This window comes from Corylus avellana, chromosome 8 (assembly GCF_965113065.1).
Source record: "Corylus avellana chromosome 8, dhCorAvel1.hap1.2, whole genome shotgun sequence".
NCBI classification, from domain to species: domain Eukaryota; kingdom Viridiplantae; phylum Streptophyta; class Magnoliopsida; order Fagales; family Betulaceae; genus Corylus; species Corylus avellana.
The window spans coordinates 4,652,670-4,774,664 of NC_142497.1; the positions used below are offsets into that span (position 1 = coordinate 4,652,670).

Consider the following 121,995-nt stretch of genomic DNA (forward strand, 5'->3'; position numbering starts at 1 on the left):
AACCGGGAAACCGGGGTCCCGGTTCCGGTTCCGGTTTGAAAAATCTAAAAACCGGGTACCCCGGTTCCGGTACCGGTTTTTGGTACCCGGTTTTTACCGGGAATACCGGAACCGGGTTTCCATTTTATTTAATAATATTTATATATTATTATATTTATATATTAATATTTTTTACACTTAGGTTTAGGTTTAGGGTATTTTAAAAAATTAAATTTTTATTTCTAAGGCCCAAATAGGCAAAAATAATGATTTTTTAGGATTTTTGGACTTTTTAAGGCTTATTTTTTAATTATTTGGAACAATCACAACAAAGCCCCTTTAATTTAGACAAAGAAACTAATAGATTTTTTAAAAAATGGGCCAACTTATGAAAAAAAAATTGGCTTATTTTAGGCCCAATACCTAAAATAAGCCCAAAAATCAATTTTTTAAAAAAACCGGTTACCGGACCGGGTAATACCGGAACCGGCCGGTAACCGGGACCCCGGTTAACCGGGGTCCCGGTTCCGGTTCCGGTTTCTCAAAATTGAGAACCGGGGTACCCCGGTTCCGGTTCTGGTTTTAGGCCAAAAACCGGGAAACCGGACCGGGTTGACACCCCTAATCATATTAATCACTTTTTATTTCTCGTACAGTCCATTGAGGATGGTTTGCCGCCTTTTGAAATATTTTTTTATAAAATAATTTTTTGTAAAATAATTTTTAGAGTTGAGGGTGTTTTTAAAATTTTGATTTAATTTTAATGAGAAATTTTGATGATTTATATATCGTGATTAAATGAAAGAAAAACAAAATCGTCATTTCATTTTAACTTTTTTTTCTTTGTAATACTCTTCCTCAGTGGCCGTGTACCAGTGACGTCAAATCTATAGATAAGATCACCCTAGATAGGCCTATGAGATTAGGAATCTTTCATTCAATTGTACGTCTCCAGTGCACCTCTAACTTCTTGCTTTTGTCCGGCGGCGCCCTCCCTCTTTCCCTTTTCAGATTTACTCCGGTAAAGTAAAGTTTACTTAATCCTTCGAACTAATATTTCAATAATAATTTGTCCTTTAAGTTATTAATTGCAACAATTTATCTTTCAAATTACTAAAATAATGACAATGTACCTTCAATTACTAATAAAATGATAAAATTACCCTTATAGACTTTTCAATTAGACAAAAATATTCTTAAAAATTTAAAAGAAAATTAAATTTTAATATTTTTATTTTTATTTTATTAAGGATAATTTCATCATTTTAAAAAAATTAGGAGTACATTATTATCGTCTTGGTAGTGGGGATAAATTGTCGCAATTGATAATTTATGAGGTAGATTGTCATTAGAGTGGTAGTTTAAAGGGTTAAAGTAAACTTTACCCTTATAAATATATTGTCACATTATTTACAAATTTAGAATAAAATAAAATAAAATTTAGACCCAAATAATTCTTCTTAATTTCAAGTGAAATAAAGAGTTCCCAATCCTGCCACAGAGTAGTCTTTTGCTCTAAAATCATAAAACTAACAATTCTCTGCCTGCCATTTTGTCTATCAACAGTCATGATAAAGACAGTAGTGGTTCTTAGACTGTATATCATTCTCATCAGCTATCAGTGATAATTATCACTTCCCATGAATTGGACAATTCTATAACAACTGCACTGAAATTAACTCTGAATGGTGCCTCCACATTGTATGTTCCAAGAAAAGGGTCACCAGGCCAAACTCAAGAATTATGAAACAATTATATGAAACACAAGTATAATCTGATGCAACAAATGCACAGATTTGAGCACAGTAAAGCCGATATACTTTATTAACTCATCCAAAGATCCAGAAGTATTTGTGTACTACTCATCATCACTTTTTTTTTACTGCTCATCACATTAACTTCAGTCCTGGACTTCAGGCTTCTTTGCACTAGCTTTAAGGTACCATCCAAGAGAAGCAAACACGGTGATTGTACCGGCTACAACTGCATAGTTCCGGTACTTGTCAGTGGACACTTTTTCAGATGATGTTCCAGCTGTTGAGGATGAGCTGGTTGGTTTGGCATCAGTGACTGATCCTCCGGCGCTTGTGGCAGGTGTTTCTTCTGGTTTAGGACCCTGGGAACATTCAACTCATTAAGCATTACTTTCAGGGATAACTATATAAGGATCTCAAGCTAATGAAGTTTCCAAAGAGAGAGAGTGGAATAGATGAATCAATGCTAGAGGCTTGAACATGAGTCAAAATGGAAGTTGGAAAGACAGACTACCTTGATAATCCAATTCATATTAAAATTACCAACAGTCCAGATTGATTTTAATTGAAATGGGCCTTTAATGTATTAATTAAGATAGTTCAGTCCAGTCGACACAGAATTAGAAAAGGTTAGGACTTTAAGTTCTGAGTCAATCAACCAAACACCGGAAAACCAAACAAATCAACCAAATTTTGGAACAGTAGCTGAGAGAGCAAACAGTATATAGAAAACCAAATGGCCTAGCAATACAGGTGTTGAATATAATCTCATTTCTCTTTCTTAAACAAGCTTCATTAAGCAAGATTTTAAGTATCAAGTAACCGTTGGAGAATAATGAGACTTGCCCACCAAAAGTATGATTAAGAAAATTTAAGTTCAAAATGCAAGATCTTCAATAAAACTGTGCAATGCATATATGAGATAACATACCAAAGTCTAAAGACACATGCAAACAGCCAAATTATACTTTGTTCATACCTTCCGTGCAAGCTTCTCCAACTTCTCTTGCTCCATTTTCTGCATTATTACAAAAGATCTATTTAAGACATTGACATGAAAGCACCAGATGACTCATGACAGCAAACGTCTAAGCAGAGAGAGAGAGAGTGATCATTGAAAAGTTCTCGGGATTACTAACGCATGCAGATGACTCAGACGTGATTGGTTGACACTCATGCAATCAATAGATATATTCAGATGACTCATGACAGCAAACATCTAAGCACAGAGAGAGAGTGATCATTGAAAAGTTCTTCGGGTGAGTAACACATGGGTCAAAGTTCGATATTCTGTGTCTCTAGAACTCTTTTTACTAACACGACTTCGACCCCACTTCATATTCAAATCTGGATGATCTTTGGACTATTCTTTTTGCCAGGCGAATCCTACTGACACGCTATGATGACATGGTATGCACTTTAATTCATACTCTCAAGATTCTCCAATTGAACAAGAGCTCAAGGCAAGGCTAATGAGGACTCTCTCATGGTAATCATACTCAAATGTGTTAAGTACAGATAGTAATATATGAGTTTTACCAGTATTTTAAACAGATCTTATCTCTTCAAGTTTGTCAATCATTTGATTCATTCAGCAGTTTCAGGGATGTATAACTGCCAAGAAACATCCATTTTAACTTCTTATAGAAATAGAACATTGAACTAATTGGGCAAAACCAAATTACAGGTTACCAATGTGTACCATCCCCTTGCACCAAGGACCTCCGATTTATTCATAATTTTCCACTAAAAGCTTTGCCTAATCAATGCTCAAAGGAATTACACAACTCCCACCAAATGAGCTTCATGTGCGTCTCATCATCCATTTCCAATGAGATGCCGTTTCTCTATGCTAAAAGGATGTTTTCATGATTTTAAGTGCAGAACATTCAGTTTCCTGGACAAACTATGTTAAACTCATAATCAGGCAATTAAATTATCATCCACCAATCAATGGGGAAGGAAATCCAAGGAGCCAACAACTCCCAAAGAAATTTGTGCCTAGTTGCGGCTGATAATGATTTTCTAACTTTTGAGAGGCAACCTATCTCCCCCCCCCTCCCCCCTTCTTTTTCTCTTTTTCTTCTTTCTCCGTCGGCACATGCACAGGCACAAGCATACATTTTGCAACATTTAGATAAAACTATGACACTTCAAATACCCTATGGTGGATATAAACAATAACAACAATAGTAAGTTTAAGGGTTGTTTGCAAAATCAAGATCTCTTGCACTTCTCCATACGGACTTCATCACCATTGTGATATACAATGATTACAACACAATTTTAATCTTCAAGACAAGTACTCTTAAGTTATTTTACTAATTAAATAAATCATAGCAGCACCTTCCTACTGGTATCTGGTATTTCCATGTTCATCTCAAGATCATTCAGCTTTTCTTTCTTTTTTTCTTTTTTTTTTTTCTTTTTTTTTTTTTTTTTTGGGCTTATTTACAAATCCATATCCCATAAGTACAGGGTGCCGGGAAAGCTTTTCCATTCAATTTCTCATTTTTGGTTTAGGGACTATTATATAAATTTTCAAACAGTGCCCATCCTCTTAACATGAAGTGCCTTGAAAACCATCTCGTGCTTAGAGATGGAAAAATTTGCTATTATAATTCACACAAGCAAGAGAAAGTTGACTCTACAAACCAAATCAGGTTAAGTTCTTATACATTCAAATTAAAAAGAAATATGCAACTGAAAAGGTTGAGTTCTTATACAAGTGCACTCACAACAAATCTCTCCCTCACTTGTGAGTTTCTTTCACATGACCCAACAACCACTTGCATGTGAGTTCTTTACACAAGAGTGTTACGCGTACTCTAAGAGCAGAGCCAACTCTTTTACCGGAGTCAAATCAAACGCGTCAAACCAAAACATTTGTATCAGCAATGAAAGCTAACCATAGCTCTAATACCAATTGTTAGGGAGAGAAACACCAAGGGAGCCAACAAATAATACATTAATATACATATTAGGACACCACTTCTAGTCCAAAAGCCTAAGCTAATAGGCTTGGTCCACTTATTAACTACTCACTCTCTTTATATTTTACAAATGTGAAACACAAACCTCATAAATGTAGTCACAACAAACATAGGATCTGCTTCAAACAAAATCCAGGATTTAGCACAAAATTTAGTGATTTTATTTCAAAATGCTTCAGGTTTTGATACCATACCACTCTGAACAGAACAAAAATTTTGAAAGATATAAATAAATACATCAAAGAAATCAAAAGTTTATGCGTGTCTAAATCAACCACTAGAGGCATGGACCTCCAGTGAAGTAGTAAGCCATAAAACTAACTATCAGAGTCTCACCACCTCACAGAAAAAGGGAGAACAATAAAATAGATTTTCTTTTTCTTTTTTTCCCTTTTAAGTGCATCAAGCGCTTTCCTATGATTTCAGAACTTAAGCATATCTCCTTCACATTAAATATTGTTGCATACAGCCACTAATAAAAAACTCTGCCAGAGAATTGTGGAGGATTTTTTAAGGACTCTAACCACTTACAAAAAAGAAAAAGAAAAAATTTACTCCAGATTGTATGGCAGATATAAAATAAATTTGAGTGAAATTCCATTTTATCAATATATACCAAACCCCAGATCTTGAAATGAACATGACCAAATAAACTAATCAAAAAATCAAGATAATAACAAGGGGACTACAGAATAAAAGAGTATATCATCCATGTCACACAGCATGAAAGCAGTAAAACAATTTCAAAAGAAAAGCATGAGAAAAATAGGACAATGGAGATACCTTAATGTAAACATTTTCTGCAGCTTTTTCCTCCTCACTAAGAACTTTGCCGCCACTAGAAAACCTTCGAGATACAAATCTTGCAGCCATCCTTGTCGCCATTGCAATTGGATTATTTTCCTATAAATGAGACAAGGTGGGATAAAATAACACAATAAATCCAACACAACTTTACCCATACAATCAAATGATACAACAAAACCAGACTCTAGATCCCTTCACTAAAGTTGTAAAATAGTGCTCAAACTGCACATTTGATTTTTTTTAACTTTTTGAAAGTTCCTTTTCTACACTGTGTTGGAAGAAAATAAAAAGGGGGAGGATTGAGGGGATGGGAGAGAGCAAGAGAGAGAGAGAGAAAGAAAGAACTTTCCATATCAGATATCTGGTCCATCCCACAGGTGGGTTAAACAAATAGATGGTTAAGCAACAAACAAAAACGCCCCTCCTGCCCAAATGCAACCCTTACTTCATTTTCACCTCACTTCTTAATTCATGTTGGTAATTAAGCACTGCTATTTGGTTATGTAACATTCAGAGCACAACAATATTTAACATAAAAATGCAGCTTTGGGCATAAAACGGAAAAATCACTTGCACCCTCATGGTCTCCACAACGTTTACCAACAGAAATTCTTAAGTCACAGAACTCACTAAATTGATAATTGGATATTAAAGGAGCTTTGGATTTTAATTAATATTTATTTTTTATTTTATTTTATTATTTTTGGTACATTGGAGGCCCACTGTGCCTATGGGCTACACTATAGGTTATAACCCTTTCCTTCCCTTAAACCCCCCCTCCCTTAGTTTAAGTGAGACTCGATCCAGATCCCAGGTCCCTTGTACTTTACAAGCCAAGCCAACTAAACACACAATTACAACTACTTTAATACAAATGATGAATGAAATAGCCTATTGACCTGAAGTCTCTACAAGGTGCATACTATTTTAGTGAACATTACAGACAAAAAAACTATGGTACTATGTAGAAGACTACTTAAAGAGTACCATTGTTTTTTGTTTCAAAAGAGTGTCATCGTTTCTCAGCTCCAAATGAAAACATTAAAAAAAAAATTAAAAATTAAAAACTAAAAACAAATTACTAAGCCTTAATGAATTTTGGCCAAACCAGCAAACATTTGTACTTTATACATTTCCATTGAATATCACTCTTCAAATAATTTTCTAGATATAACACCCAAATTTCAGGTGCATAAATTACTTTCCCCAAAGCTTAAAAAACAAAGCAAACCAAAAAGGAAGAAGAAGAAGAAGCGATATCTAAATTTACTCAACGAAATAAACAAAAAGAACTAAAATAAACCCAGAACAATCTCTTTTACAACTGATGTTCCATTGCAACAAACGGAACCTCGTGTCAAGGATTTCTGGTGTAAGATTCCCAGCATTCTTTTCCTTTCCCACAAATCTAAGAGCTGGTATAGCATAGAAAACAAACCCAAATTCACCAAAAATGAAGCTAGCTAGCAACATCGACAGCATACAAGAAACGAAAACTAATTTCATAAATCACATCAATATCACTTCTCTACATGTATGCACACATACAAGCATAAATATATATATACCCAAATTCACCGAAATGCTTATGTAAACGAACCCTAAAATCAGGACCAAATAGCAACCAGCTAATACATATAGAAATGTTACATAAAATGGGAAAATGGGAAAAATCGCTAACCAAGCAATTGTAGATTGACGGTGAGACTCACAAGAGACGAAAAGACAGTGAAGGGTATAGAAGGAAATGAAATAGTGTGCTCAGGTGTATAGGCTTTGGGTGGGGTTTACACGTGGGTCCGCTTGGAATGAATTGCTCGGAGGGAAAGCTATCCACCGTCCGATTTACGAAATGGATTGATTCGTGCGCTTTTTTAGATTCTATCTTTTAGATGTCAATTTTAAGGGAAATATTAGGTATTTCTTTTTTTTTTCTTTTTTTTTTCTAGATGAATATTATTTTTTAATAATTAGGTAAAAAAAATAACGAAAATGTTATATACTCTAATGGTATTCTCCTAATATTCTTCTGAGCCTACGTAGATATTATTTTTCTAAAAATTGAGTGATAAAAAATAAGTGTGACTTCCTTTCTTGCTTTTTTTTAAAAAATAATAATATTAGGAGAATACTCTCATCCTCTCTCTAACTTTTAGTGAATTAATATATTGAATTTACAAAGAATTTAAATATACGAATTTTATTTATTTTTCCTCTAATTAAATAATAAAAATAACTTAAAAACACAATATGTCTTTCTCATTAATTATTGGCCACAAAATTCAAAGTTTAAAGTTACGAGAATTAATGTGGTTCGCCTAAGTTTACACATCAAACAATTTTCATTGCTACATTTTTTCTTGATCATTTGATTGTATAGAAGACTCTATTTATATAAAAAGAGTCTGAAAGTAACATTTTTTTTTATTTCTACATTAACAATCACCATTTTATAATTCTTGTCGCTTAAATTTTAACTATTGTCTATTGAATTCTTGTATCTCTTGTCTTAATACTCTTGATCATAGGAAAATATAACATTGTATTCCTATGATGATGCATTTATCTAGGAATGTCGAAGAAATTGATGAGAAAGGAGAAACCATTGGAAGTTGCCCAAAGGTGGAAGATCACATGTAAAGATTCCGCGTGGAAGTTGCCAACAATTTTTTCATTTTTCTTTCTCCAACGCGTATGTGTTTTATGGTGCAATGGGCCATGCATCGACTTCAATATATTTTCAGCTTTCTTGCTTTTACTAATGCGTGTATATATATATATATAATATGACCAAGTTGTCCTATTATTATTATTATTATATGAGCGACATTATTTAACTTAAGGAGAGTGATTACTCTAATTGTCTCTGAAGCACAATGTCTTCTTTCATGGCCTCTTCTTCATCCTCTTCTTCTTTCACCCGTCGATGGCCTTACGATGTATTTTTGAGCTTTTTCAGAGGCCAAGATATCTGCAACAATTTTACTGCTCATCTATTCAAAGCTTTGTGTGAAGCGAGAATCTATACCTACATGGATGACAAACTTAGAGAAGGAGAGGGAATTTCACCAGAATTTCTCAAAGCCATTAAAGAGTCAAGGACTTCCATCGTTGTACTCTCTACAAACTATGCATCGTCCACGTGGTGCTTGGAGGAGTTGGTGAAGATCCTTGAGTGTAGAGAAACAAAGCAACAAATCGTTCTACCTGTGTTTTACAAAGTAAATCCATCAGACGTACGACATCAAATAAAGAGTTTTGGCGAAACATTAGCTAAACATGAACACGGATTCAACAAGGATACTTTGCATAGCTGGAAGGCATCCTTGAATAAAGTGGCCAATTTGTCAGGATGGCATTTGAAGAACAGGTATTTCCATTTACGCATATAATGATATATATTGAACAAGTATTTACTTTCTATCCACTAAAGCTAACATGGCGTGGTCTCCAAATTAATCAAATATTATGAAGAATCACGCCACATCAATTGTGGTATATATATAAACTTTTCTCTTAGGTATGCATCTTGGACCATAAATCTGATCAGTGTGTTTTGTTATTTTTTGTCTCATATAGTTTTGGGTAATTCAATAAATTCAGTAGATTAAAAATGCGATTTAATGTAAGGATATTTTAAGCTACCTAAATTGGTGAGGACATGGTACCAACCAACATTATTTGATATTTATGATTTTTTTTTTTTTTTTTTGTATTTCATGGAAATCATAGTGAATTAGAAAAAACTTTTGGTTGAAGCATTTAATATGATACTAACACATTAATTTCTTTATAAAATTCATTGAATGTCATGCATGTGCAGTAAAGACTATGAAAAGTATTAGTCTAATTAAGGGAGGACTTGCAATTAATCCACAGGAGGATTGAGATATAGGAAGGAAAAATCATATCATATTTTATTGCCTACCATTCTCATTTGTTGCAAGAGAAAGAAGAAAATTGTAAGTATCTATTTTCATGTGAATACTCCAACTCATCAAATGCTTTTTTTTTTTTTTTTTTTTTTGCAGTGCTTGGAATGATTCTAAATTTATTCAGGAAATTGTTCAAGTGGTCTCAAGAATAGTGAGTCATACATATTTAAACGTTGCCAAGTATCCAATTGGAATAGAGTCTCATGTTTATGACATCAATATGCTTTTAAATATTGGGATGAATGACATACGCATGGTAGGAATCTTTGGAATTGGTGGAATTGGTAAGACAACGATGGCTAGAGCGGTCTATAACTCAATTGCTTATCAGTTTAAAGACAGTTGTTTTCTTGCAAATGTTAGAGAAACTTCTAAGCAAGAATGTGGTCTAGTCCAATTGCAAGAGACACTTCTTTCTGAGATCCTATGCAACTCAATTTTGAAGGTTGGCACTATTGATCGAGGAATCAATGTCATAAAGGAAAGGCTTCGTTGTAGAAAGGTTCTTTTAGTTCTTGATGATGTGGATCAGTTGGTCCAATTAGAAACATTATCTGGAGAAAATAATTGGTTTGGTTTAGGAAGTAGAATCATTATAACAACAAGAGATGAACACTTACTAATTAAGCATAAAGTTGATTTAAGACACAAAATGAATGAATTGGATCACAATGAAGCTCTCCAGCTCTTTAGTCAACACGCCTTCCAAAGTGACAAACCTAATGATGATTTTGTGGAACTCACAGAACATGCATTACGTTATGCTGGAGGCCTCCCATTAGCTTTAACAGTGCTAGGTTCTGATCTATATGGTAAAGATATACAGTATTGGAAAAGTGCATTGGAAAAGTACAAAAGAATTCCTGAGAAAAATATTTCAGAAAAACTTAAAATAAGTTATGATGGATTAGTGGAAAGTGAGCAGAATATTTTCCTTGACATTGCGTGTTTCTTCAAAGGGAAGGATGCAAAATATGTCACCAACATACTCAACAGTTGTGGTTTCTCTCCAGATATTGGTATTAAAGTGCTTATGGATAAGTCTCTCATAACTATTGATGAGTCTAATAGATTGCTCATGCATGACTTGTTGCAAGACATGGGCAGAGAAATTGTTCATCAAGAATCACCCAAAGAGCCTGGCAAACGCAGTAGGTTGTGGTTTCATAAAGACGTTCGTTATGTACTAGAAGAAAATATGGTAAGACTCACATCAAAAAATTATTTTAATTTTACATTTGTAAAAATGAAGGGAGAAATACACATACACATGAGCATACACGCTTGCGTGTGGACACACACCCATACACAATGCACATACACAACACAACCATTTGATCAATCTTCACAAAAGAAACAAAATGTGTTTTTCAAGCTGAGCCGTTTCAGTAAAATTTCCTCCCAAACAAATTTTGTCTGCTAATTTAACAGATTTTGTTAGTGTGACACTTACTTAAATATGAGACGTGTCACAATTTTATTAGTTCTAATATTTCACGCTATTGGAATCTGTTAAGCCAGTTGACAGAATTTAGTTGTAGAAACTAAATTATTTTTTTGACATACTCCAGAGACCTCTGAGCTCATTTTGATATTTTTTTTGGCATACTCCAGAGACCTCTGAGCTCATTTTGATACCATAAGGAGTTAGTAGTAAATTAAGTAAACCACATGGACTGATTTTGCATTTTCCCTATATATATATTGAAAGAGAGAGAGAGAGAGAGAGAATTATAATTCTAGAAAATTGTAAAATATGAAGAAGTTTATGTTTTGATTTTGTTAACACACTTATGCATTGTCTTATTAGGGAACAAACAAAATTGAAGGCATATTAATAAATTTGCCTGAACAAGACTTGATATGCTTAAGCTCCAAAGTCTTCATGAAGATGAAAATGCTCAGATTGTTTATAAATCATAATGCATGCTTTTATGGAAGGCCCACTTATCTCTCTAATGAGCTACGATTGCTTGATTGGCCTAGATGTCCTCTACAATCTTTGCCATCCAATTTTCATGGAAAGAAACTCGTTGTTTTTAAAATAGATAATAGTCCCTTGAAAGAACTGAAGCATGGATTCAAGGTACAACTACTGTTTTCTACATTTATTTCTTTTAGATTATGTTGTGAACTTCTTTAAAGCTAATTTCTCCTTTCTTTTCTTTCCAGAATTTACAAAACATGAGGATTATGGCACTCACCAAGTGCAATTTCTTGACAAAAATACCTAATGTTTCAGAGATTCCAAATTTAGAAGAGTTTACTCTTTCTGAATGTAACAATTTAGTTGAGGTTCATGACTCTCTCGGATTCCTTGATAAGCTTTCTTATTTGGCAGTTCGCTTATGCTCTAACCTTATCAGTTTGCCAAGAAGCCTCAAATTGAGATCTCTAGAAATGCTTTTCCTTGAGGGATGCTCAAGTCTTCAGAAGTTTCCTGAAATTGAGATTAAAATGGAATGCTTAAGGGACATTACATTAAATAACACAGCCATAAAAGAATTGCCTTCATCCATTGGATATCTGACTGGACTTCGCCAATTATATCTAAGAGATTGCAAAAACCTTATGCGTCTTCCAAGTAGCATTATTCAATTGCAACATCTAGAGATTCTCTCTCTCGCAAATTGTTCGGAACATGTTGAGCTTCCAACAAAGATCAAGGATGAAAGACAGTCCATGCCCTCATATGTGTCTGTGAAGGGATCTGAAATTTCATCAAGTACAGAATTATTATCATTGCCACTTCCAACAAATTCAAGCATATTAAATGATGGTTGCTCCTCAATAGGGTTTCCGGCACTGACACATTTGGATCTTGAAGATTGTCATATATCAAAATCAGATTTTCTTGTGACACTTAATTGTTCTTCCACTTTAGAACATTTATTTCTATCAAGGAGTGATATTATTCGTCTTCCTGCTTGCATCAGAAGTCTTGTTGGATTGAAGTCCCTTCGATTGGAAGATTGCAAGCAGCTTCAAGAAATTTTAGAACTTCCACCAAATATAGAAGATATAGATGCTAGTGGATGTGTTTCATTGGAAAATTTTCCTGAAGTATCAAAAATATATCAATTCAATACAAGCAAGTTACAAGCTTTAGAATGGATTGATTTGTCCAGATGCTACAAAATGCTTGTGAATATAGGGAACCGAGTAGCAAATCCTTCATGGGATGAGGTATATGTCTCTCTCTTCTATGTGTTTCTATGTGCCTTGGTTATATACTTATATTGCTGCAAATTCATGATATTTCTTTAACAGGGACATCTTAAGGACCATGTTGGTGGCATTATATTTCCGGGAAATAAGATTCCAAACTGGTTTAACTATTGTAACGAGACTTCAAATAGTAAGTCATGTGAAATAGACATTACTGGGCACCTGCATTTGAATGAGATTAAAGGAATTGTTGTTTGTGTTGTTATGGGAACCAAACCTCTAATCTCCTCAGAAGACCCCACTACTTATATCCGTGTTAACATCATTAATGAAGGCGTCTCGACTCTTATTGGAGACAGAGGACTTAATTTCATAGGCTCAGATCATGTATGGTTGGAGTACTTTGTTTTAGAATCTTCTGAATTAAAGGGAGACAATCTGCGAGTTAAGTTTTATAGTCATTCAGATTCAGTGCTATTTAAAAGTTGCGGAGCCCATCTAATACACAAGCATGAAGAGAATGCAAATGATCATCCAGGTGTGCTCCATGAGGATATTAATTACCATTTGGATGTACCCAATGAAGAAATTCAAAATTCAGTAACATATGGTATTCAACTTTCTAAGAGGCGCCGTGACGATGAAGATCACAACTTGGATTCCAATTGGTACCCACAACCGAAGAGGCATTCCACGGATAACTCCCAACACTAAAAGCCCCCAACATTTTCCAGTAAGGACCCCTTAATGCTTGTTATTATTATTATTTTTTGGTAGGTTAATTGCTCGATATAGTGGGTTTAGTGGGCTGTTCGCAGATTTTGGGTTCACTCTTGATGCTAGTAGTAGTAGATATTACTAGTTATCTAATGCCATTAAGCTCCAGCATTTTGCATATTGATTTGTTCACTTGAAAATTTATAATCATGGAAAAAGTTTTTCTGGTTTGGAGATGGTGTTTAGGGTGCAAATGACAAATGGGATTCCATACGAGAATGCATGGGAAATATTTAGCATAATTTGACTTTGAATGAAGCCACCTCAGTTCCCAGATATGGATTTAGAAGGAAATCCTGCTCTCCAGGGATACCAGATGCTTGCTGAGTGGGAAATTCACACTGTGATCAATTTTTTGGTTTTATAATGACATAATAATGTTATTCAGGTAACTTACAAAAAAAAACTGTTATTCAGGTTGATGGGTCATGATTTTTTTTTTTTTTTTTTTTTTAATTTATTTATTATTATTATTATTATTATTATTATTATTTTTAAAAAATGATGTGCTTGAAATGTGGTGTTATGAATGGGGCTTAAAAATAAATTATTCTATTTGACGATTTGCTCGATATTCGTTCGGATAAACTAGAAGCTCGATTATTAAATGAGAGATACCCGTATAAATTTAGAGTAATGCTAGAACTTTTTCCCTTATTTTTCTTGTGTCCTTCTAAAATTGATATAACTTTTAAAATCACCATTAAATTAAAATTTAATAGTAGGGGTTCCAGGATAAAAGGTAAAAATTTTAAAGTCACATCAATTTTAGAAGAACATAAAAAATGCATAAGAAAGACTTCAAACATTACTCGAAAACTTTGTATCTCGTTCATAGATGTTTGTATATATATATATATATATACACACCGATGGAGCACAAGTTGTAAAAGAGTTCGCACATTCCAACCCGTGTTAGTTTAATGAGGAATGTTAAGCTTACAAATAATATTTATTTATTTTTTTTAAAAAAAACTTTTATAACATAATGTGGCACAACATGATTGGAAATGAGATAAATTCAATTTTTGATAAACCCAATTATATTGTGCCACATCATGTTCTAATTTTTTTTTTTTTTAGTAAAATTTATTTGTAAGCCTAATATTTTTCAAGTTTAATATATATATATTGTCATAACAAATTGGGAAAAATGGGTGAGAACTAGGCTACAACAAAATCAATTTTTTTTTACACTCACAGTTAGTTTTTAAAATCACAAGATCAAATCTAATAAAAATGATCTCATATCCAATGGTCGTTTTAAAAGCCATCTATAAGTGTGAAAAACTTGTGTAAAAAAGTTGGGATAAGTGTAGCATTATTCACGCGGGTCGGAATGGTTGACCTCTTTTACAACTTATACTCCATCAATATTTTCGCAACAAGAACAGACGCCCGCCCCGGATAGGATTGCGATACACCCTCGTCCAAACACTCGCAAACCGAACATATAGGAATTAGGAAGTTAGGCACCCCCTTATTTCTCCTTTACTTTTTTCCTTCTCTTAAAACCCTAAGCACACTTTCTTCTCCAAACGGCTGCCTCAGCTCTGCTCTGACACTCCTGCGATTCCCACCGGCAAAATGGTAAGCCCACGCTTCCTCAAATCCTACCGTTTCCTTATTTTCTCGCTGTTTGCAAAAAAAATGAGGAAAAATTGGAGAAGATTTTAGATTCTCTTTAATGTCGATATAGTGTAGTTTTCACTCTTCTAGGTCTGATGTAGTGTAGTTTTCTTTTGGATGTTTTGCCAACAGCCAAATTGAGAATTGTCTATGTGATAGTCGCATGTTATAAAAAATTCGAATTTTTAGTACTTGAATGAAGCAAAATGAGCTCGTTTGGCAAATTGATTTCTGTTTCTGTTTCTGAAAACTATTTTCGAGAACAAAAACAAAAAAATAATTTTTTGTTGTATTTTCGCTAGAAAAGCGTTTGGCAAACTATTTCCAAGAACCTTTTCTGAAATCAATTTCTGAAAATTTGCTACAACCTCATTTCACCAATACCAAACAATAAGTTGAATCTGAGACCCAAAACCTATCAAAATGGTATGCGTGTGTGTGTGTGTGTGTGTGTGTGTATATATATATATAATGGGATGAAACCCAACAAAACATATGAGTTAAAGAGAAACTACTATGAAAGTAAAGCAAGTAGGGCTGTAAATGAACATAACTATTCATGAACATACTCGGGCTGAGCTCGATCATTAAACAATACATATTGTATGAACGCTCAACTCATATATATTTATTAATATTTACATATATATTAATATATATGTTTATATATTAATAAAAATAGCTTATATAGTATATTAGTTATTAAGTAACAATAGTAACAATAGCTTTTAGGCTCTTTCCCTATATATATCTAAATCAATGTGATATTACAGGCCCTAACTTTAAAGATGACAAATTAATATTTCAAGATTCTTATGTTATAAAAGAACAAAAAATATTTATTAGTGTTGTTTTAATTGTTTTTCTCACTAATTTTTGGTTCAGATACCAAGCCGGAGGTAAAGACATATAATATTTGGGGGACAATTGATTTAACATTCATGATGGCAAATTGGTTTCATGATTTTATATTGGGTTTTTTTGTTCTTCTGATAGGCACCTAAGAAGGAAAAGGCTCCTCCTCCGTCCTCGAAGCCAGCCAAATCTGGGGGAGGGAAGCAGAAGAAGAAGGTAAGATAAGAGTTTTGGATCCAGAATTGGCTTTGAAGATTTTGGCTCTGTTGGTTTGGCTGTGTTTTTGGTTTTTGGTTGAAAAGTGTTCTGAAGTTACATAAAGGTGTAAACAAAAGAGATAAAACCAAAATTTTAACTAATGGAGCCTTTGATTTTGTGTAGTGGTCAGATGATAGATTGTAGGAATAGGTCATGTGGGCTCTTGGCTTCTTAGAAATTTCTTGAATTCAATTTTAATATAAAATATGGGTTTGATACTATGAATAATATTGGTGTAATATACAGAAATGGAGCAAGGGAAAACAAAAGGAGAAGGTGAACAACATGATTTTGTTTGACAAGGCAACCTATGACAGACTTCTTACAGAAGTTCCGAAGTACAAGCTTATCACCCCGTCCGTCTTGTCGGACAGATTGAGGGTACTGTCTGAACTTGGCATTTCTTTCTATATTTCTTCATGTTATACGTGGTCATCATCTATGTTATGGCCTATGGGCATTAAAAAACCATTAAACGGCATTCCCGTGGTTACCATTTCTATAAGTTTTGATATTTAAAGGTTAAATATTTTCTCTTTCATATTTTTTTTTTATAAATGTATGTTGTTTGCATGGAACAAATATAAGGCGTATAATGCCTACAAAATGTAGTTGGGTATATTGAAACCACAATTTGATTTGATACTTGTAAACACGGTTCAGGCATGCTAATTTACTTGATTTGGTAGATCTCTTGTAGTCATTTTTTGCTCTTAAAGCACGTATGACATGCTGTAGTGCAGTTAATGTTGGGTTAGGCTGTTGATGGTGGAAACATGGTTTAGAGATCAAGCATCTTGAGTAAAACTTACATTATTCAGCTGGTCTCTTATAATCACTTTTTGTATTTGAATTTTGTTTAGATAAGCTGTATTTGAGTAGGGGTTTATGCCATTATGTTGGTAGTGAAGATATGTTTGAGTTTGATTGCCATGACCATGGCTTTGGTATTATTTTGTTGCTTTCAAAAGAGAAGTTACTTGGAATACAATAATTGCCACTTCAGTTATTTTCCCTGGGCCATTGGTGGTCAGGCAATTCAAGGGTAGCATTGAAACTTTTTCAAAACTTCAGTTATTGGATTGACTCAATTGATATTTTATAGACGAAATTGAAATCGAAATCAGACACATAGTTCAAGGACCAAAATTGTTGTTTGCCCTTTGGGCAAACTACTCATGATACAATTTAAATAAAAAATATAATTTATTATTTTTTGTTTTATGCATGTCCCTGTCCCTCCGCGGTCTTTTTATATACTAGTCATTGTTCTTTTAGCATGCTGTTTAAGTTGATTTCCTTCTCTTGACCATTATCAGGTTAGTGGATCATTGGCTCGCCGCGCAATTAAGGATCTGATGTCAAGAGGTTCAATTAGGCTGGTATCTGCTCATGCAAGCCAGCTGATCTATACCAGAGCCACCAATACTTGAAGATTAAGAGTTTTTGTTTCTTTCGTTGAGGGAGAGCTAATTACCATTCTTCCAAGATAGTGGAACTAGGTCCTTTATTATATTGTGCTAGCTATATTTTGCTTCTTTTGTGCCCCTATGGTCACGGTTTTTCTTTATGATTAAAATCTTTATTGGACCGTTATTCAGATTAATTTTTTTTAAAACAATTATTGAAGGGTTTGCTCTACCACATAGGTGGTGGTCTGGTAATCTTTGATGATTTGAATATCAATTCCAATTTTGTGTCATTGCCATTTACAGTTTTACTAAACAATAGCCTCTGAGTTGTTCATGCTTTTGCGAAAGGAAGGTTGTTGTTGGAGCCGCTATGAGCAACTGATTGATGAAACGAAGACAATACTCATTAGAATGCAATAGGGATGCAGACATGGCAACTTACTGTAAAGTGTGGGCATCAATCCAAAAGTCTTTAGAGAATGTTGGATGGAAGATTATCTTGGTTTTATCCATGACAAAGGAATTGGTGATTAAGATGCTTTGCTTAATTTTAATGAATGCTATGAAATTTTATCTAAAAAAAAAAAAAATGAAGGCAAAAGCATAATAGTAGTATTTTTCTCCATTATTCACTCTAGTTTAATAAATTGATCGGGATTCTATTTTTAAATATACTATGGTCTCACATTATTTTTAAATCGCATTTTTTGAAATCGTAAATGTAAATAGACTTTAAATATATTAGAATAGCATCATTTTAATTTCAAATTAAATAGATAGGAGTTATTTTATAGTTAAAATTTTATTTTATTCCATGTAAATATAATTATATACATGATGTTACATAATAAATATATTGTTATGTTATTTAAAAAATTTAAATAACTTGACATTATATATACATATAGCTAATAAAAGTAAATTAAATTGTAACCATAAAATGCATTCTCAAAATGGATGCCAAATCAGGAAAAAAAAAAAAAAAAAAAAAAAAAAAAAAAAAAAGATGCCAAATCAGCTATTGCCTTCTGACGTGGCAACATCACACTGGTTCTCCCGATGTGGCGCTCTACGGACAGCCACTGCTAACGTACGCCGCACAGTGCGCCCCTTCTAACCTACACCCTCCGTCCCCATGTTCCTCCCTAGTCCCTCCCCGTTTGTTTCCCGAGAAAACAAAAGGAAAGGACAAGCACAGGCCGTGTGGAAAGACCTCTGTGTTTCTCAGGTATGGCGGTCAGTGCCACAGTCTCACGGTTTCCGATCGACCCGGGCGCGCAGGAGGGGTCGGGGCTGCCATGGGGCTTGACAGTGACTCCCTTCGCGGCTAAGGACGAGAACGGTCAAGCTCCGGCGTACGGATCGGACGGGAATCTATTGCCGAGGTGCGAGAACTGCTGGGCCTACTTCAACACCTACTGCGAGCTGGAGCAGTGGTCCTGGAGTTGCGCGCTTTGTGGAACCCTCAATGGCCTCTCCTCCAAGGCCGTCGCTCGATACTCTCGCCCCCAGTCTTGCCCTGAGATGATGTCCTCTTTTATAGATCTCGAGCTGCCCGGTCAGTCCTTGTCTCTGTTTGGATGCTCAGAAAATTTTGGAAAATGAAATAAAATTTGTTATTATTGTTATTTGTTCTTTATTTAACATCTTAGAATCTTTGTGGAGCATTTACTAGAGCTTGAGATCCAGAATTTAGATTTATTTGCTCTTTTTTTTTTCTTCTTCTAATTCTTTTGATTGGTAAGTTACTTGAGCTCATTGGCTTAATATAAATTCTGGGATATTAATTAGTTTGGTTTCCATTTTGCAGCGGAAGGACCGGAGGAAGAAGAGATGCAAGCACGTCCAGTTTATGTTGCAGCTGTAGATTTGTCATGTAAGAGTATTACTTAATTTTTTTTAATGTTATTGATATAGTTCTCGAGTTAAACAGAATGATTCTCCGTTACATCAGCAAATAATTGAATTGCAATGCACATTTGCTTGCTGGGATGGGGATACTCTTGTTTAATGTTGAATATGGACAATGCGTTTTCTATAGCTAGTTGGGATGGTTGAGCTGTTAGCAAGTGGGGTTTGTTGACTGTATCTTATGGCTTTGGTTTATTATGGAATGAGGTAATGGTAAGTAATGTAGAAATCTGGCGTACTTTTTGAGTGGAAAAAAAAAATAAAAAACTAGTTTTGCTTGATTGAAGTTGTTGGTTAGTCGAACGAGTCTTAGATGTTCTCATCATGTTCTAGTACTATTGCAGTATTTTGTGAATTAAGGTTACTTGAGTTGCTGTTATAAGAGATGGGATTCCAGTGACTCTGAATTAGAAGTTTGAAAATGAGTTTAAGGGTTTAAGAGTTTAAGAAAGAAGCATTTATTGCCAATTGCTAATGGTAAGCCATTTTATTTGGAGGTTTTTATGATTTGGTGTGGTTAACATATCACACCTGTTGTTTGCGGATGACACTTTGATTTTTTGTGGGGCCAATCTTGATCACCTTTGCTATTTGCATGCTTTCTTTTTAAGTTTTGAAAAGTTATCTTTGGTTTGAAGATTAATTTGGCTAAGTCAAAATTAGTTCATGTGGCTAATGTTGATAATGTGGATGGGTTAGCTGGCATTTTTGGGTTGTGGGGTTTCTTCTTTGCCTTAGAAGTATTTTGGTCTTTCGTTTGGGGCTCCTTTAGGGCCAAGTCTATTTTGGATGGTGTTGTTGAAAAGATAGAACATCGGTTAGCTAGTTGGAAAATAATGTATTTATCTAAGGTTGGCAGGGTTATCCTTATTAAGAGCACCGTTTTCAATTTACCTATGTACTTCATGTCTGTAACATCCTGCCATAAATGATATGATATTGTTCGCTTTGGGCCAAGCCCGCACGGTTTTATTATTGGGTTTACCCCAAAATGCCTCATACCATTTAAAGAGAGCATGCTCTATATAAGCACATCTCATTTCCCACACCCATGCAATGTGGGAAGCCACAATTTATCTTTTCCTCATTCCCATTGGTGTTGCAAACCACATAGAGAAGCCTCATCTAGATTTCTTATGGGGTGGGCTAGGTGAAGAGTTCAAATTTCACCTGATTAACTAGTACAAGGTTTGCTCTCTGATCTCTAAGGGAGGGTTGTGGGTTAGGAACTTATTGATTTTCAATCGTGCTCTTTTAGGGAAATGGTTGTGGCGCTATGTGCATGAAAGAGAGGCTTGGTGGTGAGTTGTGGTAGATTCTAAATTTGGCAATGAGTGGTGCTGTAATGAGCCTCCTAAGCTGTATGGGGTGGGGTTATGGAAGAATATTAGGAGGTATTGGAGGATGTTTTCTAATCATACCAGATTTGAGATGGGAGATGGCTTCAAGATTAGATTTTGGCATGATATGTGGTGTGGGAAGAAGGCCCTTAAGGAAGCTATTCTGTATTTATATAATATTGCTCGTGTGAAGGATGCTTCTGTAGCAGTTCATTCGGAGCTTTCTAGTGGTTCCATTCAATGGAACGTAAGCTTTATTAGAGTAGCTCACAATAGGTGGATGTCTTTGCTTTGTTCTTTAATTTGTTGTATTTCTATATAGTGAGATGGGAAGGTGAAGACAATATTTGATGGCCCCCTTCAAAAAATGGTTGTTTGTTGTTAGCTCCTTCTACAGTATCCTTATCTGTAATGATGACATTCATTTCCCTTGGAAGAATATTTGACGGACCAAGGTTCCTTTGAGAGCGACTTTTTTTGCTTGGTCGGCAGTCGTAGGGAAGATCCTTACCATGGACAACCTTAAGGAGCGGCATGTCATTGTAGTCGATAGGTGTTGTATGAGCAAGAGGAACGGGGAGTTTGTGGACCATCTTCTTCTTCATTATAAGGTTGCTTGTGCCTTATGGAATGCTTTATTTAGTCGTTTTGGGCTGTCTTGAGTTATACATAGACGAGTAGTTGACTTGTTTGCTTGTTGGTGGACCAGTGGTAGCACTCAAAGTGTTGCCATGTGGAAGATGGTGTCTTCTTGCCTTTTGTGGTGTCTTTGAATTCGAGGGCCACAAGATGACGTTGATGAAGCTTAAGTCATTTTTCATTAATACTCTTTATATTTGGGCAGCTGCATTTGTAGCTCCTTTGGTGCTTAGTTTTCAAGATTTTCTTGTTCTTTTTTTTTTCTTTGTAGCTAAGTGTTTCTCTTGTATATTTCTTAGTTGCGCTTTTTGCTTTTAATGATGTTTAGTTTTTTTTTTTTTTTTTTTTTTTTTTTTTTAAGAAAGGGGTTGAGAATTGTAAACGTCCATATGTATAAATGATTTTTCTTTCTAATTTTCATTTTCCTCTCTCTACTACACATGTTTCCACTCAAATTTTAAGCATGTTAGAATGACTGCATTACTAGATATGACTAAACAATGCTTTTCCTTTATAAGTTGTAAATGCTTCTATGGTTCTTTTGAAAGATGACTTATCATTTGATTCTCCTAAATTGTAACTGCAGCTTCGGAAGAATTTTTGGAACTTACTAAAAGTGCGCTGCTGGCCGCTTTAGAAGGTTGATAATTGCTGAATGAAAATAATTATTTGATTTATTTCCTGCTTGAGCTTTATTTTTGGAAGGTTGAATTTTCTCTATATTTTGTATTGCAGCTCTTGGACCTGGTTCATTGTTTGGGCTTGCTACCTTCAGCCACAAACTAGGGTTGTATGATGTTCAAGGACCTATACCAGTGGTAAAGAATGTTCTAATTCCACCTGATATGGAGGGAACCCTGCCAATCGAGCTCGATGATGTCATGCCTTTGCTACAATTCTTGGCTCCGGTATGTCTGTTACGGGGTTTCGTTTCCATTTCTTTTTCCCTTGGGGTTTTGTCTCTCATTTATTCCTTGATCTGTGTGTGCTTGCATCTGTGTATGTGTCTGTGTGTGTTTGTTTTTCTTAAATCAAGTGATTGGTTATGCTCTACAATTGGCAACTTGGGAACAGGTTGAAACTTGTAAAGACCGAATTGCATCTGCACTTGAAACCCTTAGACCTACAACTTCATGGGAGAGAACCACAGCAGCAGGTCAAGGGATGGATGGTGTTTTGATGGGTGGGCGAGGTTTTGGGGTGGCAATGGAAGCCCTTATCAATTACCTTGGATCAGAATATGGAAGCACATTTGCATTAGGTGTGTGTGATGATATTCAAAACTCATCCAACTCTACTTTTGCTCAGATTTTATGTGATCATCTTAAGCATATCATTTACTTTCAAAGGTCATTACATATGTTGTTGTCTCCATTGAACATAATTGCAGCTAGAATCTTTGCCTTTCTGTCTGGGCCTCCGGATTATGGAGCTGGGCAGCTGGATACGAGGCGGTATGGTGAGCAATATGCTAGTAAAGGAGAGGATGCAGACCGTGCTTTACTTCCCGAGCAGACACCTTTCTACAAAGATCTGGTAATATGGTTTAACTTTTGGTTATTACCTGTACCCTATATTTTTGGGAAATGTAAGCATTGACATATATGTTACAGGCTGCTGTTGCTGTTCAAGCAGGTGTTTGTGTGGACATATTTGCTGTCACGAACGAGTATACAGATTTGGCATCCCTGAAGTTTCTTAGTATTGAAAGTGGTGGCTCATTACTTTTGTATTCGAATACTGATGATTCCACTCTTCCTCAAGACATGTGAGTATAGTATGCTGTAGAATTTAATGTTGAGGCTCTTATGAGTATTTTAAAAAGGGCATCATTTGCCAACCTCATTAGAAAAGGATGGTTTGATAGTTCTAAATTGCAGGAACAATGCAATGAATTGATTACATTATCAATTGTACATATTGACACCTGTTTTATTGGGAAAATTAATGTACTAAATTTGTTTTCACCCTTCAATAAAACGAAGCAATAGGATGTTTTTCTCTGTAATTCAAATTTAAATTAAGAGAGCAACATGATGCTAATGGTCCATATTTTATTATTTCTATTGTCATGCTAATATTGTGACATGTTCATTGTGCAGGTACCGAATGCTAAGTCGACCATATGCATTTGGTTGTATTCTGCGATTGAGGACATCTACTGAATTCAAACCTGGAAACTCAGTGAGTGTGCCATGTTTTTGAAGTTACAATGACACTGTAACAATTTGCTTAGAATGTTTTCTTCATCTTTTTTACTTATCAAAAAAAATTATTCTCTTCATCTTTTTTGCAGTATGGCCATTTCTTCCCAGATCCACAGTATGAAAATGTTCAGCACATTATTTGTTGTGATTCTTATGCCACATATGCTTATGACTTTGAGTTTGCCAATAATGTTGGATTTTCAAGGTACTTAAATATATTTTTGATCTCCATCATGCTATTATAGTTCTACTGAAAACATAGCTGATATTTGATGATTGTAGTATAATCAGTATGCATAGCCTAGAAAAAGAAAGGGGTGGGAAATCCTATTGATCAATTGAAAATTTCCTTGTCAAGCAAGTTCGATGGTCCCAAGCCTGTTAAAGTCTGTCAGTTCCAATAAATCTTACATTATTGTCAATGCTTTTTTGGTGTAACATATTGCACAGGCACACACATATGCGCATTAAGACTTGTGGACAGCAATATGTAACTACTAAGTGCTTTCTAACATCAACTTTCCTGTTTTAATCTCAAAATGCCAGAATTGAATATAATCCAAGATTTCCAGTTCCTTAAATTTAACTCCTTCAAGGAGACATAAACTCAAGATTCAATATTTTAGATTTTTTTTTTTTTTAATGATCTCTGGTCAAATCTAATTCGTAAATCACATAGCCCTGTGTACAAAATCTGATTCTTAAGTTTCCAAGTCTGATGAATTACGCATTGTGAAAAAATTTTACTGTTTTGATTTTGAAACTACCCCTTGATTAAAGAAGTTTATAGATGGTGAACAAATGATCTACTAAATGCACGCCTCTAGATTATTTAGAAGAAAAGGAAAAAATTGCCAGACATGCTATGAAGATAATACATTGGTATTGTGATTCATTTTCTGTTTTGGGCATCAAAAGGAGAAAGGGCAGGGGGTTAGTCTTGAACATGTTCTTTTTGTGCTGTAAATATGAGAACATAAGTGCCACTTGGTTGGAACTCAGAATTTGCGTAAAGCTTGGACAAAGTATCTATTAAAAGTTATGGAGTATTATGTTGGGAGAAAATCTCTTCTCAACAACGCACACAATGATGAACATGAAAGAAAACAGTAAAGAAAATACAAAATAAAATACAAAGATTTATGTAATTCCCTCAACATGAGGTACATCCACAGTTTGCACACAAGTTCTACCATAACGAAGAAAATAGAGTACAAAGCCAGCCATTTCTGATGGCTAATGACAGTATATATTGTTCTACACAATCAAGAGTACTAATAATACCCCCTCACGAATGTTTGGACACTGCATGCTCTCAGTGGCCTCTGGTCTCCGAATGCTCAGGTCTAACTACTACCAACCAAACATCAGACTCTACAAATACAACAAGCTAACCCCTTATAGATAACAAATTTTATTCCAACCATGCCTCTCTCACTCTCTCTCTCCTCCCTTCTCTTTCCCTTACTTTTCATTCTTACCGTTTTCTTGTTTGGGTTCACTGGCAGTTTACCATTCTGTGAATCTCTCTTCTTTTATGCTGTAAACGTATATCATGATTTTGGGTATATGAAATCCAATCCATTTCTCATTTCAATAGAGGCCCAAAGAGTATAAGTCCCAAATAAGACTGCTTGCTTAATGCATGGGACAAGTGTAGATGAAATTCTTGCTTGACGCATGACACAGTTCTAATCATAGCCCTACTTTTATTCTTTTGCAGACATGGATCAGAAGTTCCTACACTACAGATTGCATTTCAATACACAGTTGTAGTGCCCCCTGAGGAACTCTCACATTCGGGATTGGATTCTGCAACTAGGTATGATTGATCCCACGGAACAGCTGTTGATAAACTTACAGACATTCGTGTTTTCTTGTTTCAGATGAATGGACCAAACATCTAAATTATTTACTATTGGATATCAACTATTAGTTTGCAGTGCTAATTAGATAATTACTTAATTTCTTAGGTGGGAGACCTGTGAGTATTTGACTGTGATCCATGTTTTTGCCATTAGCTGAATCTCAACGGTGTTTCTTTCAGGCCTTGTAGAATATGCCTTTAAGCTGGCTTCTTGCGTGATCATCTACTCATTCAAACCCCTCTTGAACACCAAATTCTAGAACCCTAAGGTCACAAGTTAAGCTTTTGATTGTGTACCAAGATATTTTGACCTATAGAGGAAGCAAGATGTCGAAGCAAAGATTGTAATCACATATAATTATTCTTCTTAAGGCACTCTTATCCCCCTTTGTTTTCATCTACATTGTCGGCACACTACCATATAGGGACTAAAAGTTGAAATTTGTTGGGTACCTTCAGAATATTCCTCTCATTTTTCATTGCCTCCCTTGATATTTTCAATATTGATCATTGCATTGAGCTGAAGAAATTACATTGAGGCATGAGGAGATTTGTGATTGGTTTTGAGGAAGACTGCAATTCTTAATGGCATTCTCTCCAGTTTGTTATGGTTTTGCTCTATAGGTTGTTAACTCATCTCTATTGGTCTATGTATTTGTGCCTTAGTAGTCACCACATCATGTCTTCTGCTTTTTCTCATAGTTGTTTCTTGTTTCTTAAATTTTTTTCTTTCTTCAAAATCTTGCTTATTAAGATAGCTCTTTGAGGGCTTAGCTTGACGCAGTGAATGTTAACGCAGACCGAAGCATTCCCTTAAACGACGACTAAGGATTCGAACTTTGCAATATGGAACAGCTCAGAATATTAATGAGCTTTATGATACTGTTGTCCCTGAAGTAGTTCTATCATTACTTGTTCATAAGGTAATTTTCTTAACTGCCCCCGTTAATGTTATTTCAATTTTTTTCTTTCATTCTTCTTGATTTTCTACTTCATTGTACCACGGAAAATTTCAATGAAAATTGTCCTAGCACTTGTGTTGTTTCTTTTCAAGTAATTAAGTGGACTCCAAGATTTGAGTGGTGTAAAATACTGAGAGAGTTTTCAACAAGAATGATTTGTTCACCAAATTGCACCAACTTTATAAAGGTCACAGAATACAAAATAGTTTCACAGTAGAAAATAAGAGAACGTTATCTACCCTTCTACTCAACATTCTCAGCACTTGTTGACTAATAAATATTATTTGCTTTGTAGGTTATAGTGGCCTCTTTAGAGCAAGGGGTTAGGGAGGGCAGGATGTTGCTACACGATTGGCTGGTGATCCTCACAGCTCAGTATAACGATGCTTATAAAATTGTTCAGTACAAGAATGGAAGTCCTATAACTACTCAGATTGATGTCTCATTCTCACAATGCCCACAACTACAGCCCTTACCTCGCTTGGTTTTTGCTTTGCTTCGAAATCCTCTTCTCCGTTTCCATGAAGAAGGTGTTCACCCAGACTACCGTATCTACTTGCAATGCCTTTTCAGGTAATTGGTGCTCATATCCATATTTTTCCAACTTTTCTAACCTCGGGTAATTGAACAGCTATTTAGTATCCTATATGTCATACAAAAAATAGAAAATGGGATGATTGTCCTTAAATGATATCCAATGAATTCTTAGTTTAGCATTTATGTCGATTGTGGGGGAAGATGAAATGTTTGGTCGCACTTTGCCTGACCTTGGTGTCCACTTTGGCATCGTTATTGTATTCTATTCACTGTGATCTGAGTTCTACATTAAGTTATATATATGTTAAAATTTATATTTATGATGCCTTGAAGAATCACTCGTGTAATTTTCTTTGTTCAGAAATTAATTGTGCAATTCATTTTTGTAAAATTTGTGTTGCAGTGCATTGGAACCAAGCTCCCTTCACCGTGCCGTGTATCCGATGCTGCTGTCATATTCTACTCCAGATAAACAAGCATATCCACGCCACTCATTGAATCGTGCTGCACTGTTTACGAGTGGTAGTCCGATATTTTTCCTTGATGCATTTACAACTCTTATTGTGTTCTATTCTTCAACAGCGGACCCGTCACTTCCTTTTCCTCCTCCTCATGACTGTAAGTTTATTTCACTTGTTGCTCCTTTCCTAGAAAAGTGATAGCTGCTCTGGGTTCAAATGATTGTAGTTGTGCTTAACTTTTTAATACAAATTACATCTCAGGTCTGTTGCGGAAGAGTATTAACAAATTAAAGCAAGAAAGATGCATCACTCCCAAACTCATATTTATCAGGGGAGGGCAGGATGATGCCACAGTTTTTGAGAACTATCTTATTGAGGAACAGGACGTTGATGGAAGTGGCCTCACAAGCGTCATGGGTTTTGTTTCCTTCCTGGAAGATATTACACACAGCGTGTTGGAATACATGAAGTAGAAGGCAAGTACCAGAAACCCAATCACAGATTTCAATTTCAGGAAAAATAGGTACAGCTTATAATATTCATATTCATCAGGGGTGCTTAAATCAGACAAGGAACAAGTTGAATCTTGATTCTTTGAACCAGTTCTACTTCAAACTGTTTTTGCCAATCAAGATTTACAAGTTTTATACTAATCATCGAATACAGTGGTGGCTTTTTGCCGGTTGGAAGCCTCACTGTGCAAATTTTATGGCAGATGACATACTGACTACAACGTCGCAGCATTGAGAATTTTTGTTCAAAACAGGAATATAGTTGAATCAAACTGGGCAAGGACGAGTTGCTTTTTCTTCAGCTTTTTCTCCTCACAATGCTTGGAAATGAAATTAGTCATTTCATTGAGGAACAGTAGCAATCATTACAATTTCTTTTTTGTTTGTTTTAGAGAACTTCATCAAAGATTCAATGGCTGAAGTAGGCCGTGATCATGAATAAAGCGCATTGAAAATGCAGCAGTAATAATCCATGCACAGAGTTGTTGAAATGTTGTCTGGTTGAAAAAAAAAGAAAAAAGAAAAGTAATAGCGTTGGTAATGATAAACACTTTGTTGCACATCGGCATCAGCCTTGATATAATTTGTTTAGGGGGATGATTAGGTGGTGAAGTCCTCGAGTGAGGTTTTGATGTCACATTAAGAAGAGTAATGTTATTTAGTAGACTGTTACATAACTGTCATATAATTTGATAATGTAATAGTGAAAATCAGCACTCACTATTACGCCATCTCAATTATATGACAGTTGTATAACAATCTGCTTAGTAACATTACTCTACCATCTTGTCTCAAAAATTTAAGCCTATAGCTTTAGATGAGTAAGGCTTGAATTTCGTGCCACTTGATGGTAGTTGAGATTGTCATATCAATAGTTGTGAATGTCTTGCACCTTAATCTTGTGTTTTGTGCACACAAGACACAAACTAAAGCCGTTTTAGATTTATTTACATGAACTATTTTTGTTGTCTCAAACAAAAACTGCATTTTCCACATTAGTGGAACACTAGGAATCCAAGACACCACTTAACCCTTGTAATGTATCCAATATAGGATTCCAATAGAAAATGATCAAATTTCCCAACCAAATTTGGATCCAAAATGAAGTCGAACATTGTCATTATAATAGTATTTATCAAGGAAAGGCTGGAGAGGAAGCAAAACCCTCAAAGAATGAGGGGTTTTGCCTCTTTGTCTGCTCCTTCCAATGAAATAAAAAGAAAATATTTAACAAAAGAGGGAGAGCAAAATTCAATCGTCATCAAGAAACTAGAAACATTGGATTTTAAAATCCAATTGGTTGTGGGAGAAGTTTTCCTTTTCTTTTTTTTTTTTTCAAAAATAGTAAATTGTAATCCTAATTCATGATGGAAATAAAACTCTAATTATATATTCTAGAGAATTTGGCCAAGTAATGAGAGGGGTACAGGTTTCGAAATGTCCAAGCAAATAGGCTCCGTACCTTAGGCAACCCAAGAACCAACTCGGACATCCAAATACCCGCACCTCGTTTCTAACTCTTCGTCTGAATTTCATGAATCTAAATCTATTTGCCAAAGTATGATTTTTTTTTTTTTTTTTTCAACTATTTGTTAATGAGGTTACACAATGAAGTAATATTCTCATTCCCCCGTCCCATTTTTTTTTATGCAAGCGGACAAGACACCTAAGAACTTTACATAAAAAATATTCCTTTTTGTTTGTTTGTTTTTTCGCATAGAAAAATTATATTAACTCTATGAATAGATAGAAAAGACACACATCCAATGTTTTTATATGAAGTAGGCTGAGGCTAATGAATGGCCACTTGCTCCCAAGTACATTCCAAATTTCCCAAGCATTCAAAAAAAAAAAAAAAAAAAAAATCTTTTAACTCTATGACTAGACAGAAAAGACGTTATCATAGATAGATTTTCTTTTAAAACACGTTAACGAACAAATTGAGTTTTTGTTGAAGCACTTTTTTGGAATAGCACCTTCTTTTAAAACACATTACCAAACAAATCGAGTTTTGTTGAAGCACTTTTTGGAATAGTACAACGCGAAGAAGTACCTGCAATTTATACTGTTTAAATCTCTCATATGTGGCTCCCACTTGGTCACCTATTATTTCTTTCATTTGATTAGAATGAAAAAACCCCATATGTAACACTTTTCTTCTTATTGGCTTCAAAAAAAAAAAAAAAAAAAAAATCATATTCCAACAACTTGCCCATTTTCAAAAAAAAAAGTTCATTATTGCCTCAGAATTTATGTACTCCATTATAGTCTATAATAGCCATGCTTAGCCTTATTTTACTAAGTATTAACCAGTATGTTTGAGATTGCATTTGAAAAATATAGTTTTTAAGTAAAAAATCATTTTTTTAGCAAAAGTTTCATTTTTAAGTTTTTTGGATTGCGTTAGAGAGCTTAAAATATACTTTTAGTACCTAAAAAGTTGTGCCGAACAAAAGCTAATATGTTTCGTAAAAATTTCAAAAAGTACTTATTTGACTTTTTTATTCTAAAAATAATCAAAACACACTTAAAACTTTTGCCAAAAGTGCGTTTTAGTTATTTTTGGGTTCTTAAAAGAGATTGGGATCCCCGGCAATAGTGAAAAATTGCCCAAAGATTTTTTTTCAAATTCTAACCATTTACTCTCATCTAATAGCCAGAAATCCACCACGTGTCCCATCCAATATAAAATAATAAAATATTATTATTTTTTTTTAAAATAAATATAAAATTAAATATTAAAAAATAAAAATAATTATTAAAAAATATGGGGTGATTCGGCCACCTCAGTTCAGCCTTAGGGGTAGCTTCAGCCACCCTTTAGGGCCCTAGGGGGTGGATCGGCCACCCCCTAGGCCAAACCCATAAATCAAATTTATGGGTTTAGCCCTAGGGAGTGACCGAAGCCACCTCCAATCGGTCTTTGGGGGTGGCTGAGTTGGGGTGGCCAAACCACCCCATATTTTTTGATAATTATTTTTATTTTTTAAAAAATAATAATATTTTATTATTTTATATTGGATGGGACACATGGTGGATTTATGGCTGTTGGATGAGAATGAATGACAGGATTTGAAAAAAAAAATCCTTGGGCAATTTTATCACTATTGTTGGGTATCCCAATCCCCTTAAAAGCACTTTCAATTTTTTTTACCAAACATGTACTTTTTTTCTTATTCTTTTTTTTTCAAACGAACTTTTTGAGTGGTAAATAAATTAAGTAATAAATTTTGATAGATAATCTTAATTGTTTATGACTAAAATAATAAATGTCACATGAACCTTCAAACGAAATGGAAAATATTCATTTAGTGTAAAATGAAGAGTAATATTGTAAATTGTGTCCTTAAACTTTAATGTTAAGACAATATTACCTATCATTTTACATTAAATAAATATTTTTTATTTCAAGTGAAATGGAGGGATCCTATTCCGTTCAGTTTATAAGGGTAATATTGTAAATTGCGTCCCTAATATTAGCTGTAGTTCCCTAAAAAAAAATTATTGTTACAACAATTTTTAATGCTTAAAAAATATTAATAATAATTGTAATTAAATTAATGCTTTATTGGCAAAAGCAATACGCAGAAAATCTAATTCATGCTCATTCATGAAATCCGAATTCCATCTCTACCCCTCTCATCCGCATAGCATTCTCTAAGGTGGATGGTCATTTGGTAATATGAAATTAGAATCTGTAATTAGTTGAATCCCCCTCCATCATAATGGGAGATTTACAGACTCTGACTACTCTGCTCTAGGGTTCCTAAACCCATCAAGAAGCTGTGCAATAATTCTTTCTTTTACAACGTACCAACATTTTGATCACGCTATCCATTACGAATTTCGCTTTCACTTCGCTCTCCTAACTTTTACAGCAAAAAAAATTAGTCTCCGCAGATAGCTTCTGCTTCTCGGTACACACTCTCTCTCTCTCTCTCTCTCTAGAATTCTTACTCAAATGTGGTCTTCTAGTACAGCCTTGCACAGTAAAATTCTTTTTTACATTTGTCTTTTTCGTTTTTCATTTGTTATTTATTTTTCGTATTTGTTTGATTTATGGGCGGTATAATGTTTTTCTGTGTTTTGTTGAAAGTGAAGGCTAATTGAGCGTAGTTTCATTAGATATGAGTTGGGTTTTTGAGCATATCAACTGGGCTTTCCAAAATTTGGACCTTTATTTTGTTTGTTTGGTGTGTGCTGTTTCATGAGCTTGGTGAAATGCAAAAACATTGACCTCCTATAAAGAGCTCCTGAAGTGATTGGAGTTGTAATTGTTTGATTCTGATTTCTGTGTTTTTGTCTGTGTTCCAAATAGTATAGTTTGTTTACTTTTTGGGCAGGTTGAATTCCCTTTCCCAGTTCAATAGGAATTGAAAATAGAAGGACATGATTTTTTTGATAAGTAAAATAGAAGGATAAACGACCATGGTTATTATGTGCTCTTAATCTCCTCTTATAGTGTTTCTTACAGGCAAAACCGGAATTAATACGAATTTATTTTCTATACGGATTTTATATTGAAGGTTCAAGTTTTCTTTACAAAACCTATGTTCTTTCGCCAGGTCAATGTTCTCCTTTAATACAAATGCATAAGAAATCCACAAATGAAAATCACTTCAATGAACTTTTTTGTATATGAAATAAATTCAAACACAGTGTAGAATAGACATTCCCTCGTCCGCCTATGTTGCAGCCCCCTGACAACACCCCTCTCCCCTGTAACATTTATAGTAAGACCAATAGTCTAAATAATGGGTTAGTTACACATATCTTTGGAGATATTCCAAGAAGGTTTTTTTTTGTTTTTTTGTTTTTTTTTTTTCACTTTGTTCTGGTTATGTTAAACATGTCTGTAATGTCCATCCCAAATACCTGATCTCAGATCTTTTGTGTACATTTAATGCAGGAAGGTGCACAAATCGGTATGTTTATTTGGAACTGATATTATTTTCTGAGATTGGACAATTTTTGTCTTTCTTATCCTTTTTGTTTCAGCAGTCTCATTCCTTTTATATCTCAATGTCTCTTAAGCAAAACTCTGGATACTTCTTTTAGGTTTGTTGTGTCACCTTGGGTTACCATGAAGCAGTATAATTGTTTCCGTATTTAAATCTATTATCCATAATATATTTCCTTTACTTCTTATTTGCTGCTTCTCTGGTATTCTTAGATTCTGTGGGGGTTCTATACACCCTTTGCATAAAGATAGGGAAAGGCTTTTTTTCCTGTATGTTTTTCTACAGCAGTCTTATTCTGATTCAAGAAATTCAATATTTGATATTTTGCACCACCTTCATGATCCTTAAAAGTATCATTCAGAAATCTCTTTTACCGCTCTTTGTTAGTGCTGCTACTAATATTATCTTTATCCCATTGGTAAAAGTCTTTCAGATTGCAACCCCCTTTGAGTCTTATCTAGTCACATGTGTTCAGTTGAAATTCATACCCTTTTGACCAAAAACAATGGAGTTCATACTCTGCTATTCCTTATGGCCTTTCATTTTGTTTCCTCCTTTCGATATATGTATACTTCTTCCCATGAATTCTTCTGGCCTCTGTGCCTTCTTCACAGTTGCCTGCAAGCTTGTTTCGTTAGATACATAAGATGCCACGGACGAAGGCAACTGCATTATCTGCTGCTAAGTCAGTTGAACCTGAAAAGCCTAGTGAGCCTGAAAAGCAAGTAGAGTCTGAAGAGAAGGTTGAGCTTGATGAAGACAATGATCCTGAGGAGGAGGAGATGGAAGAAGAGGTTGAGTATGAAGAAGTAGAGGAAGAAGAGGAAGTTGAAGAAATTGAAGAAGAGGTCGAAGAAGAAGAAGAGGAGGTGGAAGAAGTAGAAGAGGAGGATTCTGATAATGCCAATGGAGCTGATGCGCAGAAAAGCCTTAGTGGTGGTGATATAAAGTTTGAAGATGAGGATGAGAAGAATAAGCATGCTGAACTTCTTTCCCTTCCTCCGCATGGTTCTGAAGTATATATAGGTGGCATTCCCCATGATGCTTCAGACGATGGTTTGAGGGTATTTTGTGAATCTGTAGGAGAAGTTACAGAGGTTAGATTCATTTTCTATATATAAAGTAACCTTTAGTGTGCCGTTCTAAAGATTATTCCAATAACATAATGTTCTGTGACAACAGGTTCGAATTATGAAAGGCAAAGATTCAGGTGAGAACAAGGGTTTTGCATTTGTGACCTTTAGAAGTGCAGAATTAGCTTCTAAAGCCATTGATGAGCTGAATAATGCTGAATTTAAGGTAACATAACTTCTTGTGCACCAATTTGTTATTGCCTATTCCCCACATAACTGGAATCATTTAATGGAAAGTTATTGAATTTAACATAAAATATTGATAGCTAAAATATTAAGATAAGTCATTCTTAGACCTTTTTATTTGTGTTCTTTTAACATTTGCTTATGGCTGTTTGCTATTATTTATGTACGCTGCAATTGTTAGATGCTTTTGTGTTAACTCTGTCACTCTCTCTCTCTCTCTCTCTCTCTCTCATTCAGGGTAAAAAGATAAAATGTTCAACATCTCAAGCAAAGCACCGTTTGTTCATCGGTAATGTTCCTAGAAGCTGGGGAGAGGGGGATCTAAGGAAAGTTGTCACAGATATTGGGCCTGGAGTGACTGCTGTGGATCTGGTTAAGGTCAGTGTGGAGTAGTAATGAATCTTTATGGTAGTTGTAATTGTCTTTGTTTTACTTATCAAAAAAAAGTTGTAATTGTCTTTGTTTTCATTTTTGTTTGTTTTTATTTTTTTATTTTTTTTATTTTCTAAATTCTCAGTGCTTCTGAAAAACTTATGTTTTACCACAGCTACTGGTTTGGAACTATATTTGGGTTACAAGTGTCTTGCACTCATTTTATTATACTCTTGGTCACAGGACATAAAGAACACAAGCAATAACCGGGGCTTTGCTTTTGTTGACTACTATAACCATGCGTGTGCTGAGTATTCGAGGCAGAAGATGATGAATCCAAAATTTAAGCTAGGTGATAATGCTCCAACTGTGAGCTGGGCTGACCCCAAAAATGCTGATTCTTCTGCTGCTTCACAGGTATTGTTTAGTTGTTCTTTTTTCTTTTTCTTTCTTTATAAACATTAATAGCTTTCTGTTTTGTCCAAGTTTGAGGACCATCTATGGCAGTTTATGTAACAGGAATGTTAATGCCATTGTCAATGTTTGATGTTGGTGAATGGCAAAAGCTACAAAAGTTTCTTCTTCCTTTTTTTTTTTTTTTGTGGTTTTGGATAATGGTCTACAAGTGGCCGTCTCAGTTTGCAGTAGAAATTGTAGATGTTATTGTTCATTAGAGCTGTAGGAGTTGCATGCAATGGCATTGCTGCTTCTATAAATACACAGTTAGGAAAAGAACAAGGAGTTGATGCCTGATAAATTAGACTAATCAATCAACTGGTTATCCCCGTTGATGTTTTTGGTAACCCTGATGATGAATTTGATGAGGTGACTCCAATGGGATCACATACACTTATAGTATTGTACTACCAATGATCCGTGCCTGGTTCATATGATTTTCTTTGTTTAGTTGTTTGAATGCATTTGACATTATCCTCTATAACTCTAAACTAGTTTTCTCACCTAGTGGTTATTATCGAATTTTGTTGTAGTTTATTGTTAGGGCCTTGCCCTTGAAAAATTTAACCTTGTCTTATACAGGTGAAGGCTGTATATGTGAAGAATTTACCAAAGAATGTATCCCAAGACCAGTTAAAGAAGCTGTTTGAACATCATGGGAAAATTACAAAAGTGGTTCTGCCACCAGCAAAATCTGGACAGGAAAAAAGTAGAATTGGTTTTGTTCATTTTGGAGAGAGGTCAAGTGCTATGAAGGCACTGAAGAATACAGAAAAATACGAACTAGATGGTGATCATTCCTTTAGTTTCTTAGTGTGTGTTGCTTTTCTGAATACAATCAAATTAGTCATACCTGTTGCTTGGGATTGTTTTGATTTCAGGCCAAGTTTTGGAGTGTTCTCTTGCAAAACCACAGGCAGATCAAAAGTCTGGAGGATCAAATTCACAGAAGTCAGGATTGCTTCCAAGTTATCCCCCTCGTGCTGGTTATGGTTTGGTCGGCAGTCCCTATGGTGCTCTTGGTGCAGGATATGGCGCTGCAGGTTTTGCACAGGTGAGAAATGTTTAAATGTGTTATGTCACTCATCTATGTGTTTTTGTTTTTATCAGATTAATATTTATGTAGATGATGTCCTTCAGACACCTTGTTCATGAGCTTTCATGCTTTAGCTTCTTCTACATGAATTAACTGTTGCCTTTGTAAGTTACTTTTGGCCCTTGCCTGATAGATATGCTTTCACGCCATCCTAATGTGCTGTTTGTTGATAAATATCAAATGTACAATCTTTATTTTTTGCATATGTTTGTTATACAAGTATGGCTATGGGTGTTGGTGTATTTAGGTGCTGTGGTGCCTCTGGCCTCATGCCAGGTGCTATTGATGCATTGCGTATTTCCTTGCCTTGGCTTCAAGCCTTTAGTGAGGGCTCAGAGTGCCTTGGACAACTTTATATGAAGAATATGCATATAATATGAAGTTCTTTAATATTGTGCCTTCATTGGTCTTATTATTGTAAAAAAAGTGATTTATAATCATCGTGAACTCCTGTTTATTTATTTATTTTTTCGTTTTTTACCCCCCACCCAAAAAAAGAGAGGATTATAGATAAGGATGATAAGCATGGATCTCTGTAAGTTGGGGTGTCCAAGCATCCAACACACATTGAACAAGTAATCACCGCTGACATGCCTTGGACATACACTGCGTGGCTAACTGTATACTGGGGCTAGACAGAACTTGCATATGCCATGGACAGGGTCTGGAAGGATTGTAGACAGATTGGGCCAGTTGGTAACATCTACTGTAAAAAATGAGGTTCTTTATGTAATGTATTAGGTATTTATAGGAATTTCATAGAAACAAATATATACCTTCAGTAAATGAGGTTCTTCATGTGATTTTAAAAGGATGGGGATTTTTAGGAAAGAAACAGAAGACAAGGATAAGAATCAATGTTGACTAAAAAATGGAAAAGCAAGAGAGATGGAGAGAAAATGAAGGGAGAAGTCGCTCTTTTCTTCTTGTGTGCTGAAGAAACGAGAATAAGAGCGCTGAGGGAATGGAGAGAGGGATCATCAAGGCAGATCCCTCTTTTTTTATCCAAAGTGCCTGTTTGTAGTCTTTGTGATACCCTAGAACCAAGGACGTTCCAGAATCTTTTTCCAATGGATGTTAGTCAATGCTTAAATTCATATTTTGTTCACGAAATACTTAACACAAAAAATTGAATAAATTAAGCTAATACATACTATACATGCTTTGCTTTAGAATGCCACAGCAACAAATTTCACTTATCTTGTTTACTTCTTACATTTGTAAGCGATAATTTCTAGATTTTTTTTCTTCTGATACTTAGATGTGCATATTTTGCAGCCCATGATGTATGGGAGGGGACCAACTCCTCCTGGCTTGGCAATGATGCCAATGCTTCTGCCAGATGGACGAATTGGATATGTTCTGTAAGCTCATTCATACATCTTTTGCTACAAACAGTGTTATTCAGATATTATATTGTTAATTATGCATCTACAAATGTTTTCTTCTAAATTCTTCCTCTCATGTTTCATGTACTTGTCTCTACATTACTTGTTTTGTGTTTAGTTCAATAGTGGATACCTATGTTTTTTGTCTGTATAAAAGGAGGTGTTATTAGCATTTGATCTCGAATTGAGATGAACCACCGAGAGAGAGAGAATGCATGTATAACTAAGGCTGGTATTGTAGGGTTGCTACTTACACATGCACTCGATTGATCTTGAACGTACGTTGTTACCCTTCATCCCATTCTTATGGGAGGAGAAATTACCATTTGTGGCAGATCTCATTAGCGTCCTCGAATGGAAAGTAACTTAAAAGAGTCTTGTGTGCAGATTTTGGCATCATAAATTAGAACTTTTAGACTTGGAAATTTTTCTTCGGTCTCTTGGACCCTTAAACTCATGCTCATTGAGTTTCAACATCAATCCTTTTGCTTTTGCTTTGATCTTCCTCTTGATGCGAAGTACTTGTATACCAGCAATGGTGAAGACCAAGTGGACCAGTTGGCCAGTTGGTTCTTTCAGTTAATTACTACTTAAGCATGAACTGAAAGGTGTTTTTCTTGTGGTGCCATTGTTCTCCAGGATTAGGCCTGGGCTAGTTAATTTTCCTAGTGGAAAATGCTAGGCCTTATTTGGTTGGATCCTATGAACAAAATGAAGGATAGGAAAATGACATATTGCTAAATTAGCTCCGTTTTGAACATGTGGACTAATTTCCTCTCCTCACACCCCTTTTTACAATCCAAAAGAGGCTAATTTTTCTAGTGAAACTGTATGATTGATGTGCTACCAAATAGAAACTAGCGACTCGAAGAACCACCACTGTTTATGGCTCGGACTCAATATGGTCTAGTGAACCTCCACTTCCATTGTCTTTTTAGTTCCATATACAATGCAAGTAGATGGTTCTTGGTATAAATAACATAAGTTATTCTTGCTTTCAAGATGGGGAAAGAAAATGGAGAAAAAATTGGTTGCTTTAAATGACATCCTAATTCTTTGTGCCTTTTTCTTCTCATCTTTGCAGGCAACAACCAGGAGCACAACCGCATACTCCACCTTCACATCAGAGAAGTGGTGGCAGGGGTGGGGGTGGTGGTGGTGGTGGGAGTGGCAGCAAGAGTAGTGGCAGTTCAAGTAGGGGAAGACACGGCAATGATGGTGGGCGCAGGTATCGCCCGTATTAATTGCCCCCTCTCAAATGCCAAATATCATCAGAAAGTGTCTGCACTTAATATTATTATATATTTGAAATTTAACAGCCTTAGCTTATTTACGCAAGTGTGTAGTTGTATTATTTCTTGTAATTCACTCAGTCATTTTTATAAACATTATTAGTCAGTCTTCTTGTTAGCTGCTTAATTTATCCCATTGTTGATTTTCGGTTCATCAGAGAGAGGCTGGAGTCTGTTTCGAAGAGTAAACAAAACGTCCAAAAATGAGAGGAAAAACACCTAGGCGCATTTTTTTTTTTTTTTAAATGTTAAAAAGCAAAAACTAGAGAATGCAGGAGGCTATTAATTAGAAAGTAATATTTAATCTCCACAAATTCATCTTGGGGACTATTATAAATAGAAACAGTGCTACACTTTCCAATTTTTTTTTTTTTTTTTTTTTTTTTCTCAAAAGTTGGTTTTTAAATGATGTGTTACCATTACATGAGATTTATTATTTTGAAAAATGTATTACTTATTAATGAAATGATAACGCATCATTTGAGAGCCAATTTTTTAGAACAAATTTGAGAAGTGTAGCATTCCTCTTATAAAAAAAGCAAATGAACTAAAACATGGGAGATTGAGGCAAATGAACTGAAACATGGGAGATTGAGGCATGGGTGATGGTCTTTGGAAAAATAAATGATAGAAATTTTCTATAAACCAGTTTGGAGGAAGTGAAGTTTCTTCTTCAAGTGTATTTTTTAACATTCGTAACAATTATTTATTGTCATTCTACTAACATAGGATTCAAAACATTAATTTCTGAAAAATTCAAACATGTTGAATAACACTTACAAACCAATTTGAAAGAAATTTGTGTCCAAAAATAAAAAACGTGATAGAAGACCAAGGCTGCTACAAACGTGTGTTGCATCCATGCTTTGTGAAAAGGGTGTCCGTGTCATCAAGAAAAGTCGCAAGGAATGTATTGTCATGACAAAGATTTTAGCAATTATAGATTCTTGGGTTTTTAATTTCCTCAATTAGATGTTTGAGATTAAGATAATATCAAATACGTCATTCCGTCTCTATTTTCTTAATTTTCCTAATCGATTGCTTATGAGATTCTTTTTCTCAACCTTAAGGTCAAAGGCGACCACCGTCTAGTCTCCTCTGTAAATTGTAAGTAGGTGAGATTAAAACAGCAAAATGGGAAGGATACATTTGATATCGCTGCAAATCTCATGGACCTAATTGATAAAATTAAAAAGCTAGAGAGCTAATTGATACAACAATTTATATTCAGTTATATTTTATAGTCATGGAGCTTTTTGATAGGTCCACTTGATCACTACGATTAAGGCATATTTTAGATAATAAAAAAGAAGCTGATGAATCGATGATATGGTTGGATGGCGGTCATACTAAAGCTATTAACTAAAAACATCGAAGTGCAATTTATCTCTGCCTCTCTGATAAGGTTAAAATTCAATGTTCTTGCTCAGTCTTCACCATCCTGGTCTTCTTCTTCTTCCCTTTCATCACCTGGTTGCTCTTCTTCCAGTTTCCTCTTTTTCACTTCTTTTTCCTTCGCTGCTCTAGCCTTCTTTCCAGCGTTATTCCGCCTAAACTCTGTAAGAGAACCAAGAAGAAAAAAAGAAGTTAGTCTAATGAAACCTTTCTAAAACAAAATCCAGCTACCAATAATTAACTTTTCTGAAAGCTTCAAACTATCTCTAAAGCCTAATTTTTGGATATATGTCATTTTTCAATCATCTTATAGGTTAAAATGTATCATTTAATGCAGATACAGTTGCCGGCATTCAAGATCTGGACACAAGCATGAACAATAGTAATACACTTTAACTGCTTACAGATCATAGGAACAGAATTAGAGTTCATAAAATGGGTTTTATCTGAGCAGATACATAAGGCAAGAATTCAAAATTTTGAAAACAGCTTGCCAACAAGGATTTAGTATGCAAACAGATTTTAGCAGGTATATTGATTGTCAGGACAAATGACATACATGCATATAATGGTGGTGCATCTTTGTGAGCAAATAGATACTACATTTACAACACCTGAATAACAGACTGAAACGGATAACCCAAAGAAAATTTTGAAAACAAGATCAGCAAATCAAACACAAGACCATACAATTTATATCCACATTAACTGCTGCTTCTTGCGTACAACTGAAGATCTTATTGCTCCCCTTTAAAATTGACCAAAGGGGTAGCAAGGAGCCCTGTGACCCCATGTTATTATAGCATCCAATAATACCAAAGACATTTCTTGGAATGATGCATTCAACATGAGAACGATGCAGAAACCAAGACAATATTTGAGCTAGTGAACAAGGAAGGTAGTATTAATAACTCCCTGCCTTGGACTCGCAACTCACAAACCTAAAAGAAAATTATTAGTTCGACAGACCATGGAAAACCGAACAGTTCCAAAGAAATTCTGCAGAAACAATTGACTGAGAACAATCCAAACTTGCTCTAAAGATGCCTTCATGGCTCAACCTACCTGCTCCCTCAAGATGTTCTCCACTTTGTAGAGTGAAGTGCGAAGAATTTACAAGGAACTCAAAATCCCAATTCTCCTTCTAAAATCAGTAAGAAAGATCATTTTACTACAAGTTCGACCACAAATTTCTTGTTGGAATGCTTCCCTGTGTGAGAGCTGATTAGGAGATACTTGGGAGGGCACCGATTGACATTTAGTCTTGAAACTAAATATTCCTTTATAACTCAGTCTCCTATTACCCGCGAGAAGTTCCGATATATACTTTTCTGACCTCTGCACCCATACTTGACAGTGAGTAGCAATTATTTTTTTGCTTTTAAACTATAAATTCAATTCAAATCTCCAAAGCTTCTTTGCAGGACTTGTTTATAGAAAAATTGGGCGAAAATTTGGACCATTGATAAATAGCTATACAGGAATTGCCCAGCACTTGCCCCAGTGACCAAAAGTGCTAGGCAATTCCTGATATCGAACCTCAACTTGCTGAGTCAACCCATTCCACCCCCAAGTCCATCTCCTCATTTCCCTCCAAACCATAGAACTCAAATCCATGTCCAAAAGTTGTGCAACGCTGTTTCCAAACTCACCTCCGCTGTTTTGCCTCATAATACAGGGGCTGAACTCCTTCCCTTCATATTCCAATGCTTGGACTCATCGCAGAATCCGAACAGGATTGTGACATAAAGTGACAGGTTCCAGCCATTGATGACTGAGGACTTGGGAGTTGTTAATCGAGTTGGCCGGGAACAGATCTAAGGGTTTTGCATAGGCAGTTGACCTAAGACTAATACTTGTATTCTTTTTGCTGTTACATGTAGCTATGGTAACAGTCAATGATAGTTACCAAAGTTGGGCAGAAAGGGTACCTTGCAAACAATTCTTGGGGATGAAATATATCCATTAAATCAACAAGCAGCTTAACGACAAAGTTATTTGAACTAGAGCTCATTGGTAGAGTTCTACTCGTTTATAATAGATAGAGAATGCAGCTTCAATTTTCAGAAACCAGACAGATTATAGAACATGTTAATGATGGGGAGCTCATACTCTGAATGAGGAAGTAACACGGGTCTTGGAAATTTCAATGTACCATGTTAGGGTTTTAACAGGGCAACACTATATATATAAAAATCAAATTCAAACTGTGATTTATTTTCTCCCCCTTTTTTCTCTACTTTTCACTAAATCGCATAGTCTCAACAATTGTAAGAGAACATAAACTTATCATTATATATAGAAATTTGCATACCATCAAGGGAGGCTTTAAGTGGCATCACAAAGTCCGGAAACTCGATGTCTTCAAGCGCTTTCAATACATCATCGGCATTGATAGTCTGCCTCTTCGATTCTCTACATATGTCATTCGCCCTGCCTCACCACATAACCAATGCATTATTAATTCACAAATCGATGGGTTTGAATTGATAAATTTTAGGCAAAAAATGCGCGAAATTATCGAACCCTAAAAAGTTTTTTTTTTCTCACACAAGCACGAAATGATTTGAACCAAATTCATACTTCAAATTTTGACTGTTAGGTGTGTGTGTGTGCACGATCTTACGTGGCGGAGAGGTAGTGGATGAAGATGCGAGCGCTTTCAGAGAAAGCGAGGAGAGCGTCTTTGTGAACGGACATGTCGGCGTCTGGGGAGCAGTGGGAGAGCTTATCCTTCACCACCCGGCGCACGATAGCCCTGGGCAGCTCCTCCGCCTCAGGCACCACTTTCTCCATCTCTCTTTCTCTCTCTCTCTCTCCTTTCTTTCTGCTATCTCTGTGTTGTGTGTGCGTGAGAGAGATCCTGACTTTCTCCGGTGGGTTCTGGGTTTTGCTTTCCCGCCATTGGTAGATGTGTCAGTGCTCTCACACTGGTGGGCCTTAGGTGAGTTTAGCCCAAATGAGAATCCTTTGGGCCTTCACGTGCTGGGCTTGGTAGATTTTGTTGGGCCCGCCGAGCTATTATCTCCTTATCACTCTCTCTTTTCATTAAAAAACATTAATATCGGGTTCAATATTTTAGATATTTATTTTCATTATTCTATTTATTTATTTTTTAAAATTTCTCCTACGAATAACGATTATATTTTTTAAATTCCATGATCAACAAGCCCCTCTGCAATGAAGTGGGTTCCCAACAACATATAACAAAGCTTTACCCACTAAACTACAAAATTAGTAAGTCAAACAACTTTCATTAAACTAGAATATTTGTAATTATTTACATTGTAAAAAAATAAAATTATAAATATAAATAAAGAGTAACGATGGAACGTCTTGGGAGTTCAACACCCACAAAATCAAGTATTGCTTTTATTTTAGACTGTACTGACGAAAAGATTGATGCTAATATTGAAATATTAAATTGATGGGATATTACTCTAAGCCAACTGTTTAGAAGGAATTCAATTGATGCAATTCCCCAAGTACTCCATGCGTGACCAAGTGGAAATATTTCTTTGTGGAAGAATTGAGAAGCAACTGTTTTCAAACTCTCTCTCACTTACATTGCATGGCCTTATTAAGCCTAGTACATATCATGATTGTGAGCATATCTACATGAACTCTACTGAATACTATACAATTATTTGGTATTAACCGTTGTTGTTAGTGTTGACGAGTTGTTAAAACTTATAGCAACCTTAATGAGAAAGTTGTCCTCCTTTAGTTGTTGACTGATTGGCTTGGCTCACCTTTCGTTCTTCAGCTCATCTCTCTCTCGCTCACAAAACACTTATTTCAAAAATTTTCCTCACATTTCTTAGAAAAATCCAAACTTGCGCCTCGACCCCAAATACCCAAAAGCTGACCGAAAAAGTTAAAATCAAGTGGGTGTTGGTAGTTAGATTTCAAATTTCAAATTTCTAGGGTTCGTTTTCATAATACCAGAAATTCCAACTTGGTCCGACTTGGTACCATCCCTAGTGGTAGAGTTTTTTTGTGCAGTAATCCTACAACATTTTACTCTAAATTTTTTATGGTTTCCTCCACTATCTCAATAAATTATGCCTCTATAATATTTATTTTATTTTGAAGAAAGAGCTTGCCTTTACTCCCAATAAGATAGAAACCACATAAGAAGGGATGCTAAAGAATTAGATTAAGTTATCGAAGGAAAATACAACAATGAACAGGAAATGAAAGGTGTAAGAAGGTGACTAGCTTTGGGTTTTATCTAAAATTAATTTAAATATGGAAGAAAATTCTAAGTACTTTTTCTTTTAAACCATATGAATGAATATCAAGCTCTTATATAGCATATAGTCATATGTAAATCAAAAGAATGGAAGAAAAGCATCAAGCATCTTCGATATGATTTCTATAATTCATGCTACTTGCATGGGAGTGAGTTTGTCATGAACATAATGCTGGCCAAATTCTTCTCTTTTTTTTTTTCTTTTTTTTTTTTTAATTTTTGTTTTTACAAGAGAGATGTTGTACCATCATACCAGACACGTGGACACTCCCAAGTATGTATATAATACTTGTTAGATGTAAAAAAAAAAATTCAGAAATAAAACACATAACAGCATAAATATATCAAATACTATAAATCCCTCTAGGCAAACCCCAAAGAAGAATCCAACATTGGGTTGCACATTGTAAGAAAAATAACATATCTATAACAAAGAAATTAAGAGAATGTTATAACATATGTTTTAATAATTTTGGACTATCAGGAAGTGTGGCAATAGTGTATATTAAGCTAAAGAACACTATAAAAGAAAATATAATCAAATGGAAAAATAAAGACAAATTGCGGAATAATAAAATAAATATGGAATTTTATGTGGTTCAATAAATGATCTACGTTTACGGGATACGGGATAAAGTTTAATGGGCTACATTTTACTTTTATTCTTTGATATTGTTACAATACAAATACCCATATTTATAGGGAATGAGTTTTCCTCCAAACTAGTTGGAAAAATTTCCTCAAACTTATTATATAAAAATGGCACATGTTCTCCATATGTGTGAGAAACACATGTTTTTTTTAATTACAAGAAAAAAAAAATGGAATAAATTCTATTCAAAAAGCATTTTCTTTTCACATATAAAAACATGTATTTCTGTATTGAGTTTTCCTTCAAAATGGGTTTAAGAAATTTCCTCCGACATATTCTATAAAAATGACATGTGTTACTTTTCATGTAAGAAATACATGTTTTTTAAATAGCATGTAAGAAGCACATTTTAATTTTTTTTTTTTTTTTTTTTAAAAAAAAAAAGTGCTTCTCACATATAGATGATACATGTTATTTTTATAGAATATGTTTGAGGAAATTACGTAATTTTGAATAAAACTCTATCCTTAGCAAAGTATTCACAAAATTTGTTTTATGGTCGCATTAGAACACATTTTCAAAAAGAAAAAAAAAAAAGAAAAGGAAAATTTCACTTTAAACCCCTGAACTACCACTCGATTTGACATACCCCCACAATTGTCACGCCCCCGTTTAGTAGAAATCGCTTGGCCTGTATTGTTGAGATTAGTTGTGAAGTAGCGTTAACCTTGGTTCCCACAAATTTGAATTCGGTGTCGGCTAGAAATTTGAAAATTATTTCTTTGTTGTAGCAGTCAATAAAGGCATGATTGTTTGGTAACAAATCCATTCCGATGATGATATCGAACCCTTTCATGTCAAATACTATCAAATTAGCCGTGAGGGTTCTTCCCTCAATAAGAATTGGGCAACCCAAGACTATTTTCCTGCGTAGCACTGATTTGCCTTCCAGGGTAGATACTACTACTCCTACTTCCATTGGTTTTACATTAATACGAAATCTCCTAACATGCTTAACTGATATAAAAGAATGAGTGGCTCCAGAGTCGAATAAAACAACAACCTTGATAATAAAGAGAGGTAGAGTACCTATGACTACTCCATTTTCTGTTTTTGCCTCACCTGGAGTGAGGGCATATACCTTACCTTGAGTGGGTGGTCTACAGTTATTCCCTGTTTGTAGTGATGCAACGCTTCCTTTTGTCTTTTGGCAATCTCGTGCAAAGTGGCCGGCCTGTCCACATCAGTAGCACATGTTAGTCCCCGCACAACACGATCCATTATGGGGGCGTTGACATTTGGGGTAGGGCATGCCGATGGCTGAATTTGGTCTGTTCCTTACGAATTTGACTCTTAATTATTTCGGTTTGGCCTTCATTTCCATCGGCTATAGGAAGAGAATTTCTTCGTAGGTGTCTGAAGAAAAAAAAAAAAAAATTTACATTCTTTTATTGATAAAGCCCTTCTTGGCCTCCAAGGAAGAGCCATGTAACGTGTCCTCTCACCTGTACTAAGGGGACACTTGTAGCTCATGCGGTATTAGTTGACGACACATGGAGAGTACGTGTCCTTCTAATCCCATTTTCTCATTGGCTATTTTAAGCCAAACTCTTCTCATTCCTCACACTCACTCGCATACTCAGAGAACTTGTCTAAAAAAATAAAATAAAAAATTCTTCCTTTCTAATCTTAGTACGGTAGCAACTTCTAGAGTTAATGACATTCTGACATCTTGAGCATATTTTATTTCTTGCTTTTCAGGGGTTGGTTGAATGGAGTTTTAAGATTTTTATTTTTTATTTTTTTATTTCTTGAGTTTTGTTTAGAATTTCTATTTGGATATTTGTTTTAGAAATTTCTCTAAAACGCTTAGTAATTGTATATTTATCATTGGGTGTTAATTTCTGTAGATTTACTGTGTTCAATTTTGTAATCAATCAAGCAATTTTGTTATTTCAATATAGAAGTCTTTAAAGGGCTGAGTGTATATATATTTATGCAAGATGTCTTAGACATGATTTTATATATGTTCACATAAGGGTAGGTCAGTATAGATGTGTGCAGTATTTTTGTAATTAGACTTATATCACGTAAAGATTACATATATGCAGAATTTTTGGGATTGGAAATTGGATATCACATAAAGATTATATGCATCACGAAGGGACTATATATATATATATATATAATTTCCTAAATCAGTTTATAAGCTGCAGTTTGGCCTGATTTAATCTCAAAATTTCATTGAGTAGTTCTCCATGATATATGTGTGGATATATTATAGTTAGGTAGTAGGTTGCTTTTAGGGATATGCATATATAGGGGTACTTTATTTAAATTTTAGACTTAAAATTTTAGAATACTCCTCTAAGCTTATTATTATTGTAAAATGTTTAGGTAAAAGACACTCCAACGGAAACTCAACACCAAATCCAAGTAAGGGGACACAACACCAAAAACCTCATTGCACTTCCTTTCATATTTTTAATACAAAGTTTTATTCAATCATATGGTATGATTTAATAATTTTATGTATTACAATTACCTCATTTTTATAAGTTATGCATGAATGCAATTATGAATGGAAGGAGCTCACAAGGTTTTATGGTATATTACACAATTACAAATGAGCTTGAAAAATTATGCATTAATGGCAATAAATGTTTAACCCCGAGGCACTAAAGGAACAATTGGTACTGGATCGCATGGGTAGCATGGCAAGCACACCGAAAGACGGTGACGAGAAGGTATGTGTTATCGGTCAGGTGGCATTCACCTAGAGGAGTTCCCAACCTAGTAACTCTCTCATATGACGACAAGATGAGCCGATGAGTCCTTCAAGGCAAGCCAATATGCGCCGCATATAGTAAAATTGTAGTTATAGGTCAAAGGGTAAAACATGATTTGAGAAAGAAATAAGGAAGTGCGTATACATTGCATAACTTACTCACTTTTTAATTATAGCATTCTGAAATGATTATTATTGTGTATGATTGAGATTATGATATAAAAATTTGCTTAGCATGTTTTATCATCTTGGTGTTGTGGCTACTTACTGAGTTGTCAAACTCACCCATTTTCGCGTTAATTTATTTATTTTTTTTTTTTTCAGATGCCATTTTACATAATAGTATTAAGGATGGGACTTCCAGTAGGCGTCCTTAAACTTAAGGACCCGGTCATTTGGCTCTACAATTGGGATACGTGGACTTATTGTTTTGAAGAGCCATAGGAGCCGTAGTACTTGGGATTCCAGTAGATTGCTTGGGACAAGCCAATATTGTGCAGCCTTTTAATTATGTAAACTGCACATTTTTTATTTTTTTTGTATATAGAGGACGACTTTGACTCATAGGAATGTTATGACCTCCCTATAATAGTCACTTTTGGTTTATATCTCCTTGAAAGGCTGGGAATAAAAAAAAAAAAAAAAAAAACATTATAAGCCTTTCAAGGAGGTATAAACCAAAAGTGACTATTACAGGGAAGTCATAACCTTCCTATGAGTTAAAGTCCTCCTCTATATACAAAAAATAAAAAATGTACAATTTAAATAATCAAAAAGTTGAATAGTATAGGCTTGTCCCAAGCAATCTACTGGAATCCCAGGTACTAGGGCTCCTACAGCTCTGCAAAACAATAAGTCCACGTATCTCAATCATACGGCCAAATGACCGGGTCCTTAAGTTTAAGGACGCCCACTAGAAGTCCCATCCTTAATACTATTATGTAAAGTGGCATCTGAAAAAAAATTTAACGCAAAAAGGGGGGAGTTCGACAACTCAGTAAGTAGCCACAATACTAAGATGCTATAAAACATGTTATGCAAATTTTTATATCATAATCTCAATCATGCACAATAATAATCATTTCAGAATGCTATAATTAAAAAGTGAGAATAATAAATAAGTAAGTTATGTAATGCATAAGCACTTCCTTATTTCTTTCTCAAATCATATTCTTTTTTTAAATCATGTTTTACCCTTTGACCTATAACCGTAATTTTACAATATGCAGCGCATGTTGACTTGACCCGAAAGATCTATCGGCTCATCCTGTCGTCATAGGAGAGAGCTACCATGTTCGAAACTCTCCTAGGTGAAGACCACCTGGCCGATAGCACATACCTTATCGTAACCATTCTTCAGTGTGCTTGCTATGCTACCCATGTGATTTGGTACCGATTGTTCCTTTAGTGCCGCAGGGTTAAAAATCTACATAAATTAACACTCAATGACAAATATACAATTACTAAGCCTTTTAGAGAAATTTCTAAAACAAATATCCAAATAGAAATCCTAAACAAAACCCAAGAAATAAATTAAAAAAAAAAAAAAAATCTTAAAACTCCATTCGACAAACCCCTGAACCCCTTAAGCAAGAAATAAAATATACTCAAGATCTCATAATGTCTTTACCTTGAGAAGTTGCTACTGTGCTAAGATTAAAAAGGAAGAATTTTTTTTTTTTTTTTTTTTTTTAAGACAAGTCCTCTGAGTAAGCGAGTGAGTGTGAGGAATGAGAAGAGTTTGGCTTAAAATAGCCAATGAGAAAATGAGATTAGAAGGACACGTACTCTCCACGTGTCCTCAACTAATACCGCATGAGTTACAAGTGTCCCCTTAGTACAGGTGAGAGGACACGTTACATGGCTCTTCCTTGGAGGCCTAGAAGGGCTTTAATAATAAAAGAATGTAAATTTTCCCACTCCCCCCTACGTTAAGTCTGGGAAGAGAAAAGAAATTCTTTCTAGGAGATCTATTTGCTATCTACTTGGACAAAATCTCACCCAAAATCATATATATATATATATATATTCACACCAACATACACTCACGTGGATTAAATTCGGCGAATATATATATATATATAGAGTCAGATAAAAATAAATTAATAACACTTATAAATGCATATAATATATATATATATAAAAAATGCTTTTATAATTCTATTTAAATTATAAAATTTATAGGATGTCACATTCCCGAACTTTGAAACCTCTTAATTTGGACTCTTGAACTTTCAATTGCAATTCATTTGAACTTCTCCGTCAATTTTTACTTTTAAAACTCCTAAAAAGACAAAATCACCTTTCAATTTTCTTTTTATTAAAAAAATTGAAAAAATGGGATTTTTTTTTTTTTTTTGAATAAAAGGGTCACAAGGTGGATCACCTTGTGATTTTTTTTTTTATAATATATATTTTTTTAAAAAATTAATTTTAAATTAAGGGTAAATTTGAAATTTTATAAATAAAAGTCAAGGGTATAAACGTTATTGTATCACTTTTAACGTTTAAAATTTTACGGAGTTATTCAAATTAATTACAATTGAAAGTTCAGAGGTTCAAATTAACAGGTTTCAATGTTCAGGAGTATGTTAAATCGCGTGATAGTTCAGGGGTCTAAAGCGAATACGAGTGTCAAGGCAGTTACGGTTAGAAGTTATTGCTAAAAACCACTAACCGTAACCGTCTTAGCGGTTATTAAATTTTACTAACCGTCTTAACGGTTATTAAATTTTACTAACCGCTAGCGGTTACGGTTAGCGGTTAGCTACTAACTGCTGGTTAGCGGTTAGTAAAATAGGTAACTGCCCACTATAACCGCTTTTTTAAAATTGGGCTTTATGGGCTTTTTGTTTTTACCCTCATTTGTTTTTTATATTTTTAGTGTCTTCTTGGGCCAAATTGCTATAAAAAGAGCCCATATTAAAAAATCAAAAATATTTGACCCCAAATTTACATTTACTTGTATTTTTTTTTTTTAAAAAAAAAACACAACATAAAAAAAAATAATAATAAATAAATTAAAAAAAAAAGTTCAACACAACATATAAAAAGAAAAAAAAAAAGGTTCAACACAGTATATAAAAAAAAAGTTCAAATAAAACATTAAATGATACAAAAAAAACATTAAAACTTCATCAATCCTTGTACATAATATATTCTCATTCGGTCCTCTAGCAAATTCTGTGGACATCAAAAGAACAAAAGTTATAAACTTAAACGTACTAATATTAAGGCACAAGCATGTACATATATCAAAAAATTGTTCAATTTCTTTTTTGAGAAAATGGTCAAAACAGTGTTCAAAAAATATATTAATATGTCAGCTTGGTGAATTTCCCACAATCAATTGCTTTCATTATGGAAAAATAAAATAAATAAATGCTAGAAGATATAAACTATAAAGTTTCAAAAATATTTTATTCAATTACAAACTTGTGTCTTTATAAATTTCTATTTTTAGTTTAGCAACTCAATCAATAATTTTGTTATATGTGGTTATAAGGGTTATCTTAAATGGTTATTATTATTATTATTATTTTTTAAATGGTTAAATTTCTTTTTCAAAAAATGGTGAATACATTGTTCAAAAAACACGCATTAATACTTCAATTGTGCTTATAAGTTACACATTGTTGAATCTAATGTCAATTACTTAATTTGATATTATATAATCATATGATCTCATTATATATGTATTATTTGTTATTATATAATTATATTAGATTTAATGATCAATTCATCATGTGATATAATCATATCAATTATAATGATAATATATAAATTATTAAAATTAGAATAATAATATATTAATACTTCAATTGTGCTTGTAAGTACTACATTATTTAATCCAATGTCAATTACTTAATTTGATATTATACGAATTTTATTATCATTATACGTTAATAATAATATAATATGATTAACTTAAATAAAGTATTTGAATTATCATTGAATATTATCATTGTGATTTAATTATTAATGATCAATTGATTATATTAGATATATAAATATTATTATAATTATAATTATAAAAATATATTATATAAAAAGGCGGTTAGCGGTTTGTAAACCCAATAACCGCTAACCGCTAATTGCTAAGTGGTTATAATTGTTAAGTGGTTAAATGGTTAGCGGTTATAGCGGTCAATGGGCGGTTAAATTAACCCGGCCTTGACACCCCTAAAAGTGAAGTTAAAAAAAAAACCGATAAATTTTTGAATTATCTGAATTTAATTTTAAATTTCTAACCCGTTGATAAGATTATAAAAAATATATTGTAATTTTTTTTTTACAGTATCATATTTCATAAATAATGTTAGAAGTTACTTCAAAACTTTTAAAATTATTATTTAATTAAAATTTAATAGTAATTAACCATATCCTCAAGAAGTAGATCAATCAACTAGAATCAAGTATAATGAAAAATAGGTCATTAATTCGAATTTTCATCCCCTGATTAACCGCAACTTATAATTTTTAGAAATTAAATCATTTTTAATTTTTAAAGGAACAAAAGAGGACTCTCGCATCCCCACGTAATTACCTACCTTCTTAGAGTATTCTAGTTCTAGAAAATTCAATTCAAGGGGCTTGAACGGTGCTACACGTCACCATTGGGCCTAAAATGCCGAACCAGCAAACCAGAATGTCAGAAAACAGCCATAAAATAACCATTTCTTTCTCTCCTCAAAGCTCGATCTCACAATCCACAATCCTTGAATCCTTGATATCGCCACCCCACTTCAGGTGTTTGTTTTTTTGTCTTTCACGAATTCTCTGCCTCACCAAACAATCTTCTTCTGCAACAAAACTGCGTTGGAGTTTTCCTTCACATCAATGTCCTTCTTCGACAGATTTAAAACCCAGTCTTATGCTCCTTCTGGGCACGGCGGGTCATATGGGCACTCCGGGTTTCCACCCGGGACCCACCCGGATGTGATACGGAGCTTTCAGATGGTGGATAGGGATAGGAGTGGTTTTATTGACGAGAATGAGTTGCAGCAAGCTCTTTCTTCTACGTACCAGAGGTTTTGTCTCCGGACTATCCGCCTCCTCATGTTTCTCTTCAAGAATCCCCACGACCCACTAAGAATTGGTCAGTTTTTCTTCAATTTCATTGTTGCTTCAATTGTCTTGGACATGATTAGAAATTATAGAAAATGAAAAAGGACTAATTTTTTGCAGCTTATAATGATTATCTCCATTTCTCTTGCTGGGTTTTGTTTCTCTAGGGATGTTGATCTTAGTATGAGCATAAATTGATCACATTTCTTTGATTTCTTTTTGAATTGTATGGTAATTGAAAAACTTAGCTGCAGTTCGTATGAACTAAATCTAATCTAACTCTGCATATTTCTCACGTGTAAAAGTGTTTTTGTCTTGTATTTTATTGGCTTTATCAAAGTTGTTTTCCCTTTAATTTTCTCTGACCAGTTAAAAGTGGCTGGCTGCTTTTCCATTCTTTTCGCTTTTAATTGCTTTCAATTTGTTGGAACCGTTTCACATCCATGATGTGGGTGCGCATATGCTGTTACAGGGCTCAAAGAATTTGCTGCATTATGGAGTTGTCTTGGTCAATGGCGGGTGAGTATTCATATCCCATTTAGAGTTTTTTTTTTTTATTATTATTTTTATTTATGTATGAGCAGTTTCCCGTTTGGTTCATGGAAATGATTGGAAAAATGAAGGGGGTATTGCACTAGCCATTTCTCTCTTTTCCTGCTTTCTTTTTGACAATAATAAAAGTTGGTGATCTAAATTTCTAAAAGATGTGAACAGTGAAGCAGCAAATCAATTTCGTTACTTTTATGGGATTTGATGTGGAAAGACTAATTGGCTAGATTCACCATCCGCTAATGTGATGCATTACTACAATAATATAGCATCAGAATTTGTACTATCCTTCTAATACCTGCTCATGTAATGATTATATATGCTGCTTCTTAACTGATAATAATTCCCCCTAGAACAAGCCAATAGATGCTCAATGCAAACAAAATTTCAAGAATGTGTAGTGGTGAATTTCTCTTGCTATATAGTGAATCAACAAAACAGTTATCTTGGCTTGATAGCACTACAGTGTTGTAAGGAACACCCTGATGAGAAATTGAGTACAGCACTGCTGATTAAGTAGCCAGAATGCATTGTCAAACCGTTTACTTCAAGCCTTTCTGATCTTATGAAATTCAACACGTATATCGTTATTTGGTGCTTGTTGAATTGAATTGAATTGATGTACTTGCCGTGGCAGGCCATATTTGAGAGATATGATAAAGATAGGAGTGGCAAAATTGACTTATTTGAGCTGAGGGATGCTCTCTATGGCATTGGCTACGCCATCCCGGCTTCTGTTCTCCAAATTCTGATTTCCAAGTATGACAATGGAAGTGGAGGGAGGGTGGAACTCAATTTTGACTGCTTTGTTGAGTAAGGCTTCTAACTAGGATGTTGTGTCCCATGCATTATTATCATTCTTGTGATTATTTTGTGTTGAATTTGCTAGGTGATTGTGTTTCTAATGTTATGTTTGTTGGATATGCAGATGTGGGATGATTGTGAAGGTGAGACTGCAAATTCCTTTTGAGGCCTAAACTCTGACTGCTCATTATCTCCTCACTTCCTCATGTTACTTTACCTGTCAAATTGAATTAATTGGAAGAAATACAATCTAAACTAAAAATGTTCAAAGTTTTTTTATGGGATTTCTGTTGATTGTATGCATATGCACTAGGAGTGTACATGCAGGCGGATATTAATTGCCCGCCGCATCCGCTATCCACACATACAGATGTGGTTAGCAAAAATGCATATGCAGATGGCTGTTTTAGGATTTGAATAACGGCATCTGCATCCGCATCAGCATCTGTATGTACACTCCTAAATTATGCACCATTCTCAATATATTCTTAACTCATGAAAAAAAAAAGAAAAAAAAGAAAAAGAAATAGTAATATTCTTTCTGTCATTACATACCAATCTTGTACCAGACGGCAACATTGGATATGTGCTTCTTCCTCAATATTTCATGTTTATCCGTCTTATGTGTGCTTATGTTCCCGTGATTTCAGGGCTTGACGGAAAAATTTAAAGAGAAGGATCCAAAGTTTACTGGTTCAGCAACGCTTTCTTATGACACATTCATGACAATGGTCCTTCCTTTTCTTGTAACTTATGATTGATTTGTGCTTAGAAAACAAAAATAAACTTATGATTGATATGGTGTGAAATTATTTTTTGATTTAGGTGAGAACTTGTAAATTAAAAGTGAGTTTTGTTGAGCGTTTCTGTGTACATTGATACAAGCCAAACTACCCATTGTGGGTCACCAGATTCACGGTGCAGTTTTTTTAATTAAGATATTTTTTGTAGTTTTATAAATTTTATGAGGGATTTTTACCTATTTATTGTCTGATGTAACCCTAAACCTTAACAGAATGGATTGACATTGCAAATTTTTTAAAATTAGATACACTAAATTAAGAGCTTTGGAACTTTAAAAGGATGATTGTAAGTACCTTGGTCGAAGATCAATCAGCAAGTCAAATATTAAAATATCTAAGCATAATGGTCAGGATCATCAATGCTAGCTGATATCAACTCCAACTAATTGGCGCGACAAAAAAATTGTATCACATCCACAAACTTCCTATGAACTTATCACCCAAATTTTCTTTATATTCGAACCACAAGTATCTGACAATTCAGGGTCCAAATACTCAAAGACAAGCCTGGCAAGGTTCTCCAACATCATCAAAAGGGTAATCTGCTTTAAAACAAGAATGTTTTATAGGTGAAAGTAGATTAACGTGCAAGTCCATAACTTAGAGTAAAAGACACATGAAAAGTCATCATGAACTTAGCAATGGGAGTGGCAATGAGAGAGAGAGAGGGGTAGGAAGGAAAAGGAGGGTTAGTGTGCATGATGGTTGCTGTTGACAACCATCCATTGATGGTTGTCAACATCCTAAGTAGGGTAAAGAGAGAGACCATGAAGAGAGAAAGCGGTTGTGGCCGGGTTAGGCTCTACGCTGTGAAGGTTTCGTGGCATTGCCAATTTTCTTAGTTTAAATTCTAAATAATTTGATAGATCGTATAGTAATGTGAAAGTGAAATCACACCGACAAAAGTTCCTTCCAGTTCCCAATTTGCTTTTACCAAAAATTTATTTTGTTTCTACAAGGAATAAGCGGTTTTGGGAAATGTTCTATTGGTAAGAAACTTTTCACTATGATTATTTAGAAATTAAAAAATCTTATATTTTTAATCTTTATTTGAGTTTCTATAATCATTCCCAACTTTCGGTTTCTTTAATTTTTTTAATTTAACTCATTTCTCTTTTCTGAATAGAATTTTGGTATCTGGTTTTATTATTTTTTATGATTATGTTATAGCCATACTCCTAGTGCTTAAATTTTTTCCCTTACTATGACATTCCTTTTTTTTTTTTTTCCTGCTTCCTACTTGAAACTTTTTTTTTCTTGTCATTTATGCATCCACTAATTATTATTATTTTTTTAATTCCTGTCATTTTTAAAAACAAATATGTACATTGCACGGGTTTCAAGCTCGTAATAATATAATTAAAGGGTTCCTAACATCTCATACCCTTAAAGATAACCTTGCCTCAAGGTTGATGATTAGTCGATCTAGGAAATCGAGCTTTTAGGGTAGCAAATGACTCCCAAGTCACATCTTTTTTGGGTGAATGGGCTTACTGAACATAAAAAGGACATTGCAATTTGCTGATAATTTGAAAGGGGGAAGACATTGCTTCAATTGAAAGTTTGAGAAAACATTATAAATTACTTAATAGTTTGAGAGTTTATATATATTTTGTCATTTTTTTTAGTAAGTTACACACCCTGTAAAACTTGAACCGTGGCCTCACCCTTCACCTCCCTATAAAATAAAGGGAGCAAGTTCATAAAACCATTTCATGGCTCCTCAAAATAATGTTGTGACCATGTACGCACTCACATTTGGTTCAACAAAATAGCAAAAAGGTCCCTACATCTAGCCAAAGTAGCTAAATATTTGTTGAGCTGCGACAGTGCTCAGAGCATTGTAACTCAACGATTCATCCATACCTAATGGTAATAATAATAAAATTCCAATATTGTTCTTTCTCTTATTTGAGAATAAGAAAAATAGATAAATAAATAATAATTTAAACGAAAAAGTAAAAGTTGATAACTAAATGCTGGGTCGGATGTAAATGTTTTGAAAAAATGAATACATATATATATATATATATATATATATATATATAAGCGAGATGTGAATGGTCTTGAGGCTTTTTGTATGAAGAAGAATGCAAGACTTACGAAATATTTAAAAAAAAAAAAAAACTAAATATATTTTTAAATCAAATGGTTAATATTGTTAACTTATTTAAATTCTAACATTTTTTTTAAAGAAAAAATATCACAGAGAGAGTGGGTCCGATTACTTTTTTGAAGCTGACAAGGCAATAATCCATTGGACGGGAGACTGGGTTCAGTACAGCTCACCGTAGACGAGCAATACTCTTCACTTCCCCAAACCTTAAAACCCTGGTAAGTTTGTATCAGACATTGGAGCAGAAGAAGAAGAAGGGTTCCATGGCGCAGAACGGTAGCATAAGAGGTAGAAGACAGCCGAACATACTAGTGACAGGGACACCCGGGACAGGCAAGACAACGACGTCGTCTTCTCTGGCAGAGGCTACCCAGTTCCGCCACATATGCGTCGGAGATTTGGTGAAGGAGAAGAACCTGCACGACGGCTGGGACAGCGAATTCGAGTGCTACCTCATCAACGAAGACCTCGTACTTCCCCACAAACCCATCCCTCTTTCTATTTCATTATACTTTTTTAATATTCGCTACGTTTAAATTCTGTTCTTTATGTTCATATGTTGTCATACATACATAAGTATGTTGATACATTATACATACATGGCAGTCAATTTTTCTTATTGAAGCGAAAAAAATAAAAAGAAAAGAAATTTCAATGTCGAGGGTTAGATACTGTAGTTGAAGGAATGGTCGTGGAATAAATGCATTAATAAGATAGGTTTGGGTTTTATTTGGAATGAATTATAAACTTCAAATGAATTGTTGGGTTTGAGTGGGAGGTACTTAAGAAGCATAGTTTTGCGACCACCTTATTCAGAATGTCTTGGTGAGTCAAGAAATTGTATGTTGTGTGTAAAAACAACTAATCTTTGTGAAATTTTTAGAACTACACTGGAATTGCTGTTCGTTTGATGGAGGTATATGTTCATGTGCTTGATGAATTTAATCAAATAGAACATCTGGATATTCTATATCTTGTTTTGTAATAGTACAGAGAGCATGGATTTCATTTGAATGAAATGAAGTAATATATTTGCTTTTGTCATCCTTCCGTAAGTGTTTGAATTTATCTTCTGCATGGTTTATGGTGTTGTACTAGTTGGAGAGATTTTTTTTTTAAATTTTTTATTTTATAAGTCATTGAAAATATCATTAAAAGTGTAAGGCGCCCGGGTACGCAAGAAGTATACATGAGAAAACAACTTACAAGAAGGAGAAAAGAGAACAAGAAAATTATGATAACTAATCACTAAACGAGTAACAAGAGTTTCTGTCCAAAGATACAAAGTATAAAAAAATAACTTCTATTCTTTAAAACCATAAATGGGCAAGCAATGTGTTAAAATCTCTCCAACCATCCAATTATTGGAGAGATTTTAACGCACTCCTTGCCAATTTATTGTTATCAAGAATGGACATCATTATATGAGTCTCCATGGGTTCTTTGAATGAAACAGGAATGTGTAATTGACAACTCATAATGTATGATTAGCCAATGGTCTTCTGGACCAAATGGTGCATATCTTCCCCTAAAATAAGGGGTGGAGTTTGAGGTGTGGCTGAATCCTTTATGTGTGTGATTTCAAGGAAAAAATCGTAATGCATATGATATGTGCATTGTATTGGTGAGATGTCCAATTACAGAGTGCTGATTTTGTAGGTTTGTGATGAGCTTGAGGATTTGATGGAAGGAGGAGGGAACATAGTGGACTACCATGGTTGTGATTTCTTTCCGGAGCGATGGTTTGATCGAGTTGTTGTGCTTCAGACTGACAACTCAGTGTTGTATGATCGCTTGAGTCGGAGGTGGTGCCATCTTTACTTTTTTCCTTGTCACTTGATCTTTGTTTGTGTTTTTTGGTCCCTCTCTCTAATCTTATTGATCTTCAAAAACCATTTATGTGACAGAGGTTACACAGGGTCGAAGCTTACAAACAATATTGAGTGTGAAATCTTTCAAGTTCTGCTTCAGGAGGCAAAAGAAAGTTATCCAGAGGACATTGTGGTGGCATTGAAGAGCGATACCATTGAAGACATTACCAAAAATGTTGAGAGTTTAACAGATTGGGTGAGGAGTTGGCACCCTGCTTCCTAATCATAGCAACACCAATACATCATCAACTCCTCTCTGTCTTGTGTTCCTATACCATGTAATTGTCGTATTTAAGGGCACTAGTCCTTGCTTGAGTAGGTTTCTGTATAAGGATTTTTCTTTCCTATGGTAAATGTTTTGGAGTTTTTATTTCATTGCAGTGAATAATGAGTTGGTTTCTCCTCTTTCCACGAAGATTAACTTACAGGATGGTTCATTCTCTTGTATATGAGATAGCTGGTGGGAAAAAAAAAAAAAAAAAAGAAAAAGAAGAAGAAAAAAAGAAAAAGAAAAAAGAAAATAGAAAATGTTAGGGGGAGCTGCATGTATAGAATTTGGATTTTATATTCTTTATCCCTTGATTTATTTATATTCTTTATCCCTTGATTTACTAGCCTGCCCTGGTCACCTAGATGTTGTAGATATGTCGATAGGTGGGGTTAAAGTGTGGATTCTGCAGAAAAGCCTGATATTCATTCACTATTCTAGAGGATGAAAATTTGATTGAAGATAAACTCTGAATTTAGTAGTTTTTTTTTTTTTTGATGTAATAAGAAGTTTTATTAAAGAGAGAGAAAAACACTAAATTTAATAGTATCAAAGCACAACCTAACTTTTAGGGGAAACTTCACTTTTCTCCTCTGAATTGTTATTAATTTTGCAATGTCCCCCTAAATAAATCTCATAAATCTATAATTGATTAATCTAGGTTTTATTTTGAATTTTTTTCCTTTATATTTCGTTTTAAACTATATATATGGGAACAAATATTTAATTCGTTTCAGTTTGTAAGAACTAAAATTTATGAATTTTTTAATTTATTGGATATGTGGGTTTATGCTATTGAGTAAAACTATGGTCTAAAATGATCTTATGAACATTTGTCATTTTTGGTAGCTAATTAGTGAATTAAGAGAATAAAATAAAATTTGTTGTTGATAATCTTTTACAGAATTTTTGAGTAAATTATAAAATAAAATAAAATAACAAAATCTGGCGCATAGCGCGGGCTCTAAGCTAGCATCCTCTAAATTAGGAGTGTATCCAACAGATATAGTGGGTTTGAATGTGGATATATGGCTTAGAGTGCACTTCATTATGATTGGGGTGGATCCCCTGCTACACTTAGCATATGGGAACCGAGATGTTTTGTGGGCCATGTCTTCCCAATTCCCAATAATAACAATAACTTTACCTCTTGACCGAGATTTTCAATTTTGAGTATCACAAAAAGAAAATGGGTTGTTGGCAAAGAGGGACAATGTTTGGTATGGTGGTGAGTTATGTGAGTGTCAACTATCAAGTGAAAGTTTAACTAGAACATACACATGATCAGATATACAGCCTGGTTGTTAGGTGATCAAATCTCATATACATTTGAAGTCTCAATCCATAATACAACCCCATTGGCTCCATTTAAAAAGATAAAATTAGGGTCTTCATTCAGATAGAACAGTTTACCAAATTAGTGCTTGTCAATGACAAAATTGCTTGCACAAGTAGTCAGAGTATCGTTGGGTGCACAGAATATTGATTTTGCCTCTTGCAATCCTTGAGTGAGCATCTAGAAACACCCTTCTCGTGCATGCATTTGTTTAAATTGGAGAAGAAGAATACAAGAATAAGGTTGCATTAAAAAGATTCATTAAAATGAATCCAAATCTGAAGTAGTATAAAAATACATGTAGAGAGAGAGAGAGAATACTGCTAAAAGTCTATCCTTCATATACAACAAAAAGCTGTGACTAATACAATCCTATAAGCTGCCCTATAAAATATGCACCAAAATCTCCCTTACTAATTATTAGATTTTTTTTTTTCTTTTGCAAAAGAATTAGTTTACGAGGAGTACTATATATCCCAAATTTTTCTCTAAAAAATTAGTTCTCAAATGATGTGTTACCATCTCATGAGATTTATTATTTTAAAAAGTGTGTTACCAACTCATGGGATAGTGACACATCATTTGATAACCAACTTTTTGGAAGAAAATTTGAAATGTGTCGCACTTCTATTAGTTTATTGTTATTTTTCTAGATGAATTGCCAATTCGGGATAGGGCTTATTAATTACTAATTGTATTAGTAAATAGTTTACATGATTAGTGTTCTGCTAATGCATTTCTCGCTGCTGTAATAACTTCAATGTAGAAATAAAAGCTCCATTGATGCTGTTCCCCTGCACAGAAGCAACAATATCTCAATACACATGAACAGAAATAAACCATCACCAACCCTACTTTGAACAAATGAGTAATTAAATGCTGTTGGCCAAGTGTTCAACTTTCAAGATGCAATACGGCTTGAGTCCTTATCAACTGACGGCTACCAGCTTCCATGCATTAAATATTTAGCGGGTTCAACATTCAAGGGGTGTAGGAAGACAACTTTTTTTCTTAGACTGATATTTATTTATTTATTTTTGTCATTTCTGCGACGGGTACTACAGTCTTCGTTATGTCTCTTATAAACCGACGTGGGAGTCCATATGACACTTACTACGTCAGCCACATGAGTTTGTAAAGAGTTGTAGTAAAAGTTATAATACCAAGCATTTTCCTTAGCTAGGAGCTATTAGACCAACTGTTAGAAGGTCTTATGTTAATTCTCCAACACCAGAGGATCAAACTGGCAGAACTCATGTTTTAAAGAAGGGTCTCAAACCACTTTGGTCTGGATGTTCCATGGCATTGGGAGCAAAGAGAGGCTAGGTTGATGGATTAGTGAATCATGAACTATTTGAATTGTTGCTAACAGGGGGCAGGTGGTAGCTAGCCAGCCATTGAATTCCCAAGTGGGAACCGTTTATCTTTCAATCTTATCTTCTTTGGCCCATGCTGACGTAGGAATCTTATCACAAGTTGCATGGTCCATGATGTTGAAAGCCACCAGCCTCCCTTGAGGCTGAAGCATTCCCATGTGATGTTACATGTATATAATTTTCAACATAGCTTTCAACAGCAAAGAAAAAGCAAGAATTCTATGGTTAGCTTCTAATCAGGATTATTTTTCCAAACACAGTTTGAAAAAATGCCACCACACCAGCAAATGCCAGCTGCATATTTCAAAGATGTTCTTAGCAGACAGATTGATCCTGGTTTACTAATATGGCCATTTGCTGTTTGTGGTTAACTGAAAGGACCCACATACAATAAAGTGTATACTGTTGATGTGAACATACAATTGAAAAGGGATTTCTCTTGCTAAGGATGATGCTAGAATTCTGTTTTGGAAGCAGAGATGAAAGGATACAGACAAAGAGGGAGCCATAATTGAGGCAGAGTTCACAATCAAAGACAAAACTCATGAGGTTTCAGTTTTGGTGATTTGGGAAAAAAATAAGAAAACGGCTGCCGAAAGAAGATATTAATGGCCACTTTTCTGATAGAAGCTCATTTGGACTTTTGTATAGTTGAAGACAAGAGGAATCAATCTTCTTCAGAGAGAGATTTACACGCATCAGTGCAAGTGGCAGATGGGGAGGATGGAGCCCCACTACCGTATCCTCAATAAAAAATGCTAGAAAGGAGATTGAATTCATGAATTTGAGAGTTTGACACAACTCTCTTGATCATAAATTTTTTTATGTCAAAGGGTCTATTTGGCTGGACAGCAATACACAGGCTCTACCCTATTGATTCCGTGGGGTTTTTCTACAAAAAGAAATCCCCACATTTCGCATCATATGATTTGAAGTTTTCTTTTCTAAACAGTTCTATTGTGTGAACGACCAGGAGAATCTGAGTACAATATACACAAATTAAAAAGAAGGAAAATGAAAATTTTGTTCTTGGACTGACCTGTCTCCAATTTCTATCCTGACTGGGTGGCAAGCAATGAATGCAATAAAAGGGCATTTTATGAAAGTAAACATGAAAGCTGTAGACCACATATGTCAGGATCTTAAGAGAAGTCAAAAGTAATCTATTTTAATACCTAGAGTAACTTCTCTTGCATTTTAAGGACTCTAGAAATTCCTCTTCTTCCCTTGACCTCCCCCATCCTTTGACTAATTCAATTCATAAGCCAAAGATTAAGCATGCCATAAAGCATACCAGAAAGCAGAAGACAGACAAAGCCTGCAAAATAAAGTACAGAACTTGGCATCAGATGCATCATCTTAGCAAATGGCTTCAATAAATCAGAAAAAGTCCTACAAACTAAATCATGAACATAGAGACAGTAAAGGTGATCCAAATCATGGAGAGAGTAAGTCTTACATGCTTGTTGGATCCTGAAACAACACTTACATTCTTGGTGGGTGTTGAAGCTGGGGAAGTTGGGGAACCCCCCGGGCCCCCCGAGAGAGAACCTTGTAATCCGATGTTGTAAACTGGTGAACCATCAGGATAGTACAGGCCATAGTTCCTCTCTGATGCCGGACCAGGCTTTAAATTCTCATTAAAAAGTGCAAACACATGTATGTCAATTGGAGTTGACGGTTTTGCTGGAGTTCCTTGCTTCTCTGCTATTCTTTGCAACAAATTACCATTATATATCCCTGCATTCTCTGGTGTAGCTCCTAGCTCATCAGCATCCCCCTTTGACGGCCAACCCGTCTCTGAAACTCGAACCTCGATATCGGTATGCCCCATTGCTTTGATTGCAGCATAGACAGCATCAATCTGAGCATACAACATGTTATCATAGTGCAAATTCGTATTTGCGTCAGTTGTCCCTTGGTTTTGCTGAAAAAGCACATACTCTAGCGGCACCTCAATTGGATTACCCTTGTATGCAAAATATGGATAAGCGTTTATTAAGAATGGCGATTTGATCTCGGCATGAAAATTTATAAGGGGTCGGATATATTGAGCAAGATCTTCCTTAAAAACCCCAGCTGATGGAGGAAAGGAGAGGGCTAAAATGTTAAGAGAATGCGCAGTTGTGACAGTAACTTGTTTTTCCAGTCCAAGATCAGCAAGAGCACGATATACTGCTTGCATTGCTGGCAGGAGACTAGCCCTCAGCTGAGTATCATTGCTAATGAATACCTCATTACCCACAAGGATGGAGTTGATTCGAGGAAGGTGGGGTACAACCTTCTGTTCAATCCAATTTTGAGCCTTAGCAGGGTCGGCCATGTTTTGAAGATTCTCATTTCCTAGGCCGACAATGAAATCAACATTTGTGTTGGAGAAGGCGAGCAGAACATTTGGATCGGCGTCATATAGTTTCACTCTAGTGATGTTGAGAGATCCAAGGAGGGTGGCAACACGAGGGGGAGAAGGGAGATTGTCGGCAATCTGTCCATAGTTTATTCCCACTCCAAGGCTGCAGATTTTAACAAGTGAATCTGAAACAGAGTAAGAAACAGAGTAAGAAACAGAGTTAATATACATATAGATATCAAAATCTAGGCAAATAGGACACTTTTTGACCAATAGTTTTGATTTAACATCTCAAGATTTAGATGCATCTTGGAATTTTATTTGCTGGGTCCAAGCCCAAATTAAAATTACTGAAAATATAAAAAATTTTCCAAGAAAACAACTTTTTGTTTTAAGAGATTTATATTACAAATTTACAATAACAAAAACTTGTTAAAAGTAACTCCAATGTCCCAATTAATGTCAACAACTGAAAAGGATAACATCTTTTTAACTAAAAGAGCTACATTAATGTCCAGTAGAGTAAATTTTGTTGCCTAAAAGATTTAATACGCATTAAAAGGAAAAGAAAAATGTCAAGAAACCATGCCAATAAGCAATACATCATCAGATCAGAAATATATATTCAGAATACCCAGAAAGAGATAACAAGAACACAACACAACTGACAGAAAATTAACAAAAGAATGTAGACCCAATTGCATAAACTGGTGCTCTGCTTGTACTTGTTTGTGTTTCAACCAGAAAAAAACGAAAAAGAGATAGAAACAACCCAAGCTAGTTGTATTGCACCCAGATGGGCATACTCTTCAGCAAATAAACATAAAAGACTTAAACTTTAAACCGTTCTTTCTTGTCCTCAACTTTCCCATGAACCAAACGGACTAACATAACAAAGCAGTGAAGAAAAACGAAATAGCAACAAACCTGAAAGAGTGAAAAGCAGCAAGAACACTCGAATGAGAGAGCAGCATGCCATTACTGATCCGATCTTGGGCATCTACAGCCAACCAAACGGACAAATAAAGCGCACACACACTCTTTTATTTTGTAGCGGCTACGTTACCGTAAGTATTGCACCTAACAACGTCCTCTGGTTTATATAGAGGCGTTGGAGCGCAAAGTTCCTTTCGGCTTGGCGGGTGGATAATGGATATTTTATTGCGCGTTTCAGATGTTTTTTTTTTTTGGGCAAACGTGTTGGGTTTGAGTGGTGAATGCATGATATAAACGAGTTACAATTTTTTTTTTATTCTAATCCGTTAATTTTGTGTTGAATTCGTATAGTGTTTACCGGTCAAAACGAAAATTATTAATTCTAAATGTCGTATGTCGAGTTCAAACGTATTGATACATGTATATAATCATTTAATTAAATTGGTCAAACTCTTCAACTATAATTGCTAATTTGATATTAGATTCGTGTCGAATTTATAGGCCATGTGAAAAATTGTCAATCCTAATTTTTATAAAGAATTATTATTATTATTATTATTATTATTATTATTTCATTTTTAACTTCATTCCTTCTATTCAAAATTGCTTACGTGACAATAATCTCTAATGCCATGCATTTAGTTTTGAAGAAAAGAAAAGAAATAAATAATATTAAAAATATAAGAATTTAGAAATCAAGAAAATAAATTAAAATAACACATTACTAAGGTAGTTTTAATATAATTTTCCTTTCTAGCTAGCCTCCAGGTGATCGACCGACATGGTAGTCTTTTTTTTTTTTTTTTGGAAGTAACCCGACTACCTTTTCAATTTCACCAAAGAGTCTGCGCCCCCGCCCCACCCCCCCCCCCCCCCCCAAAAAAAAAAAAAAAAATCACCATAAAAGTGTCACAATCTATCCATAGAAAGTCCATTAGAGCATAGTTTACTTTCTTTGATTTAACATTACAAAATTAATTTTAACTCACTTTGCCCCTATGAACTACCAATTAACTGTGACACCCGATTCCAAAAACTACCATTTTATGTTCAAAACCTCATTTTCGTCAGTTAAAAGCGTTAATTCAGACGGTCAAAGCGACAATGCATTATAGTTCATAGGAATAAAATGACAATGCGTTATAGTTCATGGGGACAAAATGACAATGAATTGTAGTTCATGGGGGCAAAGTGACGGGTAGACTGTCTGAGTTAACGTCTTTAACTAACGGAATGGGCCTTTGACTGACAGAAATGGAAGTTTTAGACACAAAATGATAGTTTATGAGGTCGGGTGTCACAGTTGGTAGTTCATGAGGGTAAAAGGTAGTTTCCCCAAGAACTTAAATGTCAAGAAAATAAATTAAAACAATACTTGATTTCCTCAACTCCTAAACATCAAATTGATAAGAATGTAAATAAAAATCTAGGCTTACAACATAATTTATTCGGCCGACTAAGCAAATTTGCTATAGATTTGTATCCCTTGACAATAGTAAATATCTCCCAAAAGCAGCATTTCTGTGGCGTCTTTTCTTGACACGCCGTGTGTTTTGTTTTGTTGTGTGTTTTGGTTGACCATCTCATCTATATAATAATTATAATTATAATAATAACAAAATTCGTAATAAATATTTTTATAACGTGTGCCCACGCGTGATAAACACTCATGCTGCTCCAGCCTCAGGTGATTTAAACCGACATCGATCAACATGGTAGTCTTATTTCCAGAAGTGATCCTACCACCTTACCCATTTTACCAAAGAGTCACAATCTATCCTTATAAAGCCCATTATCGCATAGGGGAGTCGGGACCGACTTTTTTTTTTTTTTTTTTTTGACATGTCTACACAAGGGAAGGGGGATGGGGGATTCGAACTAGTGACCTCCGCTTCATTAGGCGTGGTTCACAGCCGATTGAGCTATCCCTTGGGGACCAAGTCGAGACCGACTTAGCTCTACCGTATTTTCACTATTTTGTCACGGTTTTGAAGTTCGATTTAAACCTTTATTTTTTATTTTTTTTTTATTATTATTATTATTATTATTTTTGGGTTAATTACAAATTCGTACAAAGTGCACCATTCACATGGGTCGAACAAGAATAAGGTGCGTGGCCTAAAGTGGTAGCACCACGTTTGAACTCCGTCTTATTGGACTGAAGCCGACAGGTTGCACCACTAGACCGACCCCTTAGGGTTAAGTTTGACCTAACCTTATTTTCTTTGGTTTCGTGATTATCAAAGGTGATATAAATAATATGATAAAAACAAGACCTCCTTCTTTTTTTTTTTTTTGGAAACTTCATAAAGCTCTCCTGAACTTTCAGCCGTTTTGACATACTCCCATAAATTTTTAAAACTCTCACTTAGGCCCCTTGAACTTTGGTTTTCTCTCACTTTGGACCCTTTTAACTTTTTATACCTATTTTACCCACAACCAAAACTATGTCGTTTTGGACTCCAAAACTATGTCGTTTTGGACTCCAAAACTACACCGTTTTGGGCTTCAAAACTACATCACCATCCAACCCAAAACGACGTCGTTTTGAGCATAATATTAAAAAAAAAGAAAAAAAAAGAAGGAATCGAGAAGCCACCCCCTGGCCGGTCTGGGGGTGGCTGGACCACCCCCTTGGCCATGGGGGTGGTCCGGCCACCCCCAAAAGACCCAAAAAAAAAAAAAAAAAGAGGGGGGGATCGGGTGCATTTGGGGGTGGCCAAAATCACCCTAGCCCCTTGGGGGTGGTCCGGCCACCCCCAAAAGCACCCCGATCCCCCCCCCCCCCCTCTTTTTTTTTTTTTTTGGTCTTTTGGGGGTGGCCGGGCCACCCCCTTGGTCATGGAGGTGGCTTCAGATTTCTTTTTTTATAATTTATTTATTTTTCTTTTCTTTTCTTTTTTTCTTAAAAAAAATTAATGCCTAAAACGACGTCGTTTTGGACTGGGTAAGTGTTGTAGTTTTAGGACACAAAACAACGTAGTTTTTAGGAGGGTAAAATGGGTATAAAAAGTCAAATTGTTAGACTTTAACGTTAAAATGGTCAAAAGTGAGAGAAAACCAAAGTTCAGGGAGTCTAAGTGAGAGTTTTAAAAATTTATGGGGGTATGTCAAAACGGCTGGAAGTTCAGGGGAGCTTTCTGAAGTTTCCCTTTCTTTTTTTTTTTTTTTTTTTTTTTTTTTTTTTAATCAAAGGAGAAGTTTGAAAAGAAATATAAAACGAATAAAATAAAAACTTGCCATAATGTTTTCAAACACATGGCGAAAAGCGACCGATTTAGCGACCGACTGAGTGAGCATATCTTGAAATTTTTGACTCAATTACAAAATGAATCTTTTTCACTCTTAACCCGTAAGAAAGAAAGGAAGATAAAAAGAAAATTTGGTGAGAATGTTTTCAAACACATAATAAAAAGTGACTTATTTAGGAACCGAAATCGGAGTGTGCACTAAAATTAGCATATCTTCAAACGTTTGACTCCGTCGGGCCGTCAATCCATGTGAGACAGTGACCAATATCCGCCATCAGGTGCTTAAGATTCAAGCTGGCGGCTTCACCAAGAATGTTGACTTTTAGTGAACACCATTAGCCGTTTTAATACTCGTTATAAATTCTTTTAGAGTAGCCGCAGCCTTAAGATGAAGTTGAAATGTAATCAATTATGACATATTTTAAAATTTTAATTACATTATATGATTTTTTTAATGGGACGTAGGGTGAAGTTAAAGTGTATAATTGGGACTACCTAGTCTGATAGGATAATAAATTACTATTAATTTGAAAGCTTAACTTGGGAGATTAAGATAAATTTAACCATTTAATTATTATTATTATTATTTTATTGGACAAGGTTGGCTAAAAGGCTTGAAAATTTTAATACATAAAAAATTACCTAATTGTGATTATTGATTAAGCTCTTCAGCTATAAATTAGGCCTCACAAAGCGGAAGCTATTAGGTCAAATCTCTCATCTCTTGTTTCTTTGAAGTCAAAATTATTTGAAAATTTGATGAACATAGAATCCAACATATTTTAACACGAGAAATGTTATATACCATATATTTATCTCACGAGCCGAAAACCAAAAAATTCAACATTTTAACATGAGAAATACTATATACTACATTTTTATCATACAATACTGACATAACATTAATATTAATATTAATATTTTAATTATGCTCTATCAGTAGGCCTATTCAAACAACCGCGTTACATGATAATCTTTTTCGCTCTTAATCCGTAAAGAAGAAAAAAAGTGCGAGAATACTTTTAAACACGTGACGAAAAACAGCCCATTTAGCAACCAAAACCGAACAACTTTTGACTCAGACTAACCACCAAACCAACCGCAAGAGCCATCAGGGCTCCTTAAGATTCAACGTGGCATGCTTTGACTTTTAGAGAAAACCATTAGCCTTTTTAATACTTCTCATAACTTCGTTTAGACTAGCCGCAGCCGTGAGATGAAGTTGACACGCAACCAATTATGACATGTTTTAAAACTTTAATCAAAATGATAAATTTTTATATACCATATATTTACCCTATCATATTTAAACGAAAAAAAAAAAATCAATATTTTAACCTAAAAAATGTTATATATATTATATTTTACACTTGATTTTTTTTTCTTTCTTTCTAATAAAGACAAATCGAAATGTTAATTTAGACTGTCATATCAGGGTTATCATCACTGTAAATAAAAATATAATTTTTTACATTATTATTATTATTTAATTAAATTATTGTCGATGTATGAATATAAATAACAATGGCCCCATTCAAACAACCCACCTACATGGCAAAAATTCCTGCAGCCCTTTAGGTAGCTTCTAGCTGTGAAGTGGCATACAAATATGCGAATTAGAATATAAAAAATACCAAATTAGTTATAGTAAAAAAATATTTTTATCTCATCAAAAAATAAAAAGATAAAAATAATAATAATTAATTGAATATTTTCCCGTTCAACTTACAAATACGCAATCCATCTGACAACTCTTTTAATTTTGTTTGGCAAAAGGGTACGTAGTAGAGTTGTGCCGCTACTTTCTAGTCCTAGGAGGGCAGCAGCGTTAGGCACCGCCCTATTGTAGAAGGAGTACTGCATTTACACCTTAATTCAATAATTCAACCATTCAACAAGAGGGAAGAAATTGTACTTCACTAAGATAATAATATATTATCACAAAATCAGCATTATCGTTTTAATAATCCTACTTATAATTATTAAAATATTCTAATTTTTTTTAATTTTAAAATACTCGAGAAAACTTTATATAACCCACTGGATTTCTATCATATTTTCAATTTAGTGTATTGACTTCTAATTTTTTGCAATGTCGTTAGTTTTCTCAATTCAATACTGTCAAAATTCTCAAGATACCCTTGTTTTTATATTAAAAAAATAAAAACAAAATTACAAAGATTCAGGTATTTTTGCAAATTCCCTTAACTTTTAATCACCGCCTGAATCTTTGTATTTTTTCTTTCTTTTAAAAAGTCATGGGTATTTTAGTAATTTTGATACCTATCCGTTATGATTTAATGGGTATTTTAGGGAATAATCACACAAATATTAAAAGTTTAAAAGAGTTAAGTGAAATTTTTTACGTAAAATATAAATTCAATATTGCCACGTGCTACTACTACACCCTTATCTTATCAAATTTGATTTAAGTGATTGATACGACATTGTTGATTAACTCTTAAATTAATCCTTATTATAAAAAATCCAAGATCAAGAAAAATGCAAGTATAATATGAATCATTATTCTTTTAAAAATTCTAACACTCATCAACACGAGACATTAAACAAACCTTTATTCTAAAATCAATAAAGAGATCATATGCCCCCTCCTATTTTAGTGCCATATTCCCTAAACCTTATTATACGACATTTAGTAGTATTTTATTTTAGTTTGACGGTACCCTCTAACGTGGTTCCTGAACCGCATATATTTTTTTTATACGAAATCACAAAGTTCCCAGTAGAATTCGAACACGTGGCGCAGACTGACATGTGTCGGTCACAGAAAAGTGATTTTTCCAAGTCCAAAAGAGCGATCGCCCCCACATAATCCGCCAAAATGAATTAATTAAAAAGTTGGCTGACAAATTCTAAATAAACTATTGCAAATGCGGCTATTTTTTAATTTTCGAAAGTCGCTGGTGCTTTATAAAAATATAATAAACTGCAGACATATGCAAGACAAGACTATCGATGAGATCAAAGATATTCGAATGGTAATATCTACAATTATATTATTTTTTATTTAATGAAACCAATTAAAAAACTTGACACCTAAGCTATTCCCACTATATCCCTACAATTATAGGGTATTTGACTAATTTCGCATAATTACATTCACAGTCACTCAGTTTGTGGTATGTCTTGGCAATTATTTCTTATCTTTACTTAAAGAAGATGAAATAATAATAACACCACCCTCCTAATGATGACAGCATTGATTGTGTGGTTTCTCACTTATTGTCTTGGTTGAAATTAGATGTAGATTAAGCCAAATTAATAGTGGGAGTAGGACGCGTTGGACCAGACAATACGTAGACTATTTTAATTACTATTAGCCGTCAATTAGATGATATTTAAAGTTTTTACTTTGATATTATATTAAATTAATACTTGCTCTAAAAAGTAAAAAATAAATGAATGAACTTAATTATTTAAATTAATATTTCAACACTTTCCTATTTTAACCATTGAATTTTTCTTTTTTATTTGATAAAATCTAACTCCCCTAAGAGCTAAATGTTTAGTTCTGTCCTTAATGATGAGGGATTGATATCTCCAGCAATTTAGATAGCTTATTGTGAGAGAGCTTATATAGGACTGACCTGCTCAAATAAATTTTGAATTGTTTGACTACTTATCCGAACATGTGAATCTAATATGAACTTTCTCGCATACACTCCTTATCTAATGAAAAGTATGTTTGAGGTTCTGTTTCGACTAGATTTTGGGAATGTACAGTTTTCCCATCTCACCTTCGCCGAGTAATAACCGAGTTAAGCCAAACCTTGCGAATAGTCCCGAAGAAATTATTATGGGGGCAACTAAGTTTTGAACTCAAGACCCATACTATACAATTTAGTTATCATCAAGACTTGAACTTTCTTTCTATTATGGTTTATTTTATGAGAATTTACGTACCCACATATATATTCTACGGTCTTAATAAAAAGAAATATAATCGTAGTGCTCGAGTAAGAGTTATAGATATACATGGACACGCATCCACGCGCATTGGTTGAGGCACATGCAATGCTTCTAACTTGCAAGCGCGTCGTCTGAGGATGTCTTTCTTTTAAAGCAAATTCAAAGTGTTTTTCTGCCTTAGAATTCAGAAAGCAGACAATGATGACTAAAAGAAAAAGACCAATCGTGATTCATATTTTCAGACAACATTAGAATTCTGATCTCACCAGACACGCAAAAACGCAATGGATAAGGCAATTTTTCGACAAGGCATCTAGTCATGTATTGAATTTGGCAAGGCATCTTTACTCATCATCCATCATCATCCATCATCGTCCATGCCCCACAAAACGATTTTTTGCCACCGCCCAAAGAAAAGTAAATGGAAAGGATAGAATATGCAGGAACTTAATTATTTGTACGATTCAACTGGTTTCATCAATCGCGTTTTTGGAATTTAACCAAAACGCACTACTCTAAGAGTAATTGGATAATAAATGCAAGGATGGACTACGTTGGTTTGGTTTAGGTTTTTGGACAGTTAGGCTGAGGGCGACGGGGTCACTTGCAAAACAAAGAGAAAAGCTATTGGTGAGATGTTAGCCGATGGGGGTGGTGGCTGGTACTTAAGTCAAGAAAACTCAAACATGTGAGGCGATGGGGCGGCCGATGCTTAAGTCAAGAAAAGTAAACAATGAGTTCAAGAGAAAGAGACCATGGGTGTACTCCTTTTTCTGGAAAACGCTAGCTAGCTCCTTCTCCAACATGGTAATTAACACAATGGTGCATGTGTAATTTTTGACGTGACATATTATATCAATTGAAATACGTATATAAATGCGACTAAGTGCCTCTCGGAGTAACCACCAATGGCGGTAGTTCAGTGCTCTCAAGACAATTCCCATGTAGTTAAGTATGTACTAGAGAGTTAATTCGAAACCGAAATGGATGTCACTTACTTTTGATTAGTATTAATTAGCCACTTTAATTAGGTTCGACTGATATTTTAATGGAGTTGGGTCAGACTATGACTCAATTGGTCTTGAAGGAGTGCTTGCGATTTTTCGCTGTCTAGGCCCTTCTTGAGCAATTCCTAGTGAATAGATGCTATAATGGTTACACTCGGCTATACTAACCACAATTGGTCATCCCTTCGGGCCACTCTTATTTCAAATAGGACAAAAAGAAAAAGAAAAGAGCCAGCCGGAGACATATTATATGTTGAAAATGGCATAGAGTTTAGAGAACAAAATGGCAAAGGCGATGGGGCGGCCGATGCTTAAGTCAAGAAAAGTAAACAATGAGTTCAAGAAAAAGAGACCATGGGTGTACTCCTTTTTCTGGAAGACGCTAGCTAGCTCCTTCTCCAACATGGTAATTAACACAATGGTGCATGTGTAATTTTTGACGTGACATATTATATCAATCAAAATACGTATAAAAATGCAACTAAGTGCCTCCCGTAGTAACCACCCATGGTGGTAGTTTAATGCTCTCAAGACAATTTTTATGTAGTTAAGCACGTACAAGGGAGTGAATTCAAAATGGATATCACTTACTTTTGATTAGTGTTAATTAGTTACTTTAATTAGGTTTCACTGATATTTTAATGGAGTTGGGTCAGACTATGACTCAATTGGTCTTGAAAAAACGCTTGCAATTTTTCGCCGTCTAAGTCTTTCCTAAGCAATTCCCAACGGATAGATGCCATAATGGTCACTCTCAGCTATACTAACTACAATTGGTCTTTCACTCGGGCCACTCCTATTTCAAATAGGACAAAAAAAAAAAAAAAAAAAAGGGAAAAGGAGCCGGCCGGAGACATATTATTTGTTGAAAATGGCAGAGAGTTTAAAGAACAAAATGGGCAACTAATTAATTATCGAAAAAATGCAAATAAAGACAATAATAATCACATCCCATTGCTGAGCGCCGGTTTCTGGTGGGTTCTGTTTGACGTCAGATGCGGCTTAAGATAGAGTTAAAAGACAGACAAGTACGTAGGTCGACCTGGGGACAGGGGAGAGAAGCTAACACAGAGAAAAAGTGATCTTTTCAAAACTACTTTCCAGGTCGTCTTCTTTCTCAGGACTCATCACCTTTTCTATCCTCAAGCGAGGAAGCAACCTGCCACTATATCTTTTTTATTCATCCCCATAAATAAATAAATAAAATGGAGCACTCTTTCATATTTTATTATTTTAGTACTGGTTGATCTTTTGAGCAAGCCAGGCCTGCATGCAATGCAAAGGTTTGTACTTTATCGTTCCTTCCAACATCTTCTCGACGTGTCTTGTGATGAAAAGTGCCTTGCTGATTCTCATCCACATCACCCCTTTTGACTATAATAATCCACTTTTTTTCACAATTGGCATTTTATATTTTTATTTATTTATTAATTATTACACTATTGTATACAATCTTTGCTTAATGGTGATAAAATCTAGTAGGATATGTGGAGAATGACCAATGTACAGTTCTATCACTCAAAAGAAGTCTTTTAGAGTACAATTTGCTAACTTTTATATGTTTCCTACAATTGTTTATACTAGTTGACCAAAAAAAAAAAAAACTTTTTGAAAGACCCCTAATAATTTATATAATGAATTTCACTGTTGTTATGTATTTACATGTGCATCCGCTTGAACTACTACACGATTTAAAAAACCCTTTTAAATTTTAAAACCTTTTAATTTGATGTAATTTAACAAAATTAAAAAGCAGCGTACAAAGGAGAAAAAAATTAAACCGGTTTATTGGAGAATCAGGTGAGAAAATAAACAGGTGGGCCACTTTAATTTTGTTTTTTTTTGTACTTTTAATTGCCCAATTGGGTCCCTAGAAAGGCCTTTTTAGGTTTGATTGTCTATATTTTTTTTGTACTTTTCTTTTTTGGTATTTTAAAGCTTTTTGTTAATAAATAAGAAACCATAAATTAGCATAAAATATCAACCTTGTGGGGATCATACGTTGGTTGCCCTTTGATTCATCCGAGAAGGTCTTTCCCAAAAAGAGAGTGTTGGAGTGAACATGACGAAGCTAATGTCAATGGGTGAAACCTTTTAGCCAAGTGGAAATAATTAATAAAATAAAACAATTTCATGCTGAGATTTGCTAAATTTCGTTCAACACAAGCTAAAAGGTTGGGCCTACACGGAAATGAGCAGAGTTGGGTTGGTCTTTTTTTTAAATAATAATAATAATAATAATAATAATAATTGAGGAAATGATTCTCAAAGAGACTTTTTGCTTTTCTTCTCTTTTTTATTTTTTATTTTATACTTACGGACTTTTTTCTTTTCTCTCTCTCTCTCTCTCTCATGAGTAAAAGAACAACAACATCATAGAACAATGCAAAAGAAAAAAGATACATAAACCAAACCAACAAAATAATACTATTCCTCAGTCCACAGCCTTAGAGAGGATTCTCAAGATGAAAGGAGGAGGATGCGGGAATGTTGCTAGTGGTGTTGGTTGTAACGGCCCATAATGAAAAGTTGTGAGTGCTATGGACGGCATTTGAAAGGTTTTTGGCTTCAGACCAATTGTACGTAGAATTAGTTGTGAAGGCTAAGAGATATGTCTATAAATAGATAATGAATCCTCACTTCGGGCTACAAGACAGATGATAACAAAGTCAATGTATCGTAAGGTTTAAATTTGGAGTTTTCTTGGCAATAAAAAGTTCCACCAAAAGAGAGTTGGAAGAACATAAATAAAAATCCGTAGATCTACTCAGAAAAATAAAGGACGGTGGCGTGTGTAGCCCACAAACGCTGCAACGAATGAGGGCCTCTACTAAAGAATTAGAGATCAAAACGTCTCTTCTAAATGATTCTCCATACTATTTTCGAATTCATGCAGTCCACCCCAAGATGCAATACACTTTCACTTATGATTCTAATTGATGAATTAGGCCTTGGAGAGGTGCTGCATTCATTGAAGACGTCCCATTACACTAAGTTCAACGATGATAAATTTCCAACTCAAAGTCTTCTGGCCAACATTTTTGTATATATCACAAAGGGCCTGTACTACTAAAATTCAATTTTTTGGTAACGGACCGTTAGTGACGTGTCAAGGTTGTTGACACGTTACTAAAGCTTAGTAACGTGTCTGGGGCGTTTTCAAATTGGTCGTAACTACTAGGGATTTAGTAACGTGTCAGTTTCTGACACGTTACTAAACTTTTAGTAACGTGTCAATTTCTGACACGTTACTAAATGGTAACGTGTCAAGTTTGACACGTCACCAAATGGTGACGTGTCAAACTTGACACGTTACTAAAGTTTAAAAAATTATTAAAAAAAAAATTCCGGACAAAAATTTGAAATTTTTTTTTTCAAATTTTTTTCCAGAATTTTTTTTTTTTCAAATAATATTATGGAATCTGATTTTCAAAAATCTAAACCCAGCACAGTTGATATCATGGAATCTGATTTTTTTTTTTCAAATAATATCATGGAATCAGATTTAATAAACCATCAAATAATATCATAGAACTCAGACTGCCTTGAATCAGTTTAAACAACATATACAAACATCTGCAACTTTCCTCTAGAACTCGAGCTCCATTTATGCCCGATATTCAGCTATCTCCTTTTCAGCCTCTTCTTTGGCTTGTTTCGACTTAGCCATTTTTTCTAACAATAGAAAGACAAGCTATATATATTAAACCCCAATATATTAATGCAAAACACAAGCTATATATATAATGAGGAATATATATACCTGAGGAGATGGACGGAGAGAGGCCAGACCTGCCTGAGAGAGAGAGAGAGAGAGTACTGTGAGAGGCTAACGCCGGAGAGGAAATTCCCTCTTCTTCGAAGAAGAGAAAGGAAAAGATAGAGAGAAAAAGAGAAGAAGGCCTGTGCCAGGGGGAGGTAGAAAAAAAAAATAGGAGGGAAGAAAGAAAGAAAAGGGGGGGGGAAAAAATATTGGAAACCAGCTAGTCGCAGGTTTCCAATGCCCTATTGTAACGTGTTGTTAATTTGGACACGTTACCAAATTGGTAACGTGCCATTATGACACGTTACCAATTGGGTAACGTGTCATAATGACACGTTACCAATTTGGTAACGTGTCAAATTGGCACGTTACCAAATTGGTAACGTGTCTCATTGAGACGTTACCATTTTGGTAACGTGCCATTATGACACGTTACCAATTAATTACGTGTCATAATGACACGTTATTACTTGGTAACGTGCCATAATGGCACGTTACCAATTTGGTAACGTTCCATTATGGCACGTTACCAAATTTGATTAGGAAAAAAATAAAATAAAAAAAATGTTAGATATTCTTCTAATGTTTTCTTAGTGTCTTTCTAATTGTAACGTGGCTTTTAAAATTATCGTTGAATTTGAAATTATCATTATTGACTTTGAGCCACATGACAGTTGAAAAAAAAAAAAAAAACTCCTAGCATTTCCAAAAAAAAAAAAGAAAAAAAAAAAAAAAGGGGAAGGGCCTCACAGGTATTACAGAAGAACATTGGAATATAATGAGCTAGGCCAGCAGGTCAGCTCTCAACATCCAACCTCTTGGAATGATTCTATAGGATCTGTTTGATTTGACGAAATTTACCAAAAATAAAAATTTCCTAAAACTATTTTCTAGTATGACTCATACGGAAATAAGCGACGACGAAAACGACCAGCAAATTTCAACAACCTCCGGCGCAAATCTTGCGTTGGATTGGCAAATTACGATTTGAAAATGAGAAACTCAAACTCAAAAAATAATTTTTAGTTTTAAAAAAGAATAACCATTTTATGAAAATTAAAGATGAGTTTTTTGGTCAACCGAAAATGTTTTTAATTTGAAAACTGTTTTTCAGTTGTACCAAATATCAGAAAATAGGGAAAACGATTCCCAAAAAATATTTTACGGCAAAACAAACGGTGCATAAGCTAGAAAAGGTCATGCAAAATATGATTTCAGCCTAGAGAACAAAAACTATTTTTGTCTCCTGCAAACATTAATGCATTGATTCACAAGGCAGAAAAGGAAGACACTCCCAGCCAAAGGATATGCAGCAGGTTAAAGCAAATCATTTTTTTAGTTAGACATTTTCTGCTGGATTCAAAACAAGTGGTATTCACTAATGTCTTTAGAGAACCATACGTTTCTCTCATATGAATGATGTGTCATACTAATCAAGAGTAAAAAGTGAAGTATGCAATGAAATTACAACTGAAATCAAAGTCAATGGCATTCCAAAAATACAAAACATGATAACACTTAAAGATACAGAGGTCCAAGAATGACATGAACATCTGGTAGTCATAACCATTCTAGACAACAAGATTTCAAAACCCTACTCAAATGCTGAAAGCACAATCACTCAGTAAAGATCACCTTCCTTGTGTGTGTGAATCACACAGTCCGAAGTCGGGTATGAGACACATGTAAGCAGATAACCTTCCTTCATTTGATTGTCATCAAGGAATGAACCATCGGACTGGTCCACCGAGCCGGACACCTTCTTCCCAGCACAGGTAGAGCAAGCCCCAGCCCTGCAGGAATAAGGCAGCTCAATTCCAGCACTCTCAGCTGAATCAAGGATGTAAGCATCATCAGGGGCGTCAAACTCATTCTCTTCACCATCTGGTCCTACAAGCTTAATCTTGTATACTGCCATTGCGGATGCTCTGAAAGAGGGGGATGCTTTCAAGCCAAAAGCTTTGCTGATGCTCTTTACAGATCCAATAGAGAATGGCCGCTTGACAATGGCACTGGTGAAACGGTTCTGAGGTGCAGTTCTTAACATGCAATGGGAGGGAAGTTTCACAGTTGACATGGTTGACATGGTTGCCCTGAATCCACAAAACAAATTTCTGCTGGTTTAATAACTAATTGCACACCTAGTACAGGAAACAAAGCTATTAAGGTCTATAACGCTAATGTTACCATTAAAAATAAATGAAATAATGTTTATAACATCAATCTAAACAAAAGAAACTGATAGGGAAAAAAATTAGAAAATATAAATTGTTCAAGGCATATAGATTCACGCTCGGGTATCATCTCGCAAAAAATCCCTATAGATGCATATATAACAAAGGCAAATTGATTAATGCCCTCCTTGGACATCTCTATTTCTTCGATCTGCCTTTCTTGTCATGAACTTCAATGGGATAATGCTAGGCAAAGATTTGAACCTAACGCCTGCCCCAACCCCACCAGACCCTTTTACCACAGGAGTCAAGGACAAAGACTGAACGAGAGGTTAAATGTTATTGATTAAGAGTAAAAAAAACAAAATTCTAAAACCAGTACCAAAGCATATATTCTTGTTTTGAATTATACTATTGTTTCCAGAATATTGAGCATGCGCCAAACTCGCTCCTAATCACATTGTTATCACCTCTCAACGCATCAAATCCATTCGGTATTGTATGACCTTTTTTTTTTTGATAAGTAATAAGTAGTTTTATTAAAAGCATAAGGTGTCCCAAAATACAATACAATAGGTATTGTATGACTATTAAAGAGCACAAACCCAACATACAAGAAAATTCCCACAGCGAGACATCTGCAGAATGTATAAGAGCTGAAATAGGGGCAGGCCTTTCCATTGTGTCAGGTAACTAAGTATTACGGGGGAATGGGGAAAAATTGACAACTGCATGGGCAAATAATAGGAAGATCACAATTTTGATCTCTCCATTTCTCCATTGGATGAGGCAATCATTTCTAAGAATTCTAAGAGGATGGAAAGGTGCCAACAGCCTTTTAATCTTGGAATTTTTTTCCAAGCACACCCTAAAGCAGATGGGTGAACATCCTTTGCAGCCAAGGGGTTGGTATTTTGTATGCCTTTTAAAGCTTCACAACAATATGGAACTAAACTTTCCATTCTGGAAGAAAAGACAATTGATGTCTGGAGCACTATGAGAAGACGCAAGCTAAAGGCTCTCTGCTCTTCACTCGAGGCTCCAAATTTATAATCACTTGATAGAAATAGCCAATCTCAAGCATTTAACCAATGCCTATGTATAGTCTGAAACTACACTGTCTGTTGAGTCAAAGTCCAATGGCAGCATTGACAGCGCTAACTACACTGTCTGCTTTTTAATCTTGGAATTTATTTCCAAGCATACCCTAAAGCAAATGGGTGAACATCCTTGCAGACAAAGGGGGTGGTATTTTGTATGCCTTTTAAATCTTCACAAAAAATGGAACTAAACTTCAAATTTTGGAAGAAAAGGCAATTGATGTCCGGAGCACTATGAGAAGATGCAAGCTAAAGGCTCTCTGCTCTTCACTCGAGGCTCCAAATTTATAATCACTTGATAGAAATAGCCAATCTCAAGCATTTAACCAATGCCTATATATAGTCTGAAACTACACTGTCTGTTGAGTCAAAGTCCAGTGGCAGCATTGACGGTGCTAACTACAGTGTCTGCTTTTTAATCTTGGAACTTGTTTCCAAGCATAACCTAAAGCAGATGGGTGAACATCCTTGCAGACAAAGGGGGTGGTATTTTGTATGCCTTTTAAAGCTTCACAAAAAAATGGAACTAAACTTCAAATTCTGGAAGAAAAGGCAATTGATGTCCGGAGCACTATGAGAAGACGCAAGCTAAAGGCTCTCTGCTCTTCACTCGAGGCTCCAATTTTATAACCACTTGATAGAAATAGCCTATCTCAATAGTTTAACCAATGCCTATAAGAAACTACACTGTCTATTGAGTCAAAGCCCTCTGGCAGCATTGACTCCAACGCACATAGTATTCTTTTCCTCTAGGGTAATCAAGATAAAAAAAAAAAAAAATTAAAAAAAAAAAAAAATGATTCTTTACTGTTAGACAGAAGCAACCTTTGACTGCCATACAGGCAGTTTTGATCGTGCACCATTGTGCATTGCATAAAAAATAAATCGGATAAATCATCTCCACCTGCAGCTAACCCTATGTTTGCCTCTTAGTAAGATTATCGCTGATGGTTATCTTGCAGTATGGTGCACCAAGCACCAACAGCTTTTCATTTGCTAGGTTCCAGTATATAATGACCCAGAAAAAGCTTGGTTCCATCAGAATTAACATCAATAAGCTGGTAACTCTGAACTAGTGTAGATACATGGTCTTACTCTTAAATAAATAGTTTCCTATAATTCCAACTGGTGGCCATCTCACACTCTTATGCTTCATATGTGATAACAAAGGATTTTTGGAGGCTATACAAGCCTACTTCACAAAACACAAATTTGCATTTGAGGATTTAAAATCAAAGATTTGAAGTATAAATTGCTTGACTTGAATTCTAACAACACATGATGGATTCGCACATGAGGATATTGCTCCAGCAAAATCACTATTGGTGAATTTGACATAACATCTTACCCCAAATCATTTCCAATCCACATATTAATAAGGTTAAACCCATCCACGAACTTCATTCATAGAAAAAAAGTTTGTGCTTTTCATACTTTTTTTGATCCTGCAAAATTAGAAACCAAAATCCAAACCCTATCTCCAAATACGTCGAGCCAAATGAACCAAGATTTTGAATTTGTAGGAGAAATATTATTATGATTTCCTCACTTGAAAGAGATTGCACGATCATTATCATTAACAAAGATTTCCTCTAACCCAGTACAATTTTGGAAGACCATTCTTAAATCACGACTATTGAATGGATTATATACTATTACTAGTGACTAAATAGTTTATGGACTATATACTTCCTGTGTACTAGAGCGCATATGATGAATTTGAATTATTTATACATGCAATATATACACCTAAAACAACAAAGACCAACTCCGGAACATATTATACGTATCTCTCATCTATGCTTAAAATGCCTTTGCTTGTCTTCTTCACGTAAGTGACCAAACTCCTAGCACTAAATTGACAGTTATCAACCAGTATAATGTTTAGTGCCAAAGTTCAAAATTTTAGCATCACTTTGATATGGGTCCATATATCTATAGTGTTCTGGTTGGTCTCTGAGAAATGCAGGCAAAAAATAAAAAAGTATCTCAAAAAAATTTAAATCACGGAAATGCCATAATATAATATCTACGATCTATGCAAAAAATAATTGAATAAGTCCTAATTTCAAACCAAAGGGCATCTTCACTGGAAAAAAGAAAGAGAAAAAAGGGTACTTCTAAAACTCCGAAATATAAATCGAAAACCGGTGTGAAACTGAGAAAGAACAAGTTTTAGAAGCATGCCGTTCGTGATTATTGTACCTTGATTATATAAAAATCCAAAAACAAGTTTTCCTACTCATTTATCACTAGATAAGCATGACCAAACACGAACTGAAACCCAAAACACTGTCTTCCTTTTTTCCTTTACCCTTTATTGGGCTATCTTTTCCTTAGTATCTCCGAGCAACCAAAACAGAAAGTAAAGTTCCCGATGTTTCGACGTAACAAAATCGAAACCAAACAAGAAGCAGACATCAACAGCATCCAAAACAAATACAGAGAGAGAGAGAGAGAGAGCTCACTGAGATGGGGGGCGGAGAGGAATCCAAAGAGAGGAAAGAGGGTTTTCAGCGGAAAGCGAAGTAGACGAGGGCGAAGACTGAAAGAGTGACGGGTGGATTTATATATACGTGTTGAAGAGAAAGTGCAGTGTGTTGAGTGAAAGGTGCGGCTTTTGGCATCTGTTGAAAGCCAGGGTCCATCAAGAGACGTTTAGATCCCTAATTGCCAAGCACCAACGACCAAGCCTACCTACTATACTACCCTTTCCTTTTCTTTGGCTTTTTTGATTTTCTTATTTGACTGGAAAAATATTTTTCAACCCGTTCCATAAAATTGTTAATTATTTTTTAATATACGAAAAAGTAATTATATTCATTACCTTATTATTTATTTTCCCTCCATCAAAACCGATGTAGCGTCGTCTCATTAGCATTTTGTGTAAAAAAATTAATTATATATATATATGACAAAAATTTTCTCAAAATCAGTCTAAATGAAATATCTTTCAACCCATTCAAAATAGTGTCAAGTATCTATAAACATTTAAAAGGCACATTAATTTAGTCTAAGTTAGTAAACTGTCATCAATGATATTAAGAATTTAATGTACCTTTTAAATATTTATAGACACTTAGTACTATTTTAAATGAGTTAGAGGTTATTTCCTGTAATACCTCGATAAAAACAACTATTTTTATTAAAAGATTTTCTATGGCTAAGAAGGTTTTCTAATAAAAAACTCGATTTTTATTAGAAAACTTTGGTGGCAACTTTGATGAGAGCCAAATATTATCCCGGGAAAACTTTGTTGGAAGCCAATGTGGGCCGAAGAGCTTCATATGCCTGGCGCAGCATTCACAGCTCTTGTGCCCTCCTAAAAGAGGGACTTGTATGGAGGGTTGGGAATGGCTGTAAAATTAGAATTTGGAAAGACAAATGGTTGCCGCATCCCCACACTTATCGCATTTGTTTTCCACCGTCCATTTTGGACCCGAATGCGACGGTAAGTGCTTTACTTGAAGGGGAATCAAAGTGGTGGAACAGCCAACTATTGGACTCTATTTTTTCTCCGGACGAAGTGCGTTTGATTCAATCTATACCGCCCAGTAGTACTGACCAACCGGACACTCTTGTTTGGAGGGGCTCGGCAAATGGTAGATTCACGGTGCGCAGTGCATACTTTATACAACAGGAGGTGAATAACTGTGAGTTGGCTGCTTGTTCTTCAAGTATGGACTCATCTGGTTTTTGGAAAAGGTTGTGGGACCTGCCGATACCCAATACGGAGAAAAATTTTCTATGGCGTGCTAGCCATGATATCTTACCAACGAAGGGGAATCTGTGGAGAAGGAAGATCATTCCCGAATCATTATGTCCACTGTGTGGCCTGGAAGAGGAAACCACTTTTTATATCCTATGGCAATGCCCATCTGCAATGGATGTGTGGAGTATGTGCAGTATGAAGATTCAAAAGAGCTCGTTCGCAGTGCCCTGTTTCAGGCAAGTGCTCGAGCTTTTCTTTCAAAAATGTGATCAAGCGGACTTGGTAATTTTTGCGGGGCTAGCTAGACGAATTTGGTTGAGGAGGAATGCAGTGGTCTTTGGGGGGCCTATGACCTCTCCTTAGTCCTTGTTGCAGACTACCCACAGAGCCATCGAAGATTATACCCAAGCTCAAGAATTGCGAGAGACACCTCTGCTCGTTACGATGGAGCCGATGCTGACTGGTTGGACAACCCCTTCGCCGGGTTGGTTTAAGGCCAATTGGGACGCATCACTGGACTTTCAGAAGGGCTTGATGGGAAGTGCAGTGGTAGTCCGTGACCACTTGGGGAGGCTGGTGGTGGCCAAATGCTCTATCCGAAAAGGAAATCCCACTCCTTTGGTGGCGGAAGCGTTGGCTGCTTTGATGGCGATTCGGTTGTGCAAGGAGATGGGATTTGGTCAAGTCCATTTCGAAGGAGATGCAAAGGGTGTAGTCGATGAGGTCAATCGTGAAGAGGTCAATCGGAGCAGCCTGGGGATCGTATTGGAGGACCTGAAGATAGAGCTGTGCACTGGGTTGCATTGGAAGATGACTTATGTTAGGAGAGAAGAGAATAATATAGCCCATGTACTGGCCAAGTATGCCACTAAGACGGAGGTGGAACAAAAGTGGGTGATCCCACCAGAATGTATCAGAGATTTATTGCACCTGGAGCATTTTGCTCTAGCTGCTTGATTTATTATGAAATTTGGCATTATCAATCAAAAAATAAATAAATAAATAAATAAAAAACTCGATTAAGATAATAAATAGCCCAAGACCATAACCAAACAAATCCCAAATCCCTTTGAAACCTAAGCCTAAAACTTAAACCCTGTGAGTTGACGTACGCTAGGATTACTGGATGTACGCCCCTGTCTCTAGTGAGGACATGTGTGGAGGGACCACCAGACGTATGCTCTACAAATAGTACACGGACATACACTAGGACCACATGGATGTATGCTACTTTTGGAATATTCCTTGGTTAATTCCTAGACGTACACCACAACCTTTGGACCGCTGTGTAAAAAGTACCAGACGTACGCTAGGTTGGTGGACGTTTGTTGCTTTTCTGAAGAGTTGGTAGCACCCCTCAGCTATAAATACCCCCTACCCCCTTCATCTTCCCACACCATTTAACCACTTGTCAGGACGCCTTTAGGTTGCTAGAACCCTGTGAGGTTGTGTTCTTGTGAGTTGTGAGTTTGAGAGAGAGTTTTGTGAGAAAGGAGCTTGTGTTTTTGCCATTAACTAAGGTAATCCTAGCCCATTTCCATGCTTTATGTTACTCTTATCATATTGCAAGTTTTAAAGATACCATGTTAGGTTTATGCACTCATTTTCTTATAAAAGCAAAAACGTCTTTGAAAGTGTTTTAAAACTTCATTGATTCTTTTTGTTACATAATGTTAAGTTTCCTTATGTTGCATGCGCTTACTTATTAGCCTAAAAGGGATACAATAGCTTATAGATTCCATAGGAACCGTTTGAAACTTAACGGATTCCATAACCCACTGATCGGACGTACGGTTAGGGAGCTAGGCACCTGCCTTAAGCCTCATTCTCGTATATTTTAGCACCTAGAAACCTTTGTTAGATAAAGCCTAGTATTTTACTCGTAAAAGCCCTCTAGCATTTCGTATAACGGTGCGTTATATTCCATTATAGCAGGAATTAGCAATGTCGGAAGATTCAAGCGAGCGTACGAGGTAAGTAAATACTTACGAACCTTTTTCCTAAAATAACGTGGGATATGTCAGTTGACTGACCACGAGTATGATATGAGCTTGCCTACTTTTATAATTATTTGTTAACTGTCTTATAAACTGGTTGTAAGATGCATTGTATGACATGGTACGCCGGTACGTGCGGTATAACGGCCATGGACTTACTATATAGACTTTATGATATGGTCAAATATGTGTGTTATATGGGTCTTGGATCCAATGGCTGTTTTGTGGCCGGCACAGCCTTAATGGGTGGTCACTACAAGACTAATATCATTAGCAATGTGGGCCACCCGAGGTCTGACTCGATCATGCCGCTGATGTTATGTACGATAGCGTACAATGGTCGGGGCACCGGCATTGTATTACAGGTCCCTCGGAACAGCACCAACCCTGCTGAGAAATGGTAAAATCTCGGGTAGACCATACATGAGAGTTATGACTTATAAATCATTAGATTTTATGCATTAATATTTAGGCGATTGTTGCTGGTAGTACACCTCTCTTTGAAAAACCCAATTAATATTTTTTGGTGTATTAACGGAGACAACACCACCTTTTGAATACCTACCAAAACTGCATGTTTACTTCCGCTTAAATAGGCTCATATTGTAACGTGAGGTTTACTTACTAAGTCATTAGACTTACGCTGTTATTACCCTTATAGGAAAACTGTTTCTAGAACCGACTTGTATGGCTGCCACTACAGGCTTTGCTTAAGAATTTATTTGCTAATATCAGATTTGTCTATCTTTATTTCTTAATTGCTCCATGTCTTTATTTTGAGGAATTTATTTGTCCCCGTAATAAATTGTAGTACCTCAGATTTATTTGACCTTCCTATGCATTAACTTTTAACTTTTATATATATATATATATATACAAAAAAAAAAGGAGTTAAATTAGATTAGATTTATATTTGCTAATTTAATACATGTTTCTTTAGATAGCCGTGCGGATGGAATATGATATTAATTACATCTTCTAGCTAGAGGCCCAAAAAAATCTCCAACGCATAATTGATTGGGATCTCTCCATTTAAAAAAAAATGGTAGACAAGTAATTTCTTAGTTTATATTAGATTTCACATATCTAATAGAGTATATGTAGTAATTTTAAATGACAAGGTACTATTTACATAATTAGATGTAACAAAATAAAAATTTAGATCATAAAATAATTTATCTTCATTTCTCTTTAATTATTTCACTTGGAATGGAGAGAATCCTATTCCATTCATAACTGGCAAATAAATTTATGGGTTTCTACTGATCGATCGGGCCAAGAAAAGGATAAAAATGAAGTACATTAAGTAGACAAAATATGTACATAATCGGTAACTGTAACCGCCTTTTCACTCTGACAATTGATGGGCCAAGAAAAGGATAAAAATGAAGTACATTAAGTAGACAAAATACGTATATAATCGGTAACTATAACTGCCTTTTCACTTTGACAATATTACGTACATAATGGCAAACAACAGTTATATATATATATATATATATATGGGAAACTACAACATTAGTTATTTAGAATATTGTTAGATTGGTGTAGTTTGATTGGGCCACTTATGGCACAAATCAAACTCGTGGCTTTTATAGCTATATTCACATGGACCACTAGTCAAAATGTGCCAAACGCAAGCACTGCAAATTTTATGATCCCTGTCATAGGAGTAGATCATAAACGGGTGTCTGACAGAATCCCACGTAAAATTACACGTGAATCCTGTCGTCTCAAAAAAATTTGGCCTAAATGTGAAGCTGTAGTTGGTATTTGGGGTGATCAAGTGTGTACCAAGATGGTCACTCGCTGACTCACATACAGCGGTAAGATTTGTGGTTCCATTTAGTGCATTATTTATTGTCACTACAGCTCGCTTGTGTTGGAAAATTGAATTTGTCGATGAGGCTTCAACATTGTCAAACGTTCCACACATGGACAATATCACCAACACCATCATCATCGTCGCTACCAACGTTACATTAATATTTGTGCTGGAGTGTGATGTCACCATGTTGCTTGTTTCTTGTCTAATATACCAAGAATCGATCTCAATGATATAATATGACTTTCAAATCCTTCACGCACCATATATATATAGTGGTGAAAACTATTGGGTAAAAATAGATAATGTTAAAAATAAAAATAAATAATACAAAAGCAAACAAAGAATTTGAAGTCGTTAACTATATATTCTATTCCAAGGAAATGTGAACGAGTCCACCTAGTGAATACCTAATTGATAAGGGGAGTTCAGTTAGATTAGATTTATGTTTCCTATTTTTTTGTTTATAACTAAATTGCGTGGATATAATTATAGGATAACCTCTTAGTCTTAATAGCTGGAGGCCCAAAAAAATCTCTAAATGCATAATTGATTGGGATCTTCTTTATTTCATTTTCAAGTCAATTGTAGACGAATAATTTCATAATTCATATTAGATTTCACATATTTAAACGACGCAATTTCATGAAAAGGGTGGCCAATTGTGTGACGCTGTTTTTTCCACGTCACATTGGTTTGGGCATGAAACCCACTGTTAAGATTTTTTTTTGTTTTTTGGTAACGATTTTGGCTTAAAAGGCGCCCATTTACCGATTTACGTCATGTTAGTATGACGTGTTGAGTGAAAGGTGCGGCTTTTGGCATCTATTGAAAGCCAGGGTCCATCAAGAGACGTTTAGATCCCTAATTGCCAAGCACCAAACCTACCTACTATACTACTCTTTCCTTTTCTTCGGCTTCTTTTGATTTTCTTATTTGGCTGGAAAAATATTTTTCAACCCGTTCTATAAAATTGTTAATTATTTTTTTAATATGCGAAAAAGTAATTATATTCATCACCTTATCATTTATTTTCCCTCCATCAATACCGATGTAGCATGGTCTCACTAGCATTTTGTGCATAAAAATTAATTATAAGTATTTTTCTTGATTTTTTTGGTGGTGCATGTGGATTAATGTTCTGATCGTGATACCATGCTGCAACAACTTTGTAAGGATAGGAGGGAAATAATGGGATGATGTATAACATTACTCATGTGAGAGGCACATATTTTTTTAGAGTTATTATTAAAAAACCAACGTAAGTAAAAGGACATGGTATCAATTAAACTGAAATTAATCATTTTTCCCCTTATCAATTAGAAAAAGAAACTGAAATTAACTTTATAATGTCAAAAAGAAATTATATTACTAAAATAATTATTGACTGTTAAGTAATTTTGAGTGTAAGATTTACTTCGATATACCCAACCGCCAAATAATTCGTAAGGCTCATCTACCTTGGGGCTCCTCGAGTCTGACGATTGTTGAACCACCCACTACTGAAGGGTCCAAAGTTTTGCATGAGCCACTCGGATAAGTTCAGTTCCAACAGCCTAACAAAAAGCAGACCGCCGTGAAACATTGACTTGAGGTTCGAATATTTTTTACCTTCATATGATCACTCAAACCAGATTTTGCTGCCCTCCGTGCTGGTATTAGGGAGGCCCATCTTTCTGCCAATTTGGTGCATTCTCGAATGTTCTATCATAGGTTCAAGAATGGCTGCAAACCACAGTGAAGTATGTGACACACTATTCCATAGGAAATTGTGGAACAGAAGGTACCAACAATTATCTTCATAATCATACCTGTCTCAATGGAATGGTGGGTCACCTAACAATCAGAGTAGTAATAACATAATCTACGCAACTATAAAAGATGCAATCGTGTATCCAGATTACACAGTTCGCCGTGCACCCAACATTCATGTACAAGACTCTCTTTATTGAGAGAATATTCAATTTTTTTTTTTTAGAAAATTAAAGTTTACCCTTCAAAGTTGACAGCGTTTTTCAATTCGAATATCAAAATTTCAATTTTTGCAATCTACTCTCCAAAGTTTTAAATTTTTGCAATTTGACTAATTGTATCCAAAACTTTTCATATTGCCTCTAATTTTTTATTCTTTATTTTTTTAAAAAAAAAAATTGGTCATTTGGTCATTTTTTCACCCCAAAATTTGTTTTTTTTTTTTTTTTAATAAAAAATAAAAATTAAGAAAAATATGAGAATTTTGAGATAATATTGATCGAATTGAAAAAAATTGAAACTTTGTGAGAGTAAATTACAAAAATTAAAACTTTAGTGTTTGAATTAAAAAACGCTGTCAACTTTGAAAGAATAAACTGTCATTTTTCATTTTTTTTTAACCGTTTGAATGTAGCCAGGGAATTTTTAACCCAAACAAAAATTCCTTAAGCATGATTTTGACGAGGATCATTTTTTAGTTATATTACTTCCCAATTTATTCTTTATTTTCAAAACAAAGAATTAAAAGAACATGTAATTCATCTACTCTAATTTAATTAAATTTAGAGAAAATGTAATTTTCACCTACATTTTTAAATTTAAAATTAAATTTAAGGACAAGCTCTGATCACCGATTGCACTCGGCCTTTTGATTATACTTATATTTAAGGTGAGCTTTGCCGGATCCAATGAAACCACATTGATTAATTGTAACATTTAAGGTACGAGAGATATCAAGACCACGGACGGTCGGGTCACTCTACCAATTAACCTGTTGAGATACACACTACACAGGGCAGAGTAGACATGGGAAATAAAAGGGCCAAAATATAGGGCTTAAAACATTCAACAATGTGTTATAGTGCAAGTGAAAGTGAAAAACTTGGTTCACCTCTCCAACAAACGATGTCTACCACCATGGCATCTACATATTCAACGAACAGCAGAAGGAAAAACAGCCCAACAAAGAAGAAAACTTGACATTCAAAGAAAGAACTTATAAGTACTATAGCTCCCATGAGCTCACTACAAAATTCCCTTTCCAAAAGATCTCAGTATACGCGAACTGGCTTCCCCATGCTAGTTTTCAATGACAAGCTCCTCACCTGATTTCCATAAGAAAAAAGTTACAATCATATACATGCAATCCTCAAATGGTAAAACAAAAGCACCACCAACATCTCCATAAGAAAGGGGAACCATATGGGGGAAGAAAACCCAGAACAAAACAGAAAAATTACATGCTATAAAAAATGGGGAAAAATCAGAGTCAGTGCCTAAGAACTGCATGATAAAATTTAAGAGAATACTAAATTAATGCTTATTTAGTCTAGGGCTAACAGCATATTCAGTTATTTAAAGGAGGAAAGCACTTACATTCTGCCAATTCTTCTTCAACAATGAAACGAGGAAATTAACACTCATCTGAACATTTTGGAAGATCTGCTTCTCCTCCATAGCAACATTGCCCACAGCAACTCCCATGCAAAGCACCTTCTTCAGTTGGAACTTTACCATAGCCTTGGTCTCATTAACTTTAGACTCGATGGATTCTTGATGAGTAACAAGGGTTGGGAACTTGCCTACATTACCAAAAGGGGTCTCAATAAAAACATATAATGCATATACAACACCCCTAAAGGCCAGATTAAAAAGCCTACCTACTAACGAACAGAACATTCATCGTCACTCATTGTCACAGTTGCTCATAAAATGCAATGCAACATGCACATTCAAATCAACCCATAACATTACGAACAAACTACTCACCCAAAAAGTGGGTAGAATGAACAAATTACACATGTACTATTACTTAAGAACGATATACATTATTCCTTAAGAACAATATACATCACAAGAACCAGTCAATAATACAAAAAACAAAGAGATACAAATAACGTGTTCAAAAAAGAATATATATTGTTTTTATAAAACAAAAAAGAAAATATAGTTCAATTTCAAAAGACAACAAATGTAATATTCATTGACATAATACACTTGCCTGCCTTGTTGAGGCCAGGGCCCAAAAGACGGGGGATCTGCTTGATGACAGCTTCTGATGCTAAAAAGGCATGGTATTTCTTAGCTAGCTTCTTAACCAATTTCTTGTTTTTGTTAAGCTTTTTCAACGCTTCAACGTCCATATAATCCAAACCAATCTTCTCTGCCTGTATTTCATTATTAAGATATTATGTCAAGAAACTAGATAAGATGATTCAATCATAAATAATCTTAAATAATCAATAGCAATGAAAAATGAATTATTCTGAAGCAGGCATAAAGTTGGCAAAAACATAGGAAAAACCAATGTATGAGGAAGGCAAATAGTACACACCAAACACTGAAAATAAACCTTAATAATTAGAAACTGAACACTAAATGAAAACATATATACTCGTATGCTACTTAGATAGCTTGAATGTAAAGAGAAAAACAAAAACATTGCAACTAATCAAGAATACTTGATCAATCTTACATCGCTCAACTATATCCTAGAAGAAAATACGCATGTATGTTATTCTAAAATAACTCATAAAACTAGAAGAATGTTATCAGTGTACTTGCACCCAGTAATCAATTAAAACCTCTAGGGGCATAATGGAAGCAACCAACAAATAATTCTTTTCTACAAAAAAAAAAACCAACAATAATGTGTGTACAAGGCACGTAACTAGTGATGTAACTGGGGCAAGCAGCATATCCAAACATTAAAATAAACCACCATAGGGTCATAAAATGTATTGCTCACCATAACTTTGTAAGCAATTGAAATCAGTATGATTTCGGTTTCAGATGCCTGTCGTAGTCGGGTTTTTTCCTAAGACGTAGATTACACTTAAATATGACAACAGTGAATTTTGATTTGCACACTACAAGAAGTTAAAAAGTATGGCATTTAATCGCACATATCTTTCATAACCATCCACCAAATCAAGTAACAAAATCTATGAAGAAAAATAATTTTGCTTCAAGTTATTGCCAGATTTCGTTCACAAATATTTATTAACGTCCACATAGCTCAAAGTGATAATACACTCCAGATACAACTCAACCAGTACTACCATCAAACAAAATAAAAGAATATAGGAATTTAAATCTAGAAGACATTAGGAAATGTAGAAGTTCAGACAATATAAACAGAGATGCAGACACCTATATTTAAAATGGAACCAGCAAAAAATTCTACTCTAAATTCTTTGTTCCAGCAAAGCAGAATAGCATCATTACCTCTTCAACATGTTGAGCATCTCCAAGCATGCACACTTTCATCTTGGGACGAGGAATGTGTGGTAACTTAACAGAACCACTGAAACGCTTATCCTTCTGAGGATCATAGTTTTTCAGTCCAATCTGGAGTTCAATGGTCTCAGTGAAATTACGTTTCTTATCCTTAGATCCGGTCATAATTGTGGAGATAGACTCTTTTAAGGTATCACTCGAAAGCTTACTGTAAAAACAAGAATCAAGGAGTCGGATCAGACAAAATGAAAAGCATCACACCCTGATGACTTCCTCTTTTAGTCAGAGTACAATAATCAAACACTCCAGGAAAAAAAAAAAGTAACAAAGCAATGATTTTCAAAGAGCAAATTATAAACAACATTGTAGTACTTGAGTCCTAATCAAACATAGTCCCCACAGCATCACATCCATAATTCTGCCTAGTCAGAAACTTCTAAACGATCACAGCCTCGAGCAACAAAAAACTTCAGTTACAAATACAGAACCTCCACCAGCTTTACCCCAAAGGAACAAAATAGTGTCAACACCATCACAACTATTCCTTCCTAGTGCCACTCACAAATGAAATAGCACCATATAGGCTAAACTTTCTATTACTAATGCAATGTAAATTTCAGAACAACGTTCTTTAACAAAAACCATAAAAAGAAAAGGTTCAATCACTGACAAATTTCAATGTCAAAATCCTTAAACAATTACATTTTCATCCCAATTACAGAACTAGATTAACATCACCTACCGAGCACAAAAAAAGAAAAAATCAATCATACGATTAGCAATTTCAACATTGACTGTTCGCTAAAATTCCAAAAACAAAATCCAACAAAACATTATTCGATATAAAAGCAACCCACAAGCTGAGATTTCACAGATACCTCATCTTTGAAACTGCTTTCACTCCACAGACCCACTAAAAGATTTTTCTTCTGCAAACAAAATCATAACACATCAAAAGGGAAACCCAAAACCACACACAAATGGTTACAGAAATGTTATACATATTTAATCTACAATCAAATGAAATAAATAGCTGGAACGCCAAACATCGAGAACCCATTTGGTTTCCGGAAGAACATAAACATGAGGTGAGAAACGAAAACTTTGGACCAGTGTCAAGACCTCAAAAAAAAAAAAAAAAAAATTCCGCGTGTTTTCTCCGGAAACAAACAGGAGTTACAGACCAAGGAAGCAAAGCAACAGATCGTTTCAAAATCGAGAAAATTAAATTGCGAGTGAAAAAGAAAGACCTGCTGAAGAGAAACGCTATCTAAGGTTTGTGGCGGCCGGATGAGAGCATATATATAGCAAGGGAATACTGGTATGGCTGATAAACCCTAAACGAAATTTGCATGTTTCCTGGAATTTGGCGGGCTTGAGGTCAAAATGGGTAGGTTTGGGCTAAGTTAGCCCAATTTGGATTCAGGGCCCGGATTTGATTTTGGGTTTCATCCTTTGTCTGGCCCATAAAATCAACCCAGGGTGTCTTGGACTCACGGGCTTCCTATGAAACGACCTAGAAAAAGAAAAAAGAAAAAGAAGAAACAATAAATTTCAAAAGAGATAATTGTAGCTATAAATAGGGAGAATGGTGATAATTATTATTATTATTATTTTTAAAGGGGAATGGTGATTATAGTTCTATATAAAGGTGGTGCCAATGACAAGAGTTATTAAAGACTATCCCAACCCTAGTAGCAATATAAAGAATAAATTACAATTTTTTGTGATCGAGAGATTTTGAAAATTTCTTTTACCCTCTATTTTTAAGTAAAGGAAACGAGGGGGCTGTGGAGCTCCTTTTGCCCGGAGGCCCACAGCCTAGGCCCTTTGTTTAGGCAAATATATGACGTACATTGTGAAAATTGTGGTGGGAATTGAGAAATGTCAAAATACTAGGAGTAGCAACTAACAAATGGCTTAGAAGGGTTGTGAGATTTTTCTTAGGGTTTTATTTATTTATTTATTTATTTTTTATTATCTAGGCAAGATTGAGGAAGGGAGGAGGGGTTGTGAGAGTTTTCGTTAATGCTTAAATATGTATTTCATTTAATTAAGTTTTGTCTTTCCCAATCGATAGTTAAAGACATGCTTTTTATGGTGGTGATGATGTAGGATGGAGCATTGTTGAGGGTGATTTTGTCTTTTTAGTTAATTACATAAGTTTTTCTCTTTTTTTTATGAAGGAAATGAGAGAGATAGATTCAAACTAATAACCTTCGTTACATGAAATATAGTCTTCAACTGATTAAACTACGCTTTAGAGATGCACGTACCGTATTGAGAAGCAATTTCAGGATTTTATAAATGAAGAGTGGGAAATTACGAAAATAATTTCATCAAATTGGTCACGTTCCATCCATTTTAACATATTCCAAAGTCACATGACTCACTAGGCCCAAATGAAAAAAATGATAGTAATTCCGAGGCTAAAACGGCGTGGTTTTAGTGAATCTATTGATACCTTCTGTTCCCTAAACCCTAGCTGCTCTGCTTCCTTCTTGCGTTCTCTCTTTCTCTCTCTAAGTTTTTTCTTTCCCAATGCCAAATCAAAACCCTAGCTACGTCCCTCAAAAAAAAAAAAAAAACCCTAGCTACGTCTGTTGATTGAGGGGTAGGATAACCAAAGCCCATTTCCGCCAACCCTATATAACCCAGTAAAACAAAGGTCCTCAGTCTCTTCTCTTTCACATTCACACACTCGGCAGCAATGGCCGCCGCACGCCCTCTCGTCACGGTCCAACCACTCGATGCCGATATGGCCACCGACTCCGCCACCACCGTGCACCTGCCGGACGTCATGAAGACTCCAATGCGACCCGACGTCGTAAGGTTCGCCCACGCCAACCTATCAAAGAACAAACGACAACCCTACGCCGTGTCGAAGAGCGCGGGCCACCAGACCTCCGCCGAGTCGTGGGGAACCGGGCGCGCCGTGTCCCGTATCCCCCGCGTCTCCGGAGGGGGCACCCACCGAGCCGGGCAGGCCGCCTTCGGCAACATGTGCCGTGGCGGCCGCATGTTCGCCCCCACCAAGATCTGGCGGCGCTGGCACCGTAAGGTCAACGTCAATCTCAAGCGTTACGCCATCGTTTCGGCCATCGCCGCCTCCGCTGTCCCGTCCCTCGTCCTCGCCCGCGGCCACCGCATCGAGTCCATCCCCGAGCTGCCCCTCGTCATCAGCGACTCCGCCGAGAGTGTTGAGAAAACCTCGGCAGCTCTCGGGGTGCTGAAGCAGATCGGTGCCTACTCCGACGCCGAGAAGGCCAAGGACAGCCACGCGATCCGTCCCGGCAAGGGCAAGATGCGAAACCGCCGGTACATCAACCGGAAGGGTCCACTGATCGTCTACGGGACCGAGGGGGCCAGTCTCGTAAAGGCATTCCGGAACATTCCTGGGGTTGAGATCGTGAACGTGGAGAGGCTGAACCTGCTGAAGCTGGCTCCGGGTGGTCACCTTGGGCGGTTGGTGGTCTGGACCAAGTCGGCCTTCGAGAAGCTGGACTCCATCTACGGGTCGTTCGAAAAGCCATCAGAGAAGAAGAAGGGCTATGTGTTGCCGAGGGCTAAGATGGTGAACGGTGACCTCTCCAGGATTATCAACTCCGACGAGATTCAGTCCGTGGTTAGGCCAATCAAGAAGGAGGTGAAGAGGGCGCCAATGAAGAAGAACCCGCTGAAGAATCTGAACGCCTTGCTGAAGCTCAATCCCTACGCCAAGACCGCCAGGAGGATGGCACTTTTGGCGGAGGCCGAGCGCGTTAAGTCCAAGGAGGAGAAGCTTGAAAGGAAGAGAAAGCCGATCACTAAGGTGTGTGTGTGTGTGTGTGTATATATAATTCTTGTGCTATTGTGCTAATTTTTTTACTGTTAAAAATGTGTATAGGAAATTGTTTTTGTGCCTAAGTCAATCTCTTAATTTCAAGTAGAATAATTCTGATAATTGATAATGATGAAAATGGTAACCATCAAAGAGATGGAATGGAATTCTGTTGATGTTTTCATATAACTGGCTGGTACGGTGGTATCTGTCACTAGTATCGTGTTAAGGAGTTTTTTCTAAGGTTGCTGGTAATGCTGTCAATTTTTGGCACAACTCGCCAATCCGGTATGATTCCAAAACAAAATTAGCGGGTTAACATTGGGGTCGTTATCTCTCAACCTGAACCCGAATTGCCACCCCTAGTTGATGGTGGCGTTTGCGGCTGGCTGAATTGGCAAGAATGAATGGAACTGTTAAGCAGCTTTCTTGTTGATGAATGATAAATGTTCAATTGAAAGTTGTAAAAATGTTTGAGATTTGAGTAGAGTTAGTAATGGACATTTTTGTGTTTGCTTGTTTATTTTGGATTTTGTCAGGAGGAGGCTGCTGCTATCAAGGCTGCAGGAAAATCATGGTACCAGACCATGATCTCTGAGAGTGACTATGCCGAGTTTGAGAATTTCACTAAATGGCTCGGAGTCTCTCAGTGAATTTAACTTCCTCAACCTTAATTTATTTTAGGTGTATAGCGATTTTGTTTGCTGGAGACTTCAATTAAGATTCTGGGTTCTTGATTTTTAATCAGAATATATTTTTGAATTTTAGTGGGAGTTAGAAAATGTTTGTGCGGCTTGAAAAGCAAATTCTGGGACATGAGAGGAAATTCTTACTAATATTCTTACTCTCCAGTTTCTCTTGAATGGCATAAGGTATTTACAATTTGATTTTGAAAAATGATAATGGGCATTTGTGACGTGACAGTAGGGTTGAGACAATTTTTCTCCCTCATATTGGCATTAATTGCCTCTTTTCATTTCATTTGAAATTGAGAGCATCTTCTTGAACTTTCGGGTAATACTGCCCGGAACAATCAAAGAGCTAGGGTGACCCAATTGTGCCTTACATTTGAGCTAAGAAACCCTGTTTCGCCCCAGCCACATGAGCATAGTGTGAGTCTCTGATTTTTGTATTTATATCTCTAAACTTGAAAAAAGTCACAAATGATTTCTTTAAAGAGAAATGTTATATTCTCCACACCACAATCACAATTGGGGAGAAAGAAGAATGAATTGCTATTCTACTTTGTTCCATGCGAATGTACTACAACTGTGATAAAAAATAATAATAATAACCCAAATGTAATGTAAAGATTATAAAACATCATTGTTATTACTCGTGGACGTAGGCAATCATGTTGAACCACGTTAAACTCTTGTGTCTTGATTCTTACTTCTTCGTCTTCAAAATTCTACCACAAAGCTTTTATACTTCCATTCTCGTACGCTCTTCGTAACTTTTAAAATTATCATTGAATTTGAGATGAATCACTATTAAATTTTGATTTAATAATGATTTAAAAAGCCATATTATAAAGTGCAAAAGTGAGAGTATGTATAGCATTACTCGCTCGTACCTTTGAAGGAAATCAAATCTCAGAGTCCCTTCAATTAATTCAAGGGATGAAAACACATAACAAAAGTGGAGTGGATAGAAAATCAACGAATCTGTGAATAGAAAAATTCAAAACTGAAATAATGTCACTAGAAACGTACTAGGGATATAGTAACTAGTTCACTCTTTTTTTATTGATCAATGATGCAATCTAAATCTTGCAACAAAATTTAATTTCAAAACAGTTTATTTATGGTGTCCTACACAAACTGTTAAGGACCATGGTTTTGGAAGAGGAGCAAAGACAAACCAAAGTTTAACAGATATATACATTGCGAAAAGAACGAAAAAAAAAATAAAAAATCTCAGACTCTTGGGTAGTGAGAGCGGCTGCTCCTCTTCTTTAAGAACTCAGGGATTTCCACTAAACCACCTTCAGTGTAAGAGGGAGGACGTCTATTCATCCCCAAGGAAGTATCACCTTGTGCAAGCTGAGTTTTCTGCATTTATCCACATCAAAGAGACTGAACTAATGTAAAACTTACCAAAAAAGCAATAATGTTAAACTTCATAGTAATTTTATTTAGTAGACTTTGTACAACTGTCATACAGTTAAATAATGCAAATAAAAATTAGTCATTGCTTTTTTTTTTTTCCTTTTTTTTTTTTTTTACAAGTGCTGATTCAATGGCTGATTTTTAATGCCCCGTTATTGTACATGAGTCTACATAATAACTTTACTCTTAACTTAATTAAGGGGGAGAGAGAGAGAGAGAGAACCTACCCTCCCTTTACTTTCATCCTGGCGTTTGACTCCAGTAGCAATTAGAGTTATGCTGACCTATAATAAGCAAGAAAATATCCATCTTTGAGAAAGAAGGAAGAGGCAAAACATAATAAAAATAAGTAAATAGCGAAGGACATATCAAAGGACATCGACAGGCGCACATGATACCGTAAACAACGGCGGAGATAGGGGCCGACCCCCCTACCTTCACCCAAGATTTTCAAAAAAATTCAGTTCCTGTTCTTCTTCTTCAGTTCTTCTACTTCTTCTTCCCTTCGATTTCCTGGTTTCCTCTTCCAGTAACTCACAGACTCATTCACTCACAAGTCACTCGCTCACAGACTCATAATTGGTTGTACAAGTAACACCCACTAACATTTAATAGAAATTTTGTGCTTTCAGTGCAAACAATCTTCCTCTTCACTAACCACTTGGTCAAGCGTGTTAATTAAACTTATATTTTAGTGGTGGCTATAGCACATTTTAGGTGCTAATAACTTGCTTGCTTGTATTGTAAATGAAAATTGCATCAGAAAACCTAACATCAATTCCCATTCTTATGAAAATTAATATAGTTGTATAATATCAAAATGAAACTTATTTAGAATATGCATACTTGAATTATTGTCAACATAGCTATTAGTTTAAAAAAACTGTAAAATGCTTACAAAAAAAAAAAAAAAAAAAAACTGTAAAAGAATACAAATAAAGTAAAAACTGCAACATAAAATTCACTTTAAAAAGTGAAAGAGGTTGAAATTCCAATTCTTATTAAAATTAATATATAAAGAATATTTTTAAAACATTTTCTTTCATGTAGTTTTATTTTATATTCATTAATTATTAGCCCCCATGGGAAAACAAACTCTCTTATAATGTAATTTTTTAGTATGCCCCATCCATCCATCTTCAATCCTTGGGGATATGCTACAAAATTAATAGTAACAACCATAAATGACTTCAAACCTCATCCCTACCGAAGAGTTTTAGAAATTTTCAAACCAAACTGTTCCAAAAATGTATAGTAAATCAAATATAGAAAATCAACCTATGGGACAAATCCAAACCTAACCATTATTTTCCTGAATGCAAACTCAATTCTACAGGCTAACATCAAGCTTAGCTAACCTTACGTTTACCAGCGCTTATGGTATGTAACAGAAAACAGAAACTATAGACCCACTACTCTAAGAATAAACCTTTTGGGGGTAATACTCCACAAGTAGTCCATATAACTGTGCCGCAATGTGAAAATACTACTCCTGTCCTAAGTCCTACCTTAAGGATCATCATACAAATTACACGTGATATTTCTAATTCTTCCAAACTTACTTGGCCAGTTAGTGATTGATCTATCACTGCTCCAAATATTAAGTTTGCACTGGGATCCACAAGGTCATGTATAAACTCTGCTGCAGCATTCACCTGCAATTTGACAAGTGAACCAAGGTCAAAGCTTGTGGTCATAATCTGAGTTCAACAGCTTTGTGTGATGCTAGTGAAAGCAGATTGTGACCAGTACAAGAAGTACAGTATTCTCGTCATTATAGGCACCTAGAAAAATTCAGCAACAGATAAAATTAATTCTTATCAAGCCAAATTGAGGTAAAAAGCTTTATTATTCTCCCTCACTGATTATTACAAAAATAGTTCAAGCAACTCCATAAAACAAACTAATGATATGAAGGACCAGTTATTGAAGGAAGGGGGGGATGTATTCATCATAATAACTCAATGTCTTAGAAGGGACTTTTGATCGTCTGCCCCACATGTGCATGTGTGTGGGTTTGAGAGAGGGAGAGAGAGAACAAAACTATATAGGCATGAGATAGATGTTAGCATTGCTACCACCCCAACAGCAAATAATGGATGTAACAAACCATCATAAGAACGAAAAGGGAAATGAAGGGAAACAAAAAGAAAGAAAGAAAAGAAAGACAATTTTTGTAGGTATGGTAAATGAATATAGCCCTTTTATAACAATAGGCAGATTTAGCATGGATATTCACAGTTTTACCAAACAGCATCAGTTATGTCTCTACTAAACCTGCCCCAACTCTAAGTTGGGTAGGTTAAAATAGGGTTATAACCCCAAAGTTTTCTTTCTGCCTTGTAAAATTATAACTGTTAAGATGTGTACATGCATGTGCCACACCCTATGTTTAAAAAAAAAACAAAAAGATAAAGAACCTCAAAAATGGAGATGTAGATACATTGCGATTGAATGACCATGATCCCATAAGGGAAACCCGAAACCCACCTCAAATAAAGTTAAATCACTTCCACCAGTTATGTTCCACACGATCCCAGTAGCTCTTTCTAGTCCAATATCTAACAAAGGTGACTGGATGGCATTCAATGCAGCATCTCTTGCCCTGTTCTTCCCTGCAGTCAACAACAATGGATAGCTTTATAGTACCGAGAATCTGACCCTTGGACTAGGGCAAGTTTGTGAGTTCTAGGCCAGAATACTATGAAAAGAAAAAAGCCTAGAACATAAGCAAATATTATGGGAAAAAAAGAGAGAGGTAGGCATCATGAAATTAGTCGCAATACAATCATAAAAGGAGCAAAAAGAAAAATAAAAGGAACAAACCACAATTAGTAAGTCAGTTTTTTTCTTTCTTTTTTCTTAACAAGTACTAAACCGTTTTCTTTTTACAACTAATTATAATTCATATCAAATGAGATAAAAATTTCAGTGGTTTTGGGGTAGTCGCATTAGACCAAGTAGAAAGTTAAACATTTCAAACTTACCAGTTGCAGTACCTATCCCCATTAAAGAAGAACCAGCATCTTTCATGATAGCCCGCACGTCAGCAAAATCAACATTGACTAGACCTGGAACCTGTGATTTAAGTAACCAATTACCATCAAGAGAGAAATAAAATAATTCACTAATTCCGAATATGGTCAAAGAAGGAACCAAAGTTACAAAACCCCTTTTAGCCAAACATATCAGATCAATTTAAGGCAATTTAAATTGAATAATTGATGCAACTAGAGCCCTGTAGCCGGTCCATAGCAGGCTCACTACTTTGAGACTCCCCTCAGCAAATACACTTAGTTTTTTTAAAAAAAATATTTGGCAATCATCTTCAAGTAACAAAGCTTGAGATAAAGTCAATAGACATCTTTGAGGTTGAAGTCCTTTTCTGCATATGTACTAGAGCATAAGTTGTAGTGTCCAAAAGATTAAGACACCAAACTAGCTCGGAATATGTGTATTTCTGTACACCATAAATCCACCCACCCACTTACACAGTTCTTACATATCTTTGCATGGACTTTGCACAAACACAGTTAAAAGCAAAAAAGAACACATTCATAATATAGTTAATATATGATACATAAAGATCAGGCTAATACAATTCGTGTAGCCAATGGGATGAATAACCAATATTCTTCACAAAAATGAAGTCAATTTGATCAAACAATAACATGTAATTTATAGAATTTACTTGTAAGAAACAAGAATTTATTATTACTAATTTGAAGTGCATTAAATATGAGGAAATTAAGGGAGTGAATTTACAGCCAAGACTATATGCAGGCCTGCCTATGAACCAAATTGAATTTAGCCTTTAAGCCAGGTTTAACTCTGTATTTTGCATAACTCCAAGAACATGATCCTTTAGTAGTAGAACTGTCTACTACAACAGGAGCACTGAAATGTGTATCAGTTACAAACAACTTTGTAAACATGGCAGTATACATGCAAAAAGAATTAAACCGGGGAAAACAATTTATGAATGTTAAACATCTTGAAACCAGTTCAAACTTTAACACTTTAGAAATCCTAAAACAGATCTATGTAAGAGTCACATGTAACAAGGGAGCCAAAGGTAAAAGTTGATGTAATACTTTTTTTTTTTGGAATTCTGTACCATTATTATATCAGAGATACCACGAACACCCTGCCAAAGTATATCATCAGCCACATTAAATGCCTCTGTTACTGGAGTTGACTGTGAGACTGCAGTCAACAACTTGTCATTCGGAATAACAATCAGTGTGTCAACATTGTTTCTTAGAGCTGCAATTCCTTCCTGAGCTTGAACTGTCCGCCTTCGTCCCTCAAAAGAGAATGGAGTTGTTACAATACCAACAGTCAAGATACCCATGGATTTTGCAATGCCTGCAACTACTGGAGCCCCACCAGTGCCGGTTCCTCCACCCATTCCAGCCTACAGATTCAGTTCATATGAAAAAGGTAACAAAACCAAACAAACAACAAAACTAACAGATACAGAAGCATCTATTTTTGAGACTTAAAAGTAGTTGATAAAGATAGCAGCAGCATTCTTAATCATTTTCCTGGGTCTACTTCATTTCGATGGCACAATGCCTTCATCTGGTGCAATTGAAAAAGTCTGAAACTGCCAAGCGCAAGTGCTTGCCCATTGAGTCTTGAGAGCAGAAACTTTATGCAAAAAAAAAAAAAATGCTGAAAAGTGGGACCATTTCCAAGCCAATCCCTTCTAGGGCCCCATTTAAGTGAGACCAATACTAGGTCATAATCCTGTTGATTGAAGGCACAATGCCCAACTTCCTTACCAACTCTCCTTCATTGACTCACACACCGCTGCAATCTCTTAGTTATGGTACAATCAGCCCTTTTTCTCTTTAGTTTTCCATCAATATTAGCCCCTTGACCTTTTCCACCCGAAGCCCTCATCCTAATATCCCAAAACCCTTTGAATAGCCACTGCCCAGAACTTCCAGCAGTGTAATTCTCATATTTGTATTTGTCCATCCCCCACATGGGAAAATCAGAAGAGTTTGAGCATAATTAGATGGTAAAAAACCCCATTCTTTTATATTACTAAAATGTGCTCCTTACTCGTTATTATAGTGAAAGCAAAAACATGTCACCGTACCTTAAATGTGATAAACAGTAAATGGGAATGTATTTCTTGATAATAAGCAATGCTTCCTAACCTCGTAAAAACCAGAATACGGCATATCCGGCAATCTGGTACAACTTATCAGCCATCAAACTCAGTCAAATTCGAACCTAATCAATCTACAAGCTCTAGACCCCTTCTTCATGAACCAAACTCCAAAATTCTAACTTTTAGGAACAATGGCACACTAAACAAGTGTTCTAGGCAGATTCCAAATCTGTCCTACACCAATTCGAATAATTTCATAAAAAACCTTTAATTGCAGCTAGAAGATATGGATCGGTAGGGTTATACCAAAAAGGGGGTAATAGTGTAGTTCTAGTAGCAAACTATACATGCAGAAATGTGTAATGAAGCAGATATATTAGCAAACACATACAACTACTTTTATCTAAGCAAACTCTTACTAAGTTTGGACACATTAAATTTCTTAACCATCCATAACATCTGACCACACACAAACACCAACTTTCATACACACAGTCACCAACTTTTAGTTAAGCAAGCTCTTGCGATGGCATGTACCCTTGTATTTTACCGTGCATTGTGTGTGTGTGTGAGAGAGAGAGAGAGAGATCTAATTATAAAACTTACCAACACTTCATTGATTAGCACTCAGATGCAACCATTCCTTATGTTACATGCTTGAGCACCACCCATCTACGAAGCAACCTACTAAATAAGCCAAAGTAAAAGATGCAGCTAAATTCAAGAAAAGAGCGGACCCCACTAAAGATTGTAAGCTGTATGAAGCTTTCCTCGGTATCTATCATGCCTAGGATGGCATGTGTCCTGGGGACAAAGCCTGCAACTCTCCCAAGAAAAACCAGGGAGAAAGGCATTGCACAAGCTAGGAAAGGCACGCATCTGTTTCCAGGCCCCTAATGTCCAACCCAGACTAAGAACCTCAAGAACATTGTGAAGGCCTTGAATGGATTTCAGGTGAGGGCACTTATGTGACTGAGGCTAACCATGTGAAGAGATCAAAGCAGAGTCTCACTGCCACTCTAAATGATAAGGGCAGGTGTAGTCTTGCTAACAGTTATGAAGTGACAAACCTTTAAGATGGCTTCATGTACCATTCTCCTAACCCCGTAGAACATCACAAGTCAAGTGCACAATATTGAGCATTCGCATGCATAATTTTGTACATTTTGGCAATCCTACATGCCACTAATGCTAGGACATGCAATCCTTATTCAGGTCATCAACATATAACTAGAAAAGTAGAATTTAATATTGCTTCAGAGATCTCCCACCAGATTTCTATATCTTGTGGACCCAAATAATCCTCTGATGTTCAACGGGAGATTTCTTGAACAATAACTAGTTTTGAAGGTTTTCGTTGATGATTGTGGAGATGTACCAAGTTTAAACTTTCAAGATTAGAGGGGTCCTAACTGAGAAAGGGCACAACTCGTTCCCCCCCTTTTTTTTTCCACCAAATTTCACTCACAAATTATGCAAGTAGTCCAATAACATGATCACATCCAAAACCTCAATTATTATTATTATTATTTTTTATTTATTATGTATTTTTTATTTTTTTCCTGCTGAGCAATTATTCTTCTTTGCAAACACGGGTTAACAAAAGGATTCTTAATCCTTTTCCTGGATCTATTTTTATTTTCTGAATTTTTATATTACAAAACCATATGAAATATAACTTGAACCTACCGTTACAAAGACCATGTCTGCACCATGAAGCGCCTCCACTATTACCCCTTTGCTTTCATTGGCAGCATTCATGCCTGTATCTGGATTCCCACCAGCACCAAGACCCCTAGTAAGCTCCCGGCCGATTTGTACACGGTTCTTTGGGAAAACCGGGGACATCTTCATGGCTTGAGCATCTGAGTTAATAATCCAAAACTCCACACCCTTCATTGAACTCTCTAACATTCTATTAACAGCATTACAACCACCACCCCCAACACCAACAACTTTGATATTGGCTTCTTTGTAGTCACTAGGAATGAAGGATTCTCTTAAGCCCTCCTCCACACTTTCATTGGACCTCTCCTTCGTCACACTAAAGAGCATATCATTTTCATCACCTCTGAGCAGCTCCAAAAAAGTGTCTTTGCGGTGGTTTGGGCTACCATTTTGAGAGTTAATGGAACATTCAAAGCGAGAGAACCCTAGCACATTCTTTTGGCAACTACTCTTCCTGTCAAATATCTTCAAGGAACTACCTATACACATTTGAGGCTCCTTTGAAATTCTCCCTCTTGGAGAGGCTAGTGTTCCCACTGAAACTCGAGTACTAGATGACATTGAACAGGGCGATATGCAGGTCCCCATATTAGAGGAGTAAAATCCGATTCTTGAAAACTAGATTTTGGGGATGACCCAGATGTATGCAATTCCTTTACCATTCATTCTTCTTTCCTCAACCTGTGGTCATCACAAACCAAACAATCAGGATAAACAAAGAACACAATCAAATTTCAGTGTCACAGAGATTTCAATCTTAGCTTAAAAACAATTCTACGTGGCACACTAGAAGAAGGTTTAATGAGAAAATGAATAACACTTCCAAAAATTGTACCAAAAGTCATCATAGAACTTAATGCAGAAACATTAGAGAATTTGCTCCCCGAACTAAATCAACACGCTCACCCAGAAATGTTCACAACAACCACACCAAAGAACAGAAGCAACATATGCAAAACAATTCAACAATCATAAATAAAAAAGAGGATTAACCACAGGAGATAAAGGCTAAACCCACAAAAAAAGTGACGCCAAGCCACGGACTGAAGTATCAAATTGTAATGCAAAAGAGAAAATGGTATCTGGGTTGGTGAAAACTCCAATGCAAAACCAAAACCCACAACCAGAATGACTCGAAGTCAGCAAGTGAAGAATCAAATTCGTACAAAATGTGGACAACACCATCAGGGTATCAAAGAAGAGTACGCCAAGAATTGGAGGAAACAGTGCCAGAGATAACTCCAAGAAAACTGGAAGCGGTTAGGCCACTGAGAAAGAAGAGGGTCGAAAAGGTCTAAACACAGCCGTGAACGCGAGCACACAAAAGTATACAGGAGAGTGTAGTATCAGCATGTGGCAAATTTAGGTGGGAGAGACTGGTGGGCTCCATGGTTTACCAGCAAGGCAACAGGGTTTTGCTTATCTGCGATGGGGCCGGGGTTTATGTGATTAGCTAAAACTGCGACTCTGATTCACAGAGAGAAATCCCATTCCACTAGCCACAAGTTTAGTCAAAGTTTAATTAAAACTTTACTTAAAAAAAAAATTAAAAATTAAGTGCTCACTTTTGAAACCCACTATTCATTTATCTTCTAAATTATTTCTCAACTCTGTTAAAATACTTTTTTAACAATTTTATTTTTTATTTTAACTAATCACATTGAAACTCGTTGCTTGTTGCTAGTCCAATACTAGTGCTCTAAGTGGAAATTAGATCATAACCGGAGACGAGTAATTCTCTCTCTCTTTATATATATATATATAAAAGGAGTAACTTTATTCATCACATTCTCATATCTCAAAGTCTATGTGATGTGGTCCCTTAACCTAAAAAGTAATCTTTATGTACCAAATGTTATGAGAGATCACGTCACATAGGCTCTGAGGGGATGGGAGTGATAGAAAGTAGTGTATAACATTACTCGTATAGTAGAGCTACCTGGATTACCTTTTATAAACTTATTATTTGGGCTTATTGATTAAATCATTGAATTAATCCCTCTTACAGTTGTTATAATTTTTATGGAAATTGTGAATTTGTGACGATACATTTATTAAAGTATTACCTAAAATTGACACATGGCGGGATTGGGATTTGGTTAGAAGTTACATCCCTGAATTGACGAAAAGAGCTCATACTATAACCGTTGAGTGAACAAACCTCCATCATAGAAGCCTTGTTTTTAGGGCTTCATATCCACACGCTTTACCTCTTGAGTTCATCAACAGTGATATATGCTAAATTGCCGGTCGCTCACATCGCAGCGGATTACGTCCTCCAACTCTATTCATTTGCTTATACAAAGAGCAGCCTCCGGTTACTTGATTGTAGGGATCCAACTTGTATGCTGTAGTTAAAATTATAGCATACAAAGTTTTCAAGAAGTAGTTGGATTGGTTAGGACCACGCCTAATAAAAACGGAAGTCACTAATTCGAATCCTCCTCCCCTCTCTTGTGCGAATATATATATATGTTAAAAAATTGAAAGGTGAGGATTTAACTAAAGTAATTAAATGGCACAGATCTGTCATAATAAATGCCAATTTTCTCTTTCATCCATCACTTCATTTATTTATTGGTATTTATTATGATAGATCCGAACTCTTCAATTACTATAATTAAATCACCACCCTTCAATTTTTTAAGAGCATGCCAAATCCTGATTGTACAGCTGCCCACTTAGATAATGTTCTAGACATTCCAAAATAGAGCTCCTTCCTATTTTATAACTGCATTTTCACATCGTTGGCAAAAAAATGCTAGTTTTAAAGAACCCACGATTTTAATTTTTTAAAAGCCAAAATGCGATTTTACCAAACACTAAACTGTGTTTTAAAAAATCGTTTTTTCAAATCGTACGTTTTTAAATTGCAAACTCAAATGATCCCTTCATATGAATCATATCACGATGCCATTTACCACAGTATGTTTTAACCAAAGAGAATGTTCCAGACATTCCAAAACTGCACTTTCTTTTTCTTGAAAGCAATCCATTATTTCATTCACACATCCTTTTGGTCAAAATAAAGGTACAAAGCACTCTCTTCACGGATCGAGTAAGACTCCAACTTTACTGACGAGTATGGCTCCAAAGAATTGTTTAAACTCAAGGGGATTTGAACCTTAGACCTAATAGGGTTACTACCAAAACCAAAACCTTTACCACTTGAGCTAACTAACCCCTTTGGGTTCAGACAATCTATTCTTATAAAAAAAAATTCTAAAAAATGCATTCCCATGGCCAAACATGCGCGATTTTGTGCATCCACGCAATTGTCATATACCAAATACATGCTGATGCTGCACACTTATCAACTGGTAATAACCTTAATTTCCCTAGGTATGTAATGGTTGTCACAATTTTTTTCCATGCTATGATCTTCTCCAATTAGAAGGAATTTCACAGGGCTTACAATCTTAATCGAGTACTTTTGTGCTGTGTGTGTGTGCACAAGCATGTATGTGTGTCTGTATGAGTAAATATTATTACATTCCAATTCCTTCCCGATACCTCCCAAGGAAAATCCCGAATTGGATGAGTGAGCATTATATTAATGGTATCACTTGAATGTACGAGCATATTCATTCGCTTTTAACAGCATGGTATATATGGCGAACAAACATTAAGGAAGCACAAAAACTGATTGTACCAAGAATCAGGAAGAATGCATAGCACATGCAAGCATTATAGCCAATAAAGAAGGATAGCTGCATGAAACTGTTCATATTTGACCTGGCATAGAAGTAGATACAATAGCCAAACATGAAAATGGCTGTCGAGCCCCCACACAACACCGATCTGCATCAGCCAGACAAAATACACTATGAATATACGACAAAGTAATGCAAAATAAAGAAAAAGATTTAAGTCTTTCATTTGATGAGGATGCAATAACAACATATATAATATAGATCAAGCATAGAACCTAATTCGAGCTACTTAACATTGTGTATGGTCTTTACACTTTGTTGCAAGGGAAATAGAAGGATGGGTCTAAAGTTTCACAAACATCTTCAAAATATTGGACTGCCGATGAGTAATAGGCAGCATGAAGCAATAAAAACGTCATTTCAGTTGTAATTTAAAACCCCACCAAAATCCAGAAAGATACAAATAAAAACATGACCATCCGCTACTTCTAAGCATCTACATGATATAGTCTATAGTAAAACAGATCCTTCAGCTTCAAATAAAACATTTGAAAGCAAGCAACCCATATGATATAGTCCATGAAATTTTTTTTGTTATCATGTTCCCGCATCTAGTTTTCAAACATCGACCAATTGTTGAAGTTCAAAACGTATCCGAAATACGGGTATCAATTCTGTGAAACGGCCTAGTTATTATTTTGAGTTTCATGAATAGAAGATGCCATCTTTGTCCCTGAAAAAATTAGCTCAAATTTATTTTCTTAAATTAAGAAACCAATTCATACCCCATGTTATCATCTCCATCGATCTATTATTGTTATTTTCACATATCCTTGTTGTCGACTAAGATTCAAGATCAACCCAAACACAATAACGCACAAAAATAAGACGAGAATCTAAGATGAACAATTATGCTTATATGCAGATCTACACAGATAGATGTGCCTCTGGGTCTTGTATTGCATGAGCAAGAGAACATACCTCCACCACCACTCATAGTCTTCCACAGAAAGCTGAATATATGTCAAACCAACACTCATCATTGATGTTAGTACAATGAGGATGACGAAGGTGATAAATAAGATCCCAGGAAGAGTGAAGATTTTGTAGCCCCATACGCTTGCATATAAGTGGTGCAACTCAAGAACAATTGCACTAAAAGATAAAATACCTGCAACAAACATTTGACAAGGTGTTTTCCGATACCAGGATAATGGTGGGATCTCTCTGGGATATCGCTTTGTAGCACAAGGTGCTTGAAATTCAGACCTAAAACGGTATCCAATGACCCCACCCAAGGCAAGCAATGGAATACCAACAAGCGAACATACAAGAAGTACCACAATAATGGTGCCAAATGGAAGTGCAGCAGTGGCCCCATAAGAAATGGCAACTGTGTTAAGAAAAGACACTGTCACAAATAATGGGCCCAGGTACAGAATCCCAGCAAGACGAACACTCCATTCCTGGAATTCAACATTGTTTGTGTCACAGGGGTAACAAGTTGAAAAAGATACGGCAGACAAAAAAAATAAAGAAACATAAATCACTTACCCATCCGGCCTCGGCAAACTGATTGTGGAAAGAAGCAGCAGTGTACCCCGCAACCGCAGAAGTAATTGAATATATCAAGACAAGAGACGTGAGCAGTGCTCCACGATTGTAAGGATAGAGGGCACCAAAAGATGCCAGTAAAAATAAGATGAAAACCCTGAATGGAAAAATATTGAAGGTTTTATAGTCATAAGTCAAGATATTGAAAATTGTTAGTCTGATTCACATAAACTGCCTCAGAAATTGTTATCTGTATATTAAGTGCTGAAGAACCAACTTTCTCAGCCCAGCACAATTTGCTAACTAATGGCCTACTTAGCATGCAACATCATCCAATATCATACTACTTTAGAAGCCACAGACAATGTTGCAATAATTTTTGCATTTCTTTTTTGGTTACATGTATAAATACACACACACACACACACACACACATATGTATTTTTATATGCATGTAGAGAGAGAGAGAGAGAGAGGGTATAGTTCAATTAATATGCATTAACAAAGTCAGTTCACGATGCTGGTTTCAAATGTACAATAGCTTGAAGAAGATGACATCCATCCATAGAAGCACCAGCTGTATGCAGATGCAAGAAATCTACCTAACAAGATCTGCAAAATTACAGACTATAGAACATCCAATGTCATACTGACATCTGGAGGTAACTGTTGGGAAAAGAAAAATATTAGCTAGACAGGCAATGAGGCAATGCTTTTGGTAACACTCCAAGGCATGAGATTGAGGCTACTATGGAATATGTTAACAAAACGTAGTTTAAGTAACATCTGATAAGGTGTCCTTCACAGATAACAGCCACGATGATGCTACTTAGAGAATGGTCATTGAAACTATAGCTTTCAAACATGAATACAATGGATAAAAAAAAAGGTTCTAAAGTATCTTACTGGGTTAGCAGCTGGGTACCAGTGCCCAAGACAGCACAAAAAAAAGACAAGTTAGGAGGACATCTGAATACATCTCCATGAATGTATTTCCAACCAACCTCCTTATCTTCTTCTTCATCCCCATTAGCACACCTGCAATACATGAAAAATATTAGGCCAACATAGTAAAATAACCAGCTAATGGCTCTATGCAGAACAGAGAATAATTAGCAGTGTAGTTACTTCTTCATATCATTCTTGAGACGCCGCATAAAAAGCAAGGCAAGCAATCCCATCAAGAGTACAATAATTACAATAGAATTAATGAACGAGAACCAATGGATTTTTCGGTGGATCGGCACTAATGAAGCCCTCGTATATTTGTCCATCCTGTTCTCAAACTTAGTTGAGCTCTCATTCCAGATAACTGAATAAGTGAAAGTAACATCGATTTCAACATCTTCTGTTATATCCACCGCGTGGTTTGGATCACTAAAAGCCTGTATTTCTACAACTCGGTCCCCATTGTAAAGAACATCAAACTGAACATGTTTAAAGAGATAATACTTGGGGCCCTTCTCACCAAAAATCTCACTCTCTTCAAGTTTTCCAATGAACCCCCATAATGGGAGATCATCATAATACATCTGGAAGTAAAAATCATCATGGACAGCAGTCCTGAACTTTGAAACTTCATCAACTTTAAGCTTCTTCTGGCAAAGGGTCTCCCTACTTTTCTCCTCCCGAAATTTCAACTCATAAAGAGCATTGGTCAAACGATCACCATTGAGAACTTCACCAAAGGATTCCTTCTTCCAGATTACTGGATCTGCAAGCCACAAAGTAGAAACTCAATCACTACTGCTTAAAGAAAGCAATAAATGAAATTTCAACACCATTAAAATGACAATACACAGAGTCCTACTTGTACGCGTGAATTCAAGTCAAACTGTCTAATTTAGAGCACATTATGAGTCGCCATCGGACATATCAAAGCTTGAAAAAATACAAACACCCATTGGATATTACCATATACCAAGTGTATGCTAGTACATGAAAACATTTCAACATGAGCAAATTTGAGATATGACCCACAAATTGGAAACTCAAAATTATTCTAGTAATCAATGTATGAACAAACTCTAGTATAGCGTGAAGCTAAAGAGGCTTACCTGGGCGGCAGAACGGCAAGTCATAGAAGTAGTAGGTCTCACTGCGGGAGAATAACAGTGAACAAGAACATTAGTATTGGAAAGGAAGATTTAAAAGTGCATTGGGAAGAGAGCTGAGATGTGAATTCGAGGTGTAGGGATTGGAGGAATTGGGTACCTGGGATTGTTGAGGGGACCAACTTTGTTGACGAATAGGGGGACGCGATCTCCCACATTGTAGCGATGTTCGCTTGGCGAAGCGGCGGCGGAAGAGTCTGTGAAGCTCAGCGCTGCGAAGAGCACTGTAAGGACGACGATTTGCCAGGGTTTAGACATAGATGACCACAGGAAGCAACTGAGAGAGAGAGAGAGAGAGTTTCGTCGACACTGTTAAAACTTAGAATATGAAAGAAATGGTACACGATCAGTACAACTTACTTTAAATATCTTATGTTTGTTAAATTTTAGAAAGAAAAAAAAAAATCAAAATTATTTGGTAAATTTTACCACATTTCAATTTAATATTTTTGTTTTAAATTTTGAGAATTAGGTTATTAGATTTTACCCGGGTTTCAAATGGATCCTTCTATTACTCCGACTTTTAAATGAAAACACGGAGTAATGCTATATATTATCTCATTATCTTTTTCTCATTTTCTCAGAGTTATGTGCCGTAGTTTTTATAGCATTTGTGTAGGAAAATTGATTTTTTTTTGGAAAACCAATTAAGTCATATTCACTCTAGAGAGATAGGAGGGAGATAATGAGAGTAATGAATAGAACTACTCTTAAACACGACACCATGTCATACTTGTATGCCATGCGTATGTCATGTCATGCACCAAAAATAAAATGAAAATCAAAATTGATTCTTAGGTTTTCTTGTGATTTTATTTAGTAATCGAGTTTTCAATTTCAATGATTAGGTTCTTAAATTTTATCTCAATTTTGAATATGTTAGTCGGTCAATTTGCCATACAATTGTCCCTAAGGGGTAGTTCAAATATCGGCTGTAAACCACGTTTCATGAAGCGAATATTACTAGCTCGAATCTCCTTTTTTCCTTCTCTTGCGTGAACATATTAAAAAAGAAAAATTGCCATACAATTAATTAACGAAGTGTCATGTCAACCAACTAAATCGATGACATATGGCTCATATGTGACAAGTCATTTGCCAATTATACGTTTTTTGTGACAAATTTATATTAAAATACAAATCTAACTTAAATAAATAAAAACTACAAAATATAATGTAAAACTTTATTTAAAAAAAAAAAGGAGTGGCGATTCTAAATAGATGAATGGTGGCCGGCCGCCCCTCAGGAATGGAAGCCTCCCCTCACAGCCTCACTCATCTTTTATCTTTCTTTTCTTTTATCTTTTTTTCTTTTTTTACTTCTAATTTAAGAAAGATGTAGCGCCACCTTCGACAAATGCATTATTCGCAATATTCACGTATAGCTATTGTAATATCCCGGATAAAACAACGATTTACGAAATTATAAAACTTAAAAGGAAGAAGGTAAAATGAGGGCTTATAGTACGTCGTGAGCTATGACAAGTTAAGCATTGATAGGCCTGGGTTGAAGTATAGGCTTAAAAACTTCTGAGAGTTTTGGGAAACTAGAATGTCCCGTTCGAACGGAGGTAGTCCATTTGAATGGGACACAATTCCACTTGTCAATTAGTGGTGAGCGCCGGAAAATGAACTATTGAGATTAAATCTCAAATGGGCGCATTGGAACCAAATAAATTAAAGTTTGAATGGCATAACATCTCCAGTGTCAAGCTTGGATTGAATCGTCGATGAAGATGCAGGACGGCCAAGATTTTGTCACGTGCGGAAGAGATTGATTGGATGCTCTTTTTAGTGCCAATTGGCAGGTCTTGTCAATTTTTGAGTGGAACGATGTAACACTAACATGATGTGAATTTAATGTGTCTAAATCGGTGGCTTTTTTTTAAAAAAAAATTAAAAGGGTAGGTCGGAGAGACCAATTGTAGCTATCCTACTTAAACGTGATCATAGTAGCACCTACCCGTTGTGAGCCACACAGGAGGGACTTAGATGGTAGGAACCGCATGCGCTCGCTCAAGTCCGACTGAGCCATAGCTTAACTCAGCCCCATCAGAACATCAATGGGAGTCCAAGACAGCTAATACTAATCAGGCATATGTAGGGATTCTTCATTGCGGAGATTCGAACCCACGCCCTAGTATATGCCCTGACCACTTGAGAATTTCCTTGATCCATTGAACTACCACCCTTGATAGTAAACCGGTGCCTTTTGAACAAAAGCATATCTTGCTATTTAAGAATATGGAACTAAAGGTATCTCAAAGTGTTTGATCTTGACTTTTTGTAATCTTTATATAACTGAAAACGCTGATTTAATTATAACTTTTCATCAATTTATTCACTAGGCTAGATGAGATAGAAAGCCTAGTGATTTTTTTATCTTTGAGCTGCTCACAAAGTAACTTCTTGTAATTAAAGAAGATGTATAAGGCATGGCTATAAGTTATGTTTTAAGGGGGAAAAAAACCTAAAACATATCAAATTGTGAGTAACATTGATGGAAGACACATGGGAATTTGATTGCTTCTTAGTAATAAAATGAAATTGATAGGGTTTTACTTGAAGGATGAGCTTCGTGTCTTTGCTGGAAGTTGGAATCAAGCATTCAAATGCCACCGCAAGAGATCCAACCCTGTTTGTGGAAATGCCTGTTAAATCAGCAAATTTTGATGTTTAGACAAGAAAATAAGTGAAAGATTTTTTATTTATGATTCTTGCCTGGCTCATCTTAACTAGTATCGGTGAAAATATATTGTGTTGATATGTGTCAAATGTGATGATGATGATGGTGACATACTATTACAGCATACTCTTTCCACTTGTTTATAATGGGTGATCACACTTTACATTAATTCATTTCTAAGAAGATATGAAGTGAATGAGTTGAAATTTTTGGATTCTCCTAACTTGGTATGCTTTTTTTTTTTCCCCCCTAAAGTTGCTTGACAATGACTTCATTTTTATTAGGTTTTATGTTGGGGTTAATTTGGTGTTCAAAACATTTTGCTGTAAATCAAAATTTGATAGGCTAAGTTTAGCACTTAGGCTACTATCCATCTGCTGTTCTTTTATTGAAGAATTGATACACTCGGTCGGATCATGTCGGAATGCCACTAGGAGAAATCCATGAATCCTGAGCAGCATCCGAATGAGTTGACTCACTCAAAAATTACTTTTTCAGTGTTTTTAATTGTATTGAAACATTGTCTTTTCCCAGGGTCTACATAAACACTAGAGTGCACGATTTCATAGGCCTCGGTCTGTTAAATTATTAGTTATCCCAAAAGCTTAGGCTGATAGGAAAATGTAAATTTAATCATTTAATCATTACTTTAACACTTCCCATCACGAGTGGGCTCAAACTCCCTTTTAATAGGTGAAGCCCAACACGCGAAATATTTAATTTAAATGGGAGTGATTTGATTGAGTCAAAGTTTGATCTTATGACCTTTGGGTCTGATACCATGTTAAATTATCAGTTATCCCAAAAGCTTAAACTTGATAGGAAAAGATAAATTTAATTATTTAATCATTACTTTAACACGATCAAGGCCATTACTTTGTGAGCTAAAAGAGAGCTTTCACATACTTATGCCTTCAATTATCAGTCTCTCTTAGAGTTGCGGTAGAGATTGAATAGAAGATTGGTCAGAGTTCTGAAGCTACTGCGGTAGTAGATAAACAAGTCGTTTATTGTGTACATGTCAAGTTTCTACTGCAGAATTTTTGTGAGTATAAACTGATCGTATGTTTAATCTTCCATAGTGAATTGGTTTTTGGGTTTGGCTACCATGAAGTAGTTTTACCTTTGAGGAATTCCTCAAAGAGTTTCTAATTCGTCACCAAAATTGTTATGCTTTATATTTTTATTGCTTTAATTAATTTTGGTGATGATTGTTTCTGTGATTGCAAACTTTTAATTTGGTAGGTTTGCTGGAAAACACCTCCAATTCACCCCCTCTGAGGGGGCCCCTCAGTGTTGTTTTGGGTCGTACCATAACTTTTATTACAACATATACCAACTAAATAGAGCAGCATTTCTTCTCATTCGAGTATCCTGTGAGTATTTCGCTTTACTTGCTTTCTGAAATAGTGGGATGTGATGAGTAGGAGAATTCATTTTGCTCGACTTCTGACAGCCATTGTCTTAACCTTCAATATCACCTTTCATTCCAACAAAAACCTTAAACAGCATTTACCATTTTGCTCAATTCTTTGAATCTGCTTCATAGCTGTAGTAGGCAAGAGTACTCTCTAGGCTCTGTTTGTCAAAAGAGTGGATCGGACCCAAAAAAAGCATCTCACACTATTTGTTTCAAAATAAACACCAAGATTTTTACTTTTTACATCATATCAATCACTTTTTATTACTATGTAAATAAAAAAATCACTATAAAACATTTTTTTTTTTTTTTTCATACAAAACATTTTTCTTACATTAATCAAATCTGCTATAGTTTCAGTCCACTTCATTTTTCAAATCATTTGCCAATGGTTGTGTTTGGCAATGGAATGGAAAAAAGGAGTGGAACGGTGATTTGATTGATATGAGAGAAAACAGTAAGAATGTTTTATATAAAAAAGTAAAAAAATTTGTTTTGCAGTGATTTTTTTATTTGAATAGTAATAAAAAGTGATTGATATGATGTAAAAAGTAAAAATATTGAAGTTAATTTTGAAATTTTTTTTTTTGATTTTTGGGTCCAGTCCGGTCCGGCCCTTTGCCAAACACAGCCTATGGTCCTAGGCTCCTAGGTTTTTATTACTTCCTTGGCTGTTGGAAACTCATAACTAGTGGATTTGTTGGATGAAGATGAAGACATGATGTGACTTAAGACAGATGCAGAGAAGATGGACTTAAAAGCTCTTTTGTTCCCCTCATCTGTCATTGATCATGGTGCCCTGAGTTTGAAGCTAATTGCGGGAAATCTGGGAAGTAGCTGTTCGGTTTTGGGACATGACATGTTAAGGTTCTATTGTAAGAAAAGGTAGAGAAAACATATCGGTTTAAGGTGTATTTATGGGGGAACAGAAGAGCTGTGGTTGGGGATTGAAATAAGTTGGAAAGAGAAGAAACTAGGGGCTAACTCCACTTACCTCCCACCCAAAACAGAAAAAGAAAAAAAAGGGAAAGAAAATCTTGAGTTTATTGCATTGGTGGGATTAAGATGGGCATACCAAAAAGTAGAGAGGGGGATTAAGGGGACAGACGTTGATGATTAATTTGACAATTTGCTCTCTATTCAACTGTAATCAGTACTATGGATTAATGCTTGGTGCTCAACTTTCCTGCATTATTTGTTTTCTGTAAATCTTACTTATATTCTTATGGAGGAAAAAAAAAAAAAAATTTCTTATATGCTTAGGTTTGTTTGTAGGGTCTGGAGAGTTGACTTGTTGCGCAGTCTAGTAACTAAATATCTACATTATTACTTAAAAAAAAAAAACATTGTTGGTAGAAAGTGAATCTTATTTTATTAATGTTACACAATTTTGTGCCTTTTGTGGTAATTTGTGGAAATTTATGATGATGGTTGTCTGTAAAGTTGACCGTACTCGGTAATCCGATAGTCCAACCAAGAAGATATGTAAAGACAGAAAATAGGCATGAGTAACTCGCCATGGGTACTGACAAGGAATACTTCGATGTTTAAGTTAGTGAGTAATTCTAGAGGAAAATAGAAAGCTATAAAGATGGTAAATGCTTGGGTTTTTACTTGCAATAGTAGACTCTAATTTATAGGGAAGGGGATATAGTAATCTAGGCCACATGGTACCACCAGATTGGGGTGATAACTTGGGTCATGTGGCACCATCCGTTTGGAGAACATATTTCCAGTACAAACTACTTACCCCTAGGCGTCCGACATCTTGTCAGTACAAAATGGGCCTCCTAGATGCTCGACATTCTTTGTACGAACTATTTACGTTTGGGTACCCAACATTCTATTAGTATGAACTATCCTGCCTGGGGGTGTAGCAGATAGGTTTTTCAAGACATAGGTGGCGGTGGCTGACAAACACTTCCCTTAGTACGGTCATCATAGTGGTCTTATTGTTTGTCTTCATGGACAATTATCGGTGGTCGCACCTTGCAATGTGTTCATCGGGTTGGGCATCGTCTGTCGGCAACTCCCTTGAAGAAGGGGGCTAACCCATCGGCACTAGCCCTCCTCAGCCGACTGGCATAGCCCAACTCGAGGGCAAATAGGCTTTGTTGGGCCCGACTGGGCCTTGCAAAGCCTGAATGGCTCTTGTAGGCCCGAGCGCGCCTTTAGTAAATGGTATCACTAATAGTTATGGAGTTAAAATAATATTGTTGTTAATGAGAGACAAACATTGCAGTATTGTGAGAGTTCTTAATTTATATGTGACTTGACACCCACAGATAGACAAAGAAACTGGCGCCTTAAAGGACTTAATTCTCTCGAGTTTGGTATGGTGTTCCATCACCGCCTCTTCAATTGTTTATCATATATATCTTGCATTATTTACCAAAACTAGTTTTACATGCTCCTTGAGATTTTACATGATTCATGGGCTGTTCTTAATTTTGATGACCTTTTAGCGTATATAATTTTTACATATATTTTTAATAAGACGCATAGAAGAATATATGTCAGTTTAATAAATTATAAAGACGGAAGTAACTAGTAGTTAGTGGGTTTGGTTTTAGCATTTAATAACTCTCAACTATATGGGCTTGTTCCCCAGAGACCATTTCAGAGGCCAGAATTAAGAGAAACCACATTTCTTTTAACTTTTGTACTTTACAGGGTCAAATGATGTCCCCAGTTGACCACAAGGGAAGGATATCTACACAAAATCTGTCCATTTAAGAATATGGGTTCTGTGCTTCAACAGTTTGTAGAAACGATTAAAGTGGTCAGCAACTGCTTTCTTGCACGCTAGATATGGAAAAACACCCTGCCAATTCTGCTAACTAATATTATATTGGACAAAGTTTTACTTTTAAACTGAACAAAGAAATTTCCTCAGATTCAATTTATGTATGTCTGCGAAAATTACGTGTCAGTTTAATAGACTCGATTGAATGAATAGGAGGAAGGAAAACTTAGGATATCTAAATTTGTTTGCAGCAGCGCGTGAGCGATTTAGTTTCTTCTGCATTTAGGGTGTTCCCAATTGGCCACTTGACCATTTCAGCAACCTAATCCAACATGTGAATGATTCAGGAATGACTAAATTGCATGGAATAGACTGTGGGATTCATTACTTGTTGAAAATAAAATGTATGATTGATTTGGATGTAGAGTTAAAAGCAGGGGTACTTGTCACATGTTTCAAACAATAACCTATACTGGATTTTTTTTTTTTTTTGCATCTGGGACCCATTGCTAATCATTGGGGAGCATGATCATCCCCATCGGTGAATGGTCAACACCATGATCAATTTTAAACCTAGCTTCTCTTCATGGCATTACAGCTAAATTTGTTATAACTTTTAAAATAAACGGTAATTTAACACTATTATACAAATTTAGAATAAATCGCGAGTCGGTCTAGAAAAAACAAACAGTTTTATAAGCTTTTGTTCTTTGCTTGGATAACAAGCAATGACTTAATCCAGTATAATCAAAATCTTCCAAAGCATAATTAATACTTGGGGTTTGATCCAGACCAATCACCTATCTACATAGCAGAAAAAAGAAGTCATAAAAAAACTACAGTTGTTTGATGAAATGCAAAATCCATGGGATACTGTAATCTAAGTCAGTGTCCATCAATATCTTCCATAAGAAGAACATGTTGTAAAGTTTATTGGGAACAAAAGTTGCAGACTTAAAAATCAATTTTACCTAATCCATGAACACCTCTTTGTTTAAAAAAGAAACCATTTTTTTTTTTTTTAAAGCCAATCATTGGAATCATAAAAGGAATAATTGGTAGAAGGCATATTACCTACAAAGGTAGTAGATGAGCACAATATAAAATATTTGCATCCACCTCTCAATGAGAGAGATGATGAGTCCATTACCTGAAAGTCTCTCTCTATATATGTGTATATATATAAATATAGATATAAAATCCTCAATAATGGTAGTAGCCATGGATATCTAAAGTATTTAAGCAGTCTGGGAATAAAATAATTCTCTCCATCTCTGTCTGTGCCTTTTATTATTAATACAAGCTAGTAGGAGAAACAAGGGTACAAGTTAGAGGACTAATCATAAGATTTCTAATCAAATAAACAAGCAAACCACAACAAATGCAGGAATTGAAGAGCTTAACAAGAAACAAAAATGAAATCATTCTGCCATGAAACCTGCAACTCAGGTGCAGAGGGACAACAAATTTTTCTATTAATGGAAACGAATCTTTAATGTGGCGTGGCATGGTATTAGGTGATGACAGGAAATGGATGTTGACCCATCAACGAAGAGGATAATACCAACCAAATACATCTAAAAAACAGGGATCAAATTATACAAGTGGGTTTTGCTTGTGGATTATTATACTCATGTTATGGTTGAAATGGTATGAACAGAGCCTTGAAAAAATA

General features: G+C 35.4%; 14 protein-coding genes and 1 pseudogene across 25 annotated transcripts; 8 read left to right on the forward strand and 7 right to left on the reverse strand.

The window, feature by feature from the left end:
* Positions 1-1,548: 1,548 nt before the first annotated feature.
* On the reverse strand, positions 1,549-7,316 carry LOC132163951 (copper ion binding protein). 3 transcript variants are annotated; one of them, XM_059574338.2, is made up of 4 exons: positions 7,215-7,316; positions 5,510-5,629; positions 2,713-2,751; positions 1,549-2,095 (listed from the first exon to the last, which is right to left on the reverse strand). In XM_059574338.2, the coding sequence occupies exons 2-4, from the start codon at positions 5,609-5,611 to the stop codon at positions 1,880-1,882; spliced, it is 357 nt and encodes a 118-aa protein (XP_059430321.1). In that variant the 5' UTR covers positions 5,612-5,629; positions 7,215-7,316; the 3' UTR covers positions 1,549-1,879. The 3 variants fall into 3 exon arrangements, with proteins under 3 accessions (XP_059430321.1, XP_059430324.1, XP_059430322.1); XM_059574341.2 differs by lacking the exon at positions 7,215-7,316 and adding an exon at positions 7,134-7,204; XM_059574339.2 differs by lacking the exon at positions 7,215-7,316 and adding an exon at positions 7,102-7,196.
* Positions 7,317-8,403: 1,087 nt separating this feature from the next.
* Positions 8,404-10,658, forward strand: LOC148583998 (disease resistance protein RPV1-like; annotated as a pseudogene).
* Positions 10,659-11,652: 994 nt separating this feature from the next.
* LOC132162773 (TMV resistance protein N) lies at positions 11,653-13,498 on the forward strand. Its single transcript, XM_059573001.2, has 3 exons — positions 11,653-12,654; positions 12,739-13,304; positions 13,414-13,498. Exons 1-3 carry the CDS (start codon positions 11,653-11,655, stop codon positions 13,496-13,498), a joined length of 1,653 nt encoding a protein of 550 aa, XP_059428984.2.
* Positions 13,499-14,894: 1,396 nt separating this feature from the next.
* Positions 14,895-17,857, forward strand: LOC132163858 (small ribosomal subunit protein eS25). Its single transcript, XM_059574236.2, has 4 exons — positions 14,895-15,003; positions 16,039-16,113; positions 16,402-16,536; positions 17,475-17,857. The coding sequence occupies exons 1-4, from the start codon at positions 15,001-15,003 to the stop codon at positions 17,586-17,588; spliced, it is 327 nt and encodes a 108-aa protein (XP_059430219.2). The 5' UTR covers positions 14,895-15,000; the 3' UTR covers positions 17,589-17,857.
* An 850-nt stretch (positions 17,858-18,707) lies between these two features.
* On the forward strand, positions 18,708-28,476 carry LOC132164196 (sec23/sec24 transport family protein). Of its 6 annotated transcripts, none has more exons than XR_015913030.1 (15): positions 18,708-19,125; positions 19,378-19,443; positions 22,044-22,097; positions 22,193-22,365; positions 22,532-22,718; positions 22,848-22,993; positions 23,071-23,225; positions 23,560-23,641; positions 23,754-23,869; positions 25,388-25,486; positions 26,331-26,454; positions 26,789-27,066; positions 27,434-27,648; positions 27,753-28,014; positions 28,158-28,476. XR_015913030.1 is itself a non-coding variant. In XM_088519304.1 (15 exons), exons 1-14 carry the CDS (start codon positions 18,798-18,800, stop codon positions 27,962-27,964), a joined length of 2,235 nt encoding a protein of 744 aa, XP_088375430.1. In that variant the 5' UTR covers positions 18,708-18,797; the 3' UTR covers positions 27,965-27,967; positions 28,044-28,476. The 6 variants fall into 6 exon arrangements, 4 of the variants coding, with proteins under 4 accessions (XP_088375430.1, XP_088375431.1, XP_088375432.1 ...); XR_015913031.1 differs by having other exon boundaries at positions 28,207-28,476; XM_088519304.1 differs by having other exon boundaries at positions 27,753-27,967; positions 28,044-28,476.
* A 3,196-nt stretch (positions 28,477-31,672) lies between these two features.
* On the forward strand, positions 31,673-39,005 carry LOC132164077 (heterogeneous nuclear ribonucleoprotein Q). 2 transcript variants are annotated; one of them, XM_059574492.2, is made up of 10 exons: positions 31,673-31,920; positions 32,913-32,928; positions 33,579-34,061; positions 34,147-34,263; positions 34,521-34,661; positions 34,899-35,072; positions 35,694-35,901; positions 35,993-36,165; positions 37,486-37,571; positions 38,680-39,005. In XM_059574492.2, exons 3-10 carry the CDS (start codon positions 33,612-33,614, stop codon positions 38,837-38,839), a joined length of 1,509 nt encoding a protein of 502 aa, XP_059430475.2. In that variant the 5' UTR covers positions 31,673-31,920; positions 32,913-32,928; positions 33,579-33,611; the 3' UTR covers positions 38,840-39,005. The 2 variants fall into 2 exon arrangements, with proteins under 2 accessions (XP_059430475.2, XP_059430476.2); XM_059574493.2 differs by lacking the exon at positions 32,913-32,928.
* Positions 39,006-40,164: 1,159 nt separating this feature from the next.
* On the reverse strand, positions 40,165-43,105 carry NF-YB11 (nuclear factor Y, subunit B11). The gene is made up of 3 exons (XM_059574567.2): positions 42,909-43,105; positions 42,597-42,715; positions 40,165-40,444 (listed from the first exon to the last, which is right to left on the reverse strand). The coding sequence occupies exons 1-3, from the start codon at positions 43,076-43,078 to the stop codon at positions 40,314-40,316; spliced, it is 420 nt and encodes a 139-aa protein (XP_059430550.2). The 5' UTR covers positions 43,079-43,105; the 3' UTR covers positions 40,165-40,313.
* Positions 43,106-52,515: 9,410 nt separating this feature from the next.
* On the forward strand, positions 52,516-55,302 carry LOC132163915 (Calcium-binding EF-hand family protein). The gene is made up of 5 exons (XM_059574291.2): positions 52,516-53,015; positions 53,457-53,503; positions 54,171-54,346; positions 54,462-54,480; positions 54,988-55,302. The coding sequence occupies exons 1-5, from the start codon at positions 52,757-52,759 to the stop codon at positions 55,096-55,098; spliced, it is 612 nt and encodes a 203-aa protein (XP_059430274.2). The 5' UTR covers positions 52,516-52,756; the 3' UTR covers positions 55,099-55,302.
* A 2,178-nt stretch (positions 55,303-57,480) lies between these two features.
* LOC132164052 (adenylate kinase isoenzyme 6 homolog) lies at positions 57,481-59,532 on the forward strand. The gene is made up of 3 exons (XM_059574461.2): positions 57,481-57,726; positions 58,916-59,061; positions 59,164-59,532. The coding sequence occupies exons 1-3, from the start codon at positions 57,520-57,522 to the stop codon at positions 59,348-59,350; spliced, it is 540 nt and encodes a 179-aa protein (XP_059430444.2). The 5' UTR covers positions 57,481-57,519; the 3' UTR covers positions 59,351-59,532.
* A 1,429-nt stretch (positions 59,533-60,961) lies between these two features.
* Positions 60,962-65,547, reverse strand: LOC132163492 (Glycosyl hydrolase superfamily protein). Of its 2 annotated transcripts, none has more exons than XM_059573801.2 (4): positions 65,385-65,547; positions 63,597-64,642; positions 63,283-63,425; positions 60,962-61,525 (listed from the first exon to the last, which is right to left on the reverse strand). In XM_059573801.2, exons 1-3 carry the CDS (start codon positions 65,455-65,457, stop codon positions 63,366-63,368), a joined length of 1,179 nt encoding a protein of 392 aa, XP_059429784.2. In that variant the 5' UTR covers positions 65,458-65,547; the 3' UTR covers positions 60,962-61,525; positions 63,283-63,365. The 2 variants fall into 2 exon arrangements, with proteins under 2 accessions (XP_059429784.2, XP_059429783.2); XM_059573800.2 differs by having other exon boundaries at positions 63,567-64,642; positions 65,385-65,546.
* A 13,237-nt stretch (positions 65,548-78,784) lies between these two features.
* FD3 (ferredoxin 3) lies at positions 78,785-83,289 on the reverse strand. Of its 2 annotated transcripts, none has more exons than XM_059575339.2 (2): positions 83,087-83,289; positions 78,785-79,485 (listed from the first exon to the last, which is right to left on the reverse strand). In XM_059575339.2, exon 2 carries the CDS (start codon positions 79,428-79,430, stop codon positions 78,966-78,968), a length of 465 nt encoding a protein of 154 aa, XP_059431322.1. In that variant the 5' UTR covers positions 79,431-79,485; positions 83,087-83,289; the 3' UTR covers positions 78,785-78,965. The 2 variants fall into 2 exon arrangements, with proteins under 2 accessions (XP_059431322.1, XP_059431321.1); XM_059575338.2 differs by having other exon boundaries at positions 78,785-79,437; positions 83,087-83,287.
* A 7,644-nt stretch (positions 83,290-90,933) lies between these two features.
* On the reverse strand, positions 90,934-94,661 carry PGY1 (Ribosomal protein L1p/L10e family). The gene is made up of 6 exons (XM_059575038.2): positions 94,614-94,661; positions 94,242-94,292; positions 93,352-93,571; positions 92,126-92,291; positions 91,501-91,706; positions 90,934-91,229 (listed from the first exon to the last, which is right to left on the reverse strand). Exons 2-6 carry the CDS (start codon positions 94,244-94,246, stop codon positions 91,176-91,178), a joined length of 651 nt encoding a protein of 216 aa, XP_059431021.1. The 5' UTR covers positions 94,247-94,292; positions 94,614-94,661; the 3' UTR covers positions 90,934-91,175.
* Positions 94,662-95,852: 1,191 nt separating this feature from the next.
* On the forward strand, positions 95,853-97,943 carry LOC132164692 (large ribosomal subunit protein uL4). Its single transcript, XM_059575243.2, has 2 exons — positions 95,853-97,174; positions 97,723-97,943. The coding sequence occupies exons 1-2, from the start codon at positions 96,074-96,076 to the stop codon at positions 97,834-97,836; spliced, it is 1,215 nt and encodes a 404-aa protein (XP_059431226.2). The 5' UTR covers positions 95,853-96,073; the 3' UTR covers positions 97,837-97,943.
* A 946-nt stretch (positions 97,944-98,889) lies between these two features.
* Positions 98,890-107,283, reverse strand: LOC132164661 (cell division protein FtsZ homolog 2-1, chloroplastic). Of its 2 annotated transcripts, none has more exons than XM_088518959.1 (8): positions 107,166-107,282; positions 106,109-106,828; positions 103,412-103,711; positions 102,282-102,372; positions 101,785-101,909; positions 100,857-100,949; positions 99,522-99,578; positions 98,890-99,237 (listed from the first exon to the last, which is right to left on the reverse strand). In XM_088518959.1, exons 2-8 carry the CDS (start codon positions 106,733-106,735, stop codon positions 99,103-99,105), a joined length of 1,428 nt encoding a protein of 475 aa, XP_088375085.1. In that variant the 5' UTR covers positions 106,736-106,828; positions 107,166-107,282; the 3' UTR covers positions 98,890-99,102. The 2 variants fall into 2 exon arrangements, with proteins under 2 accessions (XP_088375085.1, XP_088375086.1); XM_088518960.1 differs by having other exon boundaries at positions 99,173-99,261; positions 107,166-107,283.
* A 2,335-nt stretch (positions 107,284-109,618) lies between these two features.
* On the reverse strand, positions 109,619-113,781 carry LOC132164771 (transmembrane 9 superfamily member 5). Its single transcript, XM_059575326.2, has 7 exons — positions 113,569-113,781; positions 113,412-113,452; positions 112,483-113,068; positions 112,261-112,392; positions 111,355-111,511; positions 110,782-111,266; positions 109,619-109,948 (listed from the first exon to the last, which is right to left on the reverse strand). The coding sequence occupies exons 1-7, from the start codon at positions 113,724-113,726 to the stop codon at positions 109,732-109,734; spliced, it is 1,776 nt and encodes a 591-aa protein (XP_059431309.1). The 5' UTR covers positions 113,727-113,781; the 3' UTR covers positions 109,619-109,731.
* Positions 113,782-121,995: the final 8,214 nt, after the last annotated feature.

Excerpts from the sequence above, each read along its gene's own strand:
- LOC132163492 (XM_059573800.2), bottom strand. The coding sequence starts at position 65,457 with ATGCCCAAGATCGGATCAGTAATGGCATGCTGCTCTCTCATTCGAGTG. Across the intron at positions 64,643-65,384 it reads GCTGCTTTTCACTCTTTCAG|ATTCACTTGTTAAAATCTGC; the intron begins GTTTGTTGCTAT and ends ACTCTGTTTCAG. Across the intron at positions 63,426-63,566 it reads TTTCAGGATCCAACAAGCAT|GCTTTGTCTGTCTTCTGCTT; the intron begins GTAAGACTTACT and ends TTTATTTTGCAG.
- LOC132163915 (XM_059574291.2), top strand. The coding sequence starts at position 52,757 with ATGTCCTTCTTCGACAGATTTAAAACCCAGTCTTATGCTCCTTCTGGG. Across the intron at positions 53,016-53,456 it reads CCACGACCCACTAAGAATTG|GGCTCAAAGAATTTGCTGCA; the intron begins GTCAGTTTTTCT and ends ATGCTGTTACAG. Across the intron at positions 53,504-54,170 it reads GTTGTCTTGGTCAATGGCGG|GCCATATTTGAGAGATATGA; the intron begins GTGAGTATTCAT and ends TTGCCGTGGCAG.
- PGY1 (XM_059575038.2), bottom strand. Across the intron at positions 92,292-93,351 it reads ATGCTCAACATGTTGAAGAG|GCAGAGAAGATTGGTTTGGA; the intron begins GTAATGATGCTA and ends AATGAAATACAG. Across the intron at positions 91,230-91,500 it reads TGAAGAAGAATTGGCAGAAT|GTGAGGAGCTTGTCATTGAA; the intron begins GTAAGTGCTTTC and ends TATGGAAATCAG.
- NF-YB11 (XM_059574567.2), bottom strand. The coding sequence starts at position 43,078 with ATGGAGAAAGTGGTGCCTGAGGCGGAGGAGCTGCCCAGGGCTATCGTG. Across the intron at positions 42,716-42,908 it reads ATCCACTACCTCTCCGCCAC|GGCGAATGACATATGTAGAG; the intron begins GTAAGATCGTGC and ends GTGGTGAGGCAG. Across the intron at positions 40,445-42,596 it reads ACTTAAAGCCTCCCTTGATG|AGTTTAGGCGGAATAACGCT; the intron begins GTATGCAAATTT and ends GTTCTCTTACAG.
- LOC132163858 (XM_059574236.2), top strand. Across the intron at positions 16,114-16,401 it reads GAGGGAAGCAGAAGAAGAAG|AAATGGAGCAAGGGAAAACA; the intron begins GTAAGATAAGAG and ends TGTAATATACAG. Across the intron at positions 16,537-17,474 it reads TCTTGTCGGACAGATTGAGG|GTTAGTGGATCATTGGCTCG; the intron begins GTACTGTCTGAA and ends GACCATTATCAG.
- LOC132164771 (XM_059575326.2), bottom strand. The coding sequence starts at position 113,726 with ATGTCTAAACCCTGGCAAATCGTCGTCCTTACAGTGCTCTTCGCAGCG. Across the intron at positions 113,453-113,568 it reads GGTCCCCTCAACAATCCCAG|TGAGACCTACTACTTCTATG; the intron begins GTACCCAATTCC and ends ATTCTCCCGCAG. Across the intron at positions 111,512-112,260 it reads GGTACCCAGCTGCTAACCCA|GGTTTTCATCTTATTTTTAC; the intron begins GTAAGATACTTT and ends TTTTCCATTCAG.
- LOC132164692 (XM_059575243.2), top strand. The coding sequence starts at position 96,074 with ATGGCCGCCGCACGCCCTCTCGTCACGGTCCAACCACTCGATGCCGAT. Across the intron at positions 97,175-97,722 it reads AGAGAAAGCCGATCACTAAG|GAGGAGGCTGCTGCTATCAA; the intron begins GTGTGTGTGTGT and ends GGATTTTGTCAG.
- LOC132164077 (XM_059574492.2), top strand. The coding sequence starts at position 33,612 with ATGCCACGGACGAAGGCAACTGCATTATCTGCTGCTAAGTCAGTTGAA. Across the intron at positions 35,073-35,693 it reads ATTCTTCTGCTGCTTCACAG|GTGAAGGCTGTATATGTGAA; the intron begins GTATTGTTTAGT and ends TGTCTTATACAG. Across the intron at positions 36,166-37,485 it reads GCGCTGCAGGTTTTGCACAG|CCCATGATGTATGGGAGGGG; the intron begins GTGAGAAATGTT and ends CATATTTTGCAG.
- LOC132162773 (XM_059573001.2), top strand. The coding sequence starts at position 11,653 with ATGAGGATTATGGCACTCACCAAGTGCAATTTCTTGACAAAAATACCT. Across the intron at positions 12,655-12,738 it reads CAAATCCTTCATGGGATGAG|GGACATCTTAAGGACCATGT; the intron begins GTATATGTCTCT and ends TTTCTTTAACAG. Across the intron at positions 13,305-13,413 it reads CACAACTTGGATTCCAATTG|GTTAATTGCTCGATATAGTG; the intron begins GTACCCACAACC and ends ATTTTTTGGTAG.
- LOC132164196 (XM_059574633.2), top strand. The coding sequence starts at position 18,798 with ATGGCGGTCAGTGCCACAGTCTCACGGTTTCCGATCGACCCGGGCGCG. Across the intron at positions 22,719-22,847 it reads TGGAAGCACATTTGCATTAG|CTAGAATCTTTGCCTTTCTG; the intron begins GTGTGTGTGATG and ends ACATAATTGCAG. Across the intron at positions 25,487-26,330 it reads GGATTGGATTCTGCAACTAG|ACCGAAGCATTCCCTTAAAC; the intron begins GTATGATTGATC and ends ATGTTAACGCAG.
- FD3 (XM_059575339.2), bottom strand. The coding sequence starts at position 79,430 with ATGTCAACCATGTCAACTGTGAAACTTCCCTCCCATTGCATGTTAAGA.
- LOC132163951 (XM_059574338.2), bottom strand. The coding sequence starts at position 5,611 with ATGGCGACAAGGATGGCTGCAAGATTTGTATCTCGAAGGTTTTCTAGT. Across the intron at positions 2,752-5,509 it reads CAGAAAATGTTTACATTAAG|AAAATGGAGCAAGAGAAGTT; the intron begins GTATCTCCATTG and ends GTAATAATGCAG. Across the intron at positions 2,096-2,712 it reads TGGAGAAGCTTGCACGGAAG|GGTCCTAAACCAGAAGAAAC; the intron begins GTATGAACAAAG and ends GAATGTTCCCAG.
- LOC132164661 (XM_088518959.1), bottom strand. The coding sequence starts at position 106,735 with ATGGGGACCTGCATATCGCCCTGTTCAATGTCATCTAGTACTCGAGTT. Across the intron at positions 103,712-106,108 it reads CAGACATGGTCTTTGTAACG|GCTGGAATGGGTGGAGGAAC; the intron begins GTAGGTTCAAGT and ends CTGAATCTGTAG. Across the intron at positions 100,950-101,784 it reads GTGATTTAACTTTATTTGAG|GTGAATGCTGCAGCAGAGTT; the intron begins GTGGGTTTCGGG and ends GTCAAATTGCAG.
- LOC132164052 (XM_059574461.2), top strand. The coding sequence starts at position 57,520 with ATGGCGCAGAACGGTAGCATAAGAGGTAGAAGACAGCCGAACATACTA. Across the intron at positions 57,727-58,915 it reads ACCTCATCAACGAAGACCTC|GTTTGTGATGAGCTTGAGGA; the intron begins GTACTTCCCCAC and ends CTGATTTTGTAG. Across the intron at positions 59,062-59,163 it reads TATGATCGCTTGAGTCGGAG|AGGTTACACAGGGTCGAAGC; the intron begins GTGGTGCCATCT and ends TTTATGTGACAG.